The 121,896-nt window shown below is 42.4% G+C and overlaps 7 protein-coding genes and 1 long non-coding RNA gene across 8 annotated transcripts; 4 read left to right on the plus strand and 4 right to left on the minus strand.

Annotated features, from left to right (window-relative positions):
• Window positions 1-2,301: 2,301 nt before the first annotated feature.
• pmp22a (peripheral myelin protein 22a) lies at window positions 2,302-5,104 on the plus strand. Its single transcript, XM_069702924.1, has 5 exons — window positions 2,302-2,427; window positions 3,189-3,282; window positions 3,530-3,623; window positions 3,723-3,863; window positions 3,989-5,104. Exons 2-5 carry the CDS (start codon window positions 3,205-3,207, stop codon window positions 4,144-4,146), a joined length of 471 nt encoding a protein of 156 aa, XP_069559025.1. The 5' UTR covers window positions 2,302-2,427; window positions 3,189-3,204; the 3' UTR covers window positions 4,147-5,104.
• Window positions 5,105-28,036: 22,932 nt separating this feature from the next.
• On the minus strand, window positions 28,037-40,078 carry hs3st3b1a (heparan sulfate (glucosamine) 3-O-sulfotransferase 3B1a). Its single transcript, XM_069702925.1, has 2 exons — window positions 39,320-40,078; window positions 28,037-29,866 (listed from the first exon to the last, which is right to left on the minus strand). Exons 1-2 carry the CDS (start codon window positions 39,811-39,813, stop codon window positions 29,248-29,250), a joined length of 1,113 nt encoding a protein of 370 aa, XP_069559026.1. The 5' UTR covers window positions 39,814-40,078; the 3' UTR covers window positions 28,037-29,247.
• A 15,798-nt stretch (window positions 40,079-55,876) lies between these two features.
• On the plus strand, window positions 55,877-83,090 carry arhgap44a (Rho GTPase activating protein 44a). Its single transcript, XM_069702926.1, is given in 23 exon segments — window positions 55,877-56,224; window positions 67,199-67,238; window positions 67,991-68,110; window positions 68,243-68,319; window positions 68,556-68,667; window positions 68,852-68,928; window positions 69,044-69,158; window positions 69,353-69,421; window positions 69,614-69,695; window positions 70,139-70,266; window positions 70,449-70,560; window positions 71,035-71,116; window positions 71,305-71,385; window positions 72,532-72,645; window positions 72,752-72,843; window positions 73,381-73,564; window positions 74,515-74,532; window positions 74,639-74,827; window positions 75,946-76,014; window positions 76,016-76,456; window positions 77,582-77,727; window positions 77,837-78,238; window positions 79,993-83,090. Coding segments are annotated over 23 exon segments (2,958 nt in total). The 5' UTR covers window positions 55,877-56,171; the 3' UTR covers window positions 80,148-83,090.
• Window positions 83,091-84,706: 1,616 nt separating this feature from the next.
• LOC138623413 (RING finger protein 222) lies at window positions 84,707-85,941 on the minus strand. Its single transcript, XM_069702929.1, has one exon. The coding sequence runs from the start codon at window positions 85,816-85,818 to the stop codon at window positions 85,192-85,194; it is 627 nt and encodes a 208-aa protein (XP_069559030.1). The 5' UTR covers window positions 85,819-85,941; the 3' UTR covers window positions 84,707-85,191.
• Window positions 85,942-86,749: 808 nt separating this feature from the next.
• Window positions 86,750-94,986, plus strand: ndel1b (nudE neurodevelopment protein 1-like 1b). Its single transcript, XM_069702928.1, has 9 exons — window positions 86,750-86,857; window positions 89,331-89,427; window positions 91,455-91,608; window positions 92,378-92,526; window positions 92,660-92,796; window positions 92,910-93,077; window positions 93,183-93,274; window positions 94,040-94,185; window positions 94,358-94,986. Exons 2-9 carry the CDS (start codon window positions 89,342-89,344, stop codon window positions 94,437-94,439), a joined length of 1,014 nt encoding a protein of 337 aa, XP_069559029.1. The 5' UTR covers window positions 86,750-86,857; window positions 89,331-89,341; the 3' UTR covers window positions 94,440-94,986.
• A 599-nt stretch (window positions 94,987-95,585) lies between these two features.
• On the minus strand, window positions 95,586-101,358 carry LOC138623411 (medium-chain acyl-CoA ligase ACSF2, mitochondrial-like). Its single transcript, XM_069702927.1, has 16 exons — window positions 101,179-101,358; window positions 100,624-100,819; window positions 100,240-100,368; window positions 99,504-99,557; window positions 99,201-99,319; window positions 98,885-99,047; window positions 98,662-98,757; window positions 98,434-98,585; window positions 98,245-98,336; window positions 98,084-98,160; window positions 97,660-97,767; window positions 97,416-97,567; window positions 97,159-97,300; window positions 96,665-96,775; window positions 96,509-96,577; window positions 95,586-96,406 (listed from the first exon to the last, which is right to left on the minus strand). The coding sequence occupies exons 1-16, from the start codon at window positions 101,292-101,294 to the stop codon at window positions 96,356-96,358; spliced, it is 1,827 nt and encodes a 608-aa protein (XP_069559028.1). The 5' UTR covers window positions 101,295-101,358; the 3' UTR covers window positions 95,586-96,355.
• On the plus strand, window positions 100,600-104,800 carry LOC138623415 (uncharacterized). Its single transcript, XR_011311078.1, has 3 exons — window positions 100,600-100,777; window positions 103,984-104,053; window positions 104,528-104,800. It is a non-coding gene; the product is annotated as an uncharacterized lncRNA (long non-coding RNA).
• Window positions 104,801-114,551: 9,751 nt separating this feature from the next.
• On the minus strand, window positions 114,552-121,488 carry metrnla (meteorin like, glial cell differentiation regulator a). The gene is made up of 4 exons (XM_069702930.1): window positions 121,070-121,488; window positions 118,931-119,319; window positions 115,609-115,668; window positions 114,552-115,449 (listed from the first exon to the last, which is right to left on the minus strand). Exons 1-4 carry the CDS (start codon window positions 121,165-121,167, stop codon window positions 115,136-115,138), a joined length of 861 nt encoding a protein of 286 aa, XP_069559031.1. The 5' UTR covers window positions 121,168-121,488; the 3' UTR covers window positions 114,552-115,135.
• Window positions 121,489-121,896: the final 408 nt, after the last annotated feature.

The following is a 121,896-nucleotide window of genomic DNA, read 5'->3' on the forward strand; positions in this document are numbered from 1 at the left end:
GTTCAAGCTGAAGATATCCTGTCAACGTGCTCAAATCTGGTAATTTAACATTTTAGATAACCAAACTTTGTAAAATAGTAACTGTGTCTTGGTGAATCCCTCAGTAAGGAAGGGTGTGTCAGTCTTAAATTTCAGCTGCAGCCTCGCCACAATAGCTGTGACTGTAGTTACTGGTGTTGAGCTGCTCCCGCCTGTTTGCTTTGTAATCCCTCACTTTGAAAAGGGGAGCTGTGTGTTTTTATTTAATGGGTTTGGGGGCGAAACGGTTTTGGATGGCTTCCCGAGTGCTATCAGCCATGTAACAGTGATGATAACTCATCAGGTTTGCAGTTGAGCTATCACTGAGAGAACAAAAAAAAAAATCAGTCGGAGAGACTGACAATATTTTTTTAAAGCTTCTCTCAATAACGGAGGATTTTTTTTTTCATACTGAGAATATTTACCACAAAACTTCAAACAAATTTACAAAAGATTCATTATAAAAGCAATATGTGCATGTAAATATTATTAAACAACTAACCACGGCCTAATGATATGTTTACTACAGTCTCACAAATTACTAAATAAAATAAAGTAATAAAGAAAGGGTGTGGCCCTTTGTAGCTCATTTCGATGACGTTTCATTTGTGGAGGAATGCATTACAGATGATGTGTTGATTTTATGAGAGTTTACAACAACAACAGCAACATGTAACTTTATAATTTAAATTCTTGATTGCTGTTATTTCCTTAGATGTGTTTTTATACTCTGGTAGAATCTTTTTGCTATTCCACTCTGTTTTATGTCCACTTTCAAAGCATCAGTGCATGATTGTGTGTGAGTCCTCTCAGAGCTCAGAGGAGTGTTAGACCATTCACACCTGCTCCAGCTGGGCAGCCAGGTTCCTCTTCTCACCCTGCTGCTGCTGCCACCGCCTGCCCTCTGACCACTTGCAGCAATTATATCTTCATAAACAACAGCACGTCCAGCTGAGTGGTCAGCTGGTTGTCAAAGAGCTCTCTCTCTCTCTCTCTCTCTTTCTCTGCCCCCCGCCGCTCTGCCAGGACACACAGCACCGCCTCGCCCGGCACCCCACAGAGAACCTGGGCAGCTGCCCACAGTTCATCCCTTTGTGTGTTTACAAACACAGACCACAGGAATCCACCTTATGGGCCAAAAACGGCAAGGGAGAGGAGGGAGAGGGAGCCAGAGCTATGTTCTCTGACTGCAGCAGGTGATCACAATCACGTTTGGAGTGGGATGGTTTCAAGACAGCAATGTGTGCTTGAGCTTTTCTCGTTGTTGTCATTTACATTCTGGTTTGGTTTACAACTTTGTCACTTGTGAGGAAACGGCCTGAGACCGCAGTGTAATGAGGGATGCAGAGCCGTGGCGGCAGTCTTTGTCACTCACTCTTGAATCGTGTGTGTGTGTGTGTGTGTGTGTGTGTGTGTGTGTGTGTGTGTGTGTGTGTGTGTGTGTGTGTGTGTGTGTGTGTGTGTGTGTGTGTGTGTGTGTGTGTGTGTGTGTGTGTGGACGGACATTCAAGCCGCTCCATCAATTTAGCATGATCGAAACTGCACCGTGTTAACTTCCTTTGGCACTGGACAAGCTCTCACTTCTCTCCACAGACACCGGAGTAAACAGGAGTCCTGCTTCACACACGCAGGCATACCGCAGGGCCTCCAGAGGGCCGGTCAGTTCACATGCAAACATACCCACATGCACACACCCCACATGGGTAAAGCACTGCTGGACATGTGTGTTTTATGAAGCTTGATGTTGATGTTAATGTTGATCTGGAACAAGGTAAAAAAAAAAAAAAAGCATCCTGAATGTGCTGAAAGCTTTAGATCAAACAGAATTTCAGGTGTGACGTGTAAAGAGTGTTCATTATGACCGCAGCGCACTCTATGGGATGCAGGATCTGACCTTTTATAGGGACTATAAAAACATAAAATGCTCTAACACGTGACTCGTAAAATGACCCGAGTATCAGAAGAAAATATGTCCTGCTTTCATTTTGATAGATTATGTCATCGTGTTGTTGTTTTTTTTGTAAGTATGTGAGGCGTTTTCTGTTTTTTTCAGTCTAAATGTAGAAAAAGGCTATGTGGCTTAAGTTTTAATGCTTCAGGCTACAGTTTGCACAGTAATACCATAATATACTCCATACAATCCTCAAGACCTCAGTACAATCCCAGATGATGGGCTACCACGGTAAGAAAGGGGGGGGGGCAGAAAAGAGCAGGCCTCTTGGTGACGTGCAGGGCCTGCAGGGCGGTGTTCTCAGGCGGAGAAAGAGACTGACTGGGGTGTGTGAGCCACATCTGGAATAGTACCTACAGAGAAAGAGTCGAGAGAGGCAGAAGCGTGGTGATACTTTCCACAACTCTTCACTTCAGCACTCCCTTTTCACGGAAACAGACCTTTTGCTTTGCCTTTTTGTAAGTTGGACTATTTGAGCTATTTTTTTTCTCCCCGTTTGTTTGTGAACTTCTTTTTTCGTTGACTTCCCCCCCCCATACTCACACCACAGGACTTCTCCCCTGGACTTAAAATCGACTTTGTGGATTTACTTTTATGACGCAAAACTGCAACTGTGTATTTCAAGTTCGCTGCTTTACCAAAACGATTCGCTCCGTCTGTCATCGTTTTAGTTTCAGATACTCGCAGTCTGTGTGAAAACAGTAAAGGTTGCGGTTTACGCGTGGCCGCACTTTGCTGGGCTGAGTTTGTTTTCCAGCAGCATGCTTTGAGTAGTCGTAAATCAGTCTTCTTTTCTCTTGTAGAAAGTTGTTTTCGCTAAGTTTCTGCCTGAAGATATGTTTTTTACTTTCTACGCAAACATTTATTGCTTAAACTACTAAGTTATGAAATCATTCGGATATTTAAATAAATCAAAAGTTCAGTGCAGTGAATCAACTAAAAATGTATTTAGATTCATGAGTACAGCCTGCTTCTTTTCTTTCTTTTTTTTTTTTTAACTCAGCACTGAGCACTTGAGCTCCATCGGGAAGAAATTAAGAGTTCCTTCCTTCTTTCTGGTCATGTTTGAATGTAAGGGGACACTCACGTTGGAGTAAACATTGCGGTTGGTGCAGAAGTGAGGAAATAGCGCCATCTGGCGTCGGGCTGAGCCTCACATTGAGTTTGACGTGATGACAAATTCATGTGAATTGACTTCTTTTTCCTCGTATCTTTCCAGATCTACTTGAAAAAAAATGCTGCTCATCCTGCTTGGAGTGCTTGTCATGCACATAATTATTCTCATTCTTCTCATTGTGTCGACAGCTGCCAGTGTAAGTTGTCTTATGACACTTTTTTTTCCTGTCCACTTTTAAAGTAGTAAGTAAGTAGTAGTGGTAATAGTAAAGAAAGGTACTGAATGGAGAACAGGGACATGATGTGAATAAGCTTACACACACTCCATCTGCTTGATAATCATGATCACTAACTGATCATGTTTTTGTACAATGCTATCAGAGCTCTAGGTTGCCATTGATGCTGCAGTGTATTTAAATGGCTCTGTGTTGTTGTGTTTATCAGGCCTGGTCTGTAGGTGGGGATAGGAGCACAGATCTATGGTACAATTGTATGACAACGAATGGAGGCTACCACTGCAAGCCAGCCAGCAATGAAGGTTTGTCTGCATTACAGACACACAAACTTGTCTTTTGGCATGGATAAGTTGTGGATGAGTTCAAATTCATGGTCTTCATCACTTCTGTCTGTCTTCTAGACTGGATCCAGGCGGTGCAAGCCCTCATGATCCTGTCATTGCTCTTCTGCTTTTTCTCCCTCATTGCGTTTGTGTATCAGTTGTTCAAACTGGTCAAGGGCGGACGCTTCTTCTTTACCGCCATCTTCCAGATCTTGGCAAGTGAGTATGACTTCATTGCACGCTGACGGGTCACACCCTGAGAGGAAGTGGGTGGAGTCGTGAGATCATCTACACTGGCTTCAAATGCTTTCAGATTCTCCTCACCTCTCGTCTGTCTCTCCTAGGTGTGTTTGTGATGTGCGGTGCGATCATCTACACTGTGATGAGCCCAGATGAAGGATCCCTCACACATTTCGGCTATGCCTATGTGCTGGCCTGGGTGGCTTTCCCTCTTTGTCTCATCAGTGGCCTCATTTATATCGTCCTGAGGAAGAAGGAATGAGAGAGGGAGCTCAGGGGAAAAGAGGAGGGGTTGTTCGGAGGCCCCTTACCACAACATCGCACTGTGCCTACTGCCCACAGACCATAAACTGACATTCCAACAAAAGTGTATGTCACTAACATTTGTAAACACTAAGTGGCGACATTTATCACTGCTGGGGATCTTTTTTTTGTTATTTTGCTGTGTTTCAGTATCCATTATTTTCCCCATCACACCTGTCTGTTTTGTAAATTTCAACAAAGCCTGATTTTCAACACACCTGTTTCCTGTGGTGACTCAGTGTCTTCAGTGTGTCTTTAGAAAGGTGTTGGTGACATTGACTTTTGCTGCATGCTGCCACCCGACGTCCACAAATCCATCGTGTGTGATGAAACGAGTAATCCTGCCTTGCTTCAGTATAAAGATGTACATAGTGTCTGTGGTTTTTAGACATATTTATAACATTTTTACATACATAGTGTACATAGTGTTGTCAAGTTAACATTGTCGTGCTCATTTACGTGATAGAGTTTGTGCCTCTCACAAATCATGCAGCTGTGCCAAAGAGATGTCGCTTCAACTGCCAGGGTATCAAGCTTTTTTTTTTTTTTTTCTTCTTTTTTTTTTAACATTGTTTTGTCTTTTGTTTTGTGTGTCAAATGCTTTGAATCATGTGCCTTACTTCAAATATCTGTTATTCTTGAAGGAAATGAGAAAATCCTCAGTCACTAAAAATAACAAATGTTAACAAACTCATGAAGGGTTTTATTTCTGAATTATCATCATACTTGATATACCAAATAAAAAATGTTTTGCATTTTGTAATCTAGTTTTGAACATGGTGCTTTTTTACCTACTGTTCTTGAAATGTATAGCCTTTTTTGTGTTGCAAGTGTGTCATGTCCTGTGATTAATTTTGCTTTGAACAAACTCAAGTTTGCATTTTTGTCAGTATTCTAAATAAACCTTTTGAAATGAACTACTCACTGCTGAAAAGTTCAATGATCGGTTTTCTTTAAGAAATTGGTGAACCATCTGCAGAAGACTGATTATTATATGTGTTTTTTACACATGTTAAATTTTGACTTGATTTTTTTGTTAAGTAGTCTTTTTAAACTCTTGATGCACTTCGAGAAGGTGTGGTATTACTGGAACAAGGAAGTGGCACACTGTTTTTTGTAGTGTGGTTTTTGTACCACTTGATGGCGCTATGATACATAAAACACTCGCAGGACCCAGCCGCTTGCCTGTGGCAAATGTCTGGATGTTGGTGCTAGGAAAAACTGGCACTTAATGCTGCCATATTTTGCACAAAAAAAAAAAAGTTAATCATTTTAGTATGAATGAGGCCATAAATACAGGATAGTGTGGCATCTGAAAAAAGAACAGTAGAGCTAAAAAATTTTTTTTTTTAAAGTTTGTGTTTCTATGATATTTTCAGGTACACAGAAACTCCAAAAAAGTAAAACTGATGATTACATGACTTGTCATGTACTTTAAATCGTTTATTCATTCTGCCTCATCTTGACTGTGAACAAACAAACTGAAAATGCAAACAGCATCACCTGGCTACACTTTGAGGACTGCTGGAAACTTAGCACCATGGACAGACATTATTTCAGTAAAACAGCATAACTAAAAGAATACAGTTAAATGTGGTTCAGGGAACAAAAAACATATCTCAGCAGCATCTTTGTGAGGAAAAGCAAACCAGACATGTTTGGATAATCGGCTGCTGCGGAAGCAGTGTGAATATCCCCATAAAAGACACTGATCTTTCATTATGACTAACAACTTTCTCAGATAGATTCTCCCCACCATCTTTTACATTTTAACACATTAACTGCAGTTTTCATCACACAGGTCAATGGCAATGCAATCAAAGTACAGTTCTGCATCATATATATATGTTTATGTGAAAATTATTTGAAAGTGAATTTACAAAGGGGCAGAAAACATTCAATGTCAGTAGAAGAGTTATTCATGAGTAGTAGTATTTTTTAATTCTGCAGGTCTAAGGAATAATCCAGTGAATATTCTGGCAACCTTCAAGTCTAAACCACATCATTTGCATTGTTTTTAACTTGCGTTAAGCAGTTACGCAAATAGCAAAGTCATTGTCATATAAAGATATATATATATATGTATATTTATGTATGAAAATATGAAAATATTTTGATCTATATGTATAGAGAGTAGTATGCCAATAACGCCACTAGGGGGTGACTTCAACACACTTTTGTAGTGTTGTCATTCATTTTCCATCCAGACTGCCTTTAATAAAGGTTTTCAGAAAAATAACCAAATTCTGTAGTTTGTCATTTTAGACATAGTATATGCCCCCACTCTGTTTCCTTTTTAAAGTATGCACAATACTGGCATTAATTTCGTTCCTCGGGGATTCATAAAGTAACTACCTAACCTAACCTGCTCTGTCTCAGAATTTGGCACCACAGTGGGTTGACATATGTTTCTGCCTTCGATCTAAAGACGTCTATAGATGTGTAGCATGTCACATCAGAATCAGAGTTTACGGGTGCCAGCTCTCAAATGTACAAAACTACAGTTGTGCACAAGATGTTTCACTTCAAAATGATTGCTGAACTTTCTGACAGCCATCCTACCCTGATTAAATATGGTCGATGAGTACTCTGGTATTATTATCATTGGAAGCAACAGGAGACGTGAAGGGTGCAGTTTTGCAAGATCTAAAACAACATGTATCTTCTACATATAATATCATATATCATATACGTCCCACACAAAGCACACAGATTACTCCCTACTTTTATATTTTTACTATCTCTCAGTGCAAGATGATCAGATGGTGATCTTTAAGTTTCTAAATGTAGCTGCTTTATTTGTTGTTTCATTTGACATGAATCAGAGCATCTTCAGACTTCTGACATTTTCACAAATAACACCAGCAGCCATAAAAGATAAACACCAATCCTTTTCTTTAGCTGCCTACCAGACTCCAAGGTGCAATGATCATTAGTTCAAACATTACCCAACACCATCTATGCACACATTTGTATGCACGCATGCACTTCTGCAGAATGCAGACAAGCAGAATTTAATCCACGAAAACGAAAACACGCGTCACATACAATGCAACCTGTGTGCATTTTATACAACAGCTCATTATGGCTACTGAACATGCAGACAGAAGATTAAAATCTCATTCTCAGGTTTGTTGATTAAAAAGAGCTCTTCCCAACTTCATCAGTCCTGACACAAAAGAGAGGCCAGTTAATGCTACCCTGGTAAAAGTCCCTGGGTGTACAGATAACATATTGAAGATGTCAAGAAAACTCCGGAGGCCTATAATGGCCTCACTGCTCCATTTGAAATGTAGTTAACCTTAACGGTTATTTATCACTGTGAGGGTGACCAGGGGGCACTTAGTATTTACTGCAGGACACACAGGATTGAGGCAAAGGGATTGAGAGGAAGCTACCCTTATCATTATCCAATGGGTACTGTGCTGGCTATATATACATGCATCAACACTGCTTAACTGCTTGATAAAACCAGGATAGGTCACGGACATGCCCAACTCCTCTTATTGTTGAACTTTTATACAGCAGCCAACGACATTTACATGTTTGCAGCCAAATGTTGTCTTGGTATCCCAGAAACACGTCGGAATAATTTCCATAAGTCTTCGGTTGGGAATTTCTCTGGAAAGGCAGTAATGGTCATGAAGCAGAACATACAAAGGGCTGCAGCCAGCTGATTGGGTCCCTGGATGGGACATGTGAGGACTTCAGAAGACGCTAGAGCTCTCCTTTCTTCTTTCTCTTTAGATTTGTTGCCTTTTTATCCAGGGTGTTTGTCTCCCGGAACAAACCCCGGATCCCTCAGATGTAGCTAAACGATAGAGAAAATGGGCAAACCCAGTTTATTCAAAGCTGATTTCATCACGCCCATAAATCTCGGAGAAATCAAAGCCCATCTTATGCTCTCCCCTCGGCTCTCCCTTTGTCTTGCTAATACACATTAGAGTGCGGCTGGCTGCCCACTTTGACTGCAGCCCGGACAGTCTGGGCGAAGTTGCAGATGTGGAACCTGGAGGCACCTTTGACCCATGACCCCTGCCGTTACATCCTGCCACAAGGCCCTTGCACAGGAATCTCCCAGTGCCGCTTCCTGCTTAAACTTACAAGGCGAAGTAAAGATATGTAGAATGAGGACGACAACATTTGATTTTTTTCTGATTCCTACATGTAAAAATCTCATGGCAGCAAATGCATACACACCCACACAAGCACGCCATAACATTAATGCATTCTATCAACATTGTCAGCTCGAAAATGAAATCACCCATCATTCACTCTCTTTACAACTGTTTCCTACAGCAGTCAGTTGTCAGAAGCAACAGAGACACAGATACTCAATGCAAAACTTTCACACTATATATGGAGAATACATTTTCAGTTACATTTCAGATTAAGGTTTAAAAAAAAAATAGCGCCACAGTGTGTATTCACTCATCGCAAGTGACCCAGGATAGTATTTGATTCAAAACATTGCTGCTGTAACTTGAGACTTAATTAAAACTGTGTTGTTAATAATTTAGTGCCAGCAGCAAGATTCACCCAGTCATAATCGTTGAGCAAGAAGAGAGGTGGTTGCATGCAGAAAAAAGGAGGGGAAAAAAATAATCTATTATTCAATGCTATTTTTACGCACGTTAAAACTAGTTTCATAAATATCAAGGAGAGATTTGAGAAGCCGTGCTAACATTTGGTGCCTCAATATGGTGTGTCTCTCCAATATTTCTGCGTGTGTAGTTGTCCTTCTGTCACGCATGCAACTTGCATACTTAAGATCATTTCAAAAGCTGTGTGGCCAATCGCCAGCAACAAAGACCTTCTAATTCAGCGCTGGTGGCTAACAAGGGTTTCTATACTGGTGTGACGAGGCTACCGAGGCAAACATTTCTCCTTTAATTATACAACAGTGAATCGGAGAGTGTCTTGCCGCTCTATGGTGTTTCAGGCCTGAGCAGAGCTCCTCCAAATTAGAGAGCAGTGTAACAGTGCCGAGATGCATCACTGTGGGGAAACATGGAGCAGTGGTTACATGGCTGCTGATCCATTTATGTGCTTCGAATGCGTTTCCCACATTTGAGTTGGAGATGAAAATATGGAGATAATTTGAGAGAGCTTGTGGGAGCTTGCACATAGGCACATGAGGATAATTACATACAGAATGGCATAAAAATGATCTGAAAACACGATACAACTGAGAGCAAAGAGATTCTGATCTTTTCACACGTACATTAAGGGGTGATCATCCCAAAATGAAAACGGTAAATGCATTTGATAGTTTTTTTATCTACTGAAATGTGTCTTTGGTGTGACATAAGTCTGATTAAGTGCCAGGGCACTGCTTTCAGATTTAGAGGGTAACAGAACAGAGACAATTTCAACCCAGGATTAATGTCCACATGTATTTGACTGTATCTGCTTTACATCAATCACTAGCCTAATTTTAAATTCTTCATTGAAGTCCATTGTAGCAAACTCAGTTTGCACAGTCAACTCAGAATATAACACAATGCCAACACTGACATCTTAGATCATATATTTAGAAGGCCAACTCCACTATCCTCAGTGATGTTGTGGACAACGTAAAGGAGCAGAGCAACAGCGAGGACAGCGAGCACGTTAGGACAGGTACCACACTGTGTGACCAGGACCAGGACCAGATAGCCTATAACCGAGCTCAACTGGACCTGATATCAGCCAGTCCGCCAGAGATGGACCCTCCAGTCTATGGATGGACTACAGCGCTCTATTCTGACAAAATACCCGGCCAAGAAGGTAAAGACAGCAATAACCACAGGCTGTGTTTTACCTGCAAAAAAGTTGCTAATGAGGGCTGCTGGTTGAAACTGCGTTTACCCATGAAGGATTTAGCACTAGGCTTAAAGTTACAGTCATTCCGTGCACAGGATGCACGTGTTGGACATGGATGGATGGTCTGAGTTCAAGTTAAGGAGAGCGAGTGAACCGCACATTCATGGATGCTTTTGCCATGAACCACAACAACAGAGGCATCGTCCTGATCCGACAAATGTTGTGAGTAACATCTGTCCTCCTTCACTTCCGTGTGGATGTGTGTTTGTGGTGTGATCGGGTTACGTGTAGACTACAGTAACGCAATATCAGTAGTATTGATAATGACAATATGAACAGCCTGCTACTTGGCCCGCCGGTATTGTAGTTTGTTTGTTTTATATTTGTATATCTTGGCGCCGCTCGTGCTTAGATCCAGTTACAATCACTCAGCTGTCAGTGGACTAATTAAGCCCGTGGATGTGATATCTGCTGGCAGATCAAATGAAGGATAGCGGTCTTGGCCTAATCGGCTGGGTCAAACTGAAGTAGCTGCGTTATTTCAACCTCAGTGACCCTGGCCAGTGGCCCCAATCTCCCCACTGGATTTCAGTGGGTGGGGAGCTGAGACCGGCCCAGCTAGAGGTGTTTGGAGTGGGTGTCTTTGTTTGTTGAAAGCCCCTCTCTGTGGTGACTGATGATCAGAATCCTGGTGGCTGTTGAAGTCTGGAGTAAGGAAAGCTAGAATTACACCTTCAGCAAACACTCCACTGCCCGAAGTTCACAAAAAAAAAAAGAAGGTGGATGGGATTGTTGCACACTGGCTACAAGCTTCACATACTCAGACCTATACACACACAGGTATTCCCACAGGTTGTAAATTCCCAAACGGATGCTAAAATATTTATCAATAGTCAGAGTCTCTGCCAGGATACTTCTATCATGAGTCTGGTTCTTCCTCAGCAGTAAAATCCCATTCTTAGCAGACAATTTCTTCAATCCTTCTCTTGTCTTCATCACTTTACGCCAGGTTACTTTTTTTTTTTTTTTGTCATTTCATCTCTGTTTGTCATCAACTGAAAAGAGGATGAGGCCAAATTATCTCACTGCAAGAGATCCCCAACATTTTTAGTATACAATTGCTATGGTTCTCCTGCAAATATGTTAATAGCCAGGTCCACTTCTTCCGGTAAGACCACCCTGTGCGCTACAAGCTTTGTTTTTGTGTTTCAATTGCTTCAGTGTGATTTCATGCATTTTTAAAGTGACTTTTACATCTACAGTCGTACAAAGGATTTATTGCCATTTGCAAATTCAAGTATACGGATGTGCAAGTAGGAAATCCACATTCAGGCTATAGAAGAGTGTTGATGTGATAGAGACTAGACAATGTAAGTGCCAGGAAGGGCAGAAAACCTTTTTAAAGCTGCTCGCGTAAACCTTTAGCACTAAGGAGCCCCAGTTGTAACAAGCTAGTCTAAATATTGTTATCCCATAGTTAACCCTGTCAGTGAGAATGTTCAGACACCTAAACAAAAAGATAAAGTCAGAAAGATGGAGAAATCTCTGCTCAGTGTAAAGACCCCTGGTTCAGGCAGGGTTAATAGGTTCTCCTAAATGTCTGTGCTGTGCAAATATTGACAGTGACTCCATCCTCTCATCATATCATCTAATGACCCGCTCCGTGTCGGAGCTCTCCTGCGGTCATGTTGCTTGAAGCCTAAAGATCCCAAAGAACTGCTCTGTGATCAGAAACTTGGATTCTGAGAAAATCCAGACCGGTCAGAGTAGACTCAGACCAATATCGTAAATGATTAACCAGACTGCCCACAGCAGAAAAGTAAGTTTGTAGTTTAATTCCAATTCCAAAAGTAAAGACTGATAGAGAGGGATGGATGCAAATCATTTTCATTCATCATGCATCATTCAATGTGTGCGGGAACATCCTAGTCTGCTTTTCAATCCTCTCAATCGATTATGATGTTACGTTCAAAGAGGGATGTTATAACATTTTTGAAAAATGTAATATCATTTTAACCACAACATAATTGGGTCTAATTTTACAAATGTGAGCAAGTTAACATGAAATTTAAGATCAAAACAAGGCTATGCAACACTATTATATCACATTACACACAACTATTAGGATCTGTAGTGTCTTCACAAGTATAGGATTTATTGTAGGATTGCTGCATATTGTATTATATTGGAGTCTGTCACTGAGTCGGTGTGTGTGAAGTTACACTATTGGCGGCCCGAGTGCTGCATGACTGACCTGTTAACTCAGCATTGGGTGGACGAGTGCTGTGACTTCTGTTTTTAAAATGAAAAGCCCTCTTCGGGTTTCATACATGGCCCAGCCATTTGACCTAAGTCTTGATCTCATGGGGCAACATTTTGTTTAGTTTTGTTGTTGATGAACATTAGAGCAAGCACATTCATTTTCAATTAAAGCCAAAGGTTTAAGCTCGTGAATGTTTTTCATTTCACGTCTCTATATCTGCTACAGAGGATGAGAGGTCACGTTTTTTTTTGGTGAATATTCCGTCAAGTTTTAAAGAAAACCTCAGGTTTTAGGAAGCCGTTTTCAAACAGCTCCTTAGGTTTTACAATGTTTTCGTTGAGGGTGCCTAACTCAAATAACATCGATAGGATATCACTATCCCTTTCAGAATATTCCATAGATCCAGTATGTAGGTAGCGAGCAGGTTTAGAGAGCAAGGATCCGGTGCACTATACAAAATGCGGGCTGCTAAATATACACATTTTGACTCAATACAACATTTTCAGTTCTCCTCAAGACACAAGAAACCCGTGAAACCAGCATCAAACACTCAGGTCTCTTGAGGTGAACCCCAGACTCCTCGGTCATCTATACTACAAATGGATTTTGTGTATCTAAAAAAAAAAAGTGGCATTTTTTTCAATAACTATCTCATTTTTCCATACGCAGTGTAATGTTTAATTCAGTCAGCTAGTACTTAAAGTGCAATATATAATCTTTTGTCCAAAGCATTGTTTTTACTATTACCATTTCATACTGGCTTGTTACAATTAATTGTGGTGCCCTGTGGGAGATCTCAGTTATAGATCGTGGATGTAGTGTGAATTTCACGTCATTTACTGTATTTGTGGAATACCTCTGTTGAGAATTTTGTGAGGTGTGGAACTGAACCAAAACTAGGGACCCTTCAAAAGATCTGCAACTTAAACATAAAAGAAACACTGATGGCTGTATGAATGCAATTTAATCTGAGAATAACGTCATTGATTAATCACTTTGTACTGAATTAAATGACATCCTGAGTTTAGGCAGCATGATGGAATACCCTCAAGAGCTTTAGTCCAACTATCTGTGGTGATTACTGCCCCAGGATCTTTCAACCAAACCTCTTTACGACGCCTGGTGGGTGGGGCAGTTTAATCTGAAAGCTAATCTTGATATATGTTGATACAAACTTTGAGATGAAGCTTCTGGTCACTTCTTATGACGACATACAGACTAAATTGGTTGGGTTTTTTCAGTGTTGGGTATATTGGTAACAAACACGTTGTATAAGTAGTTAAAAGTTAAGTTTATGAGCCACCTCTTGTTCCCAACTCCCCAGATGATTTGCACTGGAGAAGTGGATTTCTGTTTTTTTCACACATTTCTATTTTGCAGTTTGTGTAAAAGTTAATTGAGCCAGGTTAATTCAAACTTCTACAAGTGCCTATTATTCAATTGCTCGTTGACGGTTTCAGGCAGACAAAAGTGCCCCGGGCCCACACAGGGCTGTGATCCGTCTAAATGTGTTTTGGAGAAGTCTGAACTGATGAGTGAATTGTGGTTAAGAAAGAAAACTCTTATTAACGCTTAAGACAATTTTCAGCGAAGCATGCCTCTCACAAAAACAGCTGTCATTTACCTTATAACTGCCTAGTGTAATACACCCTACTGGCATGCAGCTTATCTGTAAATTCTCAACATCTATAAATATGTATTGTTAATAAGTGCATCAAAATGCAGACATAGAAATGGACAAAGTTACATGGATGAAATGCCTATAATTAAAAATACTTCCCTGCTAAAAAAAAAAAACAACTCCTCAGCCTGGTTGCCCATTCTTTACAAATGTAGTATTTCAAAGGGAATTCACATTCAACAACGCTTTAAGTGGCAATAGCAAACAATGGTGATCATTCGCCATATCATAAAGAGCATCTACTAATGAGCCTGTTAACCTTTTAACCTGGAGACAGAGGGCTTCTGATTGGCCGGGGAAGTCAAGCATGAAAAACTGAGTCACCTCCATTAAGCCAGGTTAACAGAGCTTTGTTGGTTTCTTACGTGTTGTTACTAAGTCTACATGTTGGAAGCAAATATACAATATTTTTGAAACCTTCCTCTTTCACCCATTACCGCTCTGCACTTCTGGAACTCTCTCTGCAGAGGCCTGTAAACCTGCCCAGTGATAAACTTTGCAATCATTTCCTCCTCAGCTCCAGTAGCAGAAATGAATTGCCGTCAGAGCCCTGACCCTTTTGCTCGCTGCATTTGAAGGAAGCATAACCTGCATATCTTTTTATTGATTCATCCGAGAAAATTGCTACAAGTCTGCCTTTCAATGCTCTTTGTGCAGTGCAGATATATGACTCAGTGCTGACAGTACACCATGATAATGTCTTCCATTAACCATTGGTACACACAAATCTCCAGGCATATATAATTTTGCTGAATAAAAAACATTTACAAAAAAAAAGGGGGAAAAAAAAGGCAACAAATCAGTTGAACATCCTGTGAGAAACATCTCTTGTAGATCTCCTACTGTGTCTGACAGAAGTAACACGTGCTTTTACAGCTCCATTGGCACCTGGGGCGTGTTTATGGACTCTAATAAGACTTTTCCATCCGTGGCTGTCAAGGTGTCAAGAAACCTTTTGACAGCTCCAAAGTTCGCACCATGTTCATTTTGTCAAGTTCATTCCCCCCACTGAACCCCGTCTCCCTCCTCCCCCTTCTGACATATGACCAGTGGTGGAGCAAACACAGACACTAAACCTGTTGGTCATAAAAATGCAGCATTCACAGGAGGAAGTTCTGGGTTAGCCAGGGGGTAAAATGAGGATTTGTGTGCTGTAATGCTGAAGGTGGAGCACAGCGGTCAAGTGCTGACTTGATCTGCCCTCAAAGCTGTACATCATCTCAGTGAGGCATTACAACCGGTTAGCAGTTAATAAGTCACCGTGGCTCGTAATGCACACTTCACCTTGTTAAAAAATGTAGAATAGATTTATTTTATCTTTTATATAATTTGTTTTTATTATTAGAAGAGATGCGCTTGAAAATACAGTTTAACATGAAAACTGGCCACAGCAATACTGTATGCATGCTGTAAGGATGGGATAACACACTGGGCACATAGAGGACAACGCAGTGCAGCAAAAATATTGGTGTGAGCAGTCATTTCTCCGGGAAGGTCCATTGATTCCAGTGTGATGGGGCGCGGTGCAAGGACAGGACTGTATGTCACGCGTTCATACCAATGCCCCCCATTTCCCACAGGACATCAAGCATCATAAATCTGATCAGGCCATAAAACTCCACCCTCAATTGAGACAAACATTCAGAGGTAAACGCGGCCACTAACGCACTCCTTTGCACACGCACTGGTTAGCCTCTTAAATCTCGTCTTTATCTTGACTATAACTATTCCCGGTGACATTATACTGCGATGAATGGGAACTGAACATGGACTCCCCACGAATGTTTGTCGTAACCTACCAATTAGAAACAAGCTGCGTGCATGTGGTAGCTGCAATATAACCTTAAATACTCCAGGCCAGTTGCCTCATTTCATGCTCAGTGTTTGCAGCTGTTGCTCATGTTAAGCTTGCAAGAGTTCACAGGTCCCATTCAACCCACTGCTAAACATGAGCAGTGAGTGGAGCTGACTAACCCTGATGGCTGCGGCTCACCAAATTCTGTTTGATCTGGCTTCAGTCTGCTAAAAAGAACTGTTAGGCACAATCTTGCAGGACATCTGTTGTGGTCTACATGAAATAAGTGTTGACACTAAATGAAATGGTGACACAGTGAATCATAAATGTTTGTATCCTGTCAGCTCACTTGGAAAGTACATTGTTGCCAGTTGAGTCTCTTCAGTTATCCTTCTGGAGTGTATCCTGTTGATTTTTTTGGAAAGCACAGAGTCAAAGTGATGTATAAACGCCTATTAAGGACGGTTAATATTTTAAATAGAATTTCTAAAACTAGAGTTTTTACACTTGAAGGCTGTTTCAACATCCATGTGCTGAAAGATGATAATCTTTAATCTGAATTTAAGGTGCATTAGCAACTTGTTTGAAAGCCAGTCCTGGTCCACTGTGCATTGGAGGTTTCAACTTTTCACATTATGCTTATTGCCCAGAGAAGAAGGGACCGTTTAAAGGTTTAGTGTGTAGGATTTAGGTGGGTGTCAAATTCATAATTCTGTTTTCATTAGTGTATACTGACCTAAGCCAAGTCTGTTTGTGCATTCATTACCTAAGAATGAGCCCTTCATATCTGTAGGACACGGGCCCTCTTCCATGAAGAGGCCATGTTGCAGCACAATGTTTTTACAGTATCCCAGAGAGGACAAACCAAACACTGGCTTGACGGAGGGTGTTTGCATTTTTCGCTGCCAGCAAAGGAGTATCACGATGATGTCATTAAAAGAGCGCCAGAAAACCGCCAACTTTGGAAGACAATGTGGAAATAGTGAAGAAATATGACATTTCTTTTAGTTTCATCCCTGTTTTTTTTTTTTTTTTTTTTTTATATCAATGAGGGAGAAGGTGTAGATGTAATTTTAAGACATTTTTACGGAGCAAAAACGTATGCTATATTTTGAAACACATTTTAATACATCTATAAAGTGTGGACAGACAGTTAATAGACTTGTCGCAGGAAAAGATACAACATATCAGGACAATAAATTGCATAAATTCATATTTCACACTCTCTGCTGTACAATGTTGGTGAACTTTGACTTGGATTTGTGTTGGCAACTGGTATAACCAGTGTGCACCAAAGATGAGGATGTGGGGCAGTGCAGCCATGTCAGCCATTATACTGCTTTCTATTTAAATTAAGAAATTGTTGGTGCGCACTTGCTTCCTGTCTTAGGAAGGGAGCTTTTTGAAAGATTAATTGTTTCAGACCAGGCTCTGACAATGTAGGTCAGATATAAAGCTTTATTTTAGTTCGTTATTTGCAAGAGGAGAGGGAGCAGAGGAGAAAAAGAGAGAAAGCTCTTTGAAAGGAGCAAAATGCCTCTGAACCTTCCGAGCTATAGTCATGCTGTCTCTGGGTGGAAGCTGAGTTCTTGATGAGCTAAAAGCGATTTTTGAAAGTTTGTAGGGCATGCAGCCATCTTTAAAGCAGACAGGTCTTTGATCCTGTGGTTTGCCATGATTTGTTTCTGATTAATGTGGAATTCGGTCCTTCATTCATGTGGATGTGGATACACCCCCCCCCCCCCCCACACACACACACACACACACACACACACACACACACACACACACACACACACACACACACACACACACACACACACACACACACACACACACACACACACACACACACACACACACACACACACACACACACACACACACACACTCTCTCCCCATACTCATCCTCAAACCTAATTCTGCCTCAACACAGTCACACAGCGCTGACAGACCAATTGAGACCGACGCCAACACACAGCTGACTCCAGCGCTGTAGGGAACACGGCCTGTTTTCCTCTAGTTTAACTTGCTCGGAGAACAAGGAAAGGAAAATGTCCCCCTGAAGACTAAATGTAAGACAACAAACTAGAAATCCTGCCTTGAGGTTCCCTCTGCCAATCAGTCAAGTTTCAGTTTGCATCCATGTCTGTCTAGACTCATAAGATTTAATGAGACTTTGAAGGATGCTATAAAAGGTATGAGGTGTATGTTTAGGGATATATGAACACTTCACTTTTATAGGCTTTGTTGTTGCTGTTCTGCTGTATGGCTACTGTATTAGTGTGCTAATTCATTGAGGGAAACAAAAAAACAGTCATAATAGTCACAGTAACATTGACAATTGACCACCAAATTAGGTCATCCTTGAGACACTGAAACGTTGAAACATTTGTGCCAAATTTCAAGAAATTCTCTCGAGGTGTTGAGGTGTTCCTGAGATATCACATTCGCAAGACAGGGATGGACAGACAGACAAGCTGAAAACGTGAATGCCTCCTGTCGCGGCTCGAAAGCATGAAAACATAGGAAAAGAATCTTCTAAATAACGGATTGGTGACTATCTTACTACTGGAAAGTGGTTTCACAAAGAATTTACTGCAGAGTGTAATGTGCAGTTCAAGTCAGGCAACAGTAAACAGAGGAAGTTCCAGGTAAAATCATAGCACATTATCTTTCTTTTTTTTTTGCCTTTAGATATAAAATACAGGCCAACAGAGCTAAGAGAAAATAAAGCTGTCAACACTTTTGTAAACTCTTTGTGTGCCTTTAACCACAGCAGACTGTTGAACGTCATGCCCTCTCTGACTCAGTTACATGGACGTAGTAACTTATGTTGACACAGCACTTCTAACCTGACTGTCATTCATTACTCGATCCATCCTCTTTCAAATGCTTGTTCTAGTTAGGGTAATGCTAACAACGCAAAGCTACAGAAAAGAGACCGAATCTTCACAACTACTTCCATTTGTTTCATAGCAGTGATTCTCAAACTGAGGCTCCACCTGATGGTACGCAAGTAACTGCTGTAAAGCCTGACAGTTGATAATTGAAATTTGTCATCCATTTTCATTCTGTTACAGGCAACGTTATTACTTAATAATTACTTATTAATCATTTTAATATTTTAGAAATAAACTTGTAGGGCGACGTCACATCTCGTCCGGCATGGCATAACGCTGATGTTAGTTTTGCAGTCGGAGTCAGACTCCTCTGTCATTGTTTTAACAATTGGACTGAGTGGAATTTTGAAATGGGTACAAGGTCCAAAATAACAGTCAAGAGGCAAGTGACAACACGAGAGCGCCGCAAGCTGCAAACAGCTGTTTCTCCGTGCCTTTGCCTGTCGATTTGAAGTGATCTTTGTGAGTGCTCTGACTATTAAATGTATAGTTTGATTTTGAAACGGTAGCTATATGTTGTTGTTCTTTAGCCTCTCTGGTGCTGCTGCGTGGTTAATTCAGTGCAGTTTATTTTCTGAAAAAAAATTGCAGTGGGACAGTACTACATGGAAACTTGATTTATTGCATCGTGGTAAAGGAGGCACGATCTACACCCTCATGCAGAATCCTCTCCCAAGGACAGCTGCTCTCTTTGGATTGTGTGGTCCGCAGTGTAGGTTTGGAAATGGTAGTAGTCCTCACGATGACCTATGCAAGTAGCAGAGATGTCACAGTGACACCAATTATTGTCCTGTCCTACTCTGCTTCTTAACAGCCCAGTTTCCACACTGAACGTGCTTGACGGTAGACAGTTGAAGCTAAAAGGAAATCTCCTCTGCAATTTTGTAAATTTGATTTCATTCCAGATACATCTTAATAACGATTTTGAGTAGGGACCAGACAAAATAACTGCATTGCATTTTCTGAATATGATACCATCATTACAATGATAATATTAATGGTATTACAGCAGCAATAATTGAATTAGCCTGACTTGTCTCTCCTAATATAAAGGGTGTTCCAGTCCTCTGAGCTACGGGTCAGTGCTTGGTCGAAATGCTTTACCAGAGAGAAACTGTTTAATTCTGCGAAGTTAATAACTGGATACAGCAGGGATAATGTCCCCTTACTGTAAATGTGAGATGACATCAACTAGGAAGTGTGTGTGTGTGTGTGTGTGTGTGTGTGTGTGTGTGTGTGTGTGTGTGTGTGTGTGTGTGTGTGTGTGTGTGTGTGTGTGTGTGTGTGTTTAAGCATTGAGGGCATGAGTTACAGAGCTGAACCATCACCCACTCACATTATCATCCGTTCCACCCTTTCCTCTCTGTGTGCTGTTGAAGGCTGTGGCCAAATCCAGAGAGCAGGACTGAGCGGGTTGTTGCCTACAAGCCGATATTAAAATCTCTCTGTTGAGGTTAGGAAATGTCCTTGGCTTTGTGCTGAAGGGGTTTCTGTTAAATGTAATATTTCTGTAGCACGTCTTACAGCTCTGTTTCCTTCTCCATCCAAGAAGTTCTCTTCTGTAACGCTTTCGATGCATCCACCATAACCATGCGACGCAATGTAATGTCTCCCATAAACCAGTGGCATCACTTTATTATGTTTTAGATTGATTAGGTGTTTGGGCAGCGTGTCGTTCAAACATTTTCAATGCCTGTACTAACACCTTGATTTTGATACTGGTTCCTTGAGCAACACTGTGTTCGACACCAATTTTATAGAAAATATTTGAAGAACAAGAAATCACTTTGAACATTACAATACAAAAATTATTGGTTTTTTTTTATACAGTTTAGAGGGGGAGAGTCTAACCCAGATTATCTTTTGTGGATCCAGTTCACAGATGTTCTCTAAATGCCTCACATGGAAGCTCTTTCTAGAGGTTACAATTTGCCAATATTCCCTTAATGCCTCAAATGCTATTATGGTAGTCAGCCAGCTGCACTGAAAGAAGCCTTCAGTTAATGCACCGCATGCAACTGAGACAGGTATGTGTCCAAAAATTAGTTTAAAAAGATTGAAATACGCCGTTCTGATGTAAGATTTACTGAGTTAAATTGAATGAATTTATGTACATGGGCAAGCCTGGCCAAGTAGATTTCAAATGCCAATAATTCCCCTAAATTCCCCTCTTTGATAAGTTACTGTCCTTTTGTCTGTTTATAACTCGCATTGTCAGGTGACAGAGTGAGAGACTTCAAAGTCTGTGCTTATGAGCTGTTCTGCTAGATTGGAGGTATTTGACTGAAACCAACCTTGATGGGTATGCGGCCTCACCTTCCCAAACGTGCACAACAGCACTGAGCACCCCGAGCGCCGCTGCTGATGTAGCTGTAACACTCCCTTACTGATAGGTTAAACAGAGAGTGACACGTGAAGGGAAAACAACAGAACAAAGACCGTCGCTGCCCCATAGATGGGATGGATGGATGACCTAGATAAAGCTCTCTCTTGTGGTAAAAATCGGAAATTAATTCCATGCTGCGACATCCTCGCCGTCCCAAATGTCAGGCATTGGCTGAAGCAGAGAGAATGGGAGTGTCGTAATTTGTGCACCTTGTTACTCCAAAGATTTGTTAAGGGTAACCCAATGAATGATGAGCCGGCACAGCTCTGCAGATACCGGAGACATTAATGATATGGAGAGCAGCGTCCAGCTGAACCCATACTTTGACATCATGCCAAGTTTCTGTGTTGTGTGCCGGTAGCTGTGGAGCTATAACAGAGCAGCTTCACCGTGCTACAAGAGAAGAAAGACAAAGGATCGGAGGAGGTTCTATAATAGTTCCTCCACATAACTTTGACCAGCTGGTGCACACCCACAGAATGGGGAAAAACTGTGCTTTGGGGTTTAGCCTGTTGTCTCACATTTGTGACTTAATGAAAGTCCTCAAAGGGGAAAAAGAAGCGGAGAGTAAGGTTTTGAATGAATTACAGGATAATTGCTGAGGCTTTTAGATGTGGTATGATGCAGGACGGGCTCGCATATGGAGGGAAACAGGAAGACGTGTGGGAGGATACGAGGGCAGATTGTTTGTAGTTTGGTGGATCCCTGAATTGGGGGGAGCTCAACTCTGGCTTCTTTGACAACTGCACTCTTTGGCTCGATGAAGGTTAGCTTGGTAGCATGTACTGTACTGTAGATAAAGTGCCAGCATCTGTGCTCGTCTCATATCCTCTGATATGTTTTGCATTTTTGCCTGTTTCCAGGTGGATCAACAACTCTCAAAAGAGCAAATATAGGAGCACGAAAAAAGAAACGAGCGCCTGTCACTGCAGTGACAATGAGTGACAGCGCTCCCCTGATACCATGGCAACACAAGGAATTCTACTCAGTAGAGCCCATGACGAATCAGGACCTTGATGTTCATGCTTTCCAACTGAGGACAGCAGGGGGAGGGAGATCAAGGACGGGACTCATTCAGATCAGGAATGCTTCGCAAGCTTTATGGGAGGAATGAAATATGATAGCATGTTTGGATTTCATCCCTATTGGGAACCAGTTTGAAAGTCAGTACTGTGATTCAGGTCTAAAGAGTGCATCAAGGTAAATAAAGGTTGTTTACAGAGATTTGTCAACAAGTACTGTATATCATTTCTGTAAACAAGTTTCCATTTACTGCCTGATAAAGCGTGTGTCGGATTTGCATTATATTGGGCCACGTTCAGGTTCAGAAACAAATAGTCTGAAAGCCAATCTGATCCAGAGAGTCGGTTGATGTATCATTTTATTCAATTATATCAGGAATATGGAAAATAAAAAAACAGGTCCAGAATTTACATTTGCAGTGTATCAAAAACTGACTTGCGTCCTGTTGAAAATAAGCAGCAAAGATAGAGAGGGAGAGATAAGTAATTGTGTTGGTATGGATGGAAGATAAACACAGTGTGATGGAGGGACTGTCTTGGGAAATTCCCCGCTCCATTCTGGCAATGCTTTAATTTCCGTTTAATCCCAGGAGCAGAAGTTTAACGAACCAATTAATTGCAAAATCAGATTAAATCCCTGAAAGCTTTGAAATTATCTCTGTGTGAAGTGTTACTCCGATGTTCACGGCGCACATATGATTGTCCCCAGTGAATTTTCATTGCGAGATCTCTGTTAGAAGCCAACAAGACTTCCACTGTCGGCCATACTTTACCTCGTCCACAGTCGCTCTGAAATATGTTCCACAACATAACTTTATGAACTATAAAGCGTCATGGGCTTGTCTCAGCAGCGCTGTTTTAAATATATCCTAATCTATGACACATATATGCACAGATAAATGTAACTGGCTGATGCTGAGGCCGGCTCAGACAGTACTCTGCCATATACTCCAGATTAGCACTAAAATATCCTCCTTCTCAGCCTTTCTGGAGGTTGCAGACAGACGACAGACCATGCAACAGACAGTCTAGTTAGTAATCCCACTAAGGGTCCCACATATCCCTCACCCCTCAACACCCAAATCTTGGATTATGAAGGTGACATCGGTGCACGGAGAGTAGAGGGCTATGCACACCTCATTACAGAGAAAGCAGGATAAGACTGGAAAAGCAGTGACATGTCTGAGCTGGGAGGGGTCACAGGTGGTCAAGTCTGAGCAATTTATACTGATTTTCTCTTACTGGTTCCGTGTCATTAATGTAAGTCAAAGGGAAAATGGGAGTGTTAAAATGCTTTAAAGACATTGCATTGAATCAGATAAGACAAATGACAGTGCAGTGTTTCAGAAAATCTGTTCTACAATTACAATGTTAAATGCTTCTGTCATTGGGGACTCGGTGTGTGGCTATATTGAGGTAGTGATAAAGTCATTACGATGGCATGCCACCGGGATTTGGAGAGTTCTGGCCTAATGGAGGGTCCAAAGTGGTACCAGGCAGGCGGGCGACTGCAACAAATAGTGCTGGGAGACCACAGAATGAGCATTAATGACAGAACTGCCCGTATTGGTTAGAGGGCACTTCTCCCTTCATACCTTTCCTCCAGGGAATCTCTGGTTACAACAAGTGGATTTCACTGTCAGTGATGCAACCTCCAGTCTTTGCTACATCACAGTATTTGTCTGTCCTTGCACCAATATAGACTTCTCAGCTTTTTACAATAACAGAATCTGATGAAAATTAAGAAAATATTTGTCTCGTCATAAGGATTGGGATGATGATGATGATAATGATAGAAGAAAAATCAGAGCAACTTCAAAGCCACCTTTAATGGCCATGTAGAGTGCCATATGGGAAGTCTACTAATCTCCTCTGAAGCCCCAGTCTTTTTAAGACCACTTGCAAAATCATCGGTAAAAGCTTAAGGTTTAAAGAAAACAACAAAGGTGTTATTTTCTACATGTTCGATCTGTACCAGAAGAATCAAGAGTAAACAAGATTCCTCTAGGGACAAAATGTGGACATTTTAAAAAGGCATCAAACCAACAGTTCAAAACACTGACAAGCACATGAAGTAAAGCTATGCTAATGCTTGAAGGGTAATTAGAGTCAAAGCAATTACGACATGAAAAATGTGATTAAAAGGAGGTCTGAGGACTCTTTACACATCTGTTTCAGCCCTTGATGAGCTAAAAATAAGCAACAAGATCAAGAAGACTGTGAACATGAGCAGCATGAAAAGATGTGAGTGTTGATTACATCCATAGCTGTAATGTTAAAGGACTCGGCTTTGATAACAAAAACAGCACAAATCTAGTTATTTTATTTTTGAATTTAAAAACATTATTTTGTCTACCAAATACTATTAAGAGTACAACACTAATTAACTTTCACAGATGTTGAATAAACAGTTAGAAGCTTAAATAGTATATTATGCGACGTCTGTCCATCAAGAAATGTATTTTGCAGGCTTCGATTGCACGTTGTCGCCAAGTCGAATAACGTTATCGTCACTTCACCTGCGAGTGTGTAGCGGGAGGCTGCACACTCACGGGTGAAGTGACAATAACATTATTCCTGCCCGCCCGGGAAAGCATAGGAGAGAAAATAGTGTGACCATCAATTACAGCAAAACGACGCTGCGAAGTCTCTCGCTAAGATGAAAATCAAAGCCGTCATTTTCAATTAAAAGCTCTCATTTCAAATTAAAGCCATCTAGCGTTTGCAGTCCAACCGTATACGAGGTTCTCTAGGTAAGTCTTGTGTTTCTTTTAGGGCCGTCGGTTGCACTGCAGTAACTGAGTGGGGTCTAGAGTCTTCTCTGTGCACCAAGCACAGACACGGTCACCACGTGAGACATTTATCGGTCATGTGTAAACTGTAGCTACTGAAAAGAACCTGGGTTACACTCTCCCCCTCTGAATGCATGAGTGTCTGCGTGCACATTAGTTGCAAGTAAATTCTCAACCTGTGGGAAACACTGCAACGAGTCCAAAAATGACCTAAATAAAACATCTGGTTGAATCGATTTTTTTTTTTTTTTTTTTTTTTCTCAGAATTAACTTTGGTCACGAATAGCTCTGCTGCATTTGAACAAATTAGATGAGGAATAAAAACACACTGAGACTTGTTCAGTTATGCCATACGTGTTATGACAAATTGTTTTGATATGCAATGGAGCATTCGCAGGTCTAGATCCTGCCACCAAGAGCTGACGTACAGTAGCAAACGCATCAAAATCTGACAGCGGTGAATACGGTAATTAGATTTGACCTGGCAAGCCTGAGGTGTGGGTGTGTTGTATGTGCACAAACCAGTAAGAGAAGCATCTCCCTCATCTTCAAATATATAATTCCCTCTTGTATTTAAAGTTACGTAAATGAAGTTGGTCCCACACAAAGTTCAGAAGCCTTTTTCGAAGAGGGATTATAGTTGGATTAGCTATGTCAGCACATGGATGTCAACTCCAAGTCTACTGTCTCAGATTAATGCTAGCCCTTCCTATCGGATTAGGATTAGGGTTTGGACAATGCATAATAAAAGATTAAGGGCCAGAGAGGAAGGCAATTGTTTTATTAAGCTCAGAAACAAAGTTTACCCTCGAATAATTATCTCCTTGTTCTTTTCTTTCTGTTTTTGGGGGCTCTGTAGGTTTCACACATTTTACTTTTGTCCTGGAGATAATGCTTTTTTGTGCTTGGACATTAGTACCTCCAGTATTTAAAAAAAAAGTTTCTGCAGAATCGAAACAAACTCAACTGAGCATTTGCTGTTCTTTTTTTTCTTTGGATTCTCTCTGGTTGTTGTGTTGATTAAAATGTTAAAAAATATTTTCATAACACATTAAAAACTAAAAGTGCAGGCTGATGGTTTAAAATGAATGTACTATCTTGTTCAGTTGTCTCATGCTGTTAAACCTTGTGAAATGGCGCATTCAATTTATGTGTAAGTGAAAAGGTCAGCCATCCAAATATTACACACAAAAAAAAGAAGTAACAAAAGCTCATTTAATACCTACAACATGCATACATTTTCTACACTGTGTAGGATTTAACAAATTACAGCTTTCTGTCAGTAATAATTTTTAGTCCAGAAAATAGCACTGTCGGATCAGAGATGTCAGTATTACATTTTTCTCATTTTTGGCTAGTTTTGGATGTATTTTAGCCTGATGCGTCTCGGTGCGACTTGGTGGAGAACTGTCACCTCTCTTCAAACCAGATGGAGCCTTTCTATGTGGAGTTTGCCTGCTCTCCCGGTGCCTGATTGGATTATTGTGGGCGCTCTGGCTGCCTCCCACAGTCCAAAGACATCCAGGTTAGGTTAATTGGCAGCTCCAAACTGCGCATAGGAGTGAGCATGTTTATCTAACTGGTGGCCTGTCCAGGGTGTGCCTTGCCTCTTACCTAATGTCAGCTTTGATAGTCTCCAGTTACCCCCACCCCCCACACACACACACACACACACACACACACACACACACACACACACACACACACACACACACACACACACACACACACACACACACACACACACACACACACACACACACACACACACAACCAACTAAAGGATATGTGGGTATAGTTGATATAAACTGAGGCATGAGCCACGTACCTGATTTATTTTAGCCTGGCACGTCCATCCATGTCATTCCCTCTTCACTCTTTCTCTAAACTTTTGCTTATGTCACGTAACAGCTAAATTATGGATCTCAGTGATTTTGAAGAATTTGACTAAAGTACTGAATCACTGACTTGAAAGGAAAGACTCAGCCCAAAATTGTGCCAAATGTGGAGTGAATGAATAACTTGCAATCATCTCTGCAGGCACAGACCAAACATGTTAGTCAATTCTTGCATGACTGACATCTTGGCATATTATGAAGACTTTTCATTGACATCCTAATGAGGCTGGAGTTCATCCTTTTGCCTCCACCCAACCTCTAAATTTCTGTACATCAACTCTTTAAACCAAAGTCTGCTGCTGTGTGATGTTTTATTTTCTTTCACTTTTATTCAAGAGTTCTGCTTCTATTCCCCAGTGGCAGCTGCCAAGTGGATGTTTGAAGTCACTTAATTCTCAGGGCTGCCAGGTGTCTATTTTCCTTGTCTTCCCAACCTTCAAACAATCACAGCCTCCCTTACAACAGCCTGGAGGGATTTGTGCTAACAGCAATTCCCCAGTTGGGAGCCTAGCAATTACAGCACCCCTCCTCTATCCCTTTAATTGCAAAGGGAGCTGCTTCCTGGGTGATCAGACTGCTTGCCTGCCACCAGGGAGACTGGCTTTATCACCTCTGGCAGCCTCAGGTAAATGAGGGTGTTTTACTGGAAAGTAAAATAAAGGTTGTTTGTTAATAGAGCGAGGTGATTCATATCTCTCTTGAACCATAACTTTTGGTCTGAGGTAAGCTGTGCTGTATGATGGATGGGGCAGATGGCTTGAAGCAAGTTCACAGACAACCTGTAGTGCTGGCATAAAGTATGACGTCCCTATTGACACAACATATTTTTGGAACAAAAAGAAATATGCTCAACAGACTGTATTTCTTTGGCTGGATTATACAATCAGCAGCAACATCAGCTCTACTTGTGCTTCAGGACATGGCTCACAAACAAATTATGGAGTGTGGACTATTAAATCTCGCCCAGCGACATTACTGAATGGCGGTCTTTTTCATTTGTCACCTCTCCAGATGAGAAACCTGACACTTTGTTATGTACTTGTGGGGGTCATGGCAACAGGACCCTCTGTGGTGGCAGTGGGAGGCTGAGACAGCTAAAAGTACTTAACAGTGCTGTGCTAATTAGCCCATTCGCACAATAATGTGCAAGATGGTAAATTAGACACAGCAGTACACTTTGCCTTAAGGGATCCAGAAATCTATACAGATAATGTGGGGGTAGTGCATTCGTAAGTGGAGACACATTTGTAATATCTGGCAGTTTTTCTGACAACGAAGCAAATACAAAGATCGTGGAGACTGCATTACTTGATTTGGGTAAAACAGATTTATTTCGTACTTCATAAAAATGACACGATTGCACCTTTTAATTAGTCAAACCTGCTTCATTTCAATGTCTGTAAAGCAATGCATACAGCAGAATAGTGCGGCTACAACATCAAGGTTGCAGTACATCATTATGGAATGACGCTGAATGATGATAAATTAATGTTTGGCTGAATAAAACTCAACCGTAAATAAAATTCAAATGAGGAATTTTGAGAGGCCGGGTTTGTTTTAATTCTCCTCTAGTATCACTGAAAGTAGAAAAGGTAATGCTCATTTTCTCTCTAGCAGCTGAAGTATCGTGGGAAAGGGCATAATTAGTCTAGTATCACTTGCATTAAAAAAAGAGTGATCAATGAGAGCAATTTCAGCACAGATCAATAAATGTGACCGAGTTATACGACTTTTCATATGAATCATTTTTCTGTTTAAGCATAATAAAGCCTGGGCAGCAGCTCTTTGGAAAATGAATAAAAACATCCCAAAAAAGTATAATGACAGGACTCTATTGGATCCTCATCAACATTCCTTTGTAAAAGCGGTATAAATAGTGGTTAAGTCGGTAACATTGCAGTGGAAATTTATATTCTTATATTAACTTGAATTTGGCTTGAGGGTCAACCATAAACTTACTGCCATTAATGGATCGATGTTTTATTGCAATGCTCAAGAGATCAAGGCAGTGCCATCACTCAGGTCTAATTGACATGATGAGGAGCTATTACTGTATTGATCCACCTGGCTAGTTGCACTGGATCAGCTGAAGCCCTTATCGACCTGACTAAGTGGGCCCACAGACCTCTGAGGATCAGGCAGATGTAAAGGGGTTATTACCACTTGTTGGTCGAGTTTGATCTCAATCAGCTCAAGGTGAGGCAAGAGCCAAAAAAACCTTCCTGGTAAAAAATTAAATTAAAAAAGGATACTGAGCCTGCTCGTAATACGTGTAGAAACACTGTGCTTTTAGAAAAATCTTTATGTGTCATGAGAATTTAAACCATGAATGGAACTGGTTAGGCAGCTTAGTGAGTTAATATAACAATAAATTATCATAAAATAGACTTCTGAGCTTTTTACACACCACCAAATACTGTACATACACTGTATACCAATATCTCCAGAACGATCAAATTATATTTAAAAAGAACACAAAAAAGGGACCAGCATGAGTCTGTCATCATGTTCCCTCTCAGTCCCAGCCAAAGTCATGACCAGTCATCTGATAAAACTTGCTATTAAACGGTTTGTAAAAGTTCCTTAGCCTCTGCACCACCTCGGGGTCAATGTTCGGATGGGTCCTGCCTTTGGTTTTACCCAAGCAGTGTGGCTTGCTGTTCCCCTCAGGTCTCTTAAGGCAGGGGAAGCCTTTTGCTGGGTTAAAGTGGAAATGTCTCTCCGTGACGACCCTTTTGAGTCCAAGAAAGTCCTGGACACGAGCCATCTCACCTGCGGGGTCGGTAATGAGATGCTCTCCGCTAACAAACAGCAGCTGCTCCATGGGGAAGTGCTGGAGCCAGCGCTCGAGGTGCTTGGCGTACATGCCGATTTGAACAGCGCTCCATGTGGTGTCGATCAGACCCGCTGACATGTTCTTGAAGGTCAGGCTCTCGAAAGAGGGGATGTCCGGCTTCTTGGAGCGCGTCTGAGTGTAGTCTGAGATGGCTCGTGTGACAGGATCCCGGACGACTATGATCAGCTTTGTGTCTTTAGACATGGTGTAAATTCGAGCAGGGACCTCCTTGGTGACATAGTAGCTGGGGGTCTTCTCCATGGTCAGCTGGCCCTCTGATGACTTGGGCATCAACTCCCTGCAAGTGACACAAATAAAGTTATTTAAATATGTTCTGCAGACAGCATATGGCACAAATATCCAACCCCGCACCGCTGAATATTTCGTTTTTCTTCGTAATGCCATCACTTTTGAAAGCCAGCAACTTCCAAAAGTGCCCATAATTGAAGATGAGATTAACACTGACACAGTCTTTCCACGGCAGGTTTAAAAATACTGTCAGTAGCTAGCCATTCATCATCAAGAAGACAATTGTAGACATCATGAGCTGCATTAACCAAGTTTGTGAATGTACCCAAAGTGACAGGGACTGGTAGGTAGAGCAGGAGTCCCATCAATCATCTGTGATTGCGTGTGAACACAATACACAGTTCACGACATGTTCTGAATACAAACCTTGAAGGAAGACATTCAGCTCTTGTTGCTGCATTTAATCTACTTTAAGAACTAAATCCTCTTTTAAACGCCACAATCCTGGCATTGAAATATTCCCCACATTCATGACATTATATAAATGATGGTTTTAGCTATGAATGGGCAGTTCTATGCTTTTTAATGTCATGCACCTTTCTCCTCAGATATGACAGTAATTTTTGTGTGAATTGTGAAGATTTGGTGCTTTGCATTCCTTTGGAGAAAATGCAGGAAATACTTGGGAGCTGTCTATTCCCATAACTGCATATTCTTCTTGACCCCAGATGGTTCTGGTTGATCATAATATAGCCTGTTAACTGCAACCCTGACTGGATAATGGCTAAAGTGAGCCAAGGGGGATTAGGGCTAAGACAAACACGCTAAAGCATTAGAAGCTGGTTGGCTGCCTCGTTGGCCAACTGAGTGGCTGGCTTGTCTCTGGAGAGAGCAGGGAGAGAGATACGTGGCCACGGCGATGAGAGTCAATGGTAAGTATTTAATCTAAGAGACATAGAAAAAAAAAAAAACCCAGTTGCATAAGGTGTGGAAGCAATAAAATACTGCAGTACATCCAAGTGAAAGTATACCCCAATATTGTAACAATATACAGTTTAATCCAGTTTAACAGCACCTCAGAAAGCAGACTAACAAATTGCAAGAGTTGACTCAACAGTGTCTCAAAAATGTGTAATTGCAGAGTGGTAGCATTACTTACACAGATATTTGCATTTAATAGCAGAGGTGCTTGTGTATTTAGGATGGGCATTTATAAAGATATACATTTATTCATTAGTTACCTTAAACTAATATTTTAGTTCCTGTACACCTCCGTCACAATTGAGATTTCATGCTGATTTGACAAATGTCGTGAATTGAGCGCAGTGTGCAGATATCTCGTTTTCTGCTGCACGTGAGAAAGAAATATAAGCCGTTGTAAAATGTCCCGCGTTGACAAGCATCAGCTCCCGGCATACTTCATGTGGGTTTACGTCAGTCGAAATGTAAATCTTCAGTTGTTTCAGTATCTGGTATATTCTCAGGTTTTGATAGTGACGGGTTGATCCAAATCAAACAACGAGAAAGCCGAGGAAGCCGTGTCATTAAAGTGATTACTATAATTTCCAACCATCTGTTGATACAGACACTCGGAGCTTCAATACCCCTCGTCAAACCGAACAGCTTTCATCTTACAAATTTATGTGGCGGAAGCGAGCAGAAAATGGTCGGCACAATTTTTGCTGTGCAGAGCACTGGCAGAGGAGGAGAGCTTTAGTGATTGCACAGGCGTTACCTATATCTTATTACTGCCAAACAAACACACGAGGGTATCTCTTCCTTATGCAGTTTCATCACTAACATCACCTGCTCTTTCCTTCCAGTCTACGGAGGCCCGAGGTCTTACACATTTATCGCACTTTCCTGGCGCCTCAGCCACCATTGTACGTGGTGGAAAAACCCCAAAAGTAATCAAGGTAATAGGTATGAGAGACACAAACAACTCTATCGCAACCCCTCCCCTTCCCCCCCACCACCACCCACCCCCTGCAATTATCTCCTGCATCTCTTGGATACACACAGGCGAAGTGCTGCAGGGCTTTCTCAGAGCCTCAAGGGACCCAAAAAAAACATACTACCAATCAAACTTTCCACTTAGTCAACGAGGAAAACAATCTGCGTGAGCAGAACAGAACATGCATTATTCATCTCGGCACAGATAGAGCAGGAGAACATCTCTGACTGAGCACAGAGGGAGAGGGTCGCCTTAAGGGGGGCAGATGTAGCAAGCTTTCACGATTTGTTCTGCTTAATAAACAATGTCGCCTGGAACCGATAGGTTTTAGTGCACCCTCATCTATCAATCAGCCATGCAAAGGCATCGTCGTTCAGCTTCGAGACAAAAAAACAAACAAAAAAGCAAGTCCCTTCTCTCAAACTGAGCCACGACGTACTGACTTTTGCCTCTTATGTATTTTGCATGTTCCTATTGGACTTCATAAAGCTACAAACGCTGCTTTACTTCCGAGTGGGATTCAAATGTACCTTTAAAGCTGTGGAGTGTGGTGTCTTAAGCTTTGAAGACTTTACCTATAATTGGTGCACTAAAAATAAATCTATACTGATGTTGAGCATCCTTTGCCCTCTCACTTAAACTCGCAGGAGGACAGCAGGAATCGGGAGATAACGGGGACGGGGGAAGGAGTAAATACAGGATTAGATGGAATCGGGTGCACCGTAAGAGGATGGAGGCTGCATAGGTCAACTCCCCCCGCCTAAGTTGCCCGCTGCCCCCTCAGATGCTGCGTCTGCTTTTTCCTGCCTCAATAGTACTACCTGCAGACAGATATTAATCCTGGAGGTGGTGTGTTGTGTAATTTGCCTGTGTTTTGTCTGCCGGGCAGTCAGGTGTGTCCATTAAACTACCGGCTGGGGAGTTTGAAAGCTGGTGCCTTGTTTACATTGCTTTCAGGAAGCAGGTTCAAAGGTAGGAATTTACTGCGTGCAGCTTCGTGCTCAGCTGCTCACTGATGCCCTCTGTAATGAGTTCACCAAAGTAAGGAGCAAGAACAGAGCAGAAAACTGCAGGACAATTTTTGGTTTCCTGCAGTAGCCTGCTTGACTGACTCTAATTGGCATCTATATTTCAGCTTTTCAGACCTCCGTGACAAGGGACAGCTCCAGGAAAAAAAAAAAACGAAAAAAAAAACAACCTCAGTATTATCTAATGCCATGATGAGTTCTCATCTTACCCTGCAGCTCTGAGAGTGGTTGTGCCACCCTATTCCCAAAGACAGGATGAGAGGTGGTGGTATGCAGCCACTTGGAATAATCAGACCGATTTACTGGAGACAAGTTCCAGACAGAAATCAAAGAGGGAAGCATAGTTTAGGGGAGGTGTTCTCCAGCCCCTGCAGCCCATCTTATCAGGCATGGGAAAGTCATCGCCATCACACTTTACACAAATGACCTTCTTATATGACATTGAACAGCATTCGGCCTCTCGGCAGCATTCCTGAACAACAATGACAGCGCAGAGAATGACTTTTTTTTCTCCGACCCTTCTGCCGTTATTCCTGTCAGTATGCAGAACTGAAGGCCACCTGGCTGTCTGTGGAAACGAGCCCATTTCGAAGAGAGGGGGAGGAAAAGCAGGAGAGACATTCTGGCTTCGCGTTAACACAACAATTCTGACAGTCAGTTGTTTACAGTGCCAGCGAGCATTTTTAATCAGGGAGTTGATGCTAGAGAAAATGTAAACCAATAACTCTAAACTAATCTCAGTGGGTGCACTCCCTGTGGAAGTAATCGAACGGTTGTGAAGAAATATTTTTTGTTATCAAGTGCGTATGTTGTTGTTAAAGCTACTGTCTTCAAAAGATTATAGTTGAAGAGAGCCACAAACTCAAGTGAGTTTGCGCCTGTTTCAGTTATGGAACTTATTTTATAGATAAACAGCTAATTCTGTCAGAAATGTCGGTCATTAAGGAGCCGGAACATGTCACACTGACCGGGGAGCTCCTGCAGCAGTTGTAGATACCACAGTGGCAGTGCACCAACATCATTTTAGAAGGGAACAAGTTATTGTCCATGTACAGGTCTTTGCTGCATCTCTACAAAAACTGCATGTGTATTTGATATCTTTGATGGGTAGGGCGGAAGGTTAGAAGTTCGAAAACTGAAAAAAGAAAATCAAGTGGAACCAGGGCTAAAAACCTAATGAAATAAAAAAAAAGGCAGACTTATCTTGAATTACAGGAATATGTGCTCATCAAGTTTCAAAAATCTTAACTGAAATATTAAATTAAAAAAAAGATGACTTTTCTTAATTAAGAAGGCCAACTAATGTAATCCTAACCCTGTTCATAAATTCTCAGATCAGAGCTAACTACTGAACGTTTTGGTCGTGACTGTCATGACAACGCTGGCATCAAACGGTTACTGCTTGTGCACCAACGTCATGAAAAACGTATATCCTTTCAAATAAAAGCACAGCACCAAAAATTCTGTACACTCCCCAATTTCACTCAACTTTTTTTTTTTTTTTTTTTAAACGTGCAGACATCCACGACCCACTCAGAATGAGCCCATAACCCACTTTTGTGTCGGGAACCCCTGCTTTGGCGTACATTAGCCACTACTAGCATACTACACCCAACTCTCTAACCTAACTATACACAAGCACAAAGGAAATTCTGAATCGGAGTGACAAAGGTACTTCAGAGAAAAACTGAAAGATACCAGCATTCAGCAAAGCAACAACTGTAGGCTACCACCGATAATAAATACTTGGTCTAAGGCCAGCAACACAAAAAATAATCAAGCTTTTGCAAGGTTTCTTGGAATAAACTCAGAGAAATTAGGAATGAACAAAAAAAACTGAAACCGAAAGAAATAACCAAGGCCAAAAGAAACGAGAAAAGTTTTCTATAGTTCAGGTTCAGACATTTTATCTGACGTGTTATTGTTAAATTGTTGGATATGTCAAGGTAATATATTTGCGAAGAGTGAAAATTTGACAAATCAACTCGTAACATTGGTCAACTGCAGCTGGGAGTGTTGCAATGAAGAATTTTGATGAATACTGTTTTGTGTTGGAACATTAATAAAACAGTTAATACGTGACTGTAAGCAAGAAAAGCTCATGTTTAGTTAATATTGAGTTTATTTGAAGACGTCAGTACATGAAGACAACGTCTATTTATGATGTAAGAGTCTCAATTTAATGAAATGCATCCGGTCCATGTTTCTGACCTGTAGTGGTTGGAACAATTTGATAATTCCCCACAGATGCACGCTGGTCTGAGAGGATCAACAAAAGCAAACAAGACTTCAAAGAAGCAAAACAAAGATGGCTGAGGCAGACAGGTTCTCTCTAAAGTTGCTCTGACTTTCTGTCAAGGAGTCTCTGCAGTATAGAGAAAGGCAGAAGCAGGAAACAACAAATTCTCTCTGAAGATACTACAAAAGAGGCAGATGAGGAAGTCGACAACTCAAGGGGATATAATGGAGCGAGCTTTTTTTGTTTCAATGTTTTCAAAGTGCTGTAATAAGTGCTGCAGTTGGGACAAATTGCCTCAAGGAAAAGCCCAGGGGGTTGTTGGAGCAAATTAAATCTGCAATCTTTACAATACTAATTGAAGTTGCACATTATTGATGATCTTGAAGATTTATTCCAACTTTTCAGAAGAGAAAATTCAATAGAATTTTGGTTTGCTTTTTGTAGCACATGAAGTTGTTTGAGTGCAAGGTGTCATGGTTTGTAAAAAAAAAATGTTTGAAACAACAGCTAGTGTGTGTGAATTGCTTCTTTGAAGCATCTCATTGCAAACGCACATTCTCCCTCTTTTCCTGCCAGTGTGCTGACACATTAGTTTAAGCTGGGATATACCTTTACTGAGAGCTCTCTCACTCCTACCGGTTCCCCTGTGTCCTTGTAGCTCAAAGTGTCGAGTCAGCAAAAAAGCCACCAGTGGACGGAAATGAACCTACTCTTGGGAAACGGAACTTTTCACACAGAGATCTCTGAAAGTCAACTTTTGGACTAAAAAGCTTAAGCGTAGTATTTGAGGTTTTTTGGGGGGCGGGGGAGGGGGGACGAGAGGTTCCAATGAATGCTCTTTCTGATGAACTCCTGCTGGGCTTCGTCAAAGGGCACTTTCACCCTTCTGAACACATTTGCATACAAAGTGAAGGCAGAGAAAACATGTTTCACACTAATTGTCTGCTCTTTTATTGTCAGAGTTAATGCAGTCCTCAGGGGTTCTCCAGCATCCCCTTTCATTGAGCTCCATAGCGCAACAGTAAGAAAAGGCTCACTTTATATTTACTGCCCTCTATCTGCCACTGGCCTGCAGTAAGCTCCCCCGGGGCTCCGAGGAGGATTAGGCCGTCTTCTCTGACACCCGCAGTGAATTGGTAAGAAAGCTCTTCATTGTTCTATATATAGCACCTCCAGAAGAAAAACATGATTACAGCAATTAAGTCACATCTACTGTATAGCTTCTGTAAGCTTGATGTGAGAGTGCATTCAGTGGATGAGGAGTTAACCTGTCAAAAAGAGACCTATAGGAGGAAGTCAGAATTATGCTGTTGCTAAAGAAAGGAGGGGCCAAGGAGGAAGCCGTTCCCACGGCTTTTGGGAGTTGCCTCCTGTGCTCCGTGTGAGTAAGTGTGCACAATTGTCTGTCTGCTTCTCTTTTTCTGCCCAGTGGTGAAAACATGCTATATAGTGGTCGGTGCCCCGCTGTGCGAGGGCCTCTCCTCTATGTGGGGCTCCGGAGGGATGGACACAGCGGACCCTCCAGCAGGATGGACACACCAATCACAGCAGATAAATGGCGTGGGCACAACTCAATGCCACCACAGGAGCTGATAAGCCCACCCAGCAGACCGCTCCTCGCCCCAAGCCACTGCTCGCCATTAGTCATGGGGCAATGAAGTGAAACATATGGCCAAACAAATCAGTGGACACCTTCTCTTGGCTTCAAAAAGGATGTGGCACTCAAAATTAGTAATTTATTAATGCTCCATATTGCGGCCGACAATGATGTGCTCCGCCTTAAAGCCAGACAAGTTTTCTGATTATTTTTTTTTTGAGCACCACTAAATGATCATTGAGGGCCGACTCGAGATGTCATGGCGCTCTGCGGCATGGGGTCATTTTGTGGCACGGCGATCTCACTTCGACAGCTCAAGCCAAGTTGTTTTAATTAGCCTGATCGCCTCTCTGGGAAAAGAAGCCTTCATTATACAGTATGCGTCGTCAGGATCAAACAGTCCCCTTGCTTTCACTCGCTGTGTGTTTAGTGTGTACCTGTCAGTGCCAACAAGAAGCTGGAACATCTCGGTTAAATAGAAACGCTTCCACGACTAATACTTTCTTACCGTTAGGATTTGATCTATCTTTAAAGATAGCATCTCCTATATGCATTACCTACATGTGGATTGTTAGCATGAAGACTATAATTAAAAAGTCTTCAAGCAAAGGACAATTTGAATTTGTTCCTGATGCTCAGTCTGTAGAGATGGACAAAAGACAGTCTTCGCAGGCTGATCATTCCAAAATGGCCTAAACCTGTCCGGAAATTCTTAAAGGAGCTTAAGCGAGAAGTCCTTTGAACAATGCTTCGCTTCCCCTATTGTAGCTCGATGGAGCCAGCTTTGAAACAGTGTCTAGATCCTTTGACATTGGCAGTTAATCCTTCGGCTCAGTCAAATGGACACCTGAAGGAGCAGCATCTCTTCCTATTGACAACGGGGTTTCTCTGATGTAAGGCCCTCCATGCAATGCCGTGCCATTAACGGGAACATGTTGGGTCCGTAAAATATCAATATTTCCAAGAATATTGTGTATTTTGTTTTCCACTAAGAGTAACAAGTTGCGTGATTGTGCAACTGAGTCAATGAAGAGCTTGCACACTGAGGCATGAGGACGACAGCTGCCAATACAATAAAAATGTTACATTACACAGTGGAGAAGGTGGAAGCAACTGCGGATCCGAGATGTCTGCCTTTGACAACGATATCTGCTTGGATTGAAGAACAAAACAGATTTAGCGCAACTGAATCAATACCCTGGAACTTCTTGAATCTTGAATCTCGCTCCTGAGCAGCTCCAGGCTGCTGAAGGATCACGGCATTATGTAACTTACTGAATCCTAACTGTAAAGCAAGGTTCTGCTCCTTTTGAGCTGCACCCAGAATTCAGGTCAAATCTAAACAGAAGCTCTACTTTATCTTTTGAGGTTGTTGTTTTTTTTCTCCCTGGCGCCCCCACCCCCTCCCCGTCCCAGTCAGAAAGCCACGGAAAGTCGAGATCCAAGGACAGATGTAGAAAAATTCCAGGAAATCTCAGTGAAGGTCACGCAAACAAGCACACAATCGATTGTGCTTTGTAAATGAACATGACTGAGAGGAGCTGCCTGACATGTCAGCACAAGCTGAACAGTTGAGTCTTTATTGAAATGTGGATATGTATTTGTGCCAGCACATTTTAGTTTGATCACACTTCAGTTGTATAGCTGTACTGTTTATGTTTAAATGGCCCAATCAACAGTTTGTAGAATATGCTATCACCTGAGGCCCCACTTATCTTATCAGCCATGTTTTATTGTGTGGCCAAACCAATGGCTGAGTTTCAGTTTCATTTTATCAACAACAATATTCACTTTATACTGGGAATTCTTTTTTTTTTTTTTTTTTCAGAAATAGATATCATGCATTACATCATTTTCTGTTTATGTTTTGTTGTTTCAGTGCATTACCTCAGGCCTGGAACCTAAAGTAATAATTAATAATTAAGTAATCAACATGATAAACTGTGAACACCGTTAATCTATGAATTTAAGGTCACCATCAGTTTACAGTCTTTTTAGAAACTGACATAAACTAATATAAATTCATTGCACAGGTCAAAAGTAACTACACAATCTCTGTGTGTTATTTTTAATTCAAAATATTGATGTAATGGGGCAGGCTTGCTTGATTTTAATAGTAAAAAGAAATTACACTTATGTTGTTTTTCTCACTTGTTCACCTCTTACATTCTTATCTTTGTCCTCTCCCACCTAATTGACTTGCATATCATTTGATTTTTTACAGCTGCTTATCTTCTTTTTGGCTAATGCAGAAATTGTTATCAGGCTAAACTACATGTCAAGATAAAAGTCGAAGGTTAGATGTGGATAGACTTTCAGAGGGAAGTCTTTATTTGTAATGCAGATTTGAATTTTGCCACAACCAAGGTTTTACTTTACTTTTTTTTATTTTTTTATAGGCGTGTTATTTACGTGGCTAAATCTTACAATACAAAGTAAATAAAAGTTGGATGAATTGACAAGCTGTTCAAAATTTCTTTGGTAAGTCAAGAGTCAACGACTCCCGTGAAATAGTCACCGGACAGCCCCGGTAACGACGCTCTCAATTGAGGGCGTTAACTGGGCGCTTAAGAAGTCCACGTTCACGTCAATAAAACAGGAACATGACGCTCGGCAGTTTTCAGACTTTGTGTGCGTCTCCCTTTATGGTTTAATATTAGATAACAAGTATGAGTGCGATGTACCTGTACCACTCCAGCCCCTTGTCGTAGTTGCGGTCGAAGAAGTGCGGCTCCGCTCCCACCGCTCTGATGTCTGGATGCAGGCGCAGAAACTCCAGCAGCGCCCGCGTCCCTCCTTTCTTCACCCCGATGATGATCGCCTGGGGCAACTTTTTACTTTCCGACTCATTGAGGAAACCTGACATGGCATTATCATCCAACGCCTTCGCCTCGCCTCTAATTTCATCCCACTCGTCTGCTCTGCTGTCCAAATCGTTCTCGTTGTTCAGTAAGTCCCTGGACGCCCCTAAAGAGGACTCTTGATTGTCAGCCTCGGCATCGTTTTCGTGTCTGCTCACCGAGCCGTACGTCAGGTTTGGCACAGTTGAGCAGTAGCCAACACAGCAATATATCATGTACACCCAAAGGGACAGCATTATGAAGAACGCAAAGAGTTTGTTTTTCACGTGGGATGATGGCACAACATGTAGACTGTGTATAATCGAACTATATTCCATAGGACCGCCGTGAAAAAGTTATATTCCAGTTAACAGGCATCTTTGCAAAGCTGTCTCATTCCTGTGCCATGGCTCAAATCCCGGACAACCGGTGCGCAGTTTCCCCACTACACAAATTGTCGCCGAAAATGAAATTGAACTGACATACGTTCACTTCCTGCTTCAATTCTTTTTCTGTACCAGTTGAGTGAATATTCTGATTCTTAAAAGAAATCTGAAAAAAAAAAGCCAGTTGAGCGTTACGCGCGTCAGGGACTGAGTTTGTCTCCCATCACCGGCTCTCTGTGTGAGCGCTCACTCCCAAGCACCAAGTTATCTTCACCAGGCAGCAGCGTCAAGCGTGCCAGAATATGAACAAATCACTTCCGGTGTGACCTTTCAAAGTACACCTGGTGATCATGTCGAGTTGTAAATTAACATTTTAAATTACGTTTAAACCCAGGATGAAAGAATAGGCTACATCACGCGATGTATACATGATTTGTTTAATCAATATTTTTTTATTTTTTTATTTTAGACTGCAGGGTTTTCATATATGTACTCTTATCTTATCAACAAATCAGCCACACCATTAAGACCACTGCCAGGTGGAGCATAAAGTATAATATAATGACCCAACAATAAATCCTCCCTTCATTAGAATTATGAAATACAATTGTCAATCTGATTGAGAGTGGTGCTGATTTATTAAAATGATTAATTCATATTATTAATTTATTAAAATAATTTTACTAAAAGCTTTTGTCAACAACAGGCTAGTTATATGCAATTCAACTAAAAAAAAAACTGGGTTAATTGAGCCGATGTGCTTATATTAAAGCATATATTGAACAACTTTAGAAATAACTGTCAGTAATTCTTAAAATTAGGGTAACAACCCCATACATCTGTAACCTAACATACATATGTCTCTGTCGAGACAAAATTTCTCCTTAAATATGTATGTAAACATGAGGGTCTATACTAAATACCTAAGAACATTACTTTTATTTTGATAGTTGTATTTCCGGTCTGGTTCTGTCATACCTTGTCTGCTCTGACAAAGAGTCTCAGACACTGAATGGTGAATGACTGCCAGAGCAGCTGAATAATCCCCCTGCAGCATGAACACACTGCAGCCTCCAATGTCAAACACTGGACAGCATCACAAAGTCTATCACAACATGTGGCATGTTTTTATTTTCAATCAGGATGGAATGAACATGCGGGTAATGTATACCAGTATAAAGTTTCTAAATTTAAGAGCTTGAAATAAGTCACTGATCCAGTCTTTCATTTGGCACAATGCACAGGTTTTTACATCAACTCGAGCTCAATGGCAGGCTTATGTTTTGGATTTCCGTTGAAATGTGGATCACAATTTCTTCCTTTAGAATAAATAAATAAATACATAAAGAATACAGCTCCCACCATACATACTGACAACTCTGACCAGTTCTTGATTCTTGATCTTCATAAAGCGCCTAAAATCAGGATGAGTTGCAAAAATGATGGGAAACTCTGCTATTAACACTTTTAAGTCAATATTATATATTACATTATGACACATTTCTGTCATGAGACATCACACAAATCATCAGATTTGTGTAACAATTTAACCTGTTGTTACCAGCAGACAAATCAGGCAACACATTTACGTGTCACGGATCAGCTGTTGGTTAACAACCTCACACTTTTCCTGGCATCGTGTGGCCAACGGTTGAGTGAGTCAGATTTAATTGGCCTCGTGTAATTCCTAATTGCCCTCGTAATTTCCAAAAATTTGAACATGCAGTTGTACATAAACAAATGTGATCAGTGTATTTTAAGGATCCATAAAAGTTAATAATTTACTCTCGGTGATCCAGCCACTGCAGTCATCCTGTGATGATGATGTGTGATAACGGAGGACCAAAAGTTTGGTCTGTGTGTTTGTGCCAGCACCTCCTCTTGGTGAAGGGTCAAAGGCCTCCAGTCCCACTGCACCCCTGAGCTAGCAGAGGATTAGCAGGATTACCCCAGAGCTGCCATGTCAGTCAGAGTTTCACCAGAGATGGCCCTGCCCCCTTCATCTAAGCCCCTTATCTCATCTCTCAGACACCGCTGTATATGATATATGTGTGTGCTGTTTGTGTGTGTGTGTGTGTGTGTGTGTGTGTGTGTGTGTGTGTGTGTGTGTGTGTGTGTGTGTGTGTGTGTGTGTGTGTGTGTGTGTGTGTGTGTGTTTTCTAATCTGAGCAGTTGCCTTTTCACAGTGCATGAGCACAAGATAACCTGTTTAGGAAGATGTGTGCGTCGAGGGGTTTGGTCGTGATTTGCCCTTCCTCTGTGCACGGGCCGTGTTTGTCTTTGCTCTGTAAACTGGCAACTCTCTGGGTGGAAGTTGAATCGTTGAGTTCAAGTGTTGAAATGTTGCAATGTACTTCTGCAATTTGAATCACCGACTGATGCGTTATTGCACAACCAGAGATCACGTGAAAATGATCCACAAATATAACCAAGAGGAAGTTCCTGCACTTTTCTTTTGAAAGAGTTACAACGTGTTTATCTAACGTGGCCTTTTTACGACAAAGTTTTAGTCACAGCTGAAGTTCTTCTGACAAATTCAGTCCGTTTTTGCTGAGCGTAAACAAAATGGAGCACTCTTATGAAGCACAGCCAGACGAACAGAGTAAACAAATGTAGGGTGTCCTTAATGGATCCAATACATTAGTTTCTAAAATTGTTGCGACTGACTGAATAACATATTTCTGCCCACCTGACAAATGAATGAAGTCCAATATTCACAAATTCTTTAGTACCTGTTTGACTTTTTTTTTTTTACATTTTTGGAATTATAATTTGAATGGACTTTGCAGAAACGTTTAATTGAAAACAGCGAATTATTACCGAGTCCAACATTAATGTATCAAGGCATACAATATAGCAATGCAGTATCGTGTCAAAGCATGTAATACACCTGTCAGTCCACTAGAGGGTACAGTGTGAGAGAAATGTTTTTCCTCGCAGAGGTGTGAGAAGTAAGGTGCCTGAGGTTTAGGCACCAAAAATCACATTTAGGAAAATAAGTATTTTTAAGTAAATAACATCAGTCATGCGTGTTACTTCACGTTTCTTACATCATAACGTCATGTATGCTAACTTACTTAAAAGAAATCCATTCTAGCGTCGGCTTGTCAGAGACTCCAACGTGAGTTATCCTGGCGACAGTTGTGTCGTTTTTTATTTAACCATCCCTGACCTTCTCCCCAAGCAGACTTTTATCACTCTTAGTATTTTGTCACATCACCTCCTTCTTAGATTCTGGTCGTACATGCAATGTACTTTTCTAAGTGATGTCAAACGTGACACTGACATGGTATTCTCTGGAGGATTGACGGGTGTACTGCACACTTTGGCATGACACTTGGCTGAACATAGTTACCTCTTTAAATAATCTTAAAAATGCTCAGGGATATTTTAAAATACAGCACATTATTATTACAATTTGTTTAAAAATTTAACATTAATTTATTGTAAAATCACTGGTAATATTCCACTGAATAAAGTACAAAGAAAACATTATTTGAGGGATGATTTTTGCTTTTATTTGACTGACACACTACACCATAAGACACTACTCAAAGGGGACATGGGCCCTATTGTTCCCTTTTTCTAAGGCTTCCCTTTTAGTCTTCACGGATTGACAGACTTCAAAGTAGACCACAGTCATGGAGGACTGGAACTTAGAGTTAGAACAAAAGACACCTGAGGGAGGTTGCACACACACACACACACACACACACACACACACACACACACACACACACACACACACACACACACACACACACACACACACACACACACACACACACACACACACACACACACACACCAGGTGTGTGTGTGTGTGTGTGTGTGTGTGTGTGTGTTGTGTGTGTGTGTTTGTGTGTGTGTGTGTGTGTGTGTGTGTGTGTGTGTGTGTGTGTGTGTGTGTGTGTGTGTGTGTGTGTGTGTGTGTGTGTGTGTGTGTGTGTGTGTGCGTGCGTGCTAATTTGTTCCATCTGTTATGGTTCACCATGCATGGAGACAATACCTCATATACACACATCCACTCTGTGTCATCTCACAGGGAACGAGGGGAGATAAACCGGACCCACTAAAGTGAGTGCATGACTTGTTCTACACATCCTCAGTATAATTACACTTCCTGAACCATGTTACCACACTGCTCTTCTGCAGCCTAAACACATGACGTAAACAGCACTCAGCTCATACATGAAAGCCAGACAGTCAAATACGCACACACTGATACTCATGGATGTCAGTGTGTGTTACTACATTATACATAATGGCAATCTGATGCAACCTATTTGGGTTGCCAGTCTGCCATTACAGTGCCAGTTCCTTTGATAAAAGTCAAAACATTTAAATGTAGAACAGTATAACACCCTGAGCGCAAGGGATGTTTGTTGTTTTCAAATCATGAAAATTCAAATTGTTTATGGAGCTATTGTCTTGTCTTCAAAAATATATTTATATATTTTAGATCCCTTGCTTTTACCTGGTAGGCGGTTGTCACATATAGCAGAAAAAGAGGAATTTACACACAACTCTTGATTCACAACATTAGTCAAATCAGCCTCGTAAAGTATGTGATTATTTTTTTCCTGCTTCCGTGTGAAGCTAGAAAACAGAAGTCTGGAAGTGATGTCTGTCCCCAGGAAGGATTTATAGCTAGTGAAGAATTTGTAGTTTTATTTAACTGAATGTATGCTGTAAATAGGGGCTGGACTCTATAATACACAATAGGGATGGGTTGTGATTTTTAAAATATTTGAATACTCTTTCAAAAAATCAAAAAATAGTTTATGCGACCGTCGTCATATCTTATTTCCCCAGCTTTAATCGCCACCTGGCAGTAGAGTGTTATTAATGCCAGAAAGTGGCGGTAATTCACCTAAAAGCTATTTGCCAACCAGCATCAAAATAAGGACAAGAAGCATGTGTCCAAAGATTAGCTGCTACGGGACAAACAAGTGAAAGATGATGACAACACTCAAAGAGTTGTTGAACTCCTTCAAAATGAATTGAGGTGAAGTGCAAACTCTGCCAGGTAAAGTTATTTTATCATAAGTCTACCACAGATCAACCATTAATGGCTGGCTTTATGATAAGAGGAAGTAAGTTCAATGTCAAAAACAACACTCCTCATCTCAAAGATGAAGATAAAGACTTTGTTTTTGACTGCCTTGTTGAAGGCTAAGGTTTTCGAATTTGCTGGCATTTGTTGCGCCTGAGTTCATGACGTGTGTGTGAGGGTGGTGATGGGTGGAGGTCTCTGGATAATAGACGAATAATTCCCAGCAAATATTTAATAAGAGGTTTTACCTAAAATGCCCTACTGAGTGTCAACTTTACAAAACACTGCTGTCACTTTATTACCAGGAAAAAAAAAGCCTAAAGCTGTGTCTGTCTAACTTATTGGGACATGTGGTGCCCCAAGCAACTGCTTGCACTGTATGGCTTTAATGATGCTGTTTACAACCTGCGCTTGCTTATCACCTTGTGCTGTCAGCATGTTTGAAAAATTCACTTCTCAGCTTTCTCAGCTTTAGGTGTGTGAATAAAGAAGAACACAGGCTGAAGTGTGAGCCATCTGTGTCCCTGTGTGTGGAATTGTACATTATGTGTGTATATTTAACATCTATAGTAACATCTAAAATATACAAATAAACATAAGCACACATCACATTGCACTAACGTCAGTAACAGAGCAACCGCCAGATGTCAAAGATCTGAGCCAATTAGAGGATGAAGTGGACTGACAGATGATCTCATCCGCTGCTCTGTCCCAGAAAGAACAAAACAAATGCAAACAACAGGAGGAGCGACCGAGCTCCCACACACGCAAAGCCTTCAGTCTAATGACGGGGTTATTAGGTGAGCTGAGAGGCAGATCAAGACACTGCTCTGACTCTATTAGTCCTCCTTCAAGGTCTTTAACTCAGGCTAAGGCCATTTAAAATGGCTATAAATTATCCGGAGCCGTGCTAGAAGACCATCTTATCTTCTCTTAAGGAATAGCCGCAGCCTGAGCAGATTTCCTCACTTGATCCTGTGGAAAAGGTCTTATCCCCCACTGGCGCCCTCCCGCAAATGGAGGCAGCCCTGTGGCAGGTTGGAAAGCTCAAGCAGGCTTAGATATTCAGGTTCTGCCAAGTCTTTCACAAGCTAGAAACCCCTTTATGCTGTTAGCTTTTTTATTATTATAGGTAAGTGTGGCTATTAACAAAAGAATAATGTTGACATTTTTACATTTGGGAATAAATATTTATGAAATTAGAGTGAAATCTGGATGCAGGTCATCGCTGCACATGGCAATCCTGAGGTGACACACAAGTGCATTTTAAAAGCATTTATTATTTTATTTCTATTCTAGCTTGTATAGAAATGTATTCTATTGCGCCGTACATAACAAACTTTTGTTACATTTGTTCCTGTTCTCAACAGACTCCTCAGTCTAACAAACCAACATTAACAAGCACTTAGAGGTGTTGTCATCACAAGTATCAAAACAGGTTGCGTATTTCTGCAGTCATATGAGTTGTTTCACAAGTTGGTTCACAAGTTTATTATCAAGGTTTCAGAGTCTGTTATCAAACAGATTCATCACCTAATTTTCACGTCTATTTTTAATCTTGATTAGGTGCTTCCACTTTCAGAAAAACATAATACAAACGCTATGGTAATAATTTTATTTGTCAAATACTGAAATATTTAGTTATATTTATTAATCTCCGAGCATGTTTGTTCATGGTTTGGTAGGATATTTCTGGCAATTTCAATTGCTTAAAGATGTTTGCTGTTATATGTTTTTAGATATTCTGGTACCATCACAACAGTTTGTAGTCATCATTTGATCCCTGTTCAATATTGGACTGGAATTTAAATGTGTGTCAGATAGAGCCCGACTGATACTGAAAGTTTTGGGCCCTGTACTGATATTAGGGAGTAAAGACCTATTGATGCATAGGCCAATATTCTTAATATATAGACCGTATATACAGTTTATATAAACACAGATTTTTTATTTTGCAATGATTCCTTAAATGTGGTTCATAACAACAGCCAAGATAGCTCATTCTTTCAGAAGATGGCCTTGGTGAATAATCGATGGAAAATTAACTAGTTAACGAGCTAACTAACTGGTAGGGAATATGAAATGTATTTGATATTAGATTATAATGGACTTTTTATTCATAATGTAGGTGTTTTTATTGTGGATTATTGAGAAAGACAGTCATTTACACACATTCCTACCTTCATCAGCCACCTCAGAATGAATGTATCTGATTTGCATACCTTTGAAGAAAACCCAAGTGAACAGAAAAGCCTTGATGAATATGGATGAAAATGAATGAACTTCAGTCTGAGTCACATTGAGATGACAAAAAAAAACAGTGCCACCTACGCTACTGTAATTTGAAACTGATCTGGTACCAGTCAGTGTATTTATTCAGACCCTCACTAATCCTTTATTATAAAATACACTAATACAAATTTCAAAAGACCAACACGACTTTTGCCATTTGACCTTCTCCAAAAATAGATTCTACAAGCCGAAGAGCATAATTGACGGGTAGCACTCAAAAGGTTGCAGCGAACACTCATTGGCAACGTTGGCAACTAGATACCCTGAAGTCGAAGGCTTGAAGGCTGGGTGTCCCTTTGGGGGTATATCCTGGATGAAAATGTAGCCCATTATTCGAGCTGAGAACAGGTGCTTTCAACAAAGAACCCTGCATCATTATGGTCCTGTGGGAAATGAGGGAAAATATCAGGGTCTAGGAATTTACGATGTGGCCTTTTGAAATCAAAGCAGATCCGGTGCCAGGGTTGTGAGTCATACTATCGAAGCCAATTGCAGAAGAAAGATGGAAAAACAAGGATGGCCTCCTCCAAATTAAACAGGAACTGAAAGGAGTTTTCTTAGCCAGAATAAAGCAGATTTATTGGACATGCACATGGAAATTATGAGTTGATCAAAACATTATTTCGATTCTGCCATGTATGGTGAATTGCATTATCATAAACATCATGTATCATAAGATGACACATAAATATATAAGGCGTGCAGGTATTTTATGTTTTAACACCACTTCCTAGGATATATATAAATAATACTTAAATAATAATGGAGTTTTCTCTAAGCTCTAAATTGTCTCATCTACTTTTTATTTTTTTTTTATTTTTTACTTAGAAGCACACATCTAAGAAAGGTGAACATACTCAAACATGGTTTCATAAACCATATACTTCACTTTTGTGAATATGTATGTGTACTTCTTTATTCTCAACCGGTGTTTATTTTTCCAGTCTAGATTAACATTGCATGTCAGCAATACTCTGAGGTCACAAGAAAGCAGGGCTGTGCCAAGAAAAATGTCTCACTGAAAGCTCCATCTGGGTGGAGGTCCTTTAAAGACGCATTATGCGCCACGTTTTCACCACTTCTCCTTCCCAGTGCTTTTGTTTCAACATTCCTGACATGCTTCGTCTCGCGCCCTTCTTTCATCTCCTCATCTCTCCAGACTAGAAGTACATATGGATCTCACTTATGCGCAGATACGTTGAGCATGTAGAAGATCATGGCAGAGATCATCGTATTTAAAGCGTCCTCGCGCAGGGTAACCAATACACCCCTTTGCCATCCGTGGCATTGACCAATCTCTACTCTCCAGCTCCGTGCTCGCCATAGCCTTCATCGAGGGCCTTGGCTCCTGTCAGACCAGAGCAGGGTCTCTTTGATCTGGACTGAGATGACAAGGCTGTGTGGTCCCAGAGCCCCGGGCCTCCTCTGTCACCACGGGCAGAATATGACAAGGTCACTCAGGGGAAGGCCGACAGGGAACGTGCATCCAGGCTATCTGGATGACTGGGTGCTGTGGGGAGGGCACCAGGGGTAAAGACTACCGTGGGCCTCAAGCTGAGGGAGTTGTTTGTGGGACTGCTCAATACATTTTTTAGGAAGAGTTCTAGGAAATTTCTAGAAGGCTTCGACTAAAAATTACGCATTCTTGTAAAATATTGGACATTTATAGTCATTGTATTTATTTAGAAATGCACCGTCTGCCATAAGAAGAATAATCCCCAAACATTGGGAGAGCAAACTTTTAGGTGACTCCATAGTGGGTTAGGTACTGCGAAAAACAACTGTACTGCACCTTAGTGTTATGATGGTAAGAAAAACCCTGCGTTTTGAAGTAATCAGTGTGTATTTGTGGACTTTCATGTCAGTCCGATTTGAAAACATGGTTTGATTTTCTACAAAACTGCAAGCAAGTAATTCAATAATATTTGATCAAACCCAATATCCAAGTGCTGTCAAAAATAGTACCCGAAATTAAACAGTGATGAACTCTTTGAATTGAATACCAATTGTAGTTTTATCGTTGCAAAACTCCTTATTTTAAAGTTAAGTCTGCGCGCAATCACTGCTCTGATTGAGAAAGTAACTAACTTAGAGGCATTTCCAGGCTAACCACTTAAAAAAAAAAAAAATCAGAAATAGCTCAGGCAGACATGCTATTTGTCTCTGAACTCCACTCCTTAAAAATGCACGATGTCAATTTTCAGTCTTCCAGTTGAAATTTCATTTAGTCTTGCAGTTGTCATATATGTTGATTGTATTCTCCGCGCAGAGCCAGCTGAAATTAAGAAAATCTGGTCTGTGGGCAAGCAGTCAACCCCCCCGAGGAAGAGACAAGACAAACATGATAAGAGGCTGTCGGTAAAATTACAGACTGCAGGCAGCCCTTAATGGAGTTCAGCTCAGGGTTGAGAGAAATAAGGTCAGTCCATCACCTAAGCTCTTACAAAGAGGATGATGCTTCTTACATTCCTGAACACCAAGATCAACAGGAAAACAGGCCAATTATTACATTAAGTTAAACCTTTTGAAAACAAGTCCTGAGGAGACAAACATGCAAACCTCATTGGACTATATGTCCACAGAAACACTCACTTGAATGATAATATACTGATCCCACATTAATAAAGCATGAAGAAGCTGTATGGAGCCAATATAAACACAGTATTGACAATCATGGGCTCTCCCTGCGGGTCTAACCCCGCTCATTAGCATTGGATAAACATAGTGCTGTGCATAGTACAAACCTATGCGGTGTATGCATATTTCATAGGGTTCCGACACTCCGTTGAATATTCAACCTCTTCCAGATTTACTCTACATACAATAGCACTAAGGGTGGGCAAGCACCATAAACCACACAAACCACCTACACTTTCCTTATAGGTCATGATCAAGATTTTCCAAATATACATTGGGTCTTTAGTCAGGCATTTAGACCTCTGTGAAAGTTTGATTTATGTAGCCTTCAGTGTTCAGTTTTGGCGGAGATATTTTTTTGTCCTCCCTCTAAAGCTTTAGGTTAGAACAAATGCTGTGGGATCCAACGCTTTAATTCAGCGTTCAAGCTCAATGCAAGAATACGGTATTTGTGTGCTCCATGTACATTTTCTTTTTCCAGTGGTTTATGAGCAATCAGATGTAAAATCCTGACTGTAAATCTTTCTATCACTAGTGGCTGCCAGTCCAGGGAGGAGTTGGCTTGTCCCTCAGGTTGCTCGTTTCGCATCATAAATTCGGAACCATCTGAGCTCAATCTGTCTCTCAGATCCGTGAAATGCCAAGGCTGCCTCAAGGCCTTGGTTTCCAAGTATTGGTCTCGTATCAAATGTCCCGTATGTGTGTGTGGGCGTGCATGTGTGAGCGATCTGCTGGGATACATTTCTGTACAAGTGATGTTCCATCGACACCTGCAACAATATCAAGATGTGGAGCTAGCAGTTACAGTCTGTCTGATATTAATATATTTCAGTAACCTTGAAAAGGAAATGCAAAGATACATTCAGACTGATCACTGCTTCAGTGTTAGAACAGTGATCAGTGTTACAGAAGATCTGTTAATATTATTAATATATAGTTTAAAATTTTAGTTCAAATCCCAAATTTTCTAAAGATCCTTTTATGTCATGCTGAACGTGGGAAATGTGAAATTAAGATAATGCACAAGACATTTGGAATAATTTCCATTTGACATGTTCATCAAGACAGATTCTTAGGACTGAAACCAAAACAGATTGTGTGTGCATCCTTGATGGAGAAAGTGCGGCTCCAAAGCAAAAATATAAATCGGTAGAAAAAGGTGGCACTCCATAAAAAGCGGATAGAAGAATAGGATATTTTTAGAACATTAAAGCTGCTTAAGGAAGAACAAAAAGGGTAAGTGTATGTCAAGGGGTTAATCTTTCAGTTGCATATCTCACAATTTTCAACAATTTGTCAGTTTGAGTGGCATCATCCCAAAATACAACCATCACAGTAACATGAATGACAAGCACCAGGTCATTCATAATTTGGATTTAAAATGATCCATTACCAAAGTTATGTGGGCAAAAAGTTTTCTACCTACTGATCGAACATCTGCTACATATTCAGCCTCTCTGTCAACCAAAACCCAGCATTTATTTCAAGTGCGTGCATGTATATACATGCTCTCCAAACACAAATATATTCACAATACACTGCAGCTGGAGCTCACCACAACCCAGCACGTAGTTACTGATCTGCAATTTAGAAAAATAAATGTCAAAGAGTACCATACCAAGAACGTACAATTACCGTAGGACGTCAATTACATCAATGAGTTTGCCAGATGAATAAATTCCCGTCACTCTACTTACTGTTTAAATGATAAACGATGATAATAAAAAATAATTAAAACTGCAAGCGGGTCGGGGCCGCCGGCTCCCCGACATGCAGCACGTGAGGGTCCGCATATTCCCCCTTCCAGTTTAAATTTTGTTCTCGATCTCGGTCCTTTTTCTTCTTTAAAAAAAAAAAAATTGCCTTTTTTTTTTTTTTGGTGGCTTTAACATCTTCAAAAACTCATGAAAGCTGGTGCCTGACGCGTGTGCAAAGTTTCGTGAGGTTTGGAGCATCGTTTGACCTTAAACATCAACTTCCTGTGTCACAGCGAAACATCAAACTTAGCCCCCCCCCCCCACCCCCTCCCAAACCTAAGGCACCTTACTTTTCCCACCTTGGAAAGGCAAAGACAGATTTGGAAAATATATGTAATTCATCCCTGAGTTTTTTTTCCATGGTATATTAAATGTAATGCATTTTTTCAGCTCCTGCATAACTTTCAGGTACAGTTATTATATACAGTATTACCATATGGTTGTCTCCTAGAATATCTAGGTGATATGGTGTTAAAAATAACACTTTAAGAGCTGATAATGAAAGCACCATCCTCTCAATATCATGTCCACACCTGACATTATAAATAGAATCTACAAGTTTTCCCAGTTAAACTCTAAAGCCACCGTAATCCTCTCCTTCATCCACAACAAAAAGTAACTTCGGGTTTTATTTAAATGTCTTATTTTTTTTTTTTTTTACTTGTAGGTTCCACGGTTGTGTGTCCAACACACTATCAGTGTTTAGTGCTCAGCTTGTGGCTCTCAACTCCAGGCCTGCTCGCCAGCAGACCTGCCTTCAGTGTGTCTGAAAGGGGTTTGTGAAAACCATCATTTTCTATCATTTGATGCATTTTAAAACAGCCCCCGTATTTTAAACCTGTAATGCCTTTTCCCTCCTCAGATGTTCACAGCGATTTCATTAGGCCTGGCGGTGGGCTTGCTGAGGCTCATTACGGCCCGAGATAACCCTTTAAATACGCACCACAAAGTCTGGCCTCAGCGCTCGAGCTTACCTGAAATGCTGACGTTAATGCCTACTGTGGTGAACTTTGTCTTTTCACACCCGCTCTTTAAGAAACAAGAACGACATTAACTACAAAAAAAAAAAAAAAGGCATACCATGGAGGTATTTTTGTGTCCTTATTATACAGGCGAAGAAAACAGTTTTGAGAACAAATTTCTCGAACTGCAATCAAAAATTTAAACTGCAAGCAGTGATATGCGGGCCCTCGCACGCTGCACGTCGGGGATCCAGCGGGTCGGGGCCGCCGGCAACCCCGACGTGAACCCGTGTCTTCATGAGGTCATTTTTCAGCGTCGTAGACTGCTGGACTATCTTCGGCGCCGGAGAAAACGTTGCGGCAGGAGAGAGGGTTTCATGGAGTTCACTCAGAGCTTTCCAGAGACTCAACCAACAATCTGGTTAACTCGACAGTTAAAAGATTCTACTTCACCAAGGTTGCTGTTCATGGTCCAGATTCCACCTTGGCCTGTTGATGGCGATTCAGCTTTTAGTGAAGTTGAAACGTTTGGAGAAATTGAAAAAGTTTTCCATGCACGACACATTATAGGAAGATATCTCGCAAACAATACTCGCAGCCAGAGGTTTTTATGTCACAAGCAAAATTCTGCAGTGTTTTCACCAAAACCAACAAAACTGTAAGGGATCATTTCTTTACAACACAAATCATTTTAATCCCAGTTCATATATTTTTACTTGCAAACTTGATTTTTGATTGCTGCCGATAAATTCTCTCCCAAAACTGTTTTTATGTGTGCATAAAAAAGACACAAAAGCACCTTCATACATACCTTAGTTGTTTGCTAGCTGTTTGACTCAAATCCTAATATCAGTGATCAATATTATCATGATTAAACTTGATTTGGAATGATCAAGTTTGCGAATTTTTCTGGATTTAGAAGGGGACTATAAGTGAGTAAGGATTTGCTGCCTGTTGCTCTGCACACACCTCTAAGATGAGTGCGTCACAGCTTTATTTAATGACAGACCAAAGGCTTGCAGCAATCCTCCCCTCACACCTCGACTGATGTAATACGATGCTGCGTGTCTGAAGATAAAACACAAGCATGATGTATGTGACGATCCCGCCAGTCTTCCCTCTGTTGACTGGGCAGCTTTTAACCTGAGCTCACAATGTGCCATTAGATCCCAAACACCCTGCCCTTGTTTGTTTTGAGCAAAGCTAACACACGTCCAGCATTTTCATTTCCAGCAAGACTGAACCCATCCAGTGACTGCTCTGCTCTGCAGCAGTGACTGTACTACCACGCCTCAGTGAAGGAACAGTGGGGCATCTGCGTGACCAGGTCACTGTCAAAGTGCAGCCCACATATCAGTAGCAGCAATGGGTCATCAGTTGGTGAGGTTGTGACCTGAGAGAAGGCTTCATTAGGCGAACCGGGAGCCAATTAGCCCCCAGCTGCCCAGCAGAGGCGCATTAGAGAGGGAGGAAGAACACTCAGTCTTTCCGCTCAGTGACAGGAACAGCGTGAGACCAGATGAAGAATTGTTGTTACGATTTTTTTTTTTTTTTTTTGCTCTTGTGCCCTGATGAGATGCTGCAAACAGATTACAAACCTGCGAGCGCTCTTTAATGATATTTGAGCATTGAAATGCATTGCACGGTTCCCTTTTAGTTTAATTATATGTGTGCTCTTCCTGTTTCTCTACAAAGGGGCATACCGTTTAATTGTGCAGGGATTACCATCGAGAGAGTTTTAGGCGGATGTGAGGCATCATCCATGCTGATTTAAAAGTGTCTAGAGACGCTGTGGAGCAGTAAGTTTTGGGGGGTGGGTTTAAACTCAAGAAGACCCCTGGAGATGCTTTCAGAAATACTCCCTGCTTTTAGAAGGGGGGCAGGGTGGGTGTCTGGACTGGGACTGGGACTGGCCAGTTCATCTGAGTGGGGTCTAATGAAAACAAATGATCTGACAAGGTCAAAGGGTTGAGATCAAGGCTGAAGGATCCCCCGCCCCTCTCAATTTCCAACTTGGGAGATTAATGAGGGCAGAAAACAGTCATTTCTCTGTATCGTTTACTCCCCGAGGCCTCTGAACCCAGAGGCAGTGGTGTGCAGCCCACCTGTTGGACCATTAACAGAGAGCATCACTCCTGACTGGGCTGCACACCACTGCCTCCTGTTTGGAGCACAGACAGAGGCATATTGTCTTATTATGGCTCTACCCAAAAGCTTGTAGCATCCTGAGTCCATCTTTCCTGGCAACATAGGCAAGGTTGTTGTCAATATGACTAATGTTTCACCTGCACAAGGGTATGCACAGAGCATTAAGTCATTAAAAAAATAGAGCAGCGATGCTTCTCTTAAGATGATGTGGAAAATTATGTGGCCTTCACCGTGTAAATGAATATACTTTTTAGCTGAAAAGACTAAGTCGAAGAACTTTCGCCAAAACAAACCCACCTAACTTTTGTTATGGCCTGTCATTTGTGTTTTGGAACAGATAAACAGAAACTGCTGCCTCACACTGTCGTGTTAAAGATGTTAACAGGTTTATAAGACAAGCCTGCTCCCTTCTGGACACTGAAAGCAACAGAGTCCAAAAATAAGTCACAACAAAGTCAGAAATTAACAATACTGTTTTTCCTCTCAGAAAGAGCATTTCATACATTATTTTCAGCTATATACATGCAGCAACTAATTATATAAAAGAGAATGTATTTCAAAAACACATCTTTTATTTTACTATGATTAACAGTCACATTATGAGCACAAGAACTTCAACCAAAGTATACTATATTTTATTTGTTCACAAACTTGTACTTTTGAATGAAGAATTACTCCCAGTTTGTACCTTGTGGTTGTATTGGCACAATAATGCCACCAGATGGGGATGTTAGCCAAGCTGACTCACATCAAGGAAGGCTTTACTGGACATGTCCCACCCATAGACTGTGGTACCACCACTTTTTGGCACGTCGGTATTTTCTACCTATTTCAAGAGGGTATAATATGATACAAAGGCAAATGTAACCTTTAAAAAAAAAAGCGAAATGCCTCTCTTTCTATAATATATGTGGATTTATAACAATGCAACACTTCAGATTCAGCCGTCTTTGTGTTTCCACGCCTCTAAATATAGGGTAGGCTATTTCATAACTCAGCACTGAAATCTACACTCATAAATTTTGACAAACATAATTAGAACATTAATCAAGCCTTAAAGTTCCTGCAGGAACCGGCGACATTAAATTCTTTATTATGGCGAATCCGCCTATACATACTACATTTCCCACACTGCATTGCTGCGCAGCCGCTACTTGTCACTGCTGTCGCTCTCTTGCCTGTGAGTGCCCGCGGTGAATTGGTCCAGCATCCTTGCGCAGGCAATGGGGCGAGTATAGATGTAAAAAAAAAGAAAAAAAAAAGAAAAAGAAAAAAAAAAATCTTTTGAAAAGATGTAATCGTGGAGTAAGTTTTCGGCGTTGGCAGCTTGCAATGAGGGAAGGAGAATATGGCAGATTGGATTTTGAGATGCGCCTCTGTGGAGGACGGACCATTATACTACTGAGAGAAATAATGCGGAATATTTCCCCCCGTAGGTGTTAACGCAGAACGTACAAGATGAAGAAGCAATTCAATCGGATGCGACAGCTCGCCAACCAAACGGTGGGAAGGTAAGCAAACCCTTTCAGTGCGCTATTCTCGCCGGGCCAAGTCAAAGGGAAGAGAAGCCCTCTGTATGGCCACGATAGGATGTCAATCACATACATGCAGATATGGTTTCTTTTATGTGTTCTTTGGGTGAATATGTGGGTTACACAAAGATCAGTGCAGTCAGGGGAGCAGAAGAATGCCCCATGTTCAATCAGCCTTATGCGTAATAACCATTGGAAGAGGCTACCGCAGAGGCAGCGTGTAAGCGCATTGCCCCAGCAGCAACAACCTGCCCACGGAAATGCATTAAATATAGACAATCGCAGTAACACAGACAATCACACAGAGGCGACCACATTTTTTTGTGTGACAGGTTATCACTTTTAGAGTATGACAAAAAAAAATGATATTGTGAATTTATGTCGTGATTAAATGTACCTCCTCTCACCGAACCTGTCAATAGGTGAACGTGATGCAGACGGATGCGGTGTGGGGCTGCGACGTGAGGGAAAAATGGAAAAAGGCGCAATGTTTTCATTACGCAGTCAGCTGTGAGGAGGGAAGCACCTCCTAGGCGTGGGTTATCAAGTCTGCGAGTCGTAATGCGCATCTACCACTCATCTATGCGTTTTTTGGAATAAAAATGATTAGATTGGTACCGTTTAAAAGAGATGGTTTTATCATGCCACTGTAGTTCCCTGAAAACTGACTAAATGAGAGGTTATGGAGGGATTTGCCACTCTCTTTTCCTTTCCACTCTCCCTCTATGGACTTGCCCAGCATCTGGGTGGTACTGAAATCCCCCCCTCCCCCCCTTCAGGAATGGATGCGTTTTGACCTTTTACTCAGGTCCTATGGGTTTACCATTCTTCCCCCACCCTCTGCGTTCAAGGAGAGCAGCTTGTCAGGAGCACTGGGCCAGAAGGTGTTCTCTGCTCAGCACCTGGGGATTAAGACCATGCCTGGGTCATTAAGGCTGTGTGAGTGGCTTGCATTTAGAAGGAGGGTGGGGGACACACCTTGCAGGCTCTGTTTGTGCTATCATTGTCATTTACCCCTTCGGTTCAGGCTGCTTTTTCTCACTGCAGTCTTTTTTTTTTTTATAATCATTGCTGTGTGTGACTCATTAGAGAGTGTATGTGGGTGTGATTCTGGATCCGTGTGTGGGCAGTCAGGTTGTATAGGCCTGAGAAGATAGGGCACTTCTTGGTTGTGTGTGTTTGTATGTGTGCACTTGTGCAGCCTTATTGAGTGCATTCCCTACATGCAAGTGCATGATGGTGCTGTTGCGAGTATAATTCTTTTCACACTCCACTGCTTTCTGAAGCTGTCTCACAGCAGCAACATGTTAAGTTGCTCTGCCTGTACCACAGAGTCATAATGAGCCACAGAATTCCCCCTAACATTCCCGCCCCCCTGCTAATTGCACCTATGGCTCACAGCAAGGACCGCCACTCTCCAACCCTCAAATCAAAGCATAATTAGAATTCCATGGCTGACCATTGCTTCATAATAAGGGAACCCTCTGCGACACTACATTTAATTTGAGCTTTGGGGCAAGAAGTAACAGGTCTGACCCTGTGGTGACCTTGAGCCATGTTGGCATGGCATGCTAATGGTAAGAGGAGTAGCCAAAGATCTACCATCTCAAACAACCAGGGCCGGCTTGATGACAATAAAGCAAGGCCACAAATGACTGAGGGAAAAACTTCTTGTTTATCCTTTTTCCCTCTCATCACAAGTGTTTTATACTGCTAGGAAAATAACAATATGGAGGTGTCTGTGCTCCAAAAAGGTAAGCATGCTGTTGTTGTTTAGGGGCATCCTCTTTTCATTGTTGCAGACTGTCCCCTTTTCCCCCAATGATAATTCGAGGTGTTGTGCTGAGGCATGGTTCAACTGCGGGGCCATGTTTGAGCAGCTCTTCCGTTATGTTTAACCGTGAAGGCTGAGCATGTCCCTTGATATTAACCACCTACACAGCGAGTGTGTATGCATATATTTATGCAGTGGCAGTGTGCTTGATGCACATGCATGCATGTTCAGGTCCCACGTGTCCTTGTACCCACTTACCTTTGTGTGTTAGTGCGGGATCAGTGGGTGGACAAATGTGTGTATGTGCAGATTAATGAGGCATCTTAATATAGGCATTCACACAACAAACATTCATATCATGAATCCTACTATCCTCCTGCTTCTGTAGAAAGGAGTAGCGAAGCACTAAAACACTGTTAATTAACATTTTCAATCCGAGTAATTCTTCATCTCGCACTCACCGAGGTTTCAGATTCCCTGTTCTGCTGATTCAAGCTTCAACCATCTTCACAGAGGAGCAGGGTTACTGTGTAGGTTTGAACTTTTGACCTTAAGTTAATAATCAGTCTCTTCAAACCAGCTCAACAAATCAAGAGGAGGCACAAATGAACTGCATGATTTAATAACAAGAATGTTTGAATGGGCTGGTGTATGTATTACCATAAGATGTTATAACTGAGATTTTTAATCTTGTATTAGCATCTCTGTCGTGGCCTGTCTTTCTGCATCCTTTTGATGTTGATAGTGAAGGTCTTCCTTCAGTGGGGGGTTGGCGGTCAGGTGTGCTGTGTCAGCATCCCTCTGCTGCTGCTGCCGCCGCCACTGCCTGCCTGCCTGGGTGAGATCCATGTCATGTGACCGCCAGCTTGACCAATCACCTCTGCGGAGCAAGACTCTTAGTCTGAAGGGTGTGCAGCCATGCATACTCTATAGCTAAGATAAATGTGCTAGGGTACAGTGGGAGAGATAACACAGTGTCACAGCACTGTGAAGTGGAGGAAATTAATTTGTTTGTTTTCATTTTGTTTTTTTGCTAAAGCATTATTTTTCAGCTTTAATTGAGGCCTCGGTGTTTTTGAAGCTCTTTTAGTGATGTTACAATCCATTTAAAGGACTGGTGAAATCCACTTAGGTATTTGCATGCCTACAAAAAATGGCATTGTATTTTTTTTATGCCTTCATGCATGCTGAAGAAGCCAGAAAAAGATTACATTGGTTCAGCCAGCTCCCACCCTCCATTTCTCTTGACCTATTTCTCTATTCCCAACTCACTGCCCTATCTAGGTCTAAGACAGGCTGGAAAAAAAATGTCCATGACACAGGTCTGTAAGAAAATGTTGTGTCGCACAATAAAAATTCGCACACAAGAATAAAATAGAACTTTTTCCGCCCCAATATCCCCATCTCTATCACGTAAGGTCGTGACAACTCTCACCTCCCCCTCTCCCATTTTCACACTGTGCATCACTCACCTGTATGATGTTCACCAGTGCCACTATAGTAAATGCATTCTTCCTGCCTTGAGGGTAGGCTCTATAGCTCCCCACTCCACAATGCAATTACCAGAAAATGGCAGCCATTTGTGGGCTGACAGCAGAGTTGTAGATGCTTTCACTCTCCTTCATCATCTCTCTCTCTCTCTCTCTCTCTCTCTCTCTCTCTCTCTCTCTCTCTCTTACTCTGTGTCCATTTCTCTTCTGATGCAGTAGAGGAATGCTTTGCTGATGAGCCTGCATGCCGGCCCTTAGGACATTTGGTATGACAGAAGTGGTCATACAGAAAATTTAAAGGACCGTGAAATCAGGCAAGAAGAAGAAGGGGACATGGAAAAGACGATCAAATATGTCTGTTAATGTGTATGAGCCTTCTTTAATTTGATGCCGACAAAAAGACAGAAACAAGAACATGGCCTTGTAAACAAATTTCTGTTGGCATGAAAATGAACTGTCCGTGCCTGTTTTTACATTCAGCAGAGCATTAACACAGCCGCACTTGACAAGAATGTGTGCCGGACTGTAAAAGAGCATATGGTTGCTGACAGGTAACATGAGATGCGGGAGGCAACCTGTTGCATCCCAATGCAGCATCCCTTCCTCTCCTCTCTCTCTCTCTCTCTCTCTCTCTCTCTTCTTCCTCCACCTCGTTGCCTCGCTGATTTTGTGAGTCGGCAGATGACGACGACACTGTGGAAATCTCAAGGCAGTTGATTCACAGCTCTTCTGGTTTCACTTTTGTCTAGTTTCCGTGATCACATGGTTAAAACTGGAAAGTACACTAGGCATAATTTTAGGGCCCTTTCATGATTAGAGTATTATGAAATGTTGAGGCATCAGCAATCAAAAATGAGCCAGTACTTGTGGCTGTTTGTGTAATTTTATTGTGCCATTCAGTGCTTGTATACGCAGCCCATGATAACCCCCCCCCCCCCACCCACCCACCCATAACCCCATCAGTGCCTTTCAGAGACAGCAAATTACAGGGTATGGTCGTGATAAAGAGCCTTTGTCAAGGAGCCATTTTGGCCATCAAAAGAGAGATGATGTAATATCAAAGCGCTGGTTCTCCCTTTTTATGTCGCTGATTCCCTCAAAAGACTAACCTCTTAAAGAGCCCCTGTACCACTGGTCTGCTAAAACCTCAGATCTGCGGTATTTTAAAAGCACATAAAATAACATATCATACAAAAAGCTTTAGAAATGGCTGCTTAATCTCATTCGACTCAGATTCTCATTTATACTTAGTTTTTTCTGTTTCTCATAATCAAATTGATGCTTATTGACGTGGGTTTAATGATTTCCGTGTGTCACAGGTGTCAGGGTCGACCTGGTGTGTTGCTCATGATCTCATCTCCAACAGGAAGAGACCTCGGGGCTTAACTGAAATACAACAAATGAATCGGATGTAATTCGAGCTGAGACATTCAGAAACAAGACAGCGTATAAAGAAGATTTAATATAATCCTCAAACATCCTATTTGACAAATAACTTGTTAGACATTAGTGCCGAAATACCAAAATCCTCAAGTTTAAATGTTTTGGTTTCTCAGGCTGTTTTTGCAATGAAATCCAGAATACTGAATTAATACATTAACCAGTTTTTTTTGTCATCTGTGTTCCTTATAAAAAAGAAAAGCATTATCCTGTTAAAAGCAGTGTTATGTAAAGTTAATGCAACAAACACTTTCAGAAAGCAGTTACTGATTTTCTCGCACAGTGTTAAGTTCTCTGCTTATAAGTTTCCTGAATATTAAGTGCTGTACAAGCCGAGGACTTAGCTGCTGTACATATCGTTATTTCAGCTAATAAACGGCTGTAAATAACAGGAGCTATACTAAAGTGGCATTGATGTTAGAAATAACTAAGTTCTCCTAAGCAGACTTGTGACTCCCTGTCAGCATGGCCACTTCCGTCCATTCAGGAATGTCAATACACTCAAAACAGGAAGCACCAATCCGCTAATAACAATTTCCTGTTTGGTTTATTGGTTTCATTACTAGAGTTTTTTTTGTAGTTTTTCTTTTCTTTTCTTTTTAATTATAAAAGATAACTCTCCATCCATCTCCTGCGTCTTGATAAAGTCAACGTAGAATTTTTCATTTGCTTTGGTTGCTTGGAAACGCTCATTTGGGATTAGCTGTTTCATCACATTCGTTTGGCTTTGCCAGATCACTTGGTGAAGACATTTATAGATTTGACAGAGGAACATGGCTTGTTTTCTGTCATGGCCCGGTTTCATTGCTCATTGCTGATTATCTTGCCTGGACATTTGACATCATTTAGGTGTGGTGTGTGTGAGTCTGGGCTGACGACAGGTGTAAAACCACAACTACTATGTCCCAGGGCCTTTTGTGGAAATTATTCACCATGAATAAAGTTATTAGAGATAAGTCACTGCTTGTGTTTCCAGTGAAACGTTACTGAATGCTGCAGGCTCTCTCTCGCTCTCTCTCTCTCTCTCGCTCTCTCTCGCTCTCGTTCACTCCCTCTCTGGACATATGTGTGTGCTGTGTGTGTGCGTGTGCATGCTTGTGTGCGTGTGTGTTCACTCCTCGCAGTCATTCTTGCATACTTGACAGAACTGTGACCTAGTTCGCTGGACAACTACAGTAAGTGGGTTTCTCTGTTTTAGTAACCTCGTATCCCATCTGCCCCGCGCCTCGTCATTCAGGAGGAGACCGAATGGGCCCCCGGCTGCACGACAGAGGTCTGGAGAAAAACAAAAAGCATTGAGTGGAGAAATATGGAGAGCGTCTCCAGCACAAACGCTGCTGTGCTGTGTGTGTGTGTGTGTGTGTGTGTGTGTGTGTGTGTGTGTGTGTGTGTGTGTGTGTGTGTGTGTGTGTGTGTGTGTGTGTGTGCGTGTGCGTGTGCGTGTGTGTGTGTGTGTACTTGCGTGGCTGACTGTTTTTCATGCCAGCACTCCAGGGCATGTGGTGCCCTGCTGAGGCCCAGGGCCACCATTCTGCTCCACTACCCTCCCCTTGCAGCACAGGACGTAGCATCTCGCGCAGCTCTTCCAGGCCTCAGAGCGACGCCTTCCTTAGCCAGGCCAGCAGTGTGAGCAAACCAGAGCATGACCGCTTTCTTTTTGATACGACAAAATTTCTGATGGACGGAAATTCTGCAGCAGCCGACAGTTGTCTCGGTACCGACACAATATGTTCAAGACTATGGATGCTATTTTATTCCGATTTTGATCGTGTCAACATGGATTATTCATGCTTTCATAAACGTTGGACAGTGCTGAGGGCTGAGGATGCAGCTGTCCAACATTAACATATCTCCAGATAGAAGTATTTATTATGTAAGATATGTGCAGCTGAAATGGTCAGCTGTGTATTTGTTGCACATTTTACCTGGAATGTTCAAAGTTTCTGGGAAAATACACACAGTAAAACTACACACATGTGCTCAGATGTCCTCAACAGTATCAGAGCTTTCTTCCTCTTAGCCCTTTGTTAATGTTGTCACCAGAGACAGAGTTATACAAAGGGTTGCAGTTGATCTTTCTATGTAAATATTGTCTCAACAAATTTGTCTTCCTCTCGTCTCTACGGTCGTCCTTGTTTGCACTGCACAGATTTGAAGTCCTTCCCGCCGGTGTATCACAGAAACAAACAAGATTTTGTCAGTGTTTAAAAGAATTTTTATTATTTCACATTCAGTTAATTAATCTGTGTATTTATAGATGTCTGTGCACGCGTTTGAGCGTGTGTGCCCGTTTGTATTGAGTCATCAGCAGCTCCAGGTAAAGGAATGCCTGCATTGTGGCAGATGGTTGGCATAAACCTGGCAGTGTTTTCCTCCCCCTCCACGAGCACACCCGCCCACACGGCTGCCAACTCTCCCACGTGTTTACTTTCCTCCCAGGGCTCAATCTGCACACTGTTTACTGAGAGGAATATCTTTCCTCACCTCCAAACTCTCCCTCTGGCTACAGCTTCACATCAGTCTCCATACAGCCAAGACACTCTTAAGTATAGTATCTTAAGTATAGTATAAGCCCCCAGTATTCCAGCCAATAGGCGGTGCCGTTTTTTACTGTGTGTCCTCTCGGGCCGATTATGTATGATGCTGCTTTCCTCAGAGGAAATGCCATCATCTGAAAACAAACAAGCTCGTAGAATAAGACATCTATTTCATGTCTGGGTCATAATGGCCAAATCAGCTGTGGGCAGTGAGAACAGTAGATGTCTGCGATTAAAATTTTTATTGCCTTGTTTTAAACATCAAGAAAAATTGTGATTTTACCTTTTGATTTGTACTGTATCTTTCCTCTCTCAAGCCCAAACCATTACAAAAAAAAAGCCCACTTACAAATCACATGGAGATCAGGTGACCAAGTGTGCCATTTTATGTGGGACTGCCCAGGATTTTTATCCAGAGTTCCACATATTGATTGACGCTAGTTTTCAAAAGTCATGCTGCAGGACAGACACTTTTCTTAAATCCGGACATGCAGCTTCAACAAAGACATGTTCACTGACACCCAAAGATGATTCTCAGACAGATCCAGAAGCGAAAATAACTCTTTTATCCCACTGTGCAGCATCCCAATCGTATGTCGCCAGCAGACTGTGGTAGTGAGCTTTCGAGGCAAAAAAAAATGAGGCCAATGCGGAAGTGCCACGAAGTGCAGTACAACTGAGGGCCGCAAGGGGTTGACCCAAAAAAAAAGTTCCAGCTCCATCGACTCCCATTAAACGTCTCATTAAATACAAAGCCAGTACATTTTTCCACAAGTTATTTTGGTGTTGTTAGCTAAAGTCCCTCTCTCTTTATAGTTTTCTGGCGGTCCATCTGAAAGTAATTCTGTCATTAAATTACATTGTAGAAAATAGGCCTCAAAAAGCTGTGCTTTTGGAGAGGGGGGCGGGGTGGGGGTGGGCGTGTCCATTTGATTGACAGGCCAATCAGATCGAGTCAGAACCACCACTCACTCCTCCCCAGCCCATCCAAATATGGTCACGTCTGCCTCCAAACCGCTCCGAACTACCAAGATGGCCACAGCCAAAATCCAAAATTGGGGCCTCATAACGGCCGATTGTTGACGTCACTGTTGGTTGCTGCTTGGTGAAACTTTAGCCTCCACTTATGCTCACTGTATTTACGCCTACTTAGCATGTGAGTTTGGAAAGTTGCGTTCAGACAGAATACATTTGTTTAGTCCTTCACATTTTAATGGCCTGACCTTTAACCTGCATCGTCCATTGTGTGTTTTTATGTTCTAAATTGGATAGACATCAAAATTTTAGACGACCTCTCAGAATTGGTAACATGTTCCATATTTTCCTATACACACACACACTCTTTGCCCCACATTTGTTGGATTCTAGACACCCGCACTGGAGATAAAGAGAAAGAGTGATAAAATTAGTTTAAACTTTGTCGCATATGCAGCTGTAATGTTATTAAGAAAGTTTGATGGTTTGGCTTATCAGTAGCTCTGCACATAGACAGTCAGCCTCTGGTTATTAATGTATCTCTGGCCAATCAGGGGAGGCACAGTAACAAGCTCCCAGTTGCACCGCAGAACTCCAGCGTATACACTCAGCGTGGAATATTTGCGAAAGTCTTATGGTGTTTTATAGACTGTTGGGGCGTTTCAGTAAAAATGTGCCAAACATTAGTGCATCGCTCAGGTTATTTTTGTCCCCGCTTTTGTCATGAAATCAGCAATGTGCGATCACGGTAATCTTTACAGATCATGCCAGAAATCTCTCACTTTGCTGTCATTCTCGCTCTCACTTTTAGCCCCGCACGCCCACATTTCCTGTATTTTTCCTCCTAGCTCAGTGAGTTGAGCTGTTTTCCAAGAGGCTGGCTGTGATTAGATCCACTGGTACATGATTTGACCCAGTTCCCATGGCTCTATGCTCATATCTTGGCTCTGAGGCCAGAGATGCTAATAGGTGACATCATTAAAGCCCAGCTCTCTGTGGTCGGTGTTGATGTATAGAATATGTATAAACAATTAGACTTAATTATTTTCTGCCATTGTCAGACTATGATTATTTCAGAGCTGTCATGCTGTGTGTTACGCAGACTTGATGACAAGGCATCATACATGAAAGAGCATTTCAGTTGTGCGCTACTGATTTATTTTTGATGAATAATAGAGCACATTCTCCTATACTCCCATAAATTCAGATTCATTATTTGCGATTGGCATTGACATGGTTTCAGGCACAATCACAGGAAGAGGCCGTGCAGACAGGAAGGGGAAGTGGCGAGGGAGCATGCGTACCAGTGGGTGGTTGCTGGGGGTCAGCGGGTGTGGTTTTAACTCATTTTAAGAGAGTGTCTACCCGCCCGATCCCTCTCTGTCAATCTAAAGCTATTCTTTCTGAGCAGGAAGTGTTGTTATCCTCCACTCTGGCTCCTGATTGGTCCCAGATGTTGTGTATTTTAGGCATTGGAGTTTGTTTTGGCTTGAATTCTAGAGAACAATATATAATGCAACAATATATAATCTTCTTAGGAGACAATTTGCTTATTTTTATCTTTTCTTGAAGGATTTTAAGCGGCATGTTGAGCTCTAATGGGAACAGTCCTAGCTGAAAAAGGACTAAAGTCTTGAAACATAAGCTGTCTGAGCTGAGCTGACACCATATTTGCGATATCCAGTGGTTTGCTCTTTTCTGGGCTCGTGGCTCATTCACTACTCCGGATGAGTAGCTTTATCTGCTTCATCGGCATTGCAGCTCTGCCCTTTCCTTCGGATTTTAGCTAAGTCCCCATCTGCTGGATTTACAATGGGCTATGATGCTCCTCAGTGGGAATTGGCATTGTTATGCTGTTGTTTTGTATTATCTACGACTTGCATTCACATACACACACACTCTAAAAAGCAGGTATGTGTTTTCTATATCCAATGCAAAAGAGAATTTTTGTAAAGACACCTCAGACTTTTGACGTGTCTGAAATGGCCGTGACATGTCATCGTGAACTAAAAGAAATAGCCAGAATAATGTCTGATGTCATTTTTCCATATGCTCTCCAGTTAAAATATTTGAGTTTTCTCGATTATATGTCATCAGAAAACAAAAATTCATGAGAATATGGATACTTCAAGCCCTGGATTGTTTTGAGCTGAGTGGGCACAAACTTTCTGCGCTCACGTAGGGCTGGGCGAAATGAGCAAAATCAAATATCACGATCAAATACGTGGACATGAATATTCATCAGTGTTGTGGATTCAATGGCTCAGTGGGTAAAGGCAAATAATAGAAAAGCTGAACTGTCTGGAAAGTTCAGAAAATTAAATCACTTTACTTTAATGCTACCTATAAAACCAGGAGAAGACTATATATAAATATCACAACATTACAATATCCAAAATCTAAGAGGATATGTAGTTTCATATCACAACACAATAAAATATCAATATATTGCCCAGCCCTACTCTTACATGAGAGTTTGAAGGGGATCTTTATATTTACCCATATTTGAAAGATAATATAAGAAAAAAAAATCTATTTCAGTGACTTAACCGAAATGTTTTGTTTGTCCTGACAGTGTCGATACTTTGAGGTGCATGAAGCTCAGTGGTTAACAGAGCAGTTATGTTCAATAGAAAGAGGCGTGTGCAATGTTTCTCGTGTGCAGTTAAAGAATGCAAATATTCATGTTGCCTCTCCCTTTGGCTTCCCTAACTCTTTCTCACTTTTATCTTTACAGGGCAGAAAAAACAGAAGTGTTGAGCGAGGACCTTCTACAGGTGAGCTGTGGTATCGTGTGTGTGTGTGTGTGTGTGTGTGTGTGTGTGTGTGTGTGTGTGTGTGTGTGTGTGTGTGTGTGTGTGTGTGTGTGTGTGTGTGTGTGTGTGTGTGTGTGTGTGTGTGTGTGTGTGTGTGTGTGTGTGTGTGTGTAAGAAAGGAAGACATCACGACAGTGTTAGATTGATTAAATAACGGCCTCTACAGTTAGTCCTCATTCATGCTGTGTTATTTTAACAGGTGTAAATATTGTGATTATGTTGACTGTGTATGATGGAGACGATTCTGTAATTCCGAAAGGCACATGTTACATAGCTCTGTATGCAGCTTAATCACAAAGTCCTAAATACAACTAAAGGTTATTTTTATCGTCCGCTACTTTTAGATTGATCAATTAAGTTTATCAAATTTCAAACATGATGGAAAATGTTCATTGGAAAGTCCCACCAACTTAAAATCACGTAATTGTCTGACAGCCTAAAATACAAGAATTGTATGAATATATCAGTGATGTTTATATTTATACAAAATTATTGCAAGAACTACAAAACCAAAGTGTACGTTTTATACGTGTGTGTACTGCCAGTCTGTTGTATGATCGTAAAGAAAGCAGCAGGGTTTGATTTATGATGCTGCATGACAGATGACAGATGTAATTATACAAGGCTGTGTCTGTGGTAATTCGTAGGCGTGTGTGTGCATGGGGATATTCCAAGCTGTGTGTGTGTGTGTGTGTGTGTGTGTGTTCTTCCAGGTGGAGAAGCGTCTGGATCTGGTCAAGCAGGTGTCACACAGTACTCACAAGAAGCTGACCGCCTGCCTGCAGGGTCAGCAGGGCACTGATATGGAGAAGAGATCTGTCAAGTCACCTTCTGTGAGTTCCTGCATCAGTTTCTCAGACGCTGGCAGCTGATGGAAACCTGATACAATGAGTGACAATGACGTGTGAATATTTTACAGTTCTTACAGAAACCTTAGTGACTTCATTATTTCTCTCTTCTATTAGAAAAAACTGCCGCTCACGATCCTGGCGCAGTGCATGGAGGAAGGAGCTGCAGTGTTGGGGGACGACTCTCTTCTGGGGTAACTAGCTACTAACTCACAAACGTCCCTAGCACACACACACACACACACACACACACACACACACACACACACACACACACACACACACACACACACACACACACACACACACACACAGAGTCAACTTTAATTATTGATCTGGCTATCGAGTTCTTCTCTGTCCTCATTACCCTTGTCCGCATTTTAATTGTATTTGATTGCGTGTGACTTTGTGTTTGGCTGTCACCAAACAGAAAGATGCTGAAGCTGTGCGGGGAGACGGAGGAGAAGCTGGCGCAGGAGCTCATTCAGTTTGAGTTCCAGATAGAGAGAGATGTGGTGGAGCCTCTCTATATTCTTGCTGAGGTGAGCTGGCACTGACACGATTATTTAAAAACGGTATTGCTAAGCTGCCCTACAGATCTTTACTTTTTTTCCAAATGCTAATAACAGAAAATGATATGCACGATATGCAGTTCATTTACATAAAAAGGTTTTCAGTTTAATTCTCTGGGCTGACTTTAAATGTCCACCTAATTTCCTTCCGTAGGTGGACATTCCCAACATCCAGAAACAGAGGAAGCACTTAGCTAAACTTGTCCTAGACATGGACTCAGCACGGACAAGGTGAGGAGCTTTCACATTTAAGACCAAACCTGCCCTTGTTCATTTATTTTTAAGATTTTTAAAATATGACATATCCAATACAGTGTCTTTTTTTTTTTTCTCTGATTGGCCATAGATATCAGCAGTCATCCAAGTCATCCAGTCACCCAAGCACTCTGCAGCCTGGCGCCAAGTCCGAGTCCCTAAGAGAAGAGATGGAGGAATCAGCCAATCGGATGGAGATTTGTAGAGTGAGTCATCAATCAGAGCAACTCATATTTGATGCCCTCCCCCAGCTTCTTTTTCTTTCCATTTGAATTATAACCCTCCTGCATCTATCAGACAGAAATGAACCACATTGCCTGGATGATATTACAGATGTACTTTGGACTGTAGTCCCATCAGTTCTTAAAAGATGTTTTTTTTCCTCCGCTCTCTTTTACAGGATCAATTGTCAGCTGACATGTACAATTTTGTGGCCAAAGAAATAGACTATGCAAACTACTTCCAGACAGTAAGTCAGTTTCATCAACAAAATTATGATCTCAAAAGGAAAATCAAATAAATCTTCATATATCTTTTCCTTTCTGGAATTCATATAGTTGTTCCCATTTAATCACAGGTCTCAGTAAACATTACTTGTATTCTATGATGCTCACTCGTCATGGATTGTTTGTTATAATCTCCTCTCCCTCCCTCTCTGTAGCTGATAGAAACACAGGCAGAATATCACAGGAAGTCATTAGAGATTCTTCACAGTGTCCTGCCCCAGATTAAAGCTCACCAAGGTGAGTCATGCACTGCGTGTAGAGGTGTGTGTGTGTGTGTGTGTGTGTGTGTGTGTGTGTGTGTGTGTGTGTGTGTGTGTGTGTGTGTGTGTGTGTGTGTGTGTGTGTGTGTGTGTGTGTGTGTGTGTGTGTGTGTGTGTGTGTGTGTGTGTTTCTGTGTAAATCTGCACCTAAAGCAATATCAAGAGAGTAAGTAAAAGAGAAGTTAATAGCCCTGACATGTCACAACCTCATTAAGCAATAATTATGCACCTTAATATAATTAACTATGGTTAGTTTACGGTTGCTAAATCAAATAAGGGTCTTCAGCATCACATTTTCCCATTAAATTCCAAACTTTATATACAGAAATTGGTCGAAAGTCCTCTAGAGGAAGATGGCAGATGTGGTGAGTAGGTTTGTTGGTACCTGTGTGTGATTCTAGTTGCTGTTTTGTGTTGCAGAGGCGTGGGTGGAGAAGCCATCATTCGGCAAGTCTCTGGAGGATCACCTGAATATTAGTGGCAGAGAGATCGCCTTCCCCATCGAAGCCTGTGTCACCATGCTGTTAGAGTGTGGCATGCAAGAGGAGGTAGAGGGAACAGACACATACTGTACACACACCACTCGTACATTTTGTTGCATGTTGTTGTGTGTATGCTTCGATCTTTTTTTCTTAATGGACTGAAAATATCTGCCTGTGTCAGATGCCCAAGTCACATTAGATCTGATAATTACACATCATTATGTGTTTCCTGTGTGTTGGGGCTATAGGGCCTCTTTAGAGTGGCTCCATCAGCCTCCAAGCTGAAGAAGCTGAAAGCCTCGCTGGACTGTGGAGTTCTCGATGTGCAGGAGTACTCCTCCGACCCACACGCCATCGCAGGTGAACTACACCCACACAAAAGTCCATTTCCATAACAACAACCCCTACACTCTGTCATTGTTAGTCAGGAAGAAAACAGTAAATATTTTTGCCTCTGTTAGTTTTGTACCATATTTTCTCATGCTGTGGAAAGTTAATTTGTAAGATGCAAAAGATTTTGGATTGATTTTGGACAGATGGGGAAGATGTGATTCTTTGGGTGAACATAACAGTTACTAAGCACCCTTCATCAGCTCTGCCCTCGGTGCTCTTTTCCCAAAGGCGTTCTCTTGAGATATTGCTGTCCATTTCACATATTAGCATGAAATCTGTGTTGAGCAATCTGAATCTGGCAGCAGCACTTGCAGCAAGGGCCTGCTGGAGGGAAGTGGAGATGTGGGGCATGGGCTTGTACACTGAGGAGAGAAAACAACACTGCGCTGATCTCAAAAAGCTCACCAGTTTTTACTCTTTCCTTGTTTTTCTCACCCGCAGGGGCCCTGAAATCATACCTCCGTGAGCTCCCCGAGCCATTGATGACCACTGAACTTTATGATGAATGGATTCAGGCCTCCAAGTAAGTTGCTGTTCTCTTATTAAAAGTATTTTCTTGAATTATGCCACTGGCCATGATGAAAAGTAGAAAGTAGTCCGAAGTCTTCATATAGAGGCCCTAAACTGCCAAAATGAAAAATGGTGGCATTTATTAAGTGGAGCAGCAGTAAACAATAATGATTTTTTTTTTTTTTTTTTTTGCTTCCACAGCATTCAAGATATGGACAAGAGATTACAAGCATTAATGACAGCTTGCGAAAAACTCCCCACAGACAACTTGAACAATTTCAGGTCAGTTGCTTTCTCTGGTTTTCTGCCCATTCGTTTGTATCATGGCAAATTTTTCAGTGCAGCCCTGCTATTAACATAGAGGAAACTGATGTAAGATGGTGTGTCAGGAGAGCAGGTTGATATAAATGACCCAAAACCAAGCCTGGACAACATCATCTAACTAAAAACCCCAGTGACATCCTTTCAGCCCTGAAAATTTCAGCTCTACTTGTGCCACCTACAGGAGAGAAAAGTGACAGCAGCAGCAGGTTTGAACTGCAGACATGAAAATGGCACCGCCAACAGCCAAGGAAATAAATTGATTCTGCAGTATTGACACTTTTGCCACCTGTATCACTTACTGCCTGCAGGTGGCAAGTTCATGCTGCTGTTATTACTTTATATTTCGAAACAGTAGATGGTAAATGTTAAAAATTATAACCAAGCTTTGCCTTTAGAATCTGCAATATGTTAAAAAATAGTAAGTTTATAAATCAGTTACAATAATGTGGCTAAAAGCAGAGCATCAAATTTGTTAGAAGATGCCAAGCGGCAACCTACCGAGACTTCACCCACTGGATTGTGAACAGACGTTTTGAAGCCTTAAGTCTGGCATTTTGTTTGTCGTCATTTTGGTTTGTTGGTGCCTAAAGTGACCATATATGGATGAATTGAGGCAGAGTGAGCAGTGGATCTGACTGAAACCCGACAAGACTATACCACTCCACCTATACGGGAAACCTGATTGCACTCTGACCTGTCGATCAAACCAGATAAGCCCACAAGCATACCACATTTTGAGGTCTAATATCTAGTTATGTATAGAGTTGTACTCCGATTGACCACCGGAGCACTGATCAGAAGTAGTGGTTTTACTGAATGGCACCATCATGACCTGCGGAAAAAATTTACTGACTTTTATATCATGAGAGAAGTTGAATGAGAGTCTATGGAGCCAGAGGTTTTTGAAACCAACCCCTAGTGGCATTCAGTGGTATTACACTTTAAGGCACTTCTGCATTAGGTTAAATTTTCAGACCCCGAAGCTACGTCCATTTTTATATACAGTTTACGGAAGAAGCATTTAGCTTAGCAACATGTCTGACAAAAATGGTCAAGAAGGCCACAAGTCCCTTTTAAACAAACCTCTTTTATTCAATCCTGCAGATATCTAATCAAATTCTTGGCCAAGCTAAGTGAGTATCAAGATGCAAACAAGATGACTCCTGGTAACATGGCCATTGTCCTCGGACCTAACTTACTCTGGACACACACGGAACCGTATGTATTCTTAACTCCTACTATTACTTTATTATGCCCGGTTGGATTTGTCCCCAAACTAATCACGTAATGATTTTACTGTAGCTCAGTTCTCTCGTCTTTTCAGGAACATGACAGAGATGATGACCACCGTGTCCCTACAGATTGTTGGCATCATTGAGCCCATCATCCAGCATGCTGACTGGTTCTTCCCTGGAGGTTGGGATGACATACTATGTATGTCATATTGTAATTGGGCTGGGAACCACATTTATTTTTACTGGTCTTCTGTCACGTTTCTTAATGGACCTTTGCAAACTACAGACAAGACCTGTAATTTGCCCAGTTTTGTTCAAATTTTGATCAAAGTAACATCTGAAAAATCTTGTGGTTGCTGAGCTGTGTATCCTCTTTTTCCTTTTACTCAGCCCCATATGAATATGATGATTTCTTGTGATCCTTTCTCTGTCCTACCATATAGCAAACCGGCCATAACACAACAAAAATATACATAAAAAGACTTCACTCTAGATAGACCACAATGCATAATGAATACACGTATTAGTCACTCTATGGGCTAAAATAAAATTAAACAAAGAAAAGCGTTACTTTCTCTAAAATAAATATTAAATATGACCATTTCAATACTGTATTTGCTTTGAAGGAAATAATTTTAGCGTACTCAAAACACACATACTTATAAAAACTGTCAATACAATATACTATTTGCTGATTGTGTGACTACTCCTCCCTCAGAGATTGAATTCAACTTGACAGGCAGCTACGGCAGCCCGATCCACACCAACCACAACTCCAACTACAGCTCCATGCCCTCGCCAGACATGGACCAGTCCGATCGCAAGCAGCAGCACGACCAGAGCCGACGCCCACTGAGTGTCGCCACCGACAACATGATGCTGGAGTTTTACAAGAAAGATGGGTATGATGCCAAAGTGTGCTCTTCTGCTGCCCACCTCTCACTCCGCTTTCATCTCTCTCCTTCCACCCACGTCTCCACTCAGGCAACTGATATTGAATTCTTCTGTTTGATGAGAGCAACACGTGCACATTAAAAACCCATTAGCATTGTGGAGTATTTACACATCCTGCAATCTGAAGTTTTCACTTCAGTGAGCCAGAAGCCTGCATAGGCAACAGTGGTGATCATCTTACTATATGCTGCATCTCATACAACTACACCCCCTATTATCAGGCTTCATCAACAGGAAGCTGGAAACCGGTCTCATTTGAATACATGGGGCTGAATTGCCTTGAGTGGCATCGTCTCTATGGCAACAGGTCTCTGATGGAGAGCTGCTGGCTAGCTCTTTTTTTTTTTCTTTCTCAGGAAATACTTCCCCAATCCTATCCTTCCATCCTCCCACACCCAGCTCCTCGTTCACAGTCTGGCGAGCGCGTCACCTGGCCTGAGTCATTCAACCAGCCGGTGGAAAATCACTGCAGGAATTAGAATTGATGCCTTTGACAAAATACCCCATCGAATTAAGAGAGAGAGCTGTAATATTGTAGGCATCGATCTAAATTTGTGTATCAAATAATCAGCCACTATTCAGTATGTGGGGACAGAAAATAGCTTTTATCTATTTCAAGTAATGAGTAGCTTAGAAAAAAAAAAGCTTCTGCTGTATCTGTTTGTGTTTTTCTAAGATTAAACAGGTTTAATTAGAAAAAAAAACTGTAATTGGCATTTGGTAGATAAATGCGCACTGGTCATGTGGTCAGACATCCTCTCACCTCTGGAACATCCCTACTGCTCCTCTCATCTCCTTATCATATACACTGAGTGGTTGTAGTCTGGGATTGTGAACCACTTGTGCATTACTTATGACCTCATATCCCTTTTGCCTCTCTTCTCCCCTACTAACGCAGCATTAGGAAGATACAAAGGTACTGTATCATTCCTTTTTGCCCCACTTCTTTCCTGACTACCCTCACTCACTTCTAGTGCTTTTGTTATCATCATACATGACTCTGTACATGTGTGTGCCTCCAGTATGGGCGTCCGGGTCATGGATACCTCCTGGGTGTCTCGTAAGGGTTCGTCCACGCTGGTGCGAAAGGCTTCCTCCACCCCTCCAGGCATGCAAGGCCCCGGCTCTCCCGCAGACACGCTCATCCCCGAGCAGCCCGGAGAGCTCGCCACCTCTCCGTCCACCACGCCGCCGCCTGGAGAAAGGATTTGGTAAGTCACCGTGGAAACGCTGTCCCTTTTTCCCCTCCTCTCGCGTCCAGTCCTGCTCATTTTTATTGACATCATCTTCACCAACATTACCAGCTCTCTGTGATAAAGAGCTTTGGCTCTGTCAGTCATACCTCCATTAACCTGCAATGCCTCTCTATTCAGATCTCATTGTATTATATTGATTTCACACTCTCTACATTACTTAAGTTTTCCCTGAGTCCCTTTGTCAGGTTTGTGTCACTGTGGGTAAAATCTTTAAAGTAATAATGACACATTTTGAACTTTAAAGGGTTTCAATCCAAATACTCCATGGAAGTTTTGTTTCTGTACATGGCACTCAGCTTCCTTGCGAGCATGCTAATATATCCAGTATCCCATTGCCGTGGCTTGGCTTTCTCAGCTTTGGTCATGAATGATTTCTTTTTCTGTTGACACTGCGACTGATTTCACCATTTTTTGGTACCATTATCATAGTTAAGCACATGAATAATCACCTCATGGTCACTGGCTCTGCCTGTGTGGCAGACAAGAGATAATATGGCTTCTGGCTTGGCTGGCTTTCCCCTCATCTCCTGTGGCTCTTTCAGCCATTGAAAGGGTTTTGTGTCTGTTTCACGCTGCCCTGGGCTGACTGCAGGACCTGTGATGCAAACAAGTCATATAGGATTAGGGCCGATAGGGTTTCTACATCCAGCAGTGAGGAGATATTCAGTCACCAGCTCAGCTTGACAGTACTGTAAGCTACAGACCAGCGCTTTGGCTCCAGAGAAAGATCCTCACAGCTCGATGCAGTGTGCAGACACAAGGTGATCACAGAGGAAGTCCTACACACTGTATTCTTTTCCTTTGGCAATACAACTTTCTTTTCTTTGCTGTTTTTTTGTGCTTGTCTTCGTATTTGCACTAAGCTGACTGTGTGCTAAGCTTGGTGCCCACTGCCCACCCTAAAATGCAATTTTCTTTCCATTTTTTTTCCTCCTGTTTTTGGCTACGGCCCGACTAACACACTAACACACCCTAATCATCAAAACAGCTTATCCTATATCGCTCCAATGCGTTTCCCTGTTCTGTCACTAGAGCTGTTTCTTTTGTGCTGTCTATTCTCTTGATATCTACAGCTCAGACAACGTGTCGCCCAATCGGCCGGACACCTCTCATGCCCACCCACCCCCAGGGGAGGACCGGCCACCCCCCTTACCCAACCTCCTCATGCCACTCTGGCCCCCACCACTTCTATCCCAAACCTCCCCCCTGCGCTCGCCCCGTGGCACCAGGCCCCGAGTCCCAGCCCCCCGGCTCACCCCCGCCCCCGCTGCGCTGGTCTGGCTTCACTCCTCCGGCCCCGCCCCCTTCCTCCTCTTCCTCCTCGTCCTCCTCGTCACTTGACATCAATTCGAACCCCAAACCTAGCTGTCTGCACTTCCCCAAGCACAGCCCGCCTGGTGACATGTCGCATGCCCCCCCACCAGACACTAATGCCTCGCCACTCTACATCAAAACCCCCTTGGTACTAACCCGCCATGACCAGACCTTTGGCAACCCCCCTAGCCTCCCTTCGTCCGCGCCCCCGCCCCCGCCGTGGGCTGCCTGTCCATGTGTCCGAGAGAGAGGACCCCCCAGGCTGTCTAGGTAAATACAACACACCCAGGCCACTATGGATGCATCACAGTGGCAGCTGTATTTCTCCTCTAGCTCGCTGGCTCATGTTTTCTTTTTGCTTTTTCCCCCTCCCTTTTCAAGTTACATACCTCAGATTCTGTGACATTCAAGGTTGTCCGGGGATGCCTGTCACGGGGGTTGCCTAGCAACCAAGGATGTTACTGGCTTATATAGCGCTCAGTTTGATGCTGGTTATGTAGCAGACGATGCAACAATTTTTACAAACTAACACAGAAAAAGTCTCGCTTTTAAGGAACATTTTCGAGGTTAGTAATGCAGTGCGCTTTCAGCAATTATGGCCTGGTGAGCAGTGCAGTACAGTATAGAATATCTGCATACAGCATAAGCATCTTGCAGCTACTCCCAAAGTGCTGAGTTTGTATAGAGTGACTCTTGCAGCTTCCTGACTCATAAAGGCTTCAGTGTTACAACCACACAGGACAGTGTGAATCATTACAGCAAATCTTTGTCAGCGGTCAGAACAAGCTCGCTGGATAATGCTCCTCCTTGAGATCTGGCAGCTCCACGATGTGCCATTCACATGGCTTATTTGTTGAAGACACACGACTCAAAGGAACTGCAGGAGATTGCAGTTAATGGGAGGTCACATCATCCTAAATGTGACTCCGACACTGAAAAATGGGGGCTCCTTGTGGGTATATATCCATATGAATCAAGTCTTATATTTGCAGCTATTATATTCATAATAACAACACAATTAATATTCTGTACGACAATTAATGCGTAAAATGCAACACGATGAAGGCAAAAGCATATTCAATAAAGAAGGATAAAATAGAATGGAAAGATTCAATGGGGCGCTGTTTGGTCTGTAAACATTCACCGAAAGAGATTTGACTTGCTTCTCTTGAAGTAGCCTTGCTTGATATCGTTTTCTTGGATTCCAAAAACTTCTAATGTTGGTAACCATGCAATTAAACACAGTGAAACAGTGATGGTGATGATTGTGGCAGTGGCTGTTGTGACACTGAGGTAATGTCCACGTGGTTTACAAACGGTCCAAAACACTTCAACACTCACAAATATACTGTGTCTGATACGATTCCAATACTAATGTCCGCCTGTCTTTTTCAGTTCATTGAAGAGTAAAGAGCTTTCCCCTGTAATTGGACACAAAGCCATCCAGGTGGCAGGTCCAACAGTCCCCCCCAGCAGCAGCCCTCAGAGCAGCAGTCAGTCTCCCCACTCCACAGAGCACAGTCCACACACCCTGCGCAAAGGTCAGTCCCTCTCAGTCTGAACTTATTCTGACTTTCTTAAGTTTAAAAGGATCTTTTTTATATATATATTAGCAGAAAGCTGTAATATGTCTGTGTCCTGTGTTTCCAGGTTCCAAGAAGTTGGCCCCCGTGCCTCCCAAGGTCCCTTACGGCCAGTCTGGAGGGATGTCCGATCAGTCCACAGGTCAGCCGTCACCGGTCAGCCTGTCCCCCACACCTCCCAGCACCCCCTCCCCTTATGGACTGACTTGTCCTCCAGGGCAGGTACCCCCGTCCTCCCCTGGGCAGACCCCACTGGGGGCCCCCCACTGCCTTTCGTCCCCACCGTCCCTGACCGGGACGCTCACCAAGTCGCGGCCTGCCCCTAAGCCCAGGCAGAGACCCAGCTTGCCCCCTCCTCAGCCGCCCACAGCCCCCCCGGGGCTCACTGGTCCGGCCATGGCCCCAGTTCCCCAGCCCCTGGAGCAGGGCCTCCTGGATGGACTGTCTCCTGGGGAGAGCATGTCTACAGGTAAACATCAGCCCTTGGCAACAACACCCCCACCCCCACCGCCACCTCAGGTGGGGCTGCAGCGGCCCTCTCTCAGACTCGCTGTGGCTCTGTCCAATGGAGACGGTGGACGAGTGTAGGACTCTGTAGGACATAAAAGATACCCGTCCCCTTTATCGACTGTTCCCAAACAAACGGCTGAATGAATAAAAGTTGCCTTGTAGACACAGATGCCTGAGAATGAGAACATGTAAATATTAGCATTTTTGTGCTACCGCAGCGAGCAGACCTCCTGACCTTTGAATTCATTGCTTGTGTTATGTGATGATGTTTCTGGGTAATGTGTGGAAACATCAGAGAAGCATAGCTCGTCCTGCTTGTATGGAAGTTGCCATTAGATTCATCATGTGCTCTCTGTTTTATCTGTGTTACCCAGACCCCCACTCGGCAGAGGTAGGTCAGAGGCTTACGCAGTTCACACCAGTCAAGTGTCTCTTACTGTGTAGCAGGCGTGGAAACCTAGCCAGACAAACCCCACAGTATATCTACAGTATGATGTTCTGATGATGAGGTGTTCTGTCAATATATACCAGTCGTTCTGTCACTTTGTTATATTTATCATTCTCTTGTTCCCCCTGCTACTATTGTGTACCTTGCAGCTGTGTGAGGCCAGGGATTCAGTGTGGGCTAAGTGTGAGGGGGACTTTTAGGGTAAGCCAGACCGCCCCCCGCCCCATGCACTCCATCTCACTGCCTGGCCTCGTACTGTGGATGCCTCTGGGGTCTCCTGCAGCCTGCCTCAAACTACCTGTAGCTCTCGATTCAGAACATTTTCTCTATTCCTTCTTAGCAGGTTTGTTTCTTTGCACTGCGTTGTAGTTCAACCAAAATGCATGGCTTAAGGACTTCCCAGAGTGCACCACACTGCGCTCACATTGCAGACGCCATCGCTTACAAAGGTCCATCTTAAAGCCCCCCTTCGTTTTGTTCCCCCATTCTCAGCCCTATGCTGGCAGACATCCCCCTTCAACGCGCCTGCCTCTAGTATCAGCGGGCCGCAGGTAACCCTCACTCTTCCTTTGGCAGGTTCATTGCTTTTTATAACCTCTGCTTCCTCTTACTACACTGCCACGCTCCATTTCATTCCTACACAGGAGTAGTCATCAGTCTCTGTTTTTCCAGTAAATGGAGCCGCACATTAAAATATCTATATTTTCGGCAAGTACTATATCAAATCCTCATGAGATATCCATCGTTACTTTACGGACACTCGGTGTCTTGGTGCCATTTTTTTCTCCACAGAGTTCCACACACATCTTGTTGCCTCTGTGTTGGTTTACCTGGCCATTGTTGTAAACGTCTAATGTGTCATTGTGCAGTCATTTTGACCGATTATTGTATTTTACCTGACAAAATACCTGTTGTTGTTGTCTCAAAAGACACAAAAAAAAGCTGTGACATGCTACTACACGAGTCACCACCGGGTTCGCTGGTGTGACTAGCACCACACTGAAAACATCCCTGTGTAGAATGTGAAGCACATGTAATCTACTGATTCCTCCAATCAGGGCAGATATCATATGCCACTTACCATGAGTTCAGACTCAAAACGATTAATATTATTTCTGCTCTCTTCCATTTTTTTTACACCTCATTATCATTATCATATGCCCCCTCCTCCTCCTCCTCCTCTTCCTCCTCCTCCTAATGCTCATCATTACCATTTCCACTATTCTGCTCATCACACTCACCTCTCCCATCATGCTCACCATTAGATATCTTCAATTATGAAATCCCCTCCATCAATGTCAATCTGGACAGCCTCATCGATGAGTTCAGCGGTGCCCCCTGCAGGAGGTCCATGGCAGTGACAGACTCTCCAGAGGGGGACACTGTGCCTGAGGAGGAGCCCCAGAGCACCACTCTATGACCTATGACCCCCAAGGCATCATTTACCAGCACCCCTATGGCTGTACAAACTCTTTAAGTGCCGCCATTAAGTTCTGATGGAAACGCCAACTGGCCTCGCCAATGCCCACCTGAAACCAGAACATGAACCCTCATCTTTTACAACTGCTCGCTAGTACATTAATGTGACTACAAAGAAAACCACCGAAATGCCATAGTGGAGGAACAGTTGCCTTTAGGAGGAAAGACTGGAATATAGATGAGTATTACATTATTATTTTTTCAATTATTATTATTTTATTTTTTTTGCTTTGGTCATCTTTGTTTTTTGATGCAGTGCTCTGTATCTCTGTGTATTTTTCAATCTTTTCTTTCGCCTTATTAGAACATGCAATCAAATTGCAATATGATATTCACAAGTTGTACAACTTTTGGTTAGGGAAACTCAGAGACTGACATGGTTATAGGAGCAAAGCCCAGTCCTCAGGGTGGAGCAGAGAGCGTAATCCGGTTACATATCGCTCACAGGGTATTCGAGCTTTGCGCACATTAGCAACATGCTGAGCCCTCCGAGTCAGGCTTTGCATGCAGGATGAAAAATGTAATGCAGTTTTATTCTTAGTGTCACCCTCCCTCCCCAGCTTTACTTCCCCTCTTCAATCACAGATTACAAGTGTAGTTTTTTGTGAAACATTTACCTTTATATAGGCAAACTCACTTTAACTCACTTTATACCAGCACAGTATGAGAAGAATGTGATTGTAATTCAAGTTTTTGTACTTGCATCAGTTACTCAGTTAGGAAGAAAGCTCCATGATGTGTTTGCATGACGAGCTGATGTGATCGACCTGCTTCTGACTTTGTGTGAGTGTAAGTGTTGTTTTTCACCATGGAAAGTAACTTTAGATCCCCACCCCCACCCCCCGACCCCTGTGCCGTTACAGTTTGATGATAATGGATGGATGACTTCACTGCCTTTAGGTTCGTATGAGTCTCTCTTTAAACTTTGTTTCAAGTGCTTCAGGTTCAGTGACCTTTGACCCCTAGTGTAAATACAAAGACTGTACATAGATTGATGTATATAAAGCTGAGAGGAAAAGTATATGTAAAATGCATATCTGGAATATATAATAATAATAATAGATGTGCTGATATTTATCGTGTAGAAAATGTAATGATTAAAAATTTGATGTTATTTTTGTCCCTGCACACAATGAACAGGTTTACTGTAGATTCATAAGTTTTCACTTTAACTCCAACCAGGTAACTACGATGCTGCAGCAGAAATGCAAAATGTTGTTTCTGCTTGGAATCAGTTCCAATTCTGTCTCCTTTGCTTTGACTTCAGACATGGAGCACTAATGAGTTACACACCGATACCCTATCTTTTCATCGTTCTTAAAGCTTTTACTTCAGCGATTCTGTGTAAATAATCAGATTAATTTGAACCCACTTGGACCATTTTATTGATTTGTAATGACGATAAATGTAGTCCCATATTTTTGGACTGACTATGCTAAGTCTAGAAAGCATATAGTCAAATTTGGCACACGTCTAAATTCTGAAAAATGTACATCCTTTGTTATTCTCACCCCAGAAAATGAATTAGAAATGATCAAATTCACTAGATAACAGTTGCTGCAGTGTCACTTTTTTTAAATCCATACAAAACGTCGTAGGACAATAATTTTGTCGATTAAAGTGCAATTACAGTGTCTACTGATCCACCTCAGTCCAAGTAGTGGTCAGTTACCCCTCCCAAACCTACAGAAGCCATTAATTTCATTACCAAGTTGTTGTTGTTTTTTTAAAGTGTGAATTAACTTCTGACTAAATGAATTCTCTATGAATCTCTCTCCTAAAGTGATCTATGGTAATGCCACAGTGTGTGTTCTCAATGGATTATGTTTATGAAGATTTTGGTAATGTTGATTATATTGATAGTTGTGGTAATTATTTGACAACAATTGCAAGTGCCCTCACACTGGTTGTTTTTTGGAACTATATAGGCATAATCAATGTGTGCTTGAGGATTTTATTTTCTGTGCTGGATCCATACATTTCTAAGAGGAGGCAGGGGTATCTCTGAATGTGACAAGCTCAGATTTTAAACGCCTGACTTTGTAATAACTAACAGGGCAAATGGGAGTTAGTGTTTGAATGAAGGTTAATTCAGGCCTGTTGGCATGTATTATTACCAGTACAGGGCAGTATTACTGTAATGCTTTTGTGCATCATAACTGGAACTTACAGCCACCTAAAAGCATGCATTCATATTCATTATAGGTGTGATTATTATGCTGCTTCAAGGGAAAAACAAACATCTGTACCCCCTGTACCCGTGTCATACTTTCATCACATGTCTAATTTTTGCCAGTAAATGAACTCTACAGCAACCTTTTGCACCAAATGGTACACTGATATATTGTTTTATTACGCATTTCAACTACTGTAGGGCTGGATTTCCTAACTCACCTCATCACTAAGTATGTTGGTCTAACATGAAGCCCAGTTTGTTTACATTTTGTGTGTGTGGGTTTAGGGGGAAAAAAAAAAAAAAAAAAAGGAAAACATGAAAAAGTGTCATGCATGCGCTTAGATAGTCTTTTGATAATCCACATTTTGTGTCAATCACTGTCTTTTTAGGGATTGTAAGAGGGGGTAACATGAACAAAATGTATAGATGGATTCTGGAGAATGTGGATCGCAACAAATGGTCCTTTGTGGGGTTTTTGAGCAATACGGTGGAGGAGTGGAAGTTGCCTGTGGATGTACTGCCTCCTTCTGCTTTCACTACTGATGTACAAACAAATCCTGCCGCTTGTCAAGCCCACCATGCCCACCCCTTCCTCCTCTGCTTAGCATATCAAGTGGAACACAGTGTGTACTGTGAAGCCTACCTGCAATCCTTATCAGAATGTCAGAAATAAATATATATATATTAAACTCTACATTTTTAATAATCTCAACTGGTTAATGTGGGTTTTATTGCTTCTTTTTTTTTTAAATATCATTTTTAAGTTGGACAGTTGATGATCTTTGATGACAGATATTTATTTATTGAAGTACTTCACTTAATAACAGTTTTGAGGTTCTTATACTTCTCATAACTTGAGTGTTTCTGTTTTCTGCTAATTAATTAACCACTTCTTTTTTTTAAGAAAAACGTTGTTTTTACTCTGTTATATGGATCTGACATCTGTTTATGACCTTTTTTTTTTTTTTTTCAAAGAAACAACATCTAGCTGGGTTCCATTGTCATGTTTCAGATGTCTGAGTTGTCAGCAACTCTATCAAAGACAACTCTTCCTCGTCATATGTTTGAATTCAATAACTTTTAGACCCAAATACGTCCAGTAGGCTATCTATAAGTCCAAAAGAAAGAAAAACAGGTGTGTGTATCTATTTTGTCTTTATGATCCAAGTACATCTTCCACCACTGCCTTAACCTGTATGGCATATAGCAAGTGCATACTAATCTAGAAACTTGAACACCTGTTTAATTTAGCATTTTCTCACTCTTGATGCTGTCATAATTTCAGCACTGTTATCTCGTTGCCTTGGGACTTTCGTGCAGTTACAACTTTATGTTCAATGAGGGCTCTTCCATTGATATGAAAACTACCCACAAGAGTATGATCTAAAATGTCAGATTCATCAAATTAAATAAATTATTATTATCATCGTTAAATACACATGTTGAGAAACCAGGTACAGCTGAAAAGCAGACATTTCATGAGGTGTGTAACCTGTATGACTGGCCCGGCAGGATCGCTGAAGGTTTGCCACAAGGGGAAAACTAGGAGTGTACACGTTTGACTGGATGGTGGTGATACTGACACAAAGCTCATTCCGAGAGCCAGTCTTAAATTTATGAATCTCCACCCTTGGCAGGCTAAGTAATGCAGTGCAACTCAAGAGTAGTCAACATTAGTTGTCTTTCTACTCCTTGCCACATCATCTTGTAATGGTTATATAACTTCCATGTTTTCTCATTTTAAACCCAGGTCTCTGTGGCCTGTCTCAATCTGTATTCTGATGGAGTTGGTAGTAATCTAATGCTACAGTTGAGCAATGTCTCTCCTTACAGCCAGGCGCAGCTCATCGCTATCTGCTGTCTATCTCCTTCAGACTGCCGTGCATCAATTATTTCTCACTGGAAGTTTTAAAGGCGTCTCTCTTTACACTGTCTTACAAAGGGAGTTGGTTACATCTTGTGTGGGATGCCATGGGGTTTAATTCGCTCACCAAGTCCCCACAACAATCTATTTTAAACATGTTTCCACTTGCAAAGCATTAAAGTTGAAAACTGAAATGGTGTGAGAATTGTTTAAATGTCAAACTCTCCTTGTGATTTGGAGCTCATACCACAGGTAGCATCCTCATGTTATTTTGAGGACAAATGCAGATACACTAAACAGTCCTGAAAAGGGGACAGGGGTTGTTGCTCTGTGCCACAAAGTTATGGTCTGCTGCTTGGAAACAGGCTATTTAACAACAGGGTAACACAACAAATGAATTGAGCTGCTTTAACATTTGGGTTAAAGGGTTTATCCTTTATTGATTTTCTTCTAACGAATTATTTCTATTGTTGAATTAGAACTTTTAATGCCAACTTTCATTGGATTTAATAACTTTTGGCTTGAAAATTTCAAAATTTCCTGCAAGTTTGCTTCTCATGAAACAGGTTGAACATGTCAGAGACAGGAATGTAAAACAAAAGACTTTGCTGTCAAGGCTTTCCTAATCTTTACTTTAGACTGTTGCTTGGTAATGCACATAAAAGGACCTGGTCAAGCAAATAAACTCCCTCACTCTTTCGTAAAACCAGGGAAGGAATCGAGAGTAACCTGAACACATCTGAAACAGCATGATGATACAGGATTTCCATTTAAGCAGGCTGCATCTTAATACCTTTGTACATTTTCAGTGGAAATGATTGCACACATTATTTTTGATCAGTCAAGACAAATACACACATTGTATAACTGGTGGATAACATTCCGAGGAAATGGTTCTTTAAATGTCCTGTTTGGCACTTTAATCCAGACATCTTTATCACTGGGCTACGCCAGTAAAATCCAGGGTAAAGTTGCAGCCACCAGTGCGAGTGCTGTAAAAATCGACAGCAAGACGAACAAGCATCGTGCTGTTGTGCAAATCCTGCGCCTTCTCCTGCGCTGCGGTTGAACCGCAGTCATAACCACACTGAGCGCATCTTCTTCACCCATGGGCCGACCTTGACCGCTTATGATGAAGATCTGAGATGCATTGTGGCTGGGGCTGATTAACCTCTGTCGACCGACTAGCTGGGAGATGCTCCTAAAACAGCGAGAAATCCAATTAACTCCACTCTGTAAACTGTCCCAGGAGACACGGCGTGGGCCCTGGACCTGTCCAGGTGGCAAAGGAAGAGGCACCTCCAGGGTCTGCCCTTCATTTGGATCCTTGTCTGCTACAAGTGACACCAGCGCTTCCTTTTGTCTTCTGATAAACGTAAGATGTCGGCAGATGGGGCAAACGATTGTGTCTCTGATGTTCCCATCGCTGTTGATGCTGACCAGCGTTTTCACCAGGCAGTCGTGGCAGAACACATGCCCGCAGCTCAAAGTCCGTTCAGTGCCCGAAAGACACTCATAGCACACTGGACATTCTCGTGCGTCCTCCTGGCTATCGTCTCTGTAAAGTGCCATTTAGCGTTTTACTACTGAATTATTTACAAAGGTAGCCTATTTAAAAGTAGACTATCGGTCATTATGGTACGAAGTCCTCTCCCAAGTTCTTTTTCCTCAACACATGACTTTTCTCTGCTTTTGGTTGAGGGTGGAAGTGAGAGTGACGCCTTGAAAAACAGGGCCAGCCACCTGTGGCAGCAGCGACTTGACTGATTGGTTCCCCTACTGGCAGTTCAAGTGGCTGCATATTCCTCTATGGCACCACTTATAGGGCCGGCTGACATTCTTGAAGGGTTGGCAAGACGCATCTGTCTAATCGATGTCAAAACTGCACCCTAAGCCACTGTGTAGCTGTGATAAAGTCGATTAAGTAGATGATTTCAAATTAACTGGTGTCCTCTGTGAGACAAACTTCTTAAATGGAGGAATAACATAAATTCGATTCTATTCTATCGTCATTGTAGCCCTACCTATAGCTCAAAGGTGGTTTATGATATGATAGCTGTTTAGTGATATCATAAAAAAATAAAAAATAAAAAAAACCTGAGGATGTAAGACTAAAAGAGACATTTCTGTATCGTGTGATAATTAATTAATGAATTACAATATTGCAATATTTCAACAACAATAACAAAAAAACTAACCAAAACCGGCATAAAGACAGCACATCACAACTCATAAGTAATCACGACGTTCCCAGTCACTTGTGTTTTGGTTTATTCTCTGGCAATCATGTGCCACCCTGCGGTTACAATGAAAACTTAGACCGCTACAAATCTACTGCCCGGAAAAAAAGAAACAGGAAAAAGCAGGTGTGGTTGATTTCTAGTAGATCTACTTCTACAGCGGCTCTGCCCCAGTTCTGACGTAAACGTGAAACATACGTCAGCACGCGCTTGCGCGCACGTCAGGATTTACGTTAGTTCCGGGAGACGCGTTGGCAATTTCCTAAACACAGCTCGGGCTACCTCAGTATCGCTCGAGGCCCGGGACCGGGGAGGTGTGCGCTCGTGTTGTTTGCTGTCACACCGGCTGGAAGGCGACTTGACATGAGCAGGTACCGACTTACTCGTTAAACTGTTCCGCTGTCGCGTGTTTTAATCTTCGACGTGTTCCCGTAATGAGCTCGAAGAGGTTTAAACGTCGAGAGCGTCCACTTAAATGTTTGCTTCGTACGCCATTCGTTTCCCTTTTTTTTTTTTTTTTTTTTTTTTTTTTTTTTTTTTGTATATGTGTTTTTGTATTTAACAGTTTTGTTTGTTTGTTTGTTTGTTTTTTGGCATTAACCTAATCTTCTGAGCTGTCAAACCACGGAGTGTCAGATATCGACATACTGCCAGGAGCGTTTAGTTTAAACCACAACCTGTCGCTGTTTAGCTAAATCTGGCCTTCCGGTCGGTTTATTCAGGGGGCGCATCGGTTTATAATCTTTAAGACAACGTGTGTATTTGCTCTATTATCAACTTGAGATGAATGCCATTTTGTCAGTTTTACGGTTTGAGGTTCCTGCTCTTGATTTTTTTTATTGTGTTCACGTCATTATATTCGACCTTTGGCTTTTCCTTAGTTAAACGAGCAAATCCATAACCCGGAGGACCAAAGTTATAGTTTTAGGTCAGGAGGTCCACCACCACCACCACCACCACACCCATCACGACTACAAAGGATGGATTAAAAGATCCATACAAAGTTATCATGTTCCTCCAGTCTTTTATCTTTCCGTCCCCCTGAGTGTCACAATGTGACCCCCCCCCCTCCTCCTTTAAGCGTCATTTAAATTCTGATTCAGCTCTCTGTCATCTGCAGTAAAAGAGGATGTAGAAACAACAATGTGGAAAAGGAAACTCTCATTTCTCTTTTACCCCCTTCCCCTTCTCTGTAATTTCCACGTGGCTCCAGCGTTGCTGTCCCTGGTATTGTCAGAGCAGGCAAACAGATCTGGGGGGTCGGTTCTGAAACCGCTCCAGAGGATGCTGCAACGAAAGATAACGGGAACTGTCATGTGTCCTGGCAGAGTCTCCGCGCTTGACCCGTTACGTGATACGGCTTAGCCTTTTCATCCAACTCCTAAGTGATGTATTATGTTGCCTGTAAAGTGCCGCAGTCCTCATCTGTCCTTCATGCGTGAAATACTGTAGCTTTGGTAAAGGTACATCTTTTATTTTACTCTTCTGTCATTGCTGTGGGATAAAAAAAATAAAAAAAAAAATTCTTTTTTTTTGTGGGGCTTTGAGCTGTGTCACCGTGACAACAGTTTCCTGTCCATCGTGCCTTTTGAAGACCTACAGGGATCGATAGGAAGCAGCTCAGGACTTTCAGCTTCACAATGAACGCAGATGTGCTATGTCTGGTCTCCCTCATTAAAGGAAATGTTTTTGGTACTTCCCTGCAGCGGTGTTAAGGCTCCGTCATATGATACATAACATAACATGTTACGTCGGTAGCAACTTCAAAGAATTCCCCTCTCTCTCTCTCTCTCCATCCCTTTATGGTATTTTTGGTCTCTCGTTTACTTTGTGTACAGACACGTGAGGGTCCTGTAGTCGGTAGACTGTCGATGACGACGTCTCGGGAGGAATGTTTGAAGGGAAAAGCTCCCGAGTCCAAGCTCGTCGAGTCGAAAATATAACAATACTCGTTACAGTAATTGCCCAAAACTGCTGAGCATGTTTTGTTTGACCTTCAGGTCAGCTGAGGAGTTTCCCGTTGTTATGTCGACTGGCTGCCGGGCCTGTCTGCAGGAAATCCTTTTTAAGGAATGGTCGGATTTAAATACTCCTGGAGCTGCAGCAGTGTGGTAGAGATGGTGGCAGCAGCTGTGTTCCTCCCTACACACACATAAACTCACACAGATGTGTTTAATCATTTCCTGAACACAGCCGTGGAGGCCCACGGAGATCATAGAGGAAAGCAGCGTTTCACAGCTCACCAGAAAAGAGGAACAAATGTCTATTAAAGTGCAAATTCTACAAACAGGATGGACGACGACAAACTTTTAACACATGGTTAGAACTTCAAAACTGGGCTACTGCAGACAGCTTTGATCCATTTGGTATTAGCCACACTTAATTAGCATCTAGATTGTTGTTCATGAATTGGTTATATTGGCATCACATGAGTTGAGCTGCAAGGAGGTTAAAAATGGAATGATTTAATGAGGCCCTCTTTTACTCTGCAAACTCACGGTGTGTTATTTCAGTCATTAAAAAAAAAAAAAAAAAAAATGTTTACCCAGATGCGGTGGCTGTAGTCACTGATTCATTAATGGATGAAAGGGTGATGTCACCTGACCGATCTGGCTTTTGTTTCTCATTTTGGACTGAAGCGAGATCGTTTGGTCTGCGTGGAGGATTGATAGAAATCTCGGCGCCTCGATTTGCTCACCTCCGAGATAAGAAAGGAATCCATCCCTGCCAGACTCCACATGCCAAAGGAGACGTGTAGTGAAAGTGTTGTGCCATGTTCTGAGTCACCTACTAGTTTGCTAATTGTCTTGCAAAGCTCATAAAAATGTCTCTTTTAATCCTCAGGGTGCTCTGACATGGACACAGAGATGATTCCCAAATTTACGTCAAAGGATGAGGAGGTGGATTACTGGAAGTCCCAAGCCCTCAAATACAAGAAGAGGTAGGTGACATTTATTTCTCATGTAACAACATTGCATGTCTGTGTGAGCTGCCCTGTCCAGCATGACCTTTTTTTTTTTTTTTATCCATATATAAAGTCATTGTTAAGATCAGTCACGACACGTTGAACATATATTACGGCTAAAGGGAAGATGTGCTCTCTGTATTACCGTTTGCCTACCGAGCTCGTATATTTGCAAGTTGGTTCATGTAACAATGTGTCATGTTTTATTTTGTGGTCTGCCTTGTACGAAAAGGAATTGGTAGCAATTCCCCATATATAATAAACATGACAACAAGCTGTAGATGTTCATTCTTGCATGTTGGGTTATTATTTTCTGAACGTGTGGTTTTTGTCTGTGGTTATGAAAGAGATGATAACCCAGTCATTTTCTCATTATCTATAATCAGATGTTTTCAAAAGGCTTGGGATCTCTCTTTTAAAAAGTCTCCGCGCAGACGAACTCCGTTCAGCCTCATGAGGCTGAACAGACCAGACAAACGTTGTGAAATCACAAACCCGCAAGCCTGCTGGCTCCCTCGTGAGGAAATGACTTCATCGCTCACTTCTTAAACACTGACCCGTTTACGTCGGGGTCGGCAGCAGTCGTGCTCGTGAGCGTGGCGTAAATTGTCGTTGAATCCGTTCTGTCTGTCTTTTCTGTTTGCGGAGTCGAGGTCCGTCTATGTAAAGCTGCACAGAAGAGGTTAAAATCCTGGTGGGGTTTTTTTTTTGTTGGTTTTTTTTTTCAGAAATTCCTGTTGTGGGTACATCTGGGAAAAACATCAACCCGTGGAAACTTTAAGTCGCACATGTTTTGGAAGCATAGGTTTTCTCAGGAGCCCTTTTTAAGTAAGCTACTGACAGTGGCGACAATCAGCACTATTGATTACCCGTTGAAAAGGTCCCTCTACGAAGGGGTATTTTGAAACCCGCCTTTTTCCATTTCGGTGTGACTCAGCTACTTGAACATTTCGCAGTTTATTTTTTTTATATCTTTTAATCTAAAAGATTGCGAAATAGACTTTTATTTCCAGCGATCACGTGTTTTAATGATAATTTGCACACTCGAGTATTTAAAGGTTCGTCGTTTACACTTAAAGAATTGGTCATTTTTAAACCACGAAGCGCGAGGGTGGATGAGTTCGACTGTTAAACAGAGAAGCTACAGGGTCCAGCGTGCTGATGAAGCAGCCTCTGTGACGCTGGTATGTGTGGAGCGACCCCGCACAACAACTGATTCATGGATTCCAGCGCGGTGTAGAGCCACTGAGAGGCCATTATCCCGGCACAAGTCAGCTGATCTCAGACCAGTGTTGACCACGGTGCCATCTTGACAAGACAAAAAAAAAAAATGAGATTCCATAAACTCAGAGGTCACCGAGTTTATTTGTCCTTCCTATTCACCAAAATAAATGCACACACATCGGAATTACATCATGAGTTGTTTTGTGCGTATTTGCATTCACTACTCGTGTGTGTGTGTGTGTGTGTGTGTGTGTGTGTGTGTGTGTGTGTGTGTGTGTGTGTGCGTGCGCGCGAGCGAGCGACCTTTAACCCTTCCCACAGCTGAAGACAAACGACAGCACGCCTGTTTTTCTGAGCCAGTTCTGAACCACCTACCGTCACTGTTCAGCTGTCTCTTCGGAGCTGTATATTTAAAATGCTTAACTCGACAATGCTGAGCCGTACACTGCTTCCCGTTTGGCAGAGGAAGGGACTGAAGGTTAAAAAAAAATAAAAAATAAAAAAATCTACAAATACCTTTGCGGCTCTTCGCGCAGGTTTATTTCTGGATTCTGGACAAACTGCTAGAACATACGTGAGCTCGGCTCATCTTGCAGGACAAAAAGCCTGTCGGTTTTCTAGAGCTCGCCACGCCCCCGTCCATTCAGCCAGTCGGCTCCACCGAGTTGAATGGTGGCCGGTGAACGGGGTAGCTGGTATTTGACAATGACCGTTTTATGTTCTGTGTGTCCCCCCCCCCTCCCCCCCTCTCCCCCGCTGTCTGTGCGCGCACCATCCAGTTGCCACGAAGCCCAAGAGGAGCTGCAGGAGTTCCAGGAGGGGAGCCGGGAGCTGGAGGCCGAGTTGGAGGCACAGCTCAGCCAGGCTGAACATCGGCTTCGAGACCTCCAAACTGAAAACGAGAGACTGAAAAACGAGGTGTTCAACCTCAAGGTAAACCTCCTGAAGTGCATTTGAGCTCGGAAGTCATGCTGCCCGTGTCGCCTGCGGGTTTTGGACCCGAATGGTGCGGTTACTTAAGAGGCTGCCTGATCTCGTTTGGATCCTGAGCACAAGGTCCGGTGTCTTGTGGCAGGCTTTATAAGGCCCGCTCGGAGGTAATCCTGCAGCACTCCTTAATTGGATGTCGGGATGAAAAGGGAAAAAATAGAAAACTGGAAGGCCAAGTCTGGCTTTTAATCACAGCAGGCATGAACACCCATCTGCATTGTCAGTGTGCTCCTTCAAGTGTGTTGCTGACTCCATGTTGTTATTGCGTTTACGTCGAGGAATTCAATCCGAGCGTCGCGATTGTTCACATGGTCCAACGTGTTCACATGGTCTAACGTGTGAACACGCTCGCTTGCACGTAATGCTAAAAATGAACCACAGAGACCATGAATGATACTTCCCTGTCTTTGTGCCTCGGGTGGCCACAATAAAGGCCCGCCGGCCCGCCACTAACTGTACCGTAAAGTACCTCAGGGCAAATGAGCCTTTTGAAAGTGAAATAATGTGGAAGAACATCTTGACTGTCTTGTGACGTCCTCCCCCCCCCCCCCCCCCCTCTCTTCCCGTTGTTAATGACTACACTGTATATAAACGCTATTTTCCCACGACGACGTGGCTCGCCGAGCGGCGTCGCCGTCGTCCCCGTTTCTCCGCACGGACTCGCTCACGCGCGCCCTCCTGTTCTCCCTCTCATCCCGCCGGTTGCCATTAGGAGAAGCTGGAGCAGCACTACGCCCAGAGCTACAAGCAGATTTCGATGCTCGAGGACGACCTGGGTCAGACGCGCAGCATCAAGGAGCAGCTCAACAAATACGTCCGAGAGCTCGAACAGGCCAACGACGACCTGGAGCGAGCCAAGAGGTCAGCGCACCGCACCGTGCGATGTTCAGCAACGATGAGTAAACGATGAATTCGACCCGCGCTCGGACGCTGTGGCGATTTCACCTACCGGAAGGGTTCGTAAGACGGCTGCGCCTTTCGTCTCTGTGTGCAGGGCGACGATAGTGTCTCTCGAAGACTTTGAGGGCCGTTTAAACCAGGCCATCGAGAGGAACGCCTTCCTGGAGAGCGAGCTGGACGAGAAGGAGTCCCTCCTCGTGTCTGTGCAGAGGCTGAAGGACGAAGCGCGAGGTAAAGACGAGATGGGGTTGTTGTTGTTTTTTTTGGTTTGTTTTGCGGGCCCCCGTCGTCGTCGTCGTCATCTGCGCGAGGGTTCTCACGAGTTTCCCTCTTGTCTCCTGCAGACCTGAGACAGGAGCTGGCCGTACGGGAGCGGACCACGGACAGGATGTCGGCACCGAGCTCACCCACCCTGGGCGTAGACCAGATGGATTCTGCAGTCCAGGCGTCTTTATCCCTCCCAGCAACACCCGTAGGAAAGAATAGCGAGCACCCCTTCATCAGCCCGAAAGGTGAGGGTAAATCCCACTCTTTGTTGTTGTTGTTGTTGTTGTTGTTTTACGTGGACGGAAAATTCGGTAATACGTGTAACAAATTGTTTTGCTCGTCCGCTCCAGCGTTGACCAACGGCTGCGCGACCTCGTCCCTCACTCCTTCCGCTAGAATCTCGGCTCTTAACATTGTTGGCGACCTCCTGAGGAAAGTCGGGGTAGGTGTTACTCCGATCACTTCTCTCTCTCTCTCTCTCGTCTCGGTGTGTTTGGAGGTGTTGTTCCGTCTTCACATTTTAAAGGTCCCGTATCTTAGCTTTCTGGTCTTTCCGTTGCGCTCTCGTTTATCCACAAGAGGATATTTTTGTTGTAGCATCAGAAGCCATCTCAATGTAGTTTTACATCTCTTCTGCCTCTCTCTGAAGCTGCACTAAGAAGAGGCTGTTTTGTATGCGCGTCTCTAAGGCACATTTGATATCGATGACTCTCTCTCTCTCTCTCTCTTCCGATTGGCTGACTCTTTTCTGAGTGACACGCGCCCGGGCCTTTTCTTCGGCCTTGTAGCTCGCTGCTCCCCGACGGGAACAACAGCGCCGCGTTTCCTTCTGCATAATGAGTGAAGACAGCGGGCCATGCTGAGGGTGAACATGTGACCCGAGTGTTAGGTTTGTGACGTCGCAAACTTGCAGAAACACCAAACGGCACAGTCGCTCAACACGCACTGTGGGCATTTGATCTGTGAACGGAGCGCTTCGACACGTTCGCCGAATTTATAGCGCCCGGACCTGCCTCCTTATCAAAATGAAACGGAAATCAAAATGTGTACAATACGGGACCTTTGCGGCTCGCAAAGGAAATGCAGTCCCTGCAAATTCTGAATAGGGGACAGAACACTGAGGAATAATGTCTCCTCTGCCGCAGGACAATAGAAAGATGTTAATAAGGGGCCAAATGCCGATTTGTATTTTCTGTTGTGTCACTAGGCTTTGGAGTCCAAACTCGCGGCCTGTAGAAACTTTGCCAAAGACCAAGCAGCAAGAAAAAACTACTCCACAGACAACAGCACACTCCTCAACAGCAACGCCACCAAGTTCTCTCACTCTCTACATACCACTTACTTTGACAAAACGTAAGTCTCTCAGCAGCTTGTCCTTGCGGGTTGTTGGTTTTTCTTTTCTTTTCTTTTTTTTTTTTTTAAAACAACTGAGCAGAAATCGACCCGTGCGTTGTGTCTGTATGGTTTTGGCCGACAAGCGAGTCCATGTTTGTTAACACTGTACATGCCCACGTGTCCATTGCAGCACTGTCAACGGATTGGACCCCAGCTCCTTGACATCATCCAGAGCGGTGTCTCCGCCGAGCCTGCTGCCCTTGAGTGTGTGAAGGGTCCATTGCCACACAAACCTCAACTGAAACGCCTGTCCACCCGACACCATGTGGGAACAGGGAGGACGCTTGTGCTGCGTGCGCGTGTGTGCGTGCGTGAGTGAGTGAAAGAGTTGGAAAAGAAGAGTGATGCGTGTTTAGGAGTGTGCATTTTTAAAACTTGACGTGTGAAAGGGAGCCTTGAATGAATGAATGAGTGAACTTGCCTCCAGTTTGCAGCTCTCAGTGCATCTATGAGTAGGTGCACAGTCATCCGTGCACGTGCTCCTACCACGTACCCGCGCGTGCCTAAAAGCTGTACTGCGTAGTTGCTCGTATGAATGTCCTTGCGATGCGTTGGCTCTCTTGATGTCAACTTTTAACGTGACAAAAGTCACCATAGTGATTCCCGCGGTTCATCCGAAAACCGCTGTCCCTGACAAAAGGTCCGCAACAGACCACAGCTTCCTCTTTCACCTTCATCCCCTCTTGTATTTTCACTTCAATTGCACAGTTAAACTCATTTCTATTTAGAATGTATTATATTTAAAAAAAAAAAAAAAAAATCAAAAAAAAAAGGACATGTTCATATGAATTAATTTATCTCGGTATGCTTTAAAAGGCAATTTTCATATTTGCTGTCTTCTTGCATGTGTGCTTGCGTAAATGTGAGGTCGGGGAAGTTACACACACACACACACACACACACACACACACACACACACACACACACCCCGTCGTCAGGAGAATGACCGAAGTGAATGTTTGATTTGTTAAAAGCCATGTAGCCGTCGTGCAGTCGTTCCTCTTGTTGTTGGCTGCTGAAGCGGTCTTGGAAAATATCTGCTGGTTTTCTCTCCTTCTTTGGGTTAAACCTGCAGTTGAGCTGCTCCTCGCAGGTTTCCGCTGCCGTCGAGTGTATTCCTCTCTGCACATCCAGACATTTTCAAGAGAACAGTTTTGCCTTTTTTTTATAAAAAATTAAAGTTTAATGTATATATTTTTTTTTCATTTTTTTTTTCCTTCCCTTGTTGCAGGCTTATTTACCTCATTGCGATATCTTGATTATTACTGAGAAATTGAATTTGGCTCTATAAAATTCCCCACCAACACAAAAAGATAATCAAAACAAAAGTGACTGAAAGAACCTGTTTGTTTGTTTGTTTTTGTTTTTGAGACCGTCAATTTATTTTGCTGGATATTTCTAAATGTATGGTTCTTTGTGGCCTTTGCGTCATGCAGCGCAGTATCTGTTGCTCTGCTTTTGTATGTTAATTTGGCGTGACTTTGATTTTTAGCAGGTTTGATATTGGTTCTGCATCCATTTAACTTACTAAAAATTGCGTCTGAAGCCGTTTCCCCCCTCACTTTCACATATCCGTGTTAATTCCTCAGCGTCACTGTTATTTAATAATATGCGATGTCACTTTTGGGCGCTGTAGAAGCCTGTTACTCGAGTGTGTTCTACAGTCCGTGTATATAGCTTGTATAGATGGTAAATTTGCCTACCACACTGTACAGTGACATTTGGCATTAAGGTCCTATTTATTTCAGATTCTGTATGGCATGTGTTCAGATGACTTTTACTATCATACAACGGTTCGAGCCATTGTGTTACGATATCAAATTGTTTGTCAGAATTGTTTAAATAAAGATTGAGATGAATAAAATGCAGCGCAATTTGGGTGATATATTATAATTTTGTGAGGATTCTGTCAGATGATGAGGACGACTTGTTATTTTCCAAAGCCAACCTTCATATATCCATAAATCTGAAGCAAAAGCAAAAAAAAAAATTTTTTCTATTATCATTCTGCAGCTCATCAATAAATTAGTCTCCGTTACAGTCTTGGTAAAGGAAAGTTTTACTTCCACTGTTCTGTTCCTGATTTTATTTGCTTCTTTCCAACAAAGTCCAACATGGTCCACAAAATTTAAAGTCCTAATTTCTTCTCCATGGCCTCCTTTAATAGGTTCTTCTTTACCTATCAAAACAGATCAGTTTCAGTTTAATAACCAATCAACCATAAATCACGACGGCTCTTTTGTAGTTCAGGGATGTTGGTGCTGAAGCAGAAATGTCCTACCTTTCCAGAGGCAGTCAGAGGGTAGCTGTCTACAAACATCACGTAGTTTGGGATCTTGAAGTGAGAAATCTAAGGGGGGGGGGGGAGAAAAAAAAACGTTCACCGTGCTCGAAATATGTTGGGCTGTTAGCAGATTTATCCATCATCTCCTCTCACCTGGCCTTTGCAGAAAGCTCTTATCTCGTCCGCACCGGAGGTTTGGCCCAACTTCAGCCTGATGCAGGCACATATCTGCTCGCCCAGCCTCTCATCTTTCACTCCAACCACCTGGGAAGCAGAACACTTACCATGTAAACCTACCACCACACATTCTTCCTGTGACATCTCCATGGTGAGAAATATATTTTCATAGACAAAAAAAAAAGTAGTCCACACATTCCCACATCTGACTTCCATCTGCCTTGACGGTTGGCGAGAGCTGCCAGTTGGGCTGCTGTCAAGTTGGACACCTGCAGTGCATTTGTCACATGATATTAAAACCTCGCAGGATATATATATATATATATATATAGTGGGGGGAAATGTCATTTGGACCTCCCCACTGTCGATATCATGCTAAGGCCCTTGTACAAAATTATACCTTGATGGTGGATCTTTGCCATCAACTAGTGAGTAACTCTTTGCTGCCCTCTAATGGTTTTAAATCTCACCTGCACTTCCTGCACTTTCGGATGCCTGTAGAGAAATTCCTCTATCTCAGCAGGATAGATGTTCTCCCCTCCTCTGATGATCATGTCCTTTATGCGTCCTTCAATGTGGCAGTATCCCAGACTGTTCAGGCTGGCAGTGTCACTATATAGATTAAAAAAAAAATGTATACACAGCATTTCTGTTGCACAAACATGCCTGTGTATTTCCTCTCACATTCAGCATACAATGGACACTAAAAAGTCTAAATTCATCTTACCCAGTACTGTACCAACGGTCTGCGGAGAGAACCTCTCTGGTTTTCTCGGGTTCATCCCAGTACCCATGCATCACACAACTGCCTCTGATCATCAGCTCACCTGGGGCCCCCAGAGGGACAATCTGCCCTGTAGCAGGGTCCACCACTTTAGCCTGTAATTAAGACACACACGTGAACAGTATGCCGGAGTGTTATAGTGATGTGTACATTAATGTGTGTGTGTGTGTGACAAGGAAAAGCATACCTCAGTGTGACTCATGATACACCCCACAGTATTTATCTTCAGGTCCTCATTGTCTTGTGGGAATCCCAAAAATGTAACGGGACTATTTTCAGTGGTTCCATAACATACCTGTTAAAACATGATGGGAACATCAATCCATCTATCTTATCTATCCATCTATCCATCAGACTCCATTTGTATAGGCCTTTTCGTATAAATGCCATGTAACACAAAGTGTTAGACGTTAACACGCACCAACTTTCAGATCCCTGACACCTTTTTCCTTGAAGTTAGGCCGACACCATCACTTATTTGGGTTAGGGTTCCGGTTACAGCGTTAGACTTTCTTCCGAAATATATTTTTTTTAAAAGTCGTTTTTTTTGTTTGTTTTTTTTGCTTAAGCTTAAGTGTAGCGTGAAGAGGTAAGGAAATATATCTGCTCACCGTTATCTCTTTAATATTCATCTCTGTTTTCAGTTTCCTCACAATCTCAGGAGGACACGGAGAACCTGCCATGAGCCCTAAAACGCAGCAGCGAATGCAAAAAGGGTGCATTTAAAATACACGTTAAAATACAACAGTGCGTACAGATCGCGTCTTCTTACCAGCTTCGAGTGACGACAACTCGTACTTGTGCAAATCCTGTTGGCCAAGCATGTCAGTGAACATGGTGGGAGTGCCGTAGACCAAATTGCACCTCGAGTCAAAGAAAAGTACGACATGAATGGCAGTCAATGAAAGTGCATGTTACTATGCAGCTAGATGCCATGTACAATCGGTGACGATCGCCATACCTCTCACTCTGAATGGCCTCTAAATTGGCACAGCTGTTGTATCCTGTGGAAGGGAAGACCAGTGTGACACCGTGCACTGCCATACACATGCCTCCGAGCACGGAGCCAAAGCAGTGGTACAAGGGAACAGGCGCACACACTCGCACCTGAGGCTGGTGGAGAATTCACGAAATAAGGTTATTCGCGTTTCAGCGTTTTCTTCCAATCAAGAGACAAACGTGGACTTACTTTCCATCCATAACCCATCCGGAGACCCAGGAAGTATGCATTATTTACAATATTGTGGTGGGACAGAGTGGCTGCCTTCGGTCTCCCAGTGGTACCCTAACACAAAAAAAAAATGAACAGGCAAATACTTTTTGATCTGAATTTAATACAATACAATGCACGCGTTAAAAAAAAAAAAAAAAAAAAAAAAAGTGAAGTTAAAAGTTGTAATATTGAAGGTTACTGATGTGAACTGAATATTGATGGGATCGTCGAAGGACAGCTTGCTCTGCAGGTCCATCAGTTCTCTGCGGTGACGACCCTCCCCTGCTTGCATCACATCGTCAAGGTGGAGCATCCCTGGCTGTCTGCTATCGGTCACAATTACCATACGGAGGTCTGGCATCCTGGCAGACCCAAGACAGTATTTCTATATTACATCCTGAACAGCATCAATTATACATTGTGTTTTTGTTGTTGTTGTTGTTTTACATCTCTTTCACCCGTAACGACAATAGAATATATAAACGGTTTAAATCTGTCCTACAGCTCTGTCAAACCTGGAGCTTTTGATCATGCCTTCCGACATCGTGTTGATCTCCGGGCAGATCTCCCTCAGCATCTCACAAAACATCTGGCTTTTAAAGTTGGTAGGACACACCACTGCTTTACACTGGACCTGGACACAACGGATCTATTTGGTTATATATTACAAGGTTGGATGAGTTCAGTATGACATATGTGTATTGTCGGCACTCAGCCGTCTTCAAACGACGTGCTTTCATGTTTCACTTTGTTTCAGAAGTACAGCAGGAATGTGGTGAAGTGAGCAGGAATAACGCGATGCGGGCCGCATGGCTTACCTTCTGAAGAGCAAATTCCACTTCATTCACTTGAAAGGCTGGGTTCAATGACACCTGCGAGGATAACGACCGTTTCAAGTCAAATATAATCGCGCAGCCGTTGACCGTATTAAAGCGGCCACGGTGGCGAAACACACTTCCGGTTGAGCCCTACGCTAATCTTGAATGGGGATAAAAAAATTTAAAAAAACACACACACATAACCGCGCGGTTGTTCCAGACGTTACCTGACCGAGCGATTCCAATTATGATAGCGAAACAAACAATCGTGCGGGGGTTGCGACGGGGTACGGCTACTGCGGAGCCCGTTACCTGAGCACGTGTCAACACTGTTTTTGTAATGACTCTCACTGGCAGTAGGGGGAGACAATTGTTCCACAACTGCAGCTGTTTGCACAGATTGCTTACACAACCTCTTGCACGGCATACATTTCGGAGTCGTCACAGCAGGTAATGTACAGGTGTATTAATGATGGCTCAGTTCCATTGAGGGTCCAAGTAAGCCATGACAGTGAAATCAACATGCACAACAGCAGGATTTCCCCCTAGGTTGAATGCAGCCACCGTTATAACACCTGTGTTTTTCCCACAATGACATGTCAAAGTTTGTGCACCCAAAGGGTGATAACAGCACAGTTGCACAATAGCTCCCCTGAGGCCCTGGAAGGTTCAATGTCCGTCTCACTGGCACTTTACGTAGTGATTTTAAAGTTGTATACACGGCTCGTACACTGACCAGTATAATTCCAGCTTTGGCTGAGGCAAACTGGAAAAGGATCCACTCATAAATGTTTGGTCCCCAAACTCCCAGTCGATCGCCTCGCCTCAGGCCCAGAGCAAGCAGTCCTGCAGCCACCTTGTCTACCTGCACAAAATAATTAGACAATGTTTTACCAAGTGTAGTGCGTATTAACAGCATTATTTGATCAAAGTAAATCATTGAGACAGGAGGATTAACCATTTTTGTTTTCCTTTAACTTGGAGCTAAACTGATTTTTTTTTTTTTTCCCACTGCAGGTAAACTCATTGAACTCTTATTTATATAAGCCTTATGATTGTTTCGTATTTCTCTCAAAGACTGGACAAAAATGAAAGCAGAAGCTTTAAATGTGAGATGTACTTCTTGCTGAAACTGGGCAAAGGTCTTCCGGATGCCATCCTGCAGAAAGACCACAGCTTCACGGTCGGGCCAGCGTTGGACTGCGGCTTCCAGGCTCTGGCCTACAGTCAGAGGGAGCAGTGAGAAGGAGGAGGTGCCATGAACATAGCTGCTGGTCAGTGAGGGTTTTCCAGGGATATTGTCCACATGAAGAGACCTGCCATAGAAAAATATGTTTAAGGGTCACATATAGTGCATAACCGGTTTTAAAGATTCTTAAGATGATGGCCACAGAAAATTTCAATTTTTCTATTCCACAAAATGCATAAGCTGGTTTTATCAGCAAACTTGGAAGTCTAGTGAAAAGGACATATAAACATACATCATGCCAACACAATCAGGATCAGTCTGACTACCCAAGAAAAAAATCTGTCCATAAGCTGGATGCAAGAAAAATCTAAATTCTGAAGGTTGGACTTGGTACATTTCAAAATGAAAAAACAATCACTTCTGTACTAAATTTGTGAGCAACACAATGTCATTATTTGGCCTCAGAATCTGAAGCGTATAACTTACCGACAACCCTGGACCAAAATTCTGTTGCATAACGTCTTTCTGTGTTTGAATCCAACCACATATCTGAGACTGTGAACAGCAGACTTGCACAGTGAGGAAGAAATTAGCGCTGACATTACTCTCAAGTATCACACAGTCAATCTCTTTCAGCTTGAACTGAATAATGTAAATGTGGGTAGAAAAGACAGAGTCTTGTTAGCAAATGAGCTGGTTTACTGTGATTGGACTTCAAGGTAGTTTTGTTTAATCATTAACCTGTCTTTACTAGCTGAGAGATTAGAGCATATTTAACATTTGGACATGACACATTCGTGAGTTTAAATATAGTTTTAAACACAAAATTGTGTAAAATTAAAAAAAAAAACAGAATGCAATGATTTGCAAATCATGTGAATTTAATGTTGTTATTGTTTTTATTGAAAACAGACCTAAGACAAAAAAAGACTGCAAAAATTATGTAATGCTAAAAAAAAAAACACCTTTTGAAAAATCTCACAATAAATTAGGTTAATTGGCAACAGGTCAGTAACATTATTGGGTGTAAACGCAGTCTCACTAAAGAAAGACTATGTGGAACAATCTGAGAATAACGTTCCTCAATGTAAAATTGCTAGAATTTGGGGATTTCATCATTGATAGTATAACATCCTTCAAAGATTCAGAGACTCTGGAGAAATCTCTGTATGCAAGGGACAAAGCTGAAAACAAAACTAGGATGGCCAAGGTCGTCAGGCCCTCAGGCGGCACTGCATTAAAAACAGATGCAAATCTGTTGTCAAAATCATTGCCTGGGCTCAAAAACACTTCTGAAAAACATTGTTTGTGAACACAGTTCATCGCTGCATTCACAAATTCAGATTAAAACGCTATCATGCAAAGAACAAACCATTTAAAAACATGATCCAGAAGTGCTGCCACCTTCTCTGGGCCCGAGCTCATTTAAGATGGACTGAGACAAAGTGGAAAACTGCCCAGTGGTCTGACAAATAAAGATTTTGGGGAAATCATGAACGCTGCGTCCTCCAGGCGAAAGAGGAGAGGGACCACCCAGCATATCAGCGCACAATTCAAAAGCCAGCACCCATCATGGTAGAGGGATGCATTATTGCGCATGCTGAACGATATATACATGTACAGTATACATGTTTTGGCGCAGCATATGTTGCCATCCAGACTATGTAATTTTTGGGGAAGGCCTTGCTTATTTCAGCAAAACAATGCCAAACCGCATTCTCCATGTATTGAAACAGCTTGGCTCCGCAGTAGTAGAGTCCAGGTGCTAAACTGGCCTGCCTACAATCCAGACCTATCACCCATTGAAAACATTTGGCACATGATGAAAAGAAAAACATGACAAAGGAGACCCCAAACTGTTGAGCAGCTGAAATCGTATGTCAGGCAAGAATGGGACAACATTTCACTTTCAAAACTTCAGAAACTTGTTCCTCCGTTCTCAAACGTTTACAGAGTGTTGTTAAAAGAAGAGGTGATGCACTACAGTGGTAAAATATTCCCCTGTCCCAAATGTTTTTGTCCCCCTCCAATGCCTCCTTTAATTTTGTTCTTTTTGACCTAGAAAAATAGATCAGTTTCAGGTCAAACCAACCATAAATCCCGGCAATTCTTTAAAGTTCAGGGATGTTGGTGCTAAATCACAAATGTCATACCTTTCTAGAGACAGTCAGAGGGTAGCTGTCTCCAAAGATCACACAGTGTGGGATCTCAAAGTGAGAAATCGAAAGGAAAAAAAAAAAAAAAAACATCACTGCACAAACTGTTACAATTGCGCTCAAATTCTGAGTATTTCCATCTCCTCTCATCTGGCCTTTGCAGAAAGCTGTTATCTCCTCCGTACTGGAGGTTTGTCCCTCCTTCAGCCGGATGCAGGCACACACCTGTTCGACCAGCCTCTCATCTTTTACTCCAACCACCTGGGAAACAGAACACAATTTAAATTTACCACCACAGATGATTACTGTGACATCTCCATGGTGAGAAATATATTCTCATAGACAAAAAAAAACAACCAGTTTGAACTACTGTTCCCACATAGAAACAAAATTACACCTTGATGGTGGATCTTTGCCAGATACTCGTCAGTAATTCTTTGCTGCCCTCTAATGGTTTTAAATCTCACCTGCACTTCCTGCACTTTGGGATGCTTGTAGAGGAATTCCTCTATCTCAGCTGGATAGAAGTTCACCTCATGATCATGTCCTTTATGCGTCCTTCAATGCGGCAGTATCCCAGACTGTTCAGGCTGGCAGTGTCACTATATAGATTAAAAAAAAAGTATACACAGCATTTCTGTTGCACAAACATGCCTGTGTATTTCCTCTCACATTCAGTATACAATGGACACTAAAAAGTCCACATTCATCTTACCCAGTACTGTACCAACGGTCTGCGGAGAGAACCTCTCTGGTTTTCTCAGGTTCATCCCAGTACCCATGCATCACACAACTGCCTCTGCTCGTCCGCTCACCTGGGGCCCCCAGAGGGACAATCTGCTCTCTAGCAGGGTCCACCACTTTAGCCTGTAATTAAGACACACACGTGAACAGTATGCCGGAGTATTATGGTGATGTGTACATTAACGTGTGTGTGACAAAGAAAAGCATACCTCACCCCATCCTTGTTGTCTTTTGGGAATCTCAAAAATGTAACATATCCGTGACATATCCGTTAAAACATGACGTGCACATGTTCCTATATGCTGGCGTCTTCTCTTATAGCTCTATTTGAAGAGGTACGGAAAATGTATCCGCTCACCGTTATCTCTTTCATATTCATGTCTGTTTTCAGTTTTCTCATAATCTCAGAGGACACGGAGAACCTCCCATGAGCCCTATATTACAGCAGCAAATACCAAGAGGTGCCTGACACATTAAAATATGTTGGCTAAACGTTACACCAAATTCAACAGTACATACTGTTAGTAATCTATAAATTAAAAAAAAAAATACTGTATATATATATATATATATGTGTGTATGATATGTGCACATTAAAATAAATTACATTTAATTTGTACACATGTACCAAGTTGTATGCTCTGTATTTACCAAATTTGTGTAGAGACCTTAACAGGGTCTGATCTTTATGGTGTAACTTGGTAGTAACTTTTCTTTGGCAAACTAGTGAGATGCTTTATTGTGGAGGAGTTATGGAAATGCAATGTGTTTAACATAGTGTTGACAGAGCTTCATTAACAGTGAGGCTGCATTAGAGGTGGATCGTAATTCTGCATGTTCACGGCATGACTCTGCAACTAATCCATCCACGTTGCAAAGCTCTATTGTTTTTCAAAATCTTATTTTTTCCTGATCTTCTGCTCTTCTTTCCACAGCTGGACAAATTCAGGAACATGATTCCCTTTGACCAGATGAAAGTTGAAGACCTGAATGAAACTTTCCCAGAAACAAAACTAGACAAAGATAAACAATCTTATTGACCACACAAACCCATCGCTGAGCTGTGAATGTAGAAAACTGTCTTGATTCCATCGGCTGTATCTTCCACTGAACAGAGGCTGCACAGTGTGTGTATAAAAGGCTTATTTTGTCCACTCAGGAGCTTATTGAATGACAGAATTTCTTCTTCGACAGTAAGAGCTGTATGAACAAAAGAAAAAAGGGAAATAAACATGATTTGTTTCTTCTTAATCAGACTTGATTAATTTCTCAAAGTAAATTCTGAAAAAAACTCTCTTGTTGTTTGTGGTCAGTAAGACGTGTTAAAGGTCAACTGTGTTCACAGGCCCATTATAAACAACCTCACAGATCCCTCACAGGCAAACAACTGTTGTTTTATTACAGGATTTCTTCTCAGGCGTCATGAACTAAACTTGATCTATGGGACTGTGTTTTCTTTCTGAATTTGGTATGAAATGTCTTCCAACACTCGCTGAAAATCCAACCCTTGTGGACACACTGATGGGTATTTAAGAACACACTTGGCCAAAGTATACGGTTTCCTTCCTCGGTTGGGTCAGTGTTGTCTTTGGGAACCCACAGTGTGTTGTCAGTTTTCTGAATCAGCAGGGCATTCTCATCTTTGTATATTTACCCACCTAGCTAGGAACAGCCTCACACACTTGAATTAATGCCTTATTATATCAACACACACTGTACACTGTACATTAAACAGATTCAAGTCATCCATCAGTGTGTGGACAGCATTTCTACGGAACAAATGATCATCCAGCTCTTTCAGTATGCAGTGTCAGTCTTGTTCAGGCTTTGTTATGACTACAGCATAAATCTATGTTTCACCACAGCTGGAAATGTGAACGCTCTCTCTGGGATTGGAGCGAGACTTTAAACATAAAGCCTGCTTTCTGTGCTCTCACTGCACTGTTATTATGGCTTTGGTTTGTGGGCTAACACTGCACATGACTCCGTCCATCGGTGCAGATTTAATGGTGATAAGTAAAGGAATGCACCCCAGCCTCAACATTGTCTTTGGGATTCACTGAGCAGTTGTGGCACAATACAACAATTCGCTGGTGCAAGACACTTTCACCCTGCAGGAGGCAGCAACTCACTGAGAAAGAGCAACCAGATGTGCCCATCTCTGCATACATTACTGTGGATGCATGAAATCATGCTTGCTGCCTTCGAATCTGCACTGACACTGAAGTGCAAAACACCAAACACAAAAAAATGTATATATAAAAAAAAAAAAAAAAATAAAAATCAAAAGTTGCAGTCCTGCAGTGCAAAACAAATAAAAAAAGAAAATGCAAAAACGCCCAAAACCTTAGTTGTGAGGTGAAGATGCAACATTCAAGAATATGAACCCAGAGCTCAACAACAACAACAAAAAAGCCACAAGAACAAGCAGTCTTGAAATGCAAATGCAGCAAAAAATTCTACTCCATCAGCATTGGCATAGTTTCCAGAGGACTTGGAATAGGAAGAGTTGCTGATGTAGCCAAACCTAATATTAGAGATAGACTTAGCTAACATGTCTAATTTAAATTTGGGTATTATTTAATTTCTTGACTACATTTCTCTTATCAATTAGTCAGACTGCCTACTGTGGCTGGGCCAGGCCTTTGCACTTCAAGACCACAAGTTTTTGTGTATTTCACTCCAGTCATACGAATCTATTATTTGAGTCATTTCTATAAAATAGACAAAAAGCTTTGGTCAAAGCATAAGAAACTACCAGGTGAATTTGTGTTAATTTTCTTATAGATTCATTCCAGACATGTTTTAAGATCATGATGTATATGAAATACTCGAGTTTGAATAATCATTTGTGTGTGATATGGTTCACCAAACCTTTTGTTATCTTGTATAAATCCCCAAAATGACGCCAACTCCCTCTCACTCATTAAAATGTCCAGAATTTATGAATATGCAAACACATTTTTATTACTAAAGTTTAACTGCTGGACACAAGATGTCTCATACTTCATGTAAAATCCATTCTCGGTGTTTCTGAACTGGAGGTTTCAAGTTTCCGCTTCAACTGTAAATCGAAGTGAACCGGGATTGGCCTGCAAGCATGATTTGTTCTGTCACAAATCATGCTTATAGACCCACCCCTTAAAAATCCGATTTTCAACGAGCACAGAGAAACTATCCGTCTTCAGCACTTCAGCAGATGAATGTCATCAACATTTTGCACAGTGAATTTCAGACATCCAGATGTAGGAACAAGAAGACCAAAAAAAACATTCCTTCACAGTGAACATCAGGATGATAGTATATCCTTGATAAAACTCAAAAGTATAAAATATAAGTAACATTAACGTTTAAGAATTGCAGAAATAACTAAAGAGGGTGTGGAGGTGTAGCAAAAATTAAAATCTTTCAGCCAGCTTCACATTTTTCAGCAGGGCGAAGCAAAAATTGCACTGGTCAGCACGCTGCAAGGCTCCTATGCCCTCAGCGCCACTCTCCCTCTGATTTCTCCATTTAGACATGCTATGCATTCCACAGAGGAGTGGCGATAATCCCCTGAAAATCTACACATTATGTCATACTGATGAACACTCGTCTCTTCAGTCTAGCTACTGGATAAACTTTGACGGGACTGTGGTGCCATCTGTACATGCAGCTCCATAGCTGCTTTCTCAAGGATCTACTTGAAAGTGCGACTTTGAAATAAACAGGTTGAAAACAACTTGAGAAAGTGGAGTAAACGATTTAAAAAGGGTTGGACTCAGAGGGGATCAAATAAATATTCTCGATAGTGAATTTATTTCTCGTATTTGTTGACTTGCTGATCAAAAATACTGCTTTTAAGCCTGTGATTTGTTCTCAAACACTTAAAAACAAAGTTAGACCTTAGTTTTTAACTGTGTGCCTTGGTGGATTAATCATTTAGGTTGGCCTTTGACGTTTTGCGGCACAAGCAGGTTGAGAGCCATATAACAGGTTCCTCAACTGGTATTACGGGTCAGTGGCTGTCACCTGTGCGAAGCTACCATGTGAAAGAGCTATGGGAGTGCGTGACCCCCTACAGCTCTACTTTCCCTTGCCTCAGCCATTCTTTTCCCAGCTGACCGTTCAGCTGTTGCCAACACTTGTCTACTTGATAACTGTTGCCTGCAGCTCAGAACTCAGCACTCTGTTTTACAACCAGTAATGATTTTAATGAAATCCCTCTGCAGCTGTTTGGCATGTAACCCAGGAGAAATCTTTTTTTTTTAGGATGTAAAGCGGGAAGTTAATTTTAATCTTTTCAAATCCAACAAACCATTAGCAAGAAATTTCTGTTGAATCTATGTTTGACACTGGGCATGTGCTGCACTGTGAGGTGGCGTCTGACAAGCCTTAAATTCCTTTGATTCTATTCAGCTTTGCTGTTGGTGTAGATTTCCACTTAACTTATCTTTTACATCTTTTATTGATTTTTTTTGTTTCCAGACTTGACCCACAAGGCAAACAATTTTGGTACTTTGACTATATCATACTGCTAAATCAATCAACAAAAATGTAAGTGCAACACGTTTGTTTTGCTCCCATTTTTCATTCATGGAAGTAAAACACCTAAGACTTCTTTTATGCACCAAAATTTCTCTCAAAATTAGTTCACAAATTTGTTAAAATCTGTGTTAGGGAGCACTCTACCTTTGCCAAGATAATCTACCCATCAGACAGGTGTGACACAACAAGTCCCTGAATAACCAGAATTATTACTGGTCAAGACTGGTCATAATAAAAGGCTGCTCTAAAATGTACAGTTTTAACGTGAATTTATTTCTTTTTTATTAGACATAATTGCACATATGGCTGCATGCATTTTTATGTAGGCATTTTTAACCAGCTGTTTAATCAGCATCTTGTTGTGCCACATGTCAGGTGGATAAATTAATCTAGACAGTCAAAGTGCTCACTAATACGGATCTTAATACATTTGTGAGAAATAAACCTTTTGTTTGCATAGAGGAAGTCTTAAACATTTCACTTCAACTTATGGAGTGAAAAAGAAAGCTGTTGCGCTTCTATATTTACATACATTTATGTCAAGTTGACCTTAAATCGTGTTTAATTCAGGGACTGTCTAGTTGACATTGGAAACAGTAATGTTTACAAATTAAACAGAAGAAGGATGCATCTATTCGCTCCTTTACGCTGCCCTCACCCCTCAAGAATCGATCCATCATTCTCTGTCCCAAAAGCAAACAACTCACATCCGCTCCTGTGTGAAAATCTAAGTGTTGGCTTCCTACCTATCCATCACACAAACTATTATGCTCCTCATTAAGACATCCATCAAACGTCACATGTTCAATTACGCCATCTATCACGCTCCAAACTTGCCCTGCCATTGGCTGATGATCTGTGTCACCCCACAATGCCCAAAAATGTGTGTTTCCTTTGGAGGCTAGGGGCCACGGCCTCGTCTACTCCAGATTGCAATAGCTGAATTTAGACAGGAACCTTTTTTTTTTTTTTCTCCTCCCATTCATAGGCCAAGACCCAGGTCAGAGATCAAAAGGGGTTGGCCCAGTTGCCAAGGAGGAGGCAAGCAACAAGGCAAAGCCACTGGTGCTCATTGGACTGTGCAAACAGCAGAGCTGCCTCTCTGACCGAGCGTCTGACAGGCCTGAGAGGAATGGGGCCTGTGCACAGATTGTATTATCACAATCAGACAAGAAGCAAGTGTTGATGAATGACAGGTTGTATAGAGAGCACAACAAGACGGCCATTCAACACCAAGAAGTCAAGATAGGTGCAGTGACAGGATGAGCTTTTGTTATTGTGATTTGAGAATATTTCTGTAGTCTTAAAAAAATGTATTGTATCATTTAGAAAAAAAAACTGATTAGAATATCAATAAATATAAAATCAGTTTAAACTTCATACTGAAATCAAGAATTTGACTTTTTACTTGTGTTTGGGATCCTCGAGGAGAGTTTCATCAACTTTCTACAGACCGGCTATCACCGTGGCACGGTGACATCATGAGAAAGTTGCACCCCTGTTGACGAGGCCTGCTGTTGCCATGGGGCCGCTGGAAATGGCACCGCGGATCCCAGTAAATGAAGGTTGTTGGGGGAGGGGATGTAAGGCAAGTAAATAAAAGCGCCATTTGCTGCATGTTTACTCGACGTCTTCCGAGCCAAATTCTGCTCCGTTATTGGGGTGCTGAGCATTTTGGGGGGCGACCGATGGCTCCTTGTAGCAGGACCTCTCTCACACACACACACACACACACACACACACACACACACACACACACACACACACACACACACACACACACACACACACACACACACACACACACACAAAATCTAGAGGACATTGGTGTGTTTGCTGAACGACGAGAGCATCCCGACTCTGCCTCTGGGAGCCATGTGAGCTGACAACCCCAGCAAACATTCACTCATTGAGAAAGAGGACGACATGGGACAAAAGGAAGAAGGAGGCAGTCTTGTCAGAGCAAACTGCAGCACCAAATCACCATTCACAAACAGAAATAATTAGACATAATGCAGACATCAGCCAAAGAGAGAGCAATCTACATGATAAAGCTTTTGCAGTGTCGTGTCTTCTATCACACACATGAACTCTATTTTTGTCTGCAGACTTTGGCGAGCGCTACTGTATATTTTTGACTGGATGAGATCCCAAACGTCCCAGCCAACTTCGAGATAGAGTGAAATGTCTTGACAGGCGACCATCAGCCAAAACTAACTAGCCCTCATCTCCAAGCCATCTGATGAAGACAGTGTCTGGTTTAGTTCATGTACCCATTTACTCTGCTGGAGCACACAATTCTCCGATCCTCTTTGATACTTGATATTGAGACATGCAGGCCCATGCTGTGACCCCGCAATTGCATGTTGCCGGAGACACCCAACACCCAACACCCCACTCCTTAATCCTGCTCGGCCCGCTCTGCAGCGGGAGGCGGGGCAAAGGAGGCGACTGCAAGACATTTTATGAGTGGGAAACTCACGAGCCACTGGGGATTAATGAGCATTCTGGGAGGCGCTTTGGTGGCTGGTTGACCCTCACTTTCTGATGTGTTCATCTCTATCTGTCTTGAATTGGGAAGAAAATCCCAAAACACAGAACACAACAAAACTGAGTTATTTCACCAGATAGACAACTTTGAAAAGAGTGGCCTCAAAGTACAACTTTGATGCAACTAAAGTCGGTTTACCTGTGACCACTGTAACAAAAGTGGGAACACATGGCATTTCTACTTAAAGCTGACTGCATTCAAGGTTGTAAAATAACCTGTGAAGACCGCAGTTTTATCAGTTTGGGCTGCAATATGGCTCCACGTGGAAAGAAGCTCCTTTAACACGTACGAAACCAGTGAGGCTGAAAGATGATGGGAAAGGAGCAGCAGTAGGCTACTGAACATAAGTTGAAACACAGTTGCAGCATTGATTGGGATGCTGAAGAAGAACCACATCACCATTAACAGAAGGCACAGTGGTCATCTTCAAAAAATGACAGCATGCACAGTTTGCTATTTATGCAATACAATGCATTGAAAAACAGACCGATTTTGATTAGACATAAGGATTATCTTTTGAAAATGTTGTTTCAGTGACTGCTCAGGCAGTGCGAATGACATTGCATGAAATCAAACTTTACAGTTAATGTCCAAGAAGAAAACCATTGCTCACAAAGATTAAACTTTGCCAGGAAGACGAAAGGGAGAAGATGGAAGGAAGCTTGATGAATATTGGCAGCACAATTTTTGGTCAGACGAAACCAAAATAAAGTCGTTTGGATCAGATGAGGTCCAACATGTTCGGCGTGGACCCGGCCAGGAGGGCGACCACAGTGACTGCACAGTGAATTTTCCAACATGGCGAACATCGCACTGTAATCCCACTGGGCAAACAATCACGTTTTTAAAGAAGATTAGTAACAAGTGATTGACACGGCCTAGTTTGTCCCCTGACCTGAAGACCACACCAATGGAGTATCTTTTAATCTTGATTAGCCGGAATCAAGAGAGTCTCTGTGTAGTCTTCAGGTCAGGGGACAAACTGAAATATTAAAAAAACAATCTTAGCTATGTAAGGACTACACTTGAGAGATGTCATGGCCGCATTGTGTCAGACTGGAGGTATGAGGACTGCAGCTGCGGAGTGAGTTGTGGCTCAGTGTGGGTGGCGGCTATCTGGCTGCTGGGGCGGTGTGTTTATGTGTGCTGGGGTTAGGGCCACGCGCACACTGCAGGCATACTCTCTAACACACACACACACACACACACACACACACACACACACACACACACACACACACACACACACACACACACACACACACACACACACACAAAGAAAACCACAGAGACTCTATTGATTCCGGCTAATCAAGGCAGCGGCGTGGTGGGGGGAGGCTGCACACGCATGTGTGTGTGAAGTCAACACATTCCCCACATTCCGGCACTTCCCAAAGAGGCATAAAATATTAGCCACTGCACTCCGCTCGGAGACCTCTCCTCGCTGCTGGGGTTCTCCTGCTCTTTAACTCCACTGCCCTTCTTTCTGCCAAGTGACCGTGCACTTTGCAGTCGCTGCAGTTTTCAACAGTATTTTTTCTTTTCTTTTCGTTTTTTTCCCCTTCCTCTTTTTTTTTTTTTAATTCCACCCACGAGATGACTATGCAGTGACTTCTGGCTGAATCACACAGACAGAACAAAGACTCCACATATTTACGTCTGATTTAGACTGATCCTTCTCAACTGGTAATACAGCAACATCTGACCTCGCCCATGAAGTTTCAACCCATTGCATGTGTAACAGATTGGTTAAATGAACACCCTTTTGTCGCTAGAGCCAAATCCATCTGAAGACGTGCTGAGATGTACTTTATAAAACGTGTGACACAGACACACATTTTTGGCTCCTAAAATAAACAATGTCACTGTGTCTCTTTTTAAAGGATATTGATCATGTGGTTTATATTGTTGATAACTTTAGTGTCCCCGGCAAGAGGCCAACTGATTATTAGTTAGAGCTTTCTTGCAGTAAGGAGTGTCTACTAATGCTTTATTGTCAAGTCTTCACTAGTAAAACAGGGCTAAGTTATCACACAGTCATGCTTGATTTAGCCCTTTCGGAGTGACGTTAGTGCTGCAATAATACCTGATTTTATTATCAATTAATCTGCCACTTTTTTTCTTATTTAATCAATTATTTGTTTGGATCATAAAACGTCAGAAATCTGTGAAGAATGTGCACCAGTGTTTTTATCAAACCTTTTATTTTGTGCCAAAGTCAGTCCAAAAGTCAAATATATTCAATTTACTAGAGTTGAAAAGAATACAAAAAAAATGTAATACTCCGAATGCTTAAACAATAAAATGACTTCAATAATTAATACAAAAAAAATCTGCTGATTAATTTTCTGTCAATTAACTAATTATTCAAACTTTATTGTTACAGCTGTGGTGAAAATGGAAGCTTATAAGAGCCGCAGGATGAATGCTGCTCCTGTTGACACCTACTGAAAAATGAGATACAGAAACAGCTTGGTCGGGAAGAGTTTCTATGCATTGGAAAAGATGGAGTATAGAGTTCACTGTTAACATTTTGGACATTAATGCTCATATTCATTGTGTGCGTGGTAGACTCACCTGAACACTTTGTGCATCTGTTGCTGTGGTGCAAGTAGAACCAAGCTGATTGGCCAGAGAGGAAATAAAGAGGTAGCTCTGACAACCAGGACAGCTGGACCAGTGCAACCCAAGCAGCCAAGCAATGCCCACTGACCCTCCTCTTCCTCCTACTCCTCCACCTCCACGGCTCCTGGTCTTTAAAGACAGAGCAAAAAGGTTCGCAGTTAGGCATCGTTACCATAGAAACTCTGTTTGCATTTCCCACTGAGCAATTCCAGGACCTCTGGCTTTCAGCTGGAATTCAGACAGTCGATTGAATGCACAGGGTTGTCTGGAAAAGCCATTGTCAATGTGGGGCAACTAACTGAAAGACATTCTAGGTGCATTTCCGTTTAAGTGAAAAGGCAGACAAAAAGAGCTCTGGCCATGAACTGGATGTCATCTTAACAGGCCTGGCTCGCAGGCTGAATCATCTGGTGCAGCACAGCCGAGCGCTCCAATAACCTGATTGGTTCCTTGTGTTTCATTTGAGGTGATGAAAATGAAAAGGCCTTCGTTTAAACAGGGAGCTCGAGCAGAATCGTGCATGCCAATCAAAACTAGGAGCGTGGTTGGGGAGTGCTACTTTATGCTGCATGCCCGGTCACAGGGCTGCATTCAGGTCTGTCTTCAGTCCTCTCTCTCATACGAGGCTGCTGCGCTGGAACAAAGAGGCCTTTCACATTGACCTTGACACACGGCCACCCCATCACCACAGGAACCAACGCAGAGGAATCCACCCTAACTCTCAGATATCAATCTCTCTGTACGCCTGGCAGACAGTCCCAGCTCAAGGCTAATGCACATCATGTGACAGTGTTTTTATTCCAATAGAAAATACAGAAAGAATCCCTCAGCTCTACTATAAATATTACACTACCTAATAGTATTGTTTCAAAATAAATCAGATTTAATATAATTATTGGCCGTCTCCAATGACGTTTTATTACTTTCTAAATTAAGCATTCGGTTCCTAAAATCTAAAAAGATAAAAATAAAAATGGAAGATTCTCAAAGCTGAAGGTGATGTCCTTAAATGTCCTGTTTTGTCTGACCGACCGTCTAAAACCCAAATAATTATTGAAACAATAAAAAGTTAATTAGTTATCTGTTGATCTTATGATTGTTTCAGCTCTAATCTGTTTTAAAACTCAAAAATCTATTATACACTGTCCCAAGTCCCAAGTCAAGATACAGATGGCTTGCTAGAGTTAAAATGTGGCTACTGGAGTTTCAATTGATTATCAATTTTCCATGTTAACACCACAAACATGACCATGTGCAAGGGAATAAAAGCTTTTATTCTCAAGGGCAAAAAAAAATTATTGTTTGTTTTTTTTCTTTCTTTTTTTTTTTTTTTTTACAATTGTACAGCCTGAACAAAAAAACAAAAAAACAAGAATTCAGGCATGAAATTGCAAATAATTTTTTAAACAAAATAAGAGGCTTTCACTTTTTACATTTCTGTCATAAGAAATAAATTCAGAACTGTACATCAAGCTTTTTACAAAGCACGCAGAGCTTCAACATGTACAATATTCATTCACATTTTATACACACAAAAACAAAAACAAAAAAAACAAAAAAAGGGGTCTGCTACATTTAAAACCTTGCAGCTCCTCGTGTGCGAGAGAGGCGGTCCGAACACATTCCACGTTGCATCACGTTCAAGTGCGGCTAGTATGCTGCTTGGCAACATTCAGGAGCTCCAGCCGTTGTCTCCGGAGATTAACGAGGCAGCAGGAGAGGAGAGAGAGGCTCCACCGCTGGGTCAGTCTGTAAGTCTCTGTCTCTCCTCAGCATGAACACTTGGTTCAGCTCTCCTCCCCCACTCCGTGAGGACTCGTTCTATGTCCAAGTAACCGGGTTAGTACGTGTCCACATGACAGGGGTTGGTCCCCTGTTGCTGCGCCTCGTGATACAAGCGCAGGAAGTCCTTGTAGCGCGGGGCGCAGCCCATCCAGGCCTCCCCGAACCTCACCGCCCCAGTGAATAGGAACTCTCCCTCACCGAACCTCACCCCACACTGGAGAGGCATCTTGATGTGGCCAGTCCACCTCCGTACCCTCACACCCCCAGATGCAAAGACCTGGGTCTTCTGCCTGTAGAGACGACTGATCTCCACAGTGACAGACGAGTGCTCCTCTTCCTGCTCCACCTTTGTGATGCTACCTCGTGCCACTGGAAAGAAAAGAAAGAAAGAAAGAAAAAAAAAAAAGCAGAAAATGAGATTCAGAGACGGGTAGCAGCTATTTTTCATGCAACACAGACGGGTGTTTCCATTGGACGTTTCTGCCCACCACACAGCAGGAGGAAGCCTATAATTCTTCTGTAACTTACCAAAGTCGTTGGTGCAGACTGCTAGAAGCATCTCGGCATCACTGCAGGGCTGACAGGGCGCTAAGAGGAAATAAAGAAAGAGGTCCAACGAGTTTAGAGAAGGAAATTGACAGAGAACTACAAACAGAAACAGATTTATTTGGCAGTCCTGATCATATAGCACGATACAAATCTTGTTGACAGGTCCACAACTTTCCAGCTAAGTACCTCTTTACACAAATACACAACTGAGGCAGGGCCAGCAATGTTTGAGTGTGTGTGTTCTTTACACATAAACACAGACAATTAGGCTGACAGTAATTTCCATCTCAATAAATGATGATTTATTTACAAACAGCAGAGCGGGACTCGGCAGCCATGAGCTGGGATTTTCAGCAGAGGTGAGCAGGCATGCTGCTGATAGTAAAAAGTAGTCAATCTTTATGGCATTCAATGAATGTGCATGCCCGGGTGTGTGCTTAATTCTCGCGGGGGCTGTTAGGTCAGCTTCACCGCCACAATGGGAACCCTTTTGACGCTCCATGACAAACAGGCACCAGATGAAAAGGACGAAGGAGAGCAGCGAGACGAGGAGAGGCTACGTCTCTGACCTGAGCCCTGCTCGCACTCCAGCAGCCTTGCTGCGACTCAAACTCAAACTATTACATCGAGTAAAGTTCTTAAAAGCCTTAAAAGTGAAGTCATTTTAGAGAGAAGGCAAATAAAGTTCAATATTTCATGCACATCCCACAGTGCGCTCTAATAACTAGAGAGGAAATCATTAAGGGTAAAAAAAAAAAAAAAAAAGTGATGTAAATGAAACGGCCTGGACAAAGTGCCCGAGGCAACGTTTCAACTCTGACTGCAGAGCAGCTACTCAGCCTGCCCACCTCCAGACGGCTTTATAGCAGGAGAAAGGGCCCCAAATGAGAGCAGTCAAGTCAATAATTAGTTGACTCAGGTGGTCCTATGCCTGGCCTGACCAGAAAGCCTTTATTAGCCCTCGACCTGCTGCGGTTTTTACTCTGCGGCAGAGTGACACTCAGGAGCAGGTGGGGAGAGGAGGAAGAGGAGGAGGAGGAGAAGTGGGGGCAGAGGGAGGAGGAGTGTCCAGTCAGCAGTGGGTTGAGGGTGGAGGAGGATTGGTTGTCTATCCAGAGGAGGAATGGTTAAAAGTGTTAACTCAGGTGCATCGGCTGCACCGGAAACCACCCTGCTTTACATGACTTGTCATAAATCTTAAGCATGATAATTGTTCCTGTAAAGAAATGATGCATTTCTAGGGGGAAAATGTGCCGACTGTCAGCCTTAAGTCGAACACTTGTTGCTTAAAAAAAAAAAAAAAAAAAAGGAGATATGTGCCTTCCATCATCTTTAAGATCACAGCTTTTTTTTTTTTTTTTTTTTTTTAAGCCGGCTTGTCTAAAGTTAAAGGTACAGGGGTAAGGGCTGTTTAAGGTCAGCTCGTGTAGCAACACCAGTCGCAGCTACATCGCTAAAGAGAGATCAGGGGTCAAACAGCCACAAGCTCGGATGGCTTCGGAACAGCTGGAGCGCCAGGAGACTTCAGAGAGGCCGACCTCGCCCGGAGCCCGGAGCAGAGTGCAAGCTCACTTTGAAGTGAGCCCGCGTGCTGCCACAGCATCAGGCGGCGCAGCGAGCCGAGGCCTAAACCCGGGAGGCTTTTCTTTTTTTCCCCCCCGTACTTTCTTCCAAAGCAAAGCCGAGCAGAAGGCTCACATGTAAGACATGAAACAGAACCACAGGAATGGGCCGAGAGCCGAGTCAGCATCTCTCCGGCCCCGTGCACATGCAGCGCCACTCTGATCAGAACCACTTCACAGGAGCAGCGAGGGATGAGGGATGGGAGGAGCGATGAAGGAGTCCTCCCTGCAACATCTGGGCCCAGATGCATTCCACGGTAATGGAGCACAACTTTGCTAATGCCGCTCAGCACAGACGAAAACCACTTCAAACAACCAGGAAGAGAGAGGGAAAATATATGAAGGGGAGAGGAAGGAAAAAGGATAAATACTCAAATGATAAATAGACAAGAAAGAAATTAAGAGGTAGGAAATAGTTAAGACTGAGGGCTAGGAGAGGGGGAAATAATTTAAGTGAGCTGAAAGGGAGGCCGAGGGAGTGACAGCAAGAAACGAAGGAGTGGAGGAAGGAGGGGGGGTGGGGGGGGGGGAAGGGTGAATAAGCCTATATGCTCCTAGAAGTTCCTCCCAACATCTGGTTGGAGATACATTCCAGCTTGATGGTGAGCAACTCAATCCCAGCACAGCGGGTCAGAGAGAAGAGGAAGGGAGAGGAAAGAAGCAAGGCAGAAAAAAATAAAAAAAAAATAAAAGAAGATGAAAAGAAGCAAAAGGAGCAATCAATCCACCATTGCAGCCTTCAGATGACACGAGACCAATGTCTTTGTGAATCATCCCAGTGCTATCTCAGGCCACATTACAGCACCAGATTATACTGCAGGGCTGAGCCGAGCACACTCATGTGGTCAAAACAGCTTCACCCCTCTACGTTTAACCCTCTCTCTCTCCCCCTCTCTCTCTCTCTGCTGTGCCAGATAGTGACGCAGGATGTGGATATGCGAGCCCAGAGAGCCATAAAAACAGACCTGGGCCTGATACTGCTCATATTTTGCTTTCGGTGGAAAAAAAAAAAAAACAACAAAAAAAAACCCACAGTCGCTTGCACAGTTGCACAGCTTGAAAATGTTTCAGGTTTGGCAGGTACGCAGTGTGAAAATAGATGGCTGTTTTTCAGTGGAGGCCCTCTGCTTGGCGGTGCCCCTCCACACACAAGCCATCCAAAAAAAGAAAAACAATTAAAGCCTGCAGCTCAGTATTCTCTGGTCCAGTTAAGCGTGAACGGTTGTGAAATGAGCTGAGAGGCGATATCAACATTTCATCCTAAAAAACACACCGTTTCACAAAGGCTTCACATTTTGATGTTTTAATACTCGGGAGTGAGAATTTGACGAGGAATATATTTTTCCAAAACCGTAATGTAGAGACAATGCTGCTAGAAAAATAGACTTTGGCTTTAGTATTTGCAGTGTGCTGGAGCAAATGCTGACTTTCCTACTATTAAAGTCCAACTTAATAAAAGTTTCCACCAGTAGATGGCTGCATTTAGTGTGCAGCACACACCACAGAGACAAAGCACAAAGGAACTCAGTTCTGGGGGGAATCAATCAAAGGCAAGTCTGCAGACCTTCACCAGGGACACCAAGATAAAAAAAAAAAAAAAAAAAAAATACAAGACAACTATCTGCAGGTTTATCGCTAATATTGTGACACAGATTCACAGAAGCAGAGATGCGCCTTACCGCTAAGAGAGCGTGCCTCTGCTACGAGCCTGTCGCTGACCAGCTCGTACTGGAACGCCGTAATCCGCCGGCTGATGTCCAAGTGCGGGATGGCCTCGATGAAGAGCGCCCCCTCCTGAATGCTGAAGCAGTGCACCTTGCCCTGAGCCTGGTCCTGCTCGCGCAGCAATAACCGCAGCTTGCCATTGCGGTCCAGGTAGATGTTCGTGCCACTGGAGTCCGTGGAGGTTTTGATGCAAACCGAGAGCCGAGCGGCAGCGGGGGAGACCGTGTTGGGTCGGAGGTTGACGATGATGGCCCCCGTGGGATAGAGCCACTCCAGAGAGCCTTGTGAGCAACGTAGGTACACCTGCTCCACATCCCTGGCGTGGCCTTCGTGGGTCAGACCACTAGAAGAAAAGAGAAGGTGAGAAGTCAGAAAACATGAACCATGGTACAATAAAAGTGGTAAAAGCGTACAACTACAGAGGCTAATAATGTGAACGCTTTTATATGGAAGAGGTGTTTTTTTCAAAACTCATGATGAACCTTTTTTTTTTTGGTCCCGACACAGCATTAAGATTATTATTTTCTGGTCATTTATAGACTGAATTAACTGACCAAGGTGAGGACCTCTGGCAGACTTGCGAGAACATTGGACCACATTCCTCCTAAAGCATTAAGGCCGTGCGCAAGACTGGCTGCATGACCAGTCACGAGCCGGAGCAGCCAAACTGACCTCAGCTCCAACACACACTCCCCATACCACATTGTTCCACCCAGAGCTTTGGCAAAACGCACCACTGGCAGCCTGCCTTTGGGAAGAGTTTGGAGGCAGAAATGGATGAATGGAGGGACACAGGGGCTTCTGGGCAGACAACAGCGGCAACAGTAGCCGGGCCCGCTGCATGCAAGTGCAAATGCAGGTCACGCACCGAACCTCCCCTTGCTTTCAAGCCACCAAAGAGACTGGAAGAGACTTGTCCGGGCAGCACTTCGGACTCTGGCGCCAGCGTGACCAAACGACTCCCTCCAAAACTTAATGCCTGGTCAGGGTTTGAAAACTCCAGTGTGTCAGTCATTCTGTGGCAAAGCCAGAGGCAGGAAGCCATCAGCAGTCTACCAGCGTGCGCATGCCAAGCTAGTGGTTTGACTCTGAAGGAGGAGGAGGAACGCCCAGTTTCCTGAAAATGAGATGCTGAAATTCAAATTTGCCGTAGATCTAAAGTAAGCCGTGGCACATGCTGAGCATATGCAGCAGAAGCCCCATAACCAGACTCCCCTCAACACGCCTCTAATTAAGTCCTTTCTAACTTCATCACTTCTGCATGCAATTAAAGGAGATTAGTAAAGAGTCTCACTAATGAACAACAGATTATTTGGTGGAAAGCTCAAAGTATTGCCTCCTGAGTGGAGGATGAAAATCAAAACCACACTATTGGGAGGCACAGATCTCAAGTGCAAAACAGAATTTCAGCAGATGTTTGATGGGAGGTGAAACCTCCCAGTATAGAAAATATTTCAAAAAACATAAACCTGAGGGTCAAAAATGTAAGGCTGTGAGATCTGCACACACAGTGAGGATTTTTTTTTTTTTAAATTTTATGCATAACGTTAATTTTGAGACGAAAGCAAGAACTAATGTCAAGTTTACAACATCTGAAAAATAAAAGATTGGATGTAATCAGTAATGATTCAATGTCGGTTATAACGTTGTACTTAAAAGTTCATACTTCTTTTTTTTTTTAAACAATAGGCGAGACTTTTATGTTTTTCTCCTTAGCAGCCGAAGTCACATCTCAAAATTATTTAACCAGTCATTCATAAATCCAACACAACCCCAATCACACGTGTCTCCGAAACAACTTAAACTCGTCACGAATTTAACGCAGCTTAAAATTTACGTCGGACAGTTTTTGTTGTTGTTGTTGTTTAATTGCGGCCAAAACTTTGTGATAATTTGCGTCTTTTTGCCGTTTGACTGCGCTAACTTGGCACGCATCAGCGCGGCGGCGTCCTGAGTTTCGGTCCCAGTCATTCCAGGTCGCCGCCAGGCTGCAGCTCAATTTACGTTCACATTTACTCGCATTACTGCGGATTTCATTTTTTGCATTTTAAATCTGGCATTTAATAAAAAAAAAAAAAATCCGTGAGTCTTACCTGCCCTTCCAGCTGCACTGGTCGCTTGAGTACTGGCAGAAAGAAATCCGGCAGAGAAGGAGAAGAGGCAGCAGGGAGGCCAGCATCGGGGTGAGCATGTTTATCTCGCCTCACTTTGCCTCCTTTCGAGCGAAACTGTGATCGAGTCCACCGCCGTCTCTCCAGCTACATGGCGTTTCCATGTGCCCCGGGTCCGCTCCGTGTGCTTCCCCCCGGGGTTTCTGCTTATATTTTGTCGGGAGGTTCAGATGAATATGGGCGCTTTTTTTTTTCTTCTTCTTCTTTTTTTTTTTTCCACCTCTCAGAATTGGTCCAAGCGCTCGGAGCTTGACAAGCCCTCCGTAAAATGTGCAGTGAGTTCAGCTCCGACTCTGCTCCAACAGCCCTGATTGCTCTCCACGTCACACCCGATACGCAGCAGTTCAACGCGTATGCTGCGTTCACGTACTCTGCTGCGGCTCCGATCCGACAGCTTCGCAGTGTAACGTTCTCCTCGTGTAGCGTCACGGTGCTTTTGGAGTACAGGAAATTGATTGGAGTACTTTGTTGTACGCGAGTAAAGTGGCACAACTTCAAAGAATACCAAATAACAACAATGTTGTAGTTGCGTGATAGCAAACGGAATGCATATCAGCTAATTAACAGAGTATTAATAAATACATCAAACATCGATTTACATCGTGACAAGGGAGGAAAATTACCAGTTGACCCATGATACGCAAATATAGCAATACCTAAGTCACAATAAATAAATTATTGCTATTTTAAACATTTTGCAATATGCTGTGTAATGTTATAACTTATATTACGATATGTTGTAATGTATT

Source organism: Brachyistius frenatus, unplaced genomic scaffold (genome assembly GCF_029030835.1).
Source record: "Brachyistius frenatus isolate BFR_SWC_R1_liver_20210118 unplaced genomic scaffold, ASM2903083v1 Contig_43, whole genome shotgun sequence".
Taxonomy (NCBI): Eukaryota; Metazoa; Chordata; class Actinopteri; family Embiotocidae; genus Brachyistius; species Brachyistius frenatus.

What these genes read in the sequence shown, in the direction of transcription:
- pmp22a (XM_069702924.1), top strand. Translation starts at nt 3,205, where the DNA reads ATGCTGCTCATCCTGCTTGGAGTGCTTGTCATGCACATAATTATTCTC. An exon ending in CAAGCCAGCCAGCAATGAAG is followed by an intron (nt 3,624 to 3,722) that starts GTTTGTCTGCAT and finishes TCTGTCTTCTAG; the next exon opens with ACTGGATCCAGGCGGTGCAA. An exon ending in CATCTTCCAGATCTTGGCAA is followed by an intron (nt 3,864 to 3,988) that starts GTGAGTATGACT and finishes TGTCTCTCCTAG; the next exon opens with GTGTGTTTGTGATGTGCGGT.
- hs3st3b1a (XM_069702925.1), bottom strand. Translation starts at nt 39,813, where the DNA reads ATGGAATATAGTTCGATTATACACAGTCTACATGTTGTGCCATCATCC. An exon ending in AAGGGGCTGGAGTGGTACAG is followed by an intron (nt 29,867 to 39,319) that starts GTACATCGCACT and finishes TGTCACTTGCAG; the next exon opens with GGAGTTGATGCCCAAGTCAT.
- LOC138623413 (XM_069702929.1), bottom strand. Translation starts at nt 85,818, where the DNA reads ATGGCACTTTACAGAGACGATAGCCAGGAGGACGCACGAGAATGTCCA.
- ndel1b (XM_069702928.1), top strand. Translation starts at nt 89,342, where the DNA reads ATGGACACAGAGATGATTCCCAAATTTACGTCAAAGGATGAGGAGGTG. An exon ending in GCCCTCAAATACAAGAAGAG is followed by an intron (nt 89,428 to 91,454) that starts GTAGGTGACATT and finishes CGCACCATCCAG; the next exon opens with TTGCCACGAAGCCCAAGAGG. An exon ending in GCTGAAGGACGAAGCGCGAG is followed by an intron (nt 92,797 to 92,909) that starts GTAAAGACGAGA and finishes TGTCTCCTGCAG; the next exon opens with ACCTGAGACAGGAGCTGGCC.
- LOC138623411 (XM_069702927.1), bottom strand. Translation starts at nt 101,294, where the DNA reads ATGTCAGCGCTAATTTCTTCCTCACTGTGCAAGTCTGCTGTTCACAGT. An exon ending in CCAAAGCTGGAATTATACTG is followed by an intron (nt 99,558 to 100,239) that starts GTCAGTGTACGA and finishes TTATCCTCGCAG; the next exon opens with GTGTCATTGAACCCAGCCTT. An exon ending in GAGGCCATTCAGAGTGAGAG is followed by an intron (nt 98,337 to 98,433) that starts GTATGGCGATCG and finishes CTTTGACTCGAG; the next exon opens with GTGCAATTTGGTCTACGGCA.
- metrnla (XM_069702930.1), bottom strand. Translation starts at nt 121,167, where the DNA reads ATGCTCACCCCGATGCTGGCCTCCCTGCTGCCTCTTCTCCTTCTCTGC. An exon ending in AGAGGCACGCTCTCTTAGCG is followed by an intron (nt 115,669 to 118,930) that starts GTAAGGCGCATC and finishes ATTTCCTCTTAG; the next exon opens with CGCCCTGTCAGCCCTGCAGT. An exon ending in AGTCTGCACCAACGACTTTG is followed by an intron (nt 115,450 to 115,608) that starts GTAAGTTACAGA and finishes TTTTCTTTCCAG; the next exon opens with TGGCACGAGGTAGCATCACA.